The 144,179-nt window shown below is 48.1% G+C and overlaps 2 protein-coding genes across 3 annotated transcripts in view; one reads left to right on the forward strand and one right to left on the reverse strand.

Annotated features, from left to right (window-relative positions):
• Positions 1–546: 546 nt before the first annotated feature.
• Positions 547–88,056, forward strand: LOC119970008 (protein limb expression 1 homolog). 2 transcript variants are annotated; one of them, XM_038803966.1, is made up of 6 exons: positions 547–821; positions 30,190–30,353; positions 68,505–68,645; positions 76,102–76,197; positions 86,085–86,162; positions 87,040–88,056. In XM_038803966.1, the coding sequence occupies exons 1-6, from the start codon at positions 740–742 to the stop codon at positions 87,340–87,342; spliced, it is 864 nt and encodes a 287-aa protein (XP_038659894.1). In that variant the 5' UTR covers positions 547–739; the 3' UTR covers positions 87,343–88,056. The 2 variants fall into 2 exon arrangements, with proteins under 2 accessions (XP_038659894.1, XP_038659895.1); XM_038803967.1 differs by lacking the exon at positions 76,102–76,197.
• A 22,665-nt stretch (positions 88,057–110,721) lies between these two features.
• The window catches only part of LOC119969915 (2'-5'-oligoadenylate synthase 1-like), a 33,963-nt gene continuing 505 nt past the window's right edge, over positions 110,722–144,179 (reverse strand). The window contains exons 2-8 of the mRNA XM_038803887.1: positions 141,903–142,098; positions 140,677–140,867; positions 128,392–128,552; positions 122,346–122,470; positions 118,965–119,154; positions 115,603–115,812; positions 110,722–111,083 (exon numbers count right to left, since the gene is read on the reverse strand). Of these exons, the coding sequence (XP_038659815.1) occupies positions 110,927–111,083; positions 115,603–115,812; positions 118,965–119,154; positions 122,346–122,470; positions 128,392–128,552; positions 140,677–140,867; positions 141,903–142,098 (1,230 nt within the window). The 3' untranslated portion in view covers positions 110,722–110,926. The remainder of the gene's footprint in view (positions 111,084–115,602; positions 115,813–118,964; positions 119,155–122,345; positions 122,471–128,391; positions 128,553–140,676; positions 140,868–141,902; positions 142,099–144,179) is intronic.

Here is a 144,179-nt window from a genome sequence, read left to right on the forward strand (position 1 = left end):
TGTCCCGTTGTACTTTTGAGACATGGGTGGAAAGGTTTTAAAAACATCATTCATTCCAGATCTAGTGCAGGAGGTTGGGACTGCAGAATGAAATGGAGGTGATCCATGCTGCCTATGTTTTCATCCAGATCAGCAAAAGCTTTCTCAAAAAGAAGTCAGCTATTGAAACATAAGTTTTCAACCTTGTGAAAGCAAAGGATTCAATGCCTAGTCTAGTCTTATTGGTAACATTCACTGCATATGTTTTGACTTAAAGTAACAGATCAGATTCATCTTTCTAGTAAACTAACATCATTCCCTTTCTGCAGATACAGAGGTTTTATGTGAACTTTCATGACAATTAAAATTAGGCTGTTTGGGATGTTCAACTCCCACTAAACAGACACATACCTGTGCTTCAAAACACCGAAGCAACGAAAGTATTTGACTGCTGCATCTGCCAAGGAATTTCTTTCACATGATTAAGTGGCTGTCAGTGGGTGTGTACATCAAATAGAAATGACGCTTGTCAGATAGCCTCACAGCTAATTAGCTCACCATACTACAAAGGTGAGCAAGCCAGGGGTAAGGACCCCTAGTGGGCTTTTCAGACTACCCAATGCCTGATTGGCAGATATATACAACAAGCCTTACTAGTCCATACTGCATCATTAGACTTCCACAGCACCTCAGTGCAAAGCTAAAATAATTCAGGCATGAGGGAACTGTGTGCTTGTAATCTGGAGAAGACAGACACAAGATGGATAATGGAATGAAATCCCTGCAAGATATAGTCTACTCATTGTTGCCTGACAAAAATCCAGCATTTGTCTTTAAAGATCGTGAGTGAACTCTGTGTAGAATTTGAAAAATAATTGTATAAATCTATTCATATGTCAATAAGAAAAATGTAAATTACATCAGCGGGTCTATATGCTCATGGTATGCTGTATTGTGTTTCTTTGAAAATTTGATGCATAATCTACCATGGTAATATGAAATATTTAACAGAACTAGTAAATCAAAAATACATTTGATATTGAGCTAGTTCATAAAGTGACGTAATTATTGTATATTTCTTTTTTTATCTTCTTATTCCTTTTGCTATTTTGTAAACAAATTAATTCTTGTGAGATGGAGCTGTACATATATCAGGAACAACGTTTCATATTGATTTTATTTACCTCCAAGATCTTATCGAAAGTATTATTTCAAGGGCTGACTCTGTATAAGCAAGATATAGCCTATTTTGAACCAAACGTGTTCTGTTTCAAATAAGTCTGAATACTATTGTGTTGTATAAAGGTAGTTAGGTCTGTTGTTGCCTGAAGTGAATGTGTTCAATCAATTGAGGTGGAGTTTCCAGCAATTTTTCATTTGAAATATAAAACATATAACAGTCAGAGGAAAACAAAGGAAAGTTATACAAACTCATTAGTTTTATAATGACAGTTTCTGCCTCCTTGAAATGTTGTAGCTCTCTAAAATTCCCAGAAATAACTGTTTTCTAATTATATGGGACAACACTTTGGCTAGCACCAAGGGGTTCCATAAATTCAGTTTGTGGTCTTTGACTGTGACTCGTGCTTACAGTGCACACAATTAACTTCAGAAGTATGGCAGTTGAGTGCTGACAGAATTTTCCTCACTGTGTTTTCATTATAAGTGGCACCATGACTTGCAAATAATGCAGTGCCGATTTAATAGCCAAAATAAACTGAACATTACAAATCAAGCTTTTTGTGTTAAACTGTGCAGTTAACACTCATGTTAATTCGATATTAGTATGTATATGAATACAAAATAGAGAACACAATTCACTATTCTACCCATATCTTTAATAAATAAGTTAATGGTGTTAAAGAAAAACAACTGAATGCAGGCAAATGCACTCACAGAGAATGATGGTAAACAGGATGAGAGAGGCAACTGATGATCATGAAGACTAGAACTTCAGAAAAATGTCAAGAAATCATCAATACAAAAAATAGAATAAAACTGCAAGCTCAAGATCAGAAATAAAAACAGAGCATGTTAGAAGTACACAGTAGGTCAGTCAGCAATTATAAAGTTAGATTAGCATTTCCAGGATAAAACTCCTCAGAATTGAGTTTATATTTAGACCTGTGTTGTATTGCCAGCTTTTTGGATTTGTGCCTCAATTTGCAATATTCACTGTTCTTTTCTTACTTGTATGGATTAAAAATGTTTATGTTTTATTTATATTTGGAAAAAGTAAGTAAAGTCGTCATAGTCCCACATGACCATAAGCTGCTTTCATCTTGGAGGGGGAGAGCTGGCTGGTGGTGATTTAACCTGAGTATCACCACACCTCAGGCAAGAGGCAAGGTTGAGAAGGTGGTGGCATTCATGAATAATCTCAGCCGATACAGGAATTGAACCCACACTGTTTGCCTTGCTCGGCACCACAAATTAGCTATCCAGCCAACTGAGCTGAACCAGAAATACTGCCATATTTAATATCTCATGGAAATATTTATAAACAACATGCAGCAGAGAAAGGCTCAACCTTTAGCCTGCTGCATATATTGTGATAATATTGCTTGGGTGGTACTTGATAAGATAAAAGATAACTGATTCCTGGTGTTGAAAATCTTGTCATGTTGATGAAATCCATTCCCAAGATGTGTAAAGCAGTTTTGTAATCTCCATGCCTCAGATCCAATCAGCACAGAAGTTAAACATTCAGCTAACTGCAGAGGTATTTAATGGGATTTAATTGAAGAATGATTTGTTTTTCTATTTTTAATTTTTTGCTCAGTCTCAATGTTATCTGCATAGTGTCACTACCACCAGGAGAAGAACCCTGAACAATTCACTTTGAGACATACCAAGAATCAATTTTAGTTTGTAAGTAGCTTCATATGGTTATCTCGAACGACATTGCAGTTTCTTATGATTAGCCTCAGACAGATCCTAAACTGAAACAAAAGTTATAAGCCGAGGCTATAAGACGAGGATGTTGCTGGAGTTTCATTTTACATTTAATTTTCACATTGTGCTGATATCTAGTAGTGTTATTTTCTAGACTGAAGTTGCAATTTTCAACAAAAATTATTGATTGAATATCTGGCGTTGATATTTCAGAGACATTTCTATGAAGACAAGCATAGTGTTAGTTGAGGTTTCCAATCCTACTGTCATCTATAATACTTGGTTACTGATTGAATGGCAAGATAAGTAATGCAGGATGTTGTTTAGATTGGATCTCCCAATAGCTCTAAACCTAGCACATACAGATTAACAAAGGAGTCTGTATGAATGAATCCCATATTTTTGAAACAAAAGCTCACTGTATTTTTAAAAATAGCTACCATTCTTTTTTAACTATGTAACTAATATTCAATGATGATGAAGTCCATAGCCGAGTGGGGCACCAATTTTATCAATCACAGAACACTTAAGATTTAAAATATAGAGTCAGCAATGGGAAACATGTGCTGTGTATGTATTTATGACTTTCCATACATCAAGCTTAGAGCCTGATATACATAAATACTGCTTTTTCAGCTGCCAGAGTCCTGTCTTAGATCTGACTTCTTGCATTTGATGTGTTCATTGACATGAACTATGAGAAATTGTTTTGAATATTTGAACACCTTTTTACTTTCAGAAAACTTGAAACTTGAGTGCAGGAGAAAGAGAATCTGAAGAATACCATTGGAAAACAATATGCTAATTTCCTTTAAAGCCAGGTTTTGGAGATATCCTGCAAATAAAAATTAAGTCATTTGCAAACTGCCAGCGAATAAGTGATAAAAGACTTTGAAAAGGTTGCACAAATGTAGCAAACTAGTTTGCTTCTTTCCTATTCTTTTGGACATTTTTAAAAGATTAATGAAATATACTCTTGTAATATTTTGTCCTCTTTATTCTATCTTTTACTTTAATTCCTTTTTATTACTTTTGCCATTCTTCATTTAATTTACCCGGAGAAAGATTGTGATTGAATTACCTGATTACTGGCCTGGTGATCGGGACAGTAAGTCTTACAAAGGCACACAGAGGATAAACAGCACAGAAACAGGTCATTCAACCCACCCAGTACATGCTGGTGTTTATGCTTCACTTGAGCCTTCTCCCATCTTTCCTCATTAAAATCCACCCTCGTAATCCTCTGTTCCCTTCTCCCGCATATGCTTGTCTAGTTGCCCTCTGTTGCAGCAAATTCCTCATTCTCACACTGTTTGGGTAAAGAAGTTTGAATTCCCTATTGGACTTCTTAGTGACCATCTTACATTGATGGCCTCTAGTTATGCTCTTCCTCACAAGGGTAACATCAGGTGCGATTTAACGGAAAAAGTTCCAAGTGTAATTTCAGGCATGGTTGTCTAGGTGTTTCCCAATGGCCATGCCAACGAAACTGCAGCCCCTATTTAACTGCACTTAGTGCTGGAAATGAGCCTCTCACCATTACTGGCTGTCACGCTGTCTGATTTGCCAGACCCGCACCTCAGCATCTCACTGATAACAAGGGGGAGCTGCTTTTAAACGCTCCCTCACCATTCACTCCCAGTCAACACACAAGCAATGCAGCATGTAGACCAGTTCCTAGCTTTGGGGATGCCGACCTGGACAGGCTTCTGGACTCAGTGGATGTGAGATGGGACATCCTGTTCCCCGAGGTGGTCAGAGGGCCAGCAGTAGGAACATCAATTTCACCTGTGAGGCCGTGGCAGCAGCAATCTGTGCGGGCAGCATGACCAGGAAGTCCAGCATCCAATGTAGGAAGAAGGCCAATGACCTCCACCAAGCTGTAAGGGTAAGTTAACAGTCTGTCCTGGCATCAGCCCCGCCTGCCATGCTGCAAATTCCCAACACCCCCGCCACAAATCATTGGCTGGCACCTTGCACCCTCCCCACATCCGGTCTTCATGCATGTTCCTCAACACCCACTGGCACTCATCAGCACAACTCTTTCATATGAAGTTGCGGTGCCCACACAAGGCACCTGCCATAGACCCCCCCCCCCCCCCCCCCCCCCGATCAATTGAGCGTGCGTCTCACAATGCCCCTCTTTGTCCCCGCAGGATAAGTTGGCCCATAATAGGCGCGAAAGGGCCAAGACGGGCAGTGGAGTACCAGAGATCAGTGTCCTCACACCCAATGATGAATGGGCCCTGCAGATTCTGGTGTTGTCTGAGGACAGAGCAGTTACTGACAACAAGATTGGCCTGCGCCACAGAGGTGAGTATCCATTGCCCATTCACTCATATTGCCTGTCTCAAGTGAGTTGTTCATGTCAGACAAAACGATCCTTCCCTCGCACTGAGCACATGTTCATTCTCTCACATGATCTCTATCTGATGAGGCCAGGCCATCCATAGCCGCCCCACCCCTGTTACAAAAGAGAGCTCCAAAGAGACCACCATCGACGCATCAAAGCTATCATCCCCGCCTTCCACCAGAGACGCATACCTCGGTGGGCGACATTAGTGGACAGGTTTCAGGGGAACAATCTGGTGAGCACCACACAGATGCTGATGCCCATTAGGTGGAGGCCGGACCATCCAAGGGAGTCAGCAGTTGGAGGTCTGTTGGATTCCAGGACAGATGCCGAGCCTATGGACAAGGTTATCCCAGGACTGATGCAGATGCTAGGACACAGCCGTGAGATTCAGGAGGGGATGACAATGACATTCCGGTGGGTGCATGGCCAGTTGGAGGAGTTCCAAAGGCTCTTGGTGTAGGAGCTCATGCTGGTAATGCGTGGAACCAAGGCCAACACTGCTATGGTGGCGGCCGCAGAGGAAAGCCTGCAGCACGAAGTCTTGAGTGCTGGTATCCAAGGCATGGCTCAGTCAGAGAAAACCACGGCTGAGGGCCTTAACATCATATTGAGGGACATGTGCTATATGCAGGTGGACATTGCCAAGGCACGGGAGAGCATAGCCATGCCACAGAGGAGCATCGCTCCTCACCATGGTGCAGATAACACGGAGCCTCAAGAACTAGCAGAGTGAGGTGACACTTACTCTAGCTCCCGTCCGTCCCATGGAGACCCACAGAGCCCATTGGGCATCATCAGGGAGGAGGAAGTGCTGGAGACCAACCTGGGGCCCATCACCAAGGAGATAACGGTGGTCTCCAGTACTCCCAAATTCCCCCCTCCTGACACTGGCATATCTCAAGGGCAACGAGCAAAACAAGGTGGCTAGGCGATGCCAGTGACACCAATAAATTGCTGGAGACCTTCAGTCCCACGCCCTCTAAAGGACGTCCTCCAAGGGCATCAGGACAGTTTGCGGAAAGCAGCAGGCTGCCCCACCTCTGATGTGCATCTTGAGGACGTACCTAGAAGTAGCAGTAAACTACGAAAGATCAAGCAGATTGAGGATCACTGAGTGGGCACTGGGGCGAGGGTGGTGTTCACTCTCTGTAGCTCGGGTCAGTTGTGCACTTTTGAATCCTGCTACACCTGATACATGTACAGTCTTTGTCACGTTAATCTTCACAGCGGGCCTCCACTCCCCCCCCCTCCCCCCCCCCCCCCCCCCCCCCCACCATTGCACTCCGCTCCCCCCAGCCCCGCGGGCACAATGGTCCAAGATTATACTTATCTGATGCAGACTGCAGGGCGGCCAGGGTAGAGTAGGCAGCACTGTGACCCTGGCACCAACCCCCGTTCCATACACCCATAACTGCCTCCACCCCCCACCCTGTACCATATGCCGGCACCCATACCAGCCACCATGGCCGGGGACCTTAGCCCTAAAGCCACCAGGTCCCCACCCCCTGGGCTGCATGCGTCGGACTGTCTAACATTGTCATTTCTGGGCAGATGTTTTGAAGGAAAAGGGTGGAGGAAAACTATACTCCACCGGTAAATGGATTTGTGGACCAGAATTGGGTTTGGAAGAAAGGAGTTGCAAGAGCAAAAACTCTTCGTGCGACACAGGAAAAATGGCGGAGAGCAAGGGATCGGCCCTTCCAGCCCAAAGGTCGACGGAGCAGCTGGTGGACTTTCTGAACGAAAAGTTCAGTCAGCAGAAGAGGGAGGTTCTGGAGGACTTGGCAGATGTGGTAGACTCACTGAGAGTGGGGATCGGCCGCGTGGGGTTGAGGTTGGAGACCCAGAGCCAGGCGATCTAGAAGGTTGAGGACGCGGTGGGGGAGCAGCTTACCTTGTTGGTGGCCAAGATTGGGGTGATGCGGGAGACCCAGATGCAACTTAAGGAGAAGCTGGACATTTGGAGAACCGCTCCCGAAGGCAGAATTTGAGAATTGTGGGGATGCCAGAGGCCATCAAGGGAACGGACACAGGCTCTTATGTAGGCAATATGCTGGAGAAGCTATCGGGGTGGTAACCTTTGATAGCCCCCTGGAGGTTGATCGGGCGCCTAAGGCAGTAATGAGGAAGCCTCAGGCAAATGAACTGTCGAGGGCGATGAGATTACATAGATTCCTGGATATTGAGAAGATCTTGTGATGGGCCAGGCAGAAGAGGAGATGTACCTGGGAGGGTAATTAGCTCCGGATAAATATCAAGATCTGTGTGCGGAACTGGCAAAGACGAGAGCGGGATTCAATCAAGTAAAGGCTGCCCTCTTTAAGAAGGGGATCAGGTTCGAGATGCTGTACCCAGCCCACCTCTGGGTGACCCACAATTCCTGCGAGTATTATTTTGGAACAACGGAGTAAGCGATGGAGTTTGTGAGAGACAATGGACTGGCAGGAGTAGGAGGACGTTGAACTTTGGGGGAGGTGTGAGGGGATGTTGGTTCTCTCTGCCTCCCTTTTTGTTTTGTTTTTGATTTTGTTGTTATTGCTTTGTTTCTTTTGGGGGATGGTCAGAGGAGAACCTCTTTCACTCTGGGGTTGTTTTTCTTTCTTGTGGGGTTCTTTGGTGGGAAGCTTGAGGATGGTGCTGGCTGAGTGCACCTTTTTTCTTATTGTTATTGTTGTTTGCACCAGGGAAGTGCGCGAACCGGGGGAGAGCGGAATCAGTGTGGGGTAGGACGTTTGGCGCCATGGGCGGGGGCTGCAAGGTTAGCTGAGCGAGCTAGTTCATGGCAGCGCAGTGGGGATTGAGCAGGTGATTAGAGTATTAGAGGGGGTTGGGATTGTTGTATTGCTTGGGGGGGGGGAACTGCTGATGGGGTTGGGGCTGTTCAAGGGCGATATGGAGGGGGTCCCTTACAGTGGGCATCCGAGGGCGCACCTGGAGGGGCGCGTGACGTGGGCCGGGGGCCTGCCCAAGATGGGCTATGGCTGATCAGCAGGGGTGGGAGTGCGGGGTGCCCCCCGACTGGCTGATCACATGGAATGTGAGAGGACTGAATGGACCGGTCAAACGGTCACACGTGTTCACGCACTTGAGGAGCTTAAAGGCGGATGTGGCATTTTTACAGGAAACGCACTTGAAAATCACTGATCAGACTAGGCAAAGGAAAGGGTGGGTAGGCCAGGCCTTTCACTCAGGGTTGGATATGAAGATGCGTGCAGTGGTGCTGCTGATAAATAAGCGTTTATTTACGTAGCGTTTGAGGTGAGAAATATGGTGGCAGATTCGGGGGGGGTGGGAAGTTTGTGATGGTGAGTGGGAAATTGGAGGGGATGCCAGTGGTCTTGGTGAACGTTTATGCCCCAAATTGGGATGACGTCAAATTCATGAGGCGAGTACTGGGGACGATCCCAGACTTGGACTTGCATCAGTTGATAAGGGGGGGGGGGGCGTTTAATACGGCCATCAAACCAGGATTGGACCGGTCAAGTCCACAGTTGGGAAGGGTATCGGCAGTGGTGAGGGATCTAAAGGGGTTTATGGTGTGCATGGTGGGTGTGGACCCATGCGTACATGCATATCTGTACATAACTGTATAAATGTACAAAGCCATTTATCAATGTACTCACGGGTATGACCTCCTGCCAGTGGGAGGCACCAGACATGCATCATGTGACTGACAAAACTTGGCAGTTGGTAGTAGCAAGGAGTGTAGGACAGTCACACTTAGAGTAGCTCCATAGAGACTTGAGTAACTTTGTTTTTATATAGATCTGTTAGTTGTCATCCCACGTGTCAAACAATAAATATTCGCTCTGGTTGAACACATCTATGTTCTGTGTGTGCCTTCATCATCGGGGGAACCATGGAACATAACACAGTGGAGGTTTGGGGCGCCAAGGGCAAAGGAATTTTATTACTTCTCCTATGTTCATATGGTATACTCCCAGATCGATTACTTTGTGATGGATAAGACTCTGCTGGCAGGGGTGGTCACCTTGGAGTATTCGGCTACTGTGGTCTCGGACTGATGTGTGCCCACACATTTATACTCCGCCTACTGGGCGGAGCCAGCAGGCAGAGATCTACCCCCGTACCTGTAGTACAGGAGCCTTACCGTATTACCTCTATTATACAATCAGTGGTGACTACCACATTCACCCCCGGTTAAAAAAGTGTCCAGTGGGGGTGGTGGAAAAAAATTTACAGGTTTGTGAAAATTTAAAGTTTACAATCTGGTGAAAATTTACAAATTCAGCCGGTCGGGTGGCTTGATCTTCCGATGTGAGCGCCTCAGTCCTGATGGTGATGCGGGCACCGACTTGATCGCCTGTGGCTCCGGAAGTGTGCTGTCCTCATCTTCATCCTCGGGTGGAACAAGTGGGAGGACGGATCGTCCTGGGGCGGGGACTGTAGTTAGGTGCGCTGGGGGAAGGGTGGGTGGTGCCGGGGCAATCGGAGGGGAGGATGTCGGGTGGTGGGCCATGGGTGGGGATCCAGCTGGTGCCAGGTCCCTGAGGGAGACTGTGTCCTGGCGCCCGTCGGGGTACGCCACTACTGTGGGTTTGCATGCAGTAGTCGTACCCTTTCGACCAACGGGTCCGTTTTGTGGATCCGCACGTGTTTGCGGAGGAGGTCGGATCCAGGAGCTGTCAGCCACATTGGGAGTAAAACCCCGGAGGTGGACTTCCAAGGGAAGGCAAGGAGATGTTCATGGGGGGTTTCATTAGTCGAAGTGCAGAGTAGCGATCGAATGGAGTGGAGCGCGTCGGGGAGGACCTCCTGCCAGCAGGAGACCGGGGGATTTTTAGACCGTAGGGCCAGCAGGAGGGCCTTCCAGACCGTCCCATTCTCCCTCTCCACCTGCTCGTTTCCCCGGGGGTTGTAGCTGGTCGTCCTGTTCAAGGCGAAGCCCTTGCTGAGCAGGAACTGACGCAGCTCATCACTCATAAAGGAGGTTCCCCGGTCGCTGTCGACGTAAGCGGGGAAACCGAACAGTGTGAAGATGCTGTTGAGTGCTTTAATGACCGTGGCAGACGTCATATCGGGGCATGGGATGGTGAAGGGGAATCGGGAGTATTCATCGACCACGTTCAGGAAGTACGTGTTTCGGTCGGTGGAGGGGAGGGGCCCTTTGAAGTCCACGCTGAGGCGTTCAAAAGGGTGGTAGGTCTTCACCAGGTGCGCTTGGTCCGGCCGGTAGAACTGCGGCTTGCACTCCGCGCAGACCTGGCAGTCTCTGGTGACGGTCCTGACCTCTTCCATGGAGTAGGGGAGGTTACGGGCCTTCATGAAGTGAAAGAACTGAGTGACCCCTGGGTGACAGAGACCATCGCGTAGGGCCTGGAGTCGGTCCACTTGTGCGCTGGCACATGTACCTCGGGATAGGGCATCGAGGGCTCGTTGAGCTTCCCTGGGCGATGCAAAATCTCGTAATTGTAGGTGGAGAGCTCGATCCTCCACCTTAAGACTTTATCATTTTTGATCTTGCCCCGCTACGTGTTATTAAACATGAAGGCAACTGACCGTTTGTCAGTGAGGAGAGTGAATCTCCTGCTGGCCAGGTAATGCCTCCAATGTCGCACAGCTTCCACGATGGCTTGGGCCTCCTTTTCGACAGAGGAGTGCCAAAGTTCGGAGGCATGGAGGGTGCGGGAAAAGAATGCCACGAGTCTGCCTGCCTGGTTGAGGGTGACGGCCAGAGCGACGTCCGGTGCATTGCTCTCGAACTGAAAAGGGAGGGTCTCATCGACCGCATGCATCGTGGCCTTGGCGATGTCTGCCTTGATACGGTTGAAGGCCTGGTGGGCTTCAGCTGTCAGGGGGACAATTGTGGTGTGGATGAGTGAGCGGGCCTTGTCCGTATCGTTAGGGACCCACTGGGCATAATAGGAGAAGAACCCCAGGCATCGTTTCAGGGCCTTGGGGCAGTGGGGGTGGGGGGAGTTCCATGAGGGGGCGCATGCAGTCAGGGTCGGGCCCGAGAACTCCATTTTCCACAACATAGCCGAGGATGGCTAAGTGGTTGGTACGGAACACGCACTTCTCCTTATTATACGTGAGGTTAGAGAGTTTGGCGGTTTGGAGAAATTTGAGAAGGTTAACGTCGTGGTCCTGCTGGTCGTGGCCGCAGATGGTGATGTTATCTAGGTACGGGAAGGTGGCCCGCAGCCCCTACTGTGTTGTTCCTCGTGTCTTAATAAAGCTCGCAGTCTCAAATGTGGAGAAGATGCTTTATTGTGAGTTCGTTCATTCTTCAGAGCTCTACGTACGGCTACCTTCAGTGCTATATCTGGCTGCTGTGTCCACAGCTCCCAGCTTTGCCTGCTGTGTAGTGTCCTCACTTCCTGTCCTGATCTATTTATATGGCTCTCCCGTGCTCCCTCTAGTGGTCGCTCAGTTGTGTTGCATCTGGTTAACTTGTGATCACCACATCCCCCTTTTTCTCTTAACATATTTTCTGAACATCGTTAAAGAAAATTGTACATCCTGTCCCAGTGTATTTATAGCTCTCCCGCTCGTGTTTGCTCTGTTGTTTTTGTATCTGGTCAATCTACGATCACCACATCCCCCTCTTTCTCATTACATAGTTTCTGTACATCATTAAGGAAAATTATACAAAACAGTAACTTATGATATGCGTATCTATACAAGTGATGATGCTATTGCCTTAGTTAACAAAGCCAATGTATTTATATGTCCAAACTTAATAAACACATTTATGAGTCCAAACTTGATGAATTTGTTCAGAGCTTTTTTTTTTTTTTCTTTTTGTTGTTGATGACGTGGTGATATTGATATTGCAAGTCCGCTGTGAATGTTGTTGGTGTTCCTTGTTATCTTAAGTACCCAATGCGTCATCCCGAGGTGTTTGCATGGTCACATCACTGATGTTGACTGGCATGGACTTTTTTCTGTGCTTGTGGTGTTGATTTATTGTCTCATCCGCCTTGGATGCTGGTGTGCTTGCTTGTTCTGGAGCAGACGTGAGTTTGTGCGATTCGTTGTCATCCCATGACATGTTTGTAGTCTTGTTATCGTTTTGCAGTGTGCTGTGGCATCGTCCATCATGTGCCAAGTAGTGCCATTGTGTACAAGTCGTTGTTTCATTGCTGTTGTTTCTGTCGTTCCTGTTTTTGTTGTTTCCGTTGCCGTACTTGTCGCTGTTTTTGTCGTTTCCGTCTTTGTTGTTGTCGCTATCTTTGCTCCTGACTTTGTTGTGTTTGTTGCCATTCTTGTTGTTTCTGTCTCTGTCGTTGTCGCTATCTTTGTTCCTGACTTTGTTGTGTTTGTTGCCATTCTTGTTGTTTCTGCCTCTGTCGTTGTCGCTATCTTTGTGCCTGACGTTGTTGTTTGTCTTGTTGCGCTTCATGTTGCTTTTATTCTTGCTGTTGTCGTTCTCGTTTCTGCTGTGCTTCTTGCTATTGTTGTTTGTCTTGTCGCGCTTCATGTTGCTTTTCTTCTTGCTGTTGTCGTTCTCGTTTCTGCTGTGCTTCTTGCTATTGTTGTTGGTCTTGTCGCGCTTCATGTTGTTTTTGTTCTTGCTGTGTTTCTTTTGACTTTTGTTTTTCTTGTTATACTCTATGAGTGTCCCGAGTGGATAATTTGAGTCATTGAGCATTCCGTCTCGCGAGTGGTGCGAATGATCTGATGTTGCATCGGTGCAGGTGACATCAATCAGTTGTGGAGAATTGGATTCCGCATCTTTGCTTTCTTGGTGCTCGTCTTCTCGCGAGTGGTGCGAATGATCTGATGTTGCATCGGTGCAGGTGACATCAATCAGTTGTGGAGAATTGGATTCCGCATCTTTGCTTTCTTGGTGCTCGTCTTCCGGAGTCAAAGTCTTCTCGATTACATTTGACGCGGTGTCTGTGGACTCTCGGCGCTCCTCTTCTGGAGTCCAAATCTGCATGATTTCAGTTGACGTGGTTTCTCTAGACTCTTGGTGCTCCGCTTCTGGAGTTAAAATCTTCATGATTTCTGTTGATGTTATCTCACTGGACTCCAGGTGCTCCTCTTCTGGAGTCAAAATCTGCATGGTTTCTTTTTGTTTGATGTCTCTGGACTCCAGGTGCTCCTCTTCTGGAGTCAGAATCTGCATGGTTTCTTTCGGCATTGTCTCTGTGGACTCCAGGTGCTCCTCTTCTGGAGTCAAAATCTGCATGTTTTCTTTTGGCGTTGTCTCTCTGGGCTCCAGGTGCTCCTCTTCTGGAGTCAAAATCTCATGTTTTCTTTTGGCATCGTCTCTCTGGACTGTTGGGTGGCCCGACTCTGTGCTTCTGTACAGACAAGCTGAGAACTGTCAGTCTCACTGTGATCCTGTACGTCGAGTGCGAGCACCTTGTCACTGTTTTCGCTCTGTGCTTCGGTACAGACAAGCTGAGAACTGTCAGTCTCACTGTGATCCTGTACGTCGAGTGCGAGCACCTTGTCACTGTTTTCGCTCTGTGCTTCGGTACAGACAAGCTGAGAACTGTCAGTCTCACTGTGATCCTGTACGTTGAGTGTGATCACCTTGTCACTGTCTTCGCATGCAGTGGGCAGAGGTGCATGCGCGGCTTGCGCATGCGCATAACGATCGGCGCCGCGATCATTTTTAAACTGCGCATGCGCGACTTCCAGTTCCGGCGCATGCGCAGACGCGATTTGTAGTTCTTTGCTTACCCGAGACTGCAAAATGTGCTCCGACGCCATTTTATCGCGGATTTCAGCGTTTTTTTTCTCTAAAAGTTGTAAGTTACCTTTTCTTTCCGATCTGGACTGGATTTCAGCGTTTTGGCTTTGTGAAAAATTCATGTTATTTCTTCTTTTTGATCTGTACTGTGCATTCGCGATTTCCTGATCTTTTTGTGATTTTTTAAGTCTTGCATCACTCAGTCTCTGTGCAGTTTGGACTGTGAGCATGCCTTGCTGTTCAAATTTCTCACAGTACTCTTCAAATTTGTTTAGTAACGTTTGTAAGCTGTTCCTGTCTTCACCTTTTGAGTATTTAAATCCATTATACACTTTCCTATTGACAGGCCCTTCGATGAGAATTGCTATTTTAATTTTGTCTGAGGCTTCTGCTACATCATTAGCTATGAGATAAAAATCGAACATTTGTTTAAACCTTTTCCAGACATTTCTTACATTGCCAGTCGTGTCCAGCTGAGGTGGGTATCCATGCCACATCCTCGAATTAGCGATGTCTTCCCCAGTCAAATGTCCAGTAGGAGATTTCCATGCCATTTTGTGCTTTCTGTATCTGCAGCTGAGTTGTCCTGTAGTAAGCGTCCTGAAATCACTGCTGGTACCATGTGTTGTTCCTCGTGTCTTAATAAAGCTCGCAGTCTCAAATGTGGAGAAGATGCTTTATTGTGAGTTCGTTCATTCTTCAGAGCTCTACGTACGGCTACCTTCAGTGCTATATCTGGCTGCTGTGTCCACAGCTCCCAGCTTTGCCTGCTGTGTAGTGTCCTCACTTCCTGTCCTGATCTATTTATATGGCTCTCCCGTGCTCCCTCTAGTGGTCGCTCAGTTGTGTTGCATCTGGTTAACTTGTGATCACCACACCTACCAGTCAACCATTCGATTCATCTCCCGTTGGAAGACCGAGACCACGTTAGTGATGCCGAAGGGAACCCGAAGGAAATGGTAGAGGCGGCCATCTGCTTCGAACGCACTGTATTTGCGGTCCGCCTTGCGGATGGGGAGCTGGTGGTAGGCAGATTTCAGGTCCACTGTAGAGAAGACCTGGTACTGTGCAATCTGATTGACCATATCATATATGTGCGGGAGGAAGTACGCATCAAGCTGCATGTACCGATTGATGGTCTGACTGTAGTCAATGACCATCCTCTGTTTTTCCCCAGTCTTTACTACTACCACTTGGGCTCTCCAGTGGCCTCAATAATGCCTTCCCGCAGCAGCCCCTGGACCTCCGACCTGATGAAGGTCCTGTCCAGGGCACTGTACTGTCTGGTCTTGGTGGCGATGGGTTTGCAATCCGGGGTGAGGTTTGCAAACAGGGAAGGTGGGTCGACCTTAAGGGTCATGAGGCCGCATACTGTGAGGGGTGGTAGGGGTCCGCCGAATTTTAGAGTTAGGCTTTGGAGGTTGCACTGGATGTCCAGCCCGAGTAACAGGGCAGCGCAGAGGTTGGGGAGGACGTAGAGTCGGAAGTTGTTGAACTCTACGCCCTGGACGGTGAGGGTGACGATGCAGTACCCCAGATTTCCACGGAATGGTATCCGGAGGGCAGAGAGATTCTCTGGGTAACGGGGTGTACCGCGAGGGAACAGCGCCTTACCGTGAAGGGGTGGATGAAGCTTTCCGTGCTCCCGGAGTCAAGAAGGCAGGATGTCTTGTGCCCATCGATTTGCACTGTTGTCGGTGTGGTTGCTAGGTTGTGTGGACGGGACTGGTCGAGCATGATGGAGGCGAGCTGCGGCTGGTGTCGGTAGGCCCCGGGCTGGTCGACGGCGGTGGCAGGCGATGAACAGCCAGATGAAGTCCCCGACGAGCAGCGGTCCTGAGGCGCTGTCCAAAATGGCGCCGAAGATGGCGTCGCCCATGGGGCACACATGGCGGGCGGTGTTAAAGATGGCAGCGCCCATGGGCCGCGTGTGGTCTGCTGGGAGGAAGATGGCGGCGCCCACGGGCCGCACATGTTCTGCTGGGAGGAAGATGGCGGTGCCCACGGGCCGCATGTGGTCCGCGGGGACGAAGGTGGCGGTGCCCACGGGCTGCATGTGGTCTGCGGGGACAAAGATGGCGGTGCCCGTGGGTCGCACGTGGGGGGTGCAGGAACACTAGGCCTATGTACAGCAGCGATCGATCGGGCCTGGCACACAGCGGTGAAATGTCCCTTCTTTCCGGAGGCCTTGCAGGTTGCACTCCGCACCGGGCAGTGCTGTTGGGGGTATTTTGTCTGCCCGCAGAAGTAGCACTTGGGCCCCCTGGGGTTGGCTGGCTGCTGCCCGGCGCAGGCTTGGGATTGGCTGGGGGCGGCCGCTGGTGGGGCCCACGATATCCATGAGGGCGCTGTGCGGTCAGGGGTATATGCCGTGTGGTCGGGGGCGTATGACTGCACATTACGGGAGGCTACTGTCAGCGAATTCGCGAGTTGCCTGGTCGCTAAGAGGTCGAGCGTACCCCCTTCTAATAGGCGTTGGCGGATGTACGCCGACTCCATGCCCGTAACGAAAGCATCTCTGATTAAGAGTTCTGTATGTTCAACGGCCGAAACTGCCTGGCAATCGCAGTTCCTCGCCAGGATGTGCAGGGCAAGCCAGAAATCGTCTAATGACTCACCGGGGAGTTGCTGCCTCATGGATAGGAGGTGCCTGGCGTAGAGTTTGTTGATCGGCCGGATATATTGTCCTTTCAGAAGCTCCATAGCTTCAGAGTAAGTGGGTGCATCCCGGATAAGGGGAAAGATCTCCGAGCTCACCCGTGAGTAAAGGATCTGAAGCTTCTGTGCATCCGAGGGCTGTTCAGTCGCTGATCCGAGGTAGCATTCGAAGCAAGCTACCATGTGGTCGAAGGCCAACATGGCGTTGGCTGCTTGAGGGTGCAGCTGCAGGCGATCTGGCTTGATGCATAGTTCTATCGCTGTAATATCTCTGCTTAATAAATTGATGCAGGACTTGACTTCCGGGCGGCGAGCGAGGAGGTCGCAGGGAGAGGGGCTCCCGCAAGCGGTAGACAAGAAGAACAACCCCCCCCCCCCCCGACAGGCCGGACGGCGGAGGAGGAGCGCCGGCAGAGGAGCCGGAGCGGGAGCCGAGGAGCCGGAGCCGAGGAGCCGAGGAGCCGGAGCGGAGGAGCCGAGGAGCCGGAGCCGAGGAGCCGGAGCGGAGGAGCCGGAGCGGAGGAGCCGGAGCGGGAGCGGAGGAGCCGGAGCGGGAGCGGAGGAGCCGGAGCGGAGGAGCCGGAGCGGAGGAGCCGGAGCGGGAGCGGAGCGGCGACAGGGGGGCCCAACAGCAGCAGGTCCATCCCCTCTCCCTCCCCCCCCCCACGATATCCATGAGGGCGCTGTGCGGTCAGGGGTATATGCCGTGTGGTCGGGGGCGTATGACTGCACATTACGGGAGGCTACTGTCAGCGAATTCGCGAGTTGCCTGGTCGCTAAGAGGTCGAGCGTACCCCCTTCTAATAGGCGTTGGCGGATGTACGCCGACTCCATGCCCGTAACGAAAGCATCTCTGATTAAGAGTTCTGTATGTTCAACGGCCGAAACTGCCTGGCAATCGCAGTTCCTCGCCAGGATGTGCAGGGCAAGCCAGAAATCGTCTAATGACTCACCGGGGAGTTGCTGCCTCATGGATAGGAGGTGCCTGGCGTAGAGTTTGTTGATCGGCCGGATATATTGTCCTTTCAGAAGCTCCATAGCTTCAGAGTAAGTGGGTGCATCCCGGATAAGGGGAAAGATCTCCGAGCTCACCCGTGAGTAAAGGATCTGAAGCTTCTGTGCATCCGAGGGCTGTTCAGTCGCTGATCCGAGGTAGCATTCGAAGCAAGCTACCATGTGGTCGAAGGCCAACATGGCGTTGGCTGCTTGAGGGTGCAGCTGCAGGCGATCTGGCTTGATGCATAGTTCTATCGCTGTAATATCTCTGCTTAATAAATTGATGCAGGACTTGACTTCCGGGCGGCGAGCGAGGAGGTCGCAGGGAGAGGGGCTCCCGCAAGCGGTAGACAAGAAGAACAACCCCCCCCCCCCCGACAGGCCGGACGGCGGAGGAGGAGCGCCGGCAGAGGAGCCGGAGCGGGAGCCGAGGAGCCGGAGCCGAGGAGCCGAGGAGCCGGAGCGGAGGAGCCGAGGAGCCGGAGCCGAGGAGCCGGAGCGGAGGAGCCGGAGCGGAGGAGCCGGAGCGGGAGCGGAGGAGCCGGAGCGGGAGCGGAGGAGCCGGAGCGGGAGCGGAGGAGCCGGAGCGGAGGAGCCGGAGCGGAGGAGCCGGAGCGGGAGCGGAGCGGCGACAGGGGGGCCCAACAGCAGCAGGTCCATCCCCTCTCCCTCCCCCCCCCCCCACGCGGGCCAGGAGCGGTGCGGCGGCGGCGGCCCCTCTTCTCTCCCCCCCCCCCCCCTCCCACGCGGGCCAGGAGCGGTGCGGCGGCGGCGGCCCCTCTTCTCTCCCCCCCCCCCCACGCGGGCCAGGAGCGGTGCGGCGGCGGCGGCCCCTCTTCTCTCCCCCCCCCCACGCGGGCCAGGAGCGGTGCGGCGGCGGCGGCGGCGGCGGCCCCTCTTCTTTCCCCCCCCCCCCCCCCACGCGGGCCAGGAGCGGTGCGGCGGCGGCGGCCCCTCTTCTCTTCCCCCCCCCCCCCCCCCAGCCAGCAGCGGGGACACAAACCCCCCCCCCCCAGCCAGCAGCGGGGACACAACCCCCCCCCCCCCCCCCCCAGCCAGCAGCGGGGACACCCCCCCCCCCCAGCCAGCAGCGGGGACACAACCCCCCCCCCCAACCAGCAGCGACCACCCCCCCCCCCCCCAGCCAGCAGCGGGGACACAACCCCCCCCCCCCAACCAGCAGCGACCACCCCCCCCCCCCCCCAGCCAGCAGCGGGGACACAACCCCCCCCCCCCCCCAACCAGCAGCGACCACCCCCCCCCCCCCCAACCAGCAGCGACCACCGGCCCACTCGCCCCTCCCCCCCACCCCCCAACTGCTGTGACCACCACGTGGCAAAGACAAAGGGACTCTCTCTCCTGGTTGAGTGGGGAAAGAAGACAAAAGAAAAAGAGACTTGTATTTCTGTTCTTCCCAAAAGAAAACTGGTAAAGAGAAAAGGGGTAGGGGAAATAAATTTAAAAAAAAAATATATATATATATATATATATATATATATATACATATATAGATATATAATAATAAATAAAATAAAAATAGGGTGCGGAAAAGGGGGAAAAAGAAGAACAAGGAGAGAAGAAAAGATGAAGGGGAAGGGGGAGAAAAAAGTGCCAGAAGGGAGCCAAGAGAAAGGGGGCACCGGAAGTAGACTGGGCAAAGGGAAAGCCAGCTCGGGCGAACGAGTCAACACGCGAAGCGGCGGGAAGGATGCTTCGCCGCATCCAGAAGAGCTGGACGGGCGGGCAACCTCTCCCCTGGGGTTAGAGGGGGGCGTGAATTGGAAGGAAGCCTTTGCCGAGGTGGTGAGGGAGCAGCTGCAGGCATTCAAGGCAGAGTTAAAAGCAGACGCAGAGGCCGCAGCACAGGCAGCAGTGACCAGGGCCATGTCAGGGGTGCAGCAGGTTCTGACCAGATTGGAGAAGAAAGTGGATGCCCAAGGGAAGATACTGGAAGCCCAAGGGAAGATACTGGAAGCCCAGGGGGCAACCATTAAAGAGCTGGAGAAGGCAGCGACTGACGCGAGCGACCGGGTCATATCCCTGGAGAGGGGAATGGTGAAACTGAGTGCAACACAGGGGAGCCTGAAGGGCAGGGTAGACGACCAGGAGATCAGCTCGAGAAGGCAAAATATTAAGATAGTGGGCCTGCCAGAGGGGATAGAGGGTAGAAATCCCACAACATTCGTGGCTGCGATGCTGGGCTCCTTAGTGGGGCGGGAAACTTTTCCCACCCCACCGGAAATGGACAGAGCTCATCGGTCACTGCGCCCGAAGCCCAAGGAAGGGGAAAAACCGAGAGCAGTTATAGCCAGACTGCACCGGTACCGGGATAGGGAGACAATCCTGCGCTGGGCCAAGGAGAATAGAGCCTGCAATTGGGACGGGCACGCCATCCGAATCTACGAGGATTTCGGAGCGGACATAGCTAAGAGACGGGCGGAGTTCAACAGAGCGAAAGCAGCTCTCTATAAGAACAAAGTACGTTTTGGTATGCTGTACCCAGCAAAACTCTGGGTCACATACCAACACAAGGAATATTTCTTTACAGCCCCTGCCGAGGCGAATAGATTCGTCGAGGAGCACGGGCTGGAAAAACGCCATGGGAAGTAGGGACGAGGGGCCCATGGCAAGGAGACACGTCATGCCGACGGGGGGGTGGGGAGGGGCGAGGCAAAGCCAGCCCCCTCCCCCCTGGCAGGAACACCCAGAACGGAAAACAACCCAATGCCCTAGGGCCCGCTCCAGGTGGGAGGCCAGGCCCCGGCACGAGGGAACGGGAGTACTGGAGAGGGGAGAGGGGAAGCGGGACAGCAACCTCCGAGAGGGGAGCCACCGTGCTAGCAGGAAAGCTAGCGAAGGGGGCGCGCAACAGAGCAGGGCCGCAGCGCACCCCCAACAGGGGGGAAGGCGCCAGGCAGGGGAGGGGGGGGATCACCCATCAAAGGTGGGAGAGCAAATGGGGACAGGAATGGGGGAGAGAGGGGCAATGGAGGGGTACACAGGGGTATCCCCGAAAGGGATAGAGCGGGGGGGGGGGGGGGCACCCGGGGGGCGAGAGACCAGGGAGGGGAAACGCAGGGACGAAGGGACAAAAGAGGCCAGTAAGGGAATAGGGCCACAAAGTGCCACAGACAAGGGCTCGAAACAGGGAACTGCTGCAAGCACCCACCCAGTACGGTCTGTGGGTGAAGGGGCCCCCCGGAGTGCAGGGGACTACCCGCGTGGCGGACACAAAGTGGACGGCCATGGCGGGTGTCCCCGGGACAAGGGGGAACCCCGGAGCGCAGGGACCCGACCGCATGGGGAGAGCAGTGATAGTGGACATCCTGGACGGCCCCCTAACATAGGGAAACCCCAGAGGGCAGGGGCGCGTCCACCGGACAAATATGGTTAACCCCACAGGAGCAAGGGGGCAGAAGCCCCCCACCAGAATAGTCACCTGGAACGTAAGGGGACTTAACGGCCCAGTGAAGAGATCTAGAGTCCTCACCCACCTTAGAAACATGAGGGCCGACATAGTCTTCCTCCAAGAGACGCACTTGAGGGAGCAGGACCAACTGCGGGTAAGAAAGGGCTGGGTGGGACAAACCTATCATTCCTGTTATGGGGCAAGGGCCAGGAGGGTGGCGATCCTGATTGGCAAGAGGACAATGTTTAGGGCGACAAAGACGGTTACGGACCCAGGGGGACGGTATGTCATGGTCAGCGGGGCCCTGGATGGGGCGCCGGTAGTTCTAGTTAACGTGTACGCGCCCAACTGGGACGACACGAGCTTCATCCAAAAGACCATGGCAGAAATCCCGGACATAGCGACGCACCGACTAATCATGGGGGGGGACGTCAACTGTGTACAGGACCCAACGACGGACAGATCAAACCCCAGAACGGGGAAAACCTCAAACATGGCAAGGGAACTCAGCCACTATATGGAGCAGATGGGAGCAGTAGACCCCTGGAGATTCGCCCACCCGGGGGAGAAAGAATTCTCTTTCTTCTCCCCAGTACACAACGTGTACACCAGAATTGACTTCTTTGTGGTGGGGAAAACGGTGCTTCCAGAGATAGACAAGGTGGAATACTCCGCAATTGTGATATCAGACCACGCTCCACACTACATGGATGTGCGGCTAGAGACGGGAAGGGCCCAGCGCCCCAAATGGAGGTTGGACGGTGCCTTACTAGCTGACAAGGCCTTCAGCGAAAGGATAGCGCAGGCCATAGCGGAGTACACTGAGATCAACCAAAACGGGGAGGTCTCACCCTCCACATTCTGGGAAGCGCTTAAGGCCGTACTAAGAGGGGAAATCATAGCCTACAAAGCGCAAAGAGATAGGGAGGAAAGGGTGGCTAGGCAGAAGCTGGTCGACTCCATACTGGAGGTAGACCATAAATACTCCGAGGCCCCGACTGTAGAACTCCTGGCGGAGAGAAAAGAATTACAAAGGAACTTTGACCTGCTCTCCACCAGGAAAGCAGTACACCAACTCCGCCAGGCACGCGGGGCCCTATACGAACACGGAGACAAAGCCAGCCGCCTGTTGGCCCACCAGCTGAGAAAGCAGGCAGCCAGCAGAGAAATTGCGCAAATCAGAGATACCAGAGGCACGTTGGAAACAGAACCAGAGAAGATTAACAAAACCTTCAAGGCCTTCTACCAAGAGCTGTACACCTCAGAGCCCCCAACGGGGAAGGCTGGGATGAACCGGTTTCTTGACGGACTGAACATACCAGTTGTGGGAGAGGGCAGAAAACGGGATCTGGAAGCACCACTAGCACTGGGAGAGATCATGGAGAGCATTAGCTCCATGCAGGCGGGGAATGCGCCGGGACCGGACGGATTCCCGGCGGACTTCTACAAAAAATTTGCGACAGCGCTGGCCCCGCACATGCGGGAGATGTTCACAGACTCGCTAGCTAGGGGCACGTTGCCACCCACGTTAGCACAGGCCTCAATCTCGCTGATACCTAAGAAAGACAAAGACCCAACGGAATGTGGGTCATACAGACCCATATCTCTGCTGAATGCAGACGCCAAAATACTGGCCAAAATCCTAGCCAAAAGGCTAGAAGACTGTGTACCTGAGGTGGTCACAGAGGACCAGACGGGCTTTGTCAAAGGTAGACAGCTGACCGCGAACATCAGGCGCCTGCTGAACGTGATAATGACCCCCTCCGGGGAGAGAACACAAGAGGTGATCGTCTCCCTGGACGCAGAAAAGGCCTTCGACAGAGTCGAATGGATATACCTCATAGAGGTACTGGAGCGGTTCGGGCTTGGAACAGGGTTCACCGCTTGGGTAAAGCTCCTGTACAACGCTCCCATGGCGAGTGTACAGACCAACAACACCAACTCCCAATACTTCCAGCTGCACAGGGGCACCAGACAAGGATGCCCACTGTCCCCGCTGCTGTTCGCACTAGCAATCGAACCGCTAGCAATCGCGCTCAGGGCAGCAAAAAATTGGAGGGGGATCCGAAGGGGAGGTAGAGAGCACAGAGTCTCACTCTATGCGGATGATCTGCTCCTCTATATCTCGGACCCACAAAGCAGCATGGACGGAATCATCGCGCTCCTGAAAGAGTTTGGAGCCTTCGGGCTACAAACTCAACATGAGCAAAAGTGAGATCTTCCCATTACACCCGCAAGGGGGGGGGGGGGGGGGGGGGGCAGCACTAAAGGGGCTGCCGTTCAAACAAGCCCGACATAAATTCCGCTACCTGGGGATCCAAATAGCCCATGACTGGAAAGGGATCCACAAATGGAACCTCACCAGCCTGACGGAGGAAGTTAAAAAGGACCTGCAAAGATGGAACACACTCCCGCTCTCCCTCGCGGGGAGAGTTCAGACGATCAAAATGAACGTACTGCCCAGGTTCCTCTTCCTGTTTAGATCCATTCCGATCTACATCCCCAAGGCCTTTTTCAAAGCGCTGGACAAACTCATCATGGCGTTCGTATGGGGGGGTAAAAATGCTAGGATCCCAAAGAAGGTCTTACAAAAAACAAAAACCAGGGGAGGGTTAGCCCTCCCGAATCTACAATTCTACCACTGGGCAGCAACAGCCGAGCGAGTAAGGGGATGGATCCAGGAGCCAGAAGCTGAGTGGGTGCGTGCGGAGGAGGCCTCCTGCATGGGAACCTCCCTCCGGGCCCTCGCCACGGCAGCACTCCCATCCCCACCCAAAAAACACTCCAGCAGCCCAGTGGTGACAGCCACCCTCCAATCCTGGAACCAACTGCGGCAGCAACTTGGCCTGACCAAAATGTCGAACAGGGCTCCCATCTGCAACAACCATAGGTTCAAACCAGCACTGACCGACGCCACCTTCAAAAGGTGGAGGCAGGACGGGGGGACACTGACAGTCAGGGACCTATACACGGACGACAGGATCGCAACACTGGACGAACTGACAGAGAAATTTCAGCTAGCTGGGGGGAACGAGCTACGGTACCTGCAGCTCAAAAACTTCCTACGAAAGGAGACAAGGACGTACCCACAACCGCCACGACAGACACTACTGGAAGACCTACTGGACGCAAGTATCCTAGAGAAAGGGAACTGTAGTGACATGTATGACCGACTGGTAGATAGGGACGACACCGTACTGGACGCAACAAGGAGGAAATGGGAGGACGACCTGGGGATGGAGATCGGGTGGGGACTCTGGAGCGAAGCACTGCATAGGGTCAACTCCACCTCCACGTGCGCAAGGCTCAGCCTGACGCAACTAAAAGTGGTACATAGAGCCCACTTAACAAGAACCCGTATGAGTAGGTTCTTCCCGGAGGTGGAAGACAGATGTGAACGGTGCCAAAGAGGCCCGGCCAACCACGCCCACATGTTCTGGTCTTGCCCCAGACTCGTGGAGTACTGGACAGCCTTCTTCGAGGTAATGTCCAAAGTGGTGGGAGTGAGGGTGGAGCCATGCCCGATAGTGGCGGTCTTCGGGGTTTCAGAACAGCCAGATCTATTCCTGGGGAGGAGGGCGGATGCCCTTGCCTTTGCCTCCCTGATCGCCCGCCGTAGAATCCTGTTTGGCTGGCGGTCAGCAGCACCGCCCAGAGCTGCGGACTGGCTGTCCGACCTCTCGGAATCTCTCCAAATGGAGAAAATCAAATTTGCCATCCGAGGGTCGGACGACGGCTTCCACAGAACGTGGGAGCCATTCATGCAACTGTTCCGGGACCTATTTGTGGCCAATGTACAAGAGGAAGAATAGTCGGGGGAAGGTAGCGGGAGGGGGGGGGGGGCTACAGGTTCGTTACGGGGGTTCGATGGCTAGCTAAGGCCCAAAACCAAGCTAAATAAACATGTTGAGGGGGGGGGGGGGGGCGCAGTTACTACTACGAAGATGCTTACCTGTAAATATGTATGTTAATTTTTGCGTGTTTGTTTTTGTTTGTTTTTTTTTTTTGTTTCTCTCTCCTAACAATTTGTAATTTGTTCAATATAAAATACAAAAACTGAATAAAAACATTTATAAAAAAAAAAAAAAATTGATGCACTATCAATGACGACGAGACGAGAGTAGAGGGTAATCGAGGCTTTATTAAGCAGAGGTGTGTGGCCTCCTGTAGCTGCTCCCAGAATGGGAGCAGCTCGGTGAGCACACACATTTATACTCCGCCTACTGGGCGGAGCCAGCAGGCAGAGATCTACCCCCGTACCTGTAGTACAGGAGCCTTACCGTATTACCTCTATTATACAATCAGTGGAGACTACCACACGGACCACGCGCCATATTGGACTTGCAAGTGGACTGGGGGTGGTCCCAGCACCCACAGTGGAGATTACACTTGTGGTTGTTAGTGAATGAGGTGGTGTGTGAGCGGTGAGGGCCGCTATGAGGGCCGCTATTCGGGCATATGTGGAGCTGAATGATACGGGTGAGTTTCAGCCACCACGCTATGGGAGGCGCTCAAGGCAGTGGGCAGTTGCGGGAGGCCGGGGAGCAGTCTGTAAGTATGGGGAGAAGGCGAGCAGGATGTTGGCTCACCAAATGAGGAAGCAGGAGGTGGTGAGGAAGATTGGAAGGGGGAAGAATAGGAGGGGAAAAGTGGTCTTAGATCTAGTGGAGGAGAATGAGGTTTTTGAGGACAGGTTATATGAATCGGAGCCCCCAGGCGGGGGGGAAGGGAATGAGGCATTTTCTGTACAGGTTGGAGTTCCCCAAGGTGGAGGAGGACCTGATAGAGGGATAGAGAATACTCATTGGACTGGTGGAGGTGATGGAGCCAATGCATGCAGGGAAGGCCTCAGGCCTAGATGGCTTCCCTGTAGAATTCTATAAAAGTTTGTGAAAGACCTTGGGCCCCTGCTGGTAAGAGCATTCAATGAGGCGAGGAAGAAGTGGGAATTCCCCCCACGTTATTGCAGGCCTCGTTATCCTTAATTTTGAAGAAGTATTAGGACCCGGAGCAAGTTGTTGGTAAAGATCTTGGCCTCGCGGATGAGGACTGTGTGCCGTGGGTGATAGGGGAAGACCAGACAGGGTTTGTAAAAGGGAGACATATGCCGGCTAACTTTAGGTGGTTGTTGAATGTTATTATAATGATTCCCTCGGAGGGATGGAATGTGGAAGTAGCAGTCGCTATAGACGCGGAGAAGGCCTTTGATTGGGTAGAATGGGAATATTTGTGGGAGGCACTGGGGTGGTTTGGGTTCAGGCAAGGGTTTGTGGATTGGGTCCAGTTGTTGCATCAGGCGCCGGCATCGAGCGGAAGAATGAACTGGGTGAGTTTGGGATATTTTAGGCTGCATCGAGGCAGGGATGCCCCCTCTCCACATTGCTCTTTGCCTTGGCAATAGAGCCACTGGCAATGGGGAGGGGGGTGGAGCACAGAGTCTCGCTATGTCTGGACAATCTGTTGTTTTACATATCGGACCCATTGGAAGGTATTGGGGGGGGGGAGTCATGGACATTTTGGAGGAATTTGGCCGGTTTTCCGGGTATACATTAAACATGGGGAGGAGTGAGGTCTCCCCGATCCAGGTGAGGGAGCAGGAGAGGAGGTTGAGCGAGCTGCCGTGTCAGCTAGTGGGGGCGAATTGCAGGTATCTGGGTATCCAGGTGGCGCAGGGATGGGAGCAGCTACATAAATTGAATGTGGCATGCTTGGTGGAGCAAATGAAGGGGGATATTAAAAGATGGGATGTGCTCCCGCTGTCGTTGGCGGAGTGGGTGCAGTCCGTGAAGATGATGGTACTCCCGAGCTTTTTATTTGTGTTCCAGAACCTTCCGATTTTTATTCCAAAGACCTTCCTTAGGAGGATTAATGCGTTGATCTTGTATTTTTTTTGGGCGGGGAAAGCTCCAAAGGTGAAGGAAGGTGCTGCTGGAGCGGGAATGTGCGGAGGCGTGGGGGCTGCTGGCTTTGCCGATTTTGATGAACTACTACACTGGCCTGCAAATAATAGCCATGGTCAGTCAGTGGGTAATAATAATAATAATCACTTATTGTCACAAATAGGCTTCAGTGAAGTTACTGTGAAAAGCCCCTAGTCGCCACATTCCGGCGCCTGTTCGGGGAGACCAGTACGGGAATTAAACTCGCGCTGCTGCCTTGTTCTGCATTACAAGCCAGCTATTTAGTGCACTGTGCTAAACCAGCCCGTTTAGTGGGGGAGGGTTCGGTGTGGGAGCGGATGGATGCAGCCTCTTGTAAGGACACTATCTCAGGGCACTGTTGATGGCGCCTCTGCTGTTCTCACCGGCAATATACTCCACAAGGCCATTTGGGTGGCAGACCTGAGGGTGTGGGAACAATGGCGGCAGCACCTGAGTACTTACAGATGGGAGACTATGTGAGGAAAAATGTACCAGTGCCATCCTTCCCCGACCTGTTGCCCAGCGTTGCAGGACAAAGTGGTGTTGAAAACAGGGCTGGTGAGGGTAGGGTGTCGGAGATCTGCAAGGAATTAATGGACTGGGAGTTAAATGGAAGTGGGAAGAAGAGCTGGGGAGGGAGTTGGAGGCTGTGTGGGCGGAGGTTTTGGGGAGAGGTAATGCGTTTTTTCATGTGCTAAGCTTGGCCTTATTCAATTTAAAGTAGTCCACAGGGCGCATATGGCAGTGGCCAGAGTGAGCAGGTTTTTTGATGGTGTGGATGATAGGTATGGACTGTGCGCGGGGGAGTACCACGAACCATGTTCCGGGCCTGTCTGAAACTGGAGCAATTCTGGCGGGGGTTCACTGACATTGTGTCCAAGGTGCTGAAGGTGAAGATAGCCCCGAGTCCAGAAGTGGCGATTTTCGGAGTGGCGTAAGACTCGGTAGTCCAGGGGGCGAGAGAGGCCGGCGCCTTGGCCTTTGCCTCCCTGGTAGCCCGGAGGTGGATCTTGTTGGACTGGAGGGACTCAGGGTCGCCGAAACTGGAGATGTGGGTGTGAGACCTTGCAGAATTCGTTAGGTTGGAAAAAATCAAGTTCACCTTGAGTGGAACTGTGGAGGAGTATGGCATGAGATGGAAACTGTTTATCGACTTCTTCAAGGATAGCTAAGAAGCCAGCAGGGGGAGGGGGGGCTCTGGGGTTATAAAATGAGGAAGGGTGAGTGGAGGATAACGGCAAGGAAGGTGGGGCGAGTTATTTATTTGTTATGTAATTTCCTGTTAATTCTTTTTTTGATTGTGGTTGTGTTTGATGTGTGTGTATATATATATATATATATATATACAAATGCCTTAATAAAATCATAGGCACAGAAATAGAGATCGATTTTAATATCAATTAATAAATATTAATGCAAGCTGGAACAGAAAAAAACAACGGTATATGCACGATGAAGAGTGACTTTACAAGAAGATGAAAAATAAAAGAGATTTAGGTGTGATTATAATTCAGCCCCATCTCAATAATGGAAATCTTCCATAATTTGTTATTTCTCCTTTTGAGCAATAAATGCACAAAATGTTTGAACAATAATAACACCTTCCAGACTAGCTAAGGGGAACATATAAGGGAAGCATGGAACTGGCTCTGACACCAATTTAGCTTCTCTCTATGCACAAGAATACTTCATTGTTGTTATAATGACTGTGTTTGATTGAACACCATTTTATCTATTTTACAAGCATAAAATGGGCGCAATGAAGGTCAATTTTGGGAGCCAATATCCTGCATTTCAAAAACACCTGAAAGATATTTGAGCAGACATGTGAATGAGTGGCCTAACACCTGTTTAGACACACTTGTAGAAATTGGATTGGATTGTGAGCCAGGCTGGCACTGCTCAGATTTCTTCAATGGTACCTACATCCTAAGCAGCAGATGTCAACAGACGGTATTTAAAATAAATTCCAGGGGCAAAATCTAATGTCCGGCCCAGGTGGAACATCCAGGCTGGCAGGGGCACTGCCAGGGTGTCCAGGTGGCACATCCAGGCTGGCAGGGGCACTGCCAGGGTGTCCAGGTGGCACTGCTAGTCTGGCAGGGGCACTGCTAGGGTGTCCAGGTGGCACATCCAGGCTGGCAGGGGCACTGCCAGGGTGTCCAGGTGGCACTGCTAGGCTGGCAGGGGCACTGCTAGGGTGTCCAGGTGGCACTGCCAGGGTGTCCAAGTGGCACTGCTAGGCTGGCAGGGGCCTTGCCAGGGTGTCCAGGTGGCACTGCTAGGCTGGCAGGGGCCTTGCCAGGGTGTCCAGGTGGCATTGCCAGGGTGTCCAGGTGGCACTGCCAGGGTGTCCAGGTGGCACTGCTGGGCTGACAGGGCACTGCCAGGATGTCCAGGCTGACAGTGCCAAGGTGGCATTTTGTTCACACCAGGGATCGGACCTGGGGCTTCCCTGCTCTCCTGAGGTGTGGTGCTGGTGGTCTCAAGGACCCCCCCCCCCCCCCCCCCCAAGAGGTAAGCTCATGCATGGGAGGGGGGGTCTGGGGGTCACTTGGGGGATCGAGAGATTGGGGCACCACCTCGATCTTTTCCTGCGTTGGCGAGCGAAGTTTCTCAATGTAGGAAATGAGACTGAGTGCAACCTCGGTGGGGTGTTCCTCGCTGAGGCCCCAGAATGAAGCTGCATCCCGTTTAATAGCGGGCCACGGGAAACGCCTGGCTAAACGCTCTCTACACAGGATTCTGTTTCATTTCTGTTAAATTGTGCCCTAAAGCATTGCTTTCGAGGTAAGAAGAGCTTGTTCACCGATTTAAAACTGCTGAGTTGCCTGTTAAGGTGGGATTGACCAGGGCAATATGGCCAAATGATATAATTGAAGTCAAAAGGTTAAGTTGGGTTGGCCTCGAGACTCCTGGTTCAGAGTGTGCTGATGATGTGCCTAAAATTGAGCCCAACCAATTTCTGCCCCAGTACTATGTGGAGGAATCAGAGGAATTAACCTTTATCCCCCACTCTGTGATGAACTAGCTCATGAGTTAATGAATTATGTTAAAGTACAACCATGGTCATTGTTTAAAACTGGCACTGGACCAGAGGGTAAATATTTGTCACTACATCCAGCCATTATTTGAAGCAGTTTTTCAGGCTTGGAAAGCATGCGTAATGCAAACTTAATTTTGCATTGCTTGGTCTTAAAATGTTATTTAATATTTAGTGCTGAAGAGTAAATTATATTGGTGATAAGAAATATATTGGCTGAACTTTCCAAAACATTTTAATTGCCCTGTTTTTGTTTTCACACAGTGAACGTAGTAGAAACATTGCAGGAATTTTGGGAGAAGAAGAGAAAGCAAGGAGCTGTCTATAAGAATGGAAGTCTTGTGGTGTACGAATCAGTGCCATCTCCTCTTGCTCCTTATGTATGTTATGTGACTCTGCCGGGAGGCAGTTGCTTTGGCAGTTTTCAGGTAACACTCATTTACATTATGGGCACGACGTAACGTGTAAAAAAACAAGGTGGGCAGCATAGTAGCACAAGTGGCTAGCACTGTGGCTTCACAGCACCAGGGTCCCAGGTTCGATTCCCCGCTGGGTCACTGTCTGTGTGGAGTCTGCACGCTCTCCCTGCGACTGCGCGGGTTTCCTCAGGGTGCTTCGGTTTCCTCCCACAGCCCAAAGACGTGCAGGTTAGGTGGATTGACCATGATAAATTGTCCTTAGAGTCCAAAAAGGTTAGGAGGGGTCATTGGGTTACCGGGATAGGGTGGAAGTGAGTTCGGTGCAGACTCGATGGGCTGAATGGCTTCCTTCTGCACTGTATGTTCTATGTTCGTAGAGTCCCATTTTGGGTATGTCTTTCTCAGTGCCTGCAGTGCTGAGAAAAACCATGCAATCAAAGTCCCTCTTGTCTTTTAAGGCCTTGGTCTGGAACGTCCCACCGAGACTGCCTGTACCTCACTTCTTGCACTGATGGGCTCAGCTCTTTCGTTCCCCCCTTGGACACCCCACCGTGGACTCCGGGCCCCCCACTGCCCCAACCTACCTCTCGGGGGGTCCTTGAGGCTCCCCTCACCCACTTCTTAAGGGCAGGGCACCCCTGGGGCCGATCCCTGGCACAGGCAACCTCACAACTGTGCACCTTGGCATTGCCAATCTGGCACCCTGGTCGTGCCACTGCCAGGCTGGCAGTGCCACTTGGGAAGCCTGGCAATGCCAGGGTTGCACTGCCAGGTTGCCTGCGTAGCACCTCCATGGTGCCAGGCTGGCAGTACCAAGGGGCTTGGGTGCCAGTGGGAGTGCCAGAGTACCACCCTGCCCAGAGCCTGATCTCCTGGGAGCCTCCTATGGCCTGGGAGCCCCCTGCACCCCCCCCTCCCCCGCCCCCCAGGTTCTGTTATGCCTGGCTCACGTTTGTGTGGACCAATAGTAAATGGCGCCATGGTGAGGTCTCCCAGGCGATGCCATTAGTACCCGGCCTCAGGAAAATCGGGCGCCGACATATTTAAATTAACTTAATGGCTCACTTAAATATGTTAATCGGGATCACACCCAGAGAGATCTTGTCAGATCGTGCGAGGTGTCCCGAGCGTCACAAATCCCATGTGATAACTCTCGCGAGATTTAATGGCCTTGTTGCATCACCGACTTGAGTGCGACAAGGTTATTCAATCGCATTTTGCATCTCTTCACTGGTTCTTTTGTCAATTACCTTCAATCTGTGTTCTTTGCTCACAAGCTTTGGGTAGACCTCGCTTGTCCTCAACAGACCCCCAAAGTAAAGGAATTAGATTTAAGAAACACCTTCCCCTTCAAAATTTGTGACAGGATGTTTCTGGAGCAGTCCTGGGGCCTTCTCCACATCGGCATCATCACTCGGGTGAATGATTTGAACCATGTCCTTGGTTGGAGTTTGGGTCCATTCTCACCTATACATTCTGGATAATTTATCTGCTAAAATTTACATAAATTAAAATATTAAGGGCAGTTTGGAGGAAGTGTAATTGTAATTTCCTTTGCTAAGGATGTAAGTAACCCCTACAAGTATTTGGATATAAATGCAATCTCTCCCAACTTTGGAGTTGTTCCCTCAATTCAGAAGAAACTTGGCCTCCAGGCTGTTAATTTACTGTTACTAGGATATGAGGATGCATCCGTCACCTCCCTTGTGTCCCTGTGGAAAACAGCTTTAATATATTTTCCTACAGATGTCAGGGATTCTCATATATAGGGAACGATTGCTCCACAGAGTTGTATTATCTTCCATGTTATACAAATGGACCTTTCTCCATACAGGTTATAACTCACTCATCACTGTAACGGTTGAAGTATTTCTTCAGTTGACGTATGAAAAAATATTCTTTTATCGTTCTCAAAAGTTATTCCCTATAGTCACAATAATTCATTTCATTTCAAAGCCAACATTTTCCATGTAGCCTTTGCTGTGTTAATCTGAATTGTTTTTAAAAAAATATTAAAACCAAACAATCATAGACTGTCTACGCCATTAACCACAAACCTCATTCAAACACAAGACTTGATCAGTGCTTCATTGTAACTACTTCCCTCCTAAAAATCAAAATCCCCCCTCCCAAAGCCGCTCACCCCACTCCCAACATAGCCAAACCCCTTCCCAACACTGTTCACCTCTCCCCACAGCAGCTCACTCCACTCCCAACATATCCCAACCCCTTCCCAACACTGTTCATCTCTCCCCAAAGCAGCTCACCCCGCTCGCAACATATCCCAACCCCTTCCCAACACTGTTCACCTCTCCCCAAAGCAGCTCACCCCACTCCCAACATAGCCCAACCCCTTCCCAACACTGTTCACCTCTCCCCAAAGCAGCCCACCCCATTCCCAACATAGCCCAACCCCTTCCCAACACTGTTCACCTCTCCCCAAAGCAGATCACTCCACTCCCAACATAGCCCAACCCCTTCCCAACACTGTTCATCTCTCCCCAAAGCAGCTCACCCCACTCCCAACATAGCCCAACCCCTTCCCAACACTGTTCACCTCTCCCCAAAGCAGATCACCCCACTCCCAACATAGCCAAACCCCTTCCCAACACTGTTCACCTCTCCACAAAGCAGCTCACCCCACTCCCAACATAGCCAAACCCCTTCCCAACACTGTTCACCTCTCCCCACAGCAGCTCCCTCCACTCCCAACATATCCCAACCCCTTCCCAACACTGTTCACCTCTCCACAAAGCAGCTCACCCCACTCCCAACATAGCCAAACCCCTTCCCAACACTGTTCACCTCTCCCCACAGCAGCTCCCTCCACTCCCAACATATCCCAACCCCTTCCCAACACTGTTCACCTCTCCCCACAGCAGCTCACCCCACTCCCAACATAGCCCAACCTCCTCCCAACACTGTTCACCTCTCCCCAAAGCAGCTCACCCCACACCCAACATAGCCCAACCCCTTCCCAACACTGTTCACCTCTCCCCAAAGCAGCTCACCCTACTCCCAACATAGCCCAACCCCTTCCCAACACTGTTCACAGCTCCCCAAAGCAGCTCACCCCACTCCCAACATAGCCAAACCCCTTCCCAACACTGTTCACCTCTCCCCACAGCAGCTCCCTCCACTCCCAACATATCCCAACCCCTTCCCAACACTGTTCACCTCTCCCCAAAGCAGCTCACCCCACTCCCAACATATCCCAACCCCTTCCCAACACTGTTCACCTCTCCCCAAAGCAGCTCACTCCACTCCCAACATAGTCCAACCCCTTCCCAACACTGTTCACCTCTCCCCAAAGCAGCTCACCCCACTCCCAACATAGCCCAACCCCTTCCCAACACTGTTCACCTCTCCCCAAAGCAGCTCACCCCACTCCCAACATAGCCCAATCCCTTCCCAACACTGTTCACCTCTCCCCACAGCAGCTCACTCCACTCCCAACATAACCCAACCTCTTCCCAACACTGTTCACCTCTCCCCACAGCAGCTCACTCCACTCCCAACATAGCCCAACCCCTTCCCAACACTGTTCACCTCTCCAAAAAGCAGCTCACCCCACTCCCAACATAGCCAAACACCTTCCCAACACTGTTCACCTCTCCCCACAGCAGCTCACCCCATTCCCAACATAGCCCAACCTCTTCCCAACACTGTTCACCTCTCCCCAAAGCAGCTCACCCCACTCCCAACATAGCCCAACCCCTTCCCAACACTGTTCACCTCTCCCCAAAGCAGCTCACCCCACTCCCAACATAGCCCAACCCCTTCCCAACACTGTTCACCTCTCCCCAAAGCAGCTCACCCTACTCCCAACATAGCCCAACCCCTTCCCAACACTGTTCACCTCTCCCCAAAGCAGCTCACCCCACTCCCAACATAGCCAAACCCCTTCCCAACACTGTTCACCTCTCCCCAAAGCAGCTCACTCCACTCCCAACATAGCCCAACCCCTTCCCAACACTGTTCACCTCTCCCCAAAGCAGCTCACCCCACTCCCAACATAGCCCAACCCCTTCCCAACACTGTTCACCTCTCCCCAAACCAGCTCACCCTACTCCCAACATAGCCCAACCCCTTCCCAACACTGTTCACCTCTCCCCACAGCAGCTCACTCCACTCCCAACATAGCCCAACCCCTTCCCAACACTGTTCACCTCTCCCCAAAGCAGCTCACTCCACTCCCAACATAGCCCAACCCCTTCCCAACACTGTTCACCTCTCCCCAAAGCAGCTCACCCCATTCCCAACATAGCCCAACCCCTTCCCAACACTGTTCACCTCTCCCCAAAGCAGCTCACCCCATTCCCAACATAGCCCAACCCCTTCCTAACACTGTTCACCTCTCCCCAAAGCAGCTCACCCCACTCCCAACATAGCCCAACCCCTTCTCAACGCTGTTCACCTCTCCCCAAAGCAGCTCACCCCACTCCCAACATAGCCCAACCCCTTCACAACACTGTTCACCTCTCCCCAAAGCAGCTCACCCCATTCCCAACATAGCCCAACCCCTTCCCAACACTGTTCACCTCTCCCCAAAGCAGCTCACTCCACTCCCAACATAGCCAAACCCCTTCCCAACACTGTTCACCTCTCCCCACAGCAGCTTCCTCCACTCCCAACATATCCCAACCCCTTCCCAACACTGTTCACCTCTCCCCAAAGCAGCTCACCCCACTCCAAACATATCCCAACCCCTTCCCAACACTTTTCACCTCTCCCCAAAGCAGCTCACCCCACTCCCAACATAGCCCAACCCCTTCCCAACACTGTTCACCTCTCCCCAAAGCAGCTCACCCCACTCCCAACATAGCCAAATCCCTTCCCAACAGTGTTCACCTCTCCCCACAGCAGCTCCCTCCACTCCCAACATATCCCAACCCCTTCCCAACACTGTTCACCTCTCCACAAAGCAGCTCACCCCACTCCCAACATAGCCCAACACCTTCCCAACACTGTTCACCTCTCCCCACAGCAGCTCACCCCACTCCCAACATATCCCAACCCCTTCCCAACGCTGTTCATCTCTCCCCAAAGCAGCTCACCCTGCTCTCAACATATCCCAACCCCTTCCCAACACTGTTCACCTCTCCCCAAAGCAGCTCACCCCACTCCCAACATAGCCCAACCCCTTCCCAACACTGTTCATCTCTCCCCAAAGCAGCTCACCCCACTCCCAACATAGCCCAACCCCTTCCCAACACTGTTCACCTCTCCCCAAAGCAGCTCACCCCACTCCCAACATAGCCAAACCCCTTCCCAACACTGTTCACCTCTCTCCACAGCAGCTCCCTCCACTCCCAACATATCCCAACCCCTTCCCAACACTGTTCACCTCTCCACAAAGCAGCTCACCCCACTCCCAACATAGCCCAACACCTTCCCAACACTGTTCACCTCTCCCCACAGCAGCTCACCCCACTCCCAACATAGCCCAACCACTTCCCAACACTGTTCACCTCTCCCCAAAGCAGCTCACCCCACCCCCAACATAGCCCAACCCCTTCCCAACACTGTTCACCTCTCCCCAAAGCAGCTCACCCCACTCCCAACATAGCCCAACCCCTTCCCAACACTGTTCACCTCTCCCCAAAGCAGCTCACCCTACTCCCAACATAGCCCAACCCCTTCCCAACACTGTTCACCTCTCCCCAAAGCAGCTCACCCCACCCCCAACATATCCCAACCCCTTCCCAACACTGTTCACCTTTCCCCAAAGCAGCTCACTCCACTCCCAACATAGCCCAACCCCTTCCCAACACTGTTCACCTCTCCCCAAAGCAGCTCACCCCACTCCCAACATAGCCCAATCCCTTCCCAACACTGTTCACCTCTCCCCACAGCAGCTCACTCCACTCCCAACATAACCCAACCTCTTCCCAACACTGTTCACCTCTCCCTACAGCAGCTCACTCCACTCCCAACATAGCCCAACCCCTTCCCAACACTGTTCACCTCTCCCCAAAGCAGCTCACTCCACTCCCAACATAGCCCAACCCCTTCCCAACACTGTTCACCTCTCCCCAAAGCAGCTCACCCCATTCCCAACATAGGCAAACCCCTTCCCAACACTCTTCACCTCTCCCCAAAGCAGCTCACCCCATTCCCAACATAGCCCAACCCCTTCCCAACACTGTTCACCTCTCCCCAAAGCAGCTCACCCCACTCCCAACATAGCCCAACCCCTTCTCAACGCTGTTCACCTCTCCCCAAAGCAGCTCACCCCACTCCCAACATAGCCCAACCCCTTCTCAACACTGTTCACCTCTCCCCAAAGCAGCTCACCCTACTCCCAACACAGCCCAACCCCTTCCCAACACTGTTCACTCCGCCCTAAAATAGCTCGCCCCCTTCCCAAAACAGTTCGCCCCTTCCCAAAACAGCTCACCCCCACCCCATCACTGCTTGCACCTTTCCCAAAACAGCTCACCCCCTTCCCATCATTGCTTGCACCTTTCCCAAAACACCTCACCCCCCTTCCCATCATTGCTTGCACCTTTCCCAAAACAGTTCACCCTCCCTCCCAGCACCACTCATCCTCTCCCAAAACAGGTCAGACCCTTACCAAAAAAGCTTGCCCCTCAAAAAGCAGTGTTGGAGAGGGTGAGTAATTTTGGGAAGTGGGTGAGCTGTTTTTGGAGAGGGTGGAATAGTGTTGGGAAGGGGGGGTGAGGAGTGTTGGGACAGGGTGAGGTATTTTGGGAAGGGGGTGAGCAGTGTGGAAAGAGGCTCGCTCCCATCCCAGCACTATTCACACCCTCTCAAAACAGCTCATCCCCTTCCCATCACTGCTTGCACCTTTCCCAAAACAGCTCACCCCCTTCCCATCATTGCTTGCACCTTTCCCAAAACACCTCACCCCCCTTCCCATCATTGCTTGCACCTTTCCCAAAACGGCCCATCCCCTTCCCATCACTGCTTGTACCTTTCCCAAAACAGCTCACCCCCTTCCCATCACTGCTTGCACCTTTCCCAAAACAGCTCACCCCCTTCCCATCATTGCTTGCACCTTTCCCAAAACAGCTCACCCCCCTTCCCATCATTGCTTGCACCTTTCCCAAAACAGCCCATCCCCTTCCCATCACTGCTTGCACCTTTCCCAAAACAGCCCATCCCCTTCCCATCGCTGCTTGCACCTTTCCCATAACTGCTCACCCACTTCCCAACACTGTTCAACACTTCCAATGTTGCAAACCAATCTCAAGACAAATCTCCACCCCCATACTGCTCCCCCTCCTCCACCAACAATGCTCAGCTCCAGAGAATTGTAAAAGCATGTGTCAAACTCTGGTGTTTTAATGTATTTTTGTTTTTATCAACTTCTTGGGTGTGGGAGAGGGTTCCTAGGCTGTGGGGCACTGGTTCCGAGGTACTGGTTACGACGATGGTGGAAATGTATGTGGATGTCTCTGCATGGGGATTCTTTGGCAGTATCGGAAGCAAGAGGGTTGTGTAGGAGATCTTGATGTGGGGAACAGTGTGAGCAGTGTTCAAGGTGCTATTGATAAAAGAGTAAGAAGTCTCACAACACCAGATTAAAGTCCTACAGGTTTATTTGAAATCACAAGATTTCGGAGCGCTGCTGCTTCATCAGGTGAAGTGGAGGCAGGTTCACAATCACAGCATAAATTGGAGAGACACAATTGCAAGATAATTACAGATTGGAATGTGACTTCACCTGATGAAGGAGCAGTGCTCCGAAAGTTTGTGATTTCAAATAAACCTGTTGGACTTTAACCTGGTGTTGCCGAACTGTGCCCGTCCCAGTCCAGCACCAGCATCTCCACATCATGATAAAAGAGTGACAAAGCAGTTTTCTCTGAGATGAACAGTAGCAACTGTGAATGCCAAGAACAGATGGGCAGAAACAGCAAGTAGCTGGAGGAGGAAGTAACAAACAGTAACAAACAAATAAGAAGAATTTAATTCCTTTCGCATCAAAAGCCTTTATTCGAGCCCGCTTCCTGTTACTGCTGTAGCCATCCCCCCACCATGATGAGACAATATTATGATGTAACACTTTACGCCCTTCTGTCATTCTGATAAATCTACTGGATATACCTGCCAAGTTCAATATATCTTTTCAGAGGTTCATTGATTGCAGCATACAGATGAGGTCTGAATTTACAAGTTTAATTAAAACACAGAGTGATAGAAATATGGACAGTTTTTAATAGATAATTGTCCTTGGATGAAGAGGGGAGAGAGCTGAAAGAGAAATTTAAAGAATGATCACATTACAATGTAAATTACATGTCTTATTGCAAACTCATTTTCAAACTCAGGGTCACGATCTGTGGGTGGGTTGTGGGTGGGTGTCGGGAGGGTCGCAGAGCGATCGGTCGTGGCGTTCCCATCGCAGGAACAAGTGCCCAGTGGCCGCAATCTGCTTTTAAAAATGTTGGCCGCGATTGGCTTTCAAGGATGCCGGTCGTCCCGTGCATGGGTGCTCCCTCAGCCAGATGTAGCAGTGCGCAGACTCAGAGCCCAGCGGGGCAGACCGCCTCCTCCGTCAGCGTACGTCTCCAGGAGTAGACATTTAAAAAATCGATTAATCTTCCCGCCAGAAGCGACGGCAGAGAGCAAGTCATGCGCCCGGTACATTGACATCATGTACTCTGGGCGCAAGATTACTGAGGCGAACTTCCTCCGTTTGGTAACTGCCAGCAAGCAAGCAACAGGATCACGCGAAGAACTGAAGATGGATCTTTTTGGAAGAGAGGGCCAGAGACACAAACAGGCCATGATCTCACAACTGAATCTGCTGCAATGAGCTTTGCAGGAGAGTCCGCAGCAGAACAAACAGTGCTGGTGTGAGCTCCAGAACCTCTGATGAACAACCCATACAGAAATGTAAGATCAAATGACAAAGCAAGTGAGGTCGTGAGGACCACGTAGGCTCATCTGTCGCATTAAAGATAAGCAAAAATGGTGGATTGTGAAATTCCGGCGCATGATTGCGAAGATCAGGCAGCACGGGTTGCGAATGGTGGCTGGCATGGGTCGCGAAGGCTGGTTGGCGTGGGCCCTGAAGGTCGGGCGGTTGTTAAAAATGGGTCCCCAGAAAAAATGTTTGAAAAACACTGTCCTATTACTCTTGAAAATAAGTTCAGAGGTGGAATAGAACAAAATGTAACCTCTGAAGCAAATGCTGTGCCTTTATATGCTTATTTGTCTATTACCCTTTCAGTGTAGACAGGCGAATAAACACACAGCACAATGAACACATTGGTTTATGGATGTAAGTTAAGATATTCTGACACAGAACTTCTCACGTAAGCATCAACGCTTTCACTATGAAATGACCAATTTTACAGGCAGCAAGTTCAACATGTTAAAGACGTTTATCAAAACAGCTGTACTAACCATGAACTGATAGGGAAAACTATTGAAATATTTGTGCTGCAGGAGCTATTGAATTTTCTATTGTGTGAACTAGCACTATCTTAACCAAAGTCGTTGCTATGGAATTGAAGTTTAAATTTCTACCTCTTCAGGAGTTAGAGCTGCCTGAACAGTCTTGAAAGAATGAGACTAATTCTTTTAAAAGTTCTCAGAATTGCATATCCCTATAACGTTAGCAGTAATAATGAACTCTTGGCAGGATTTAATCTCTTCTCCCTGCTCTCATTGTCTGCTTTAGCATTTAGTTTTGTCTGAGCCAAAATAAACACTGGTATGACAACTCTCTTTTATGTGCTCTGGGTTTCTCACCCATAATTGCCTAAATGCTGAATGGCTAGCTGTGAAACAAATCTCAAAGCTAGGCCAACTTAATCCATGTTTTATGAACACTCAGTAGCTTTGTTTTGACTATTACCTTTGATAAATGAAATGCGATATTATAACTCGATGTGATGATGGACTTTGCATGGATAATTTAGGTGGGTTTCAGTTCAAGAGGAAACTCTGGAATAATCTGACAGTGTCCTTAAAGGAACATTAACTTTAAACAGATGAGAGTTAGAGGTTATCAAAGGTAGCAGCAGAAATGTGACTCCCTGCAATTTTTACAATAAGTCACTTTTTCGAGGCTGTGTTTCATGATCGGGGATATTTGAATATATGTAAACAAATATTACAATTGATACCTCATTTAAAGTGCAGCAATGTCTTGGACAGCCCAGTGTTAGTGGAAATATGATAGATGAAGCAACCTTACTGTCTACTGTGAATGCGATTCCCACCTGAAATGACGAGAAATTGATTTCTGCAGGAATTCTCTTGCTTATGCAATGCAACTTTGACAAACAAGCCAAGGAAAGCTCAGAAAAACATTTTTCATGGAATTTTCTGGACTTGTGAGGCTCTTCTGGTGAAGTTAAGTTGGAACAAGTGAGAGAACTGTCACCTTTCCCTGTAGAAATTCACTCCCATAATTTTCACTGAGGCTTCTACTCACAGTGCTGCGAACAGAAAACGTTCCTGCTAGAGGCCCCGACTACCAATTTTTCTCTTTGAGGTTAGTGATTGAATCTGCATACAGTACTAGTTTGAATAGTCATCAACTGCTTTGGAAACTGGAGCAACATAAGCAAAGCAATGAGTTATCATCTCACTGTTTTGATCAGTGCCACAATGTACAATTAATCATCTTGATACAATTGCAGGACGTTTTTCCTTAATATTAGGAAACAATAAAACAAACTGTTAAAAAATGAAGGTGAGTAAGTAGCAGAATCCCAAGATGCCCACTCAGAACTATCAGGCACTATTTTATGGCTGCATCGCCCTTAAGCGAGAGCGCACAAAGCCTTTAAGAGAGGCCAAAAACAAGAAACATGCCAGGCACCAATCTGTTTGCGATCTAATCGGCCCGCTCCCATTGGTGAAATCAGCATGCCTCCATAGAGTGGCGAGAAACCAATAATTAAGCCCAATCCCAATACAATTAACGGAAGCGATCCCCTATCCAACGGCCTCCCATGATCTAACAGCCTTCCCAGGGAGGGGTCACGCAGGCGCTGATTAGTACTCTTTTTTTTTAAACGTGAAGCTGGTCAGAAGGACTGCTGCGAGGATCCAAGGAGGTGAGTAGCCATCTTCGCTCACAGGCCAAGAGACCGGGGCATTGGGTTGCTGCCCTGGTGCTCGGAGGGGTGTGGGGAGGCTCTGGGGGTTCAGCCTCGGTCGGGGTGGTCCACCATCAGGGGACGTATTGCAGAGCAGAGGGGTGGTCGCCCATGGCTGGGGATGGTGGGGGTGCGTGGGTGGGTGTCTCAGTCCTCTCGGGTGCACCATGCCAACCCCTGGACCAGTGGTTCTGTTCCGGGGGCAACCCCAGCCCCAGCTAGCCTAACCCTCTGACCACCATAACTCCCACTGACCGTGGAAGCCTCTGGCTATGTGGCTGAATGTTTTTGCTAATTGGGAATTGTCAATCATAGTTAAGTGAGCACCTCACAGCCCGCAAGTGGTTTCCCGTTGGTAGGCGTGCCGTGTAGCGTGTGGGGGTTATTGTCTAGCATTGCAATCAGATGTGATGCCTGGACACTGCAGGAAGCAACACCATGGACACAGCGGCCAACATCCGAACACCCACTGGCTGGGTCCCAGAACCGGGGACATTTCTGCGGCCGGAGGTGGGTGAATGTACCGGGACAGGACCAGCGCCTGGTCCAGGTAATGCTATGTGCACTGTCTAGGGTACATGGTGTGGGGTCCAGTGAGCAGGGCCACCACTGTGGCTGGGGGTGCGTGGGCCGGGCGTGTCAGATGGCAGGGGGTGTGGGGTGGGGGGGAGCCATGGGGCATGGAGGGTTCCTGGGTGGAAGACACCGCTGGTTGTTGGTCTCACACCCTCTCCCAATTCCTTATAGATAATCCACGATTTGGCCGATATCTTGGGCCCCGCAGAACTTGACCTGCTGGTGCTGCTGGCAGGCCAGGCAGCAGACGCTGGAGGAGGTGGCATCAGCTTCAACAGAGGCTCGAGGCGGCTGCCCTTGTGCTGAACACTGACCACACCCTTAAGAGCCAGCTGCCCATAAGGCCAGGGAGGAACCCAGCGGGGGAGGTCTGTGACGGCCTGTAGCCACCGAAGCTGGCCACTTCCCGACATAAAATGGAACATTGAGTTGCATGCAGGGAAAATTGGACAAGGACAGAGAGGCAAGCAGGTTGCAGAACCTCTCTGTGGATTCTGTCTGTGAAGAAACCAGACAGCATAGAAACTGACAAGCTGCGCATATTAATTGAGCGATTCCCGGTGATTCCCAGGCACAATGGACACAACAATTAGAAGAGATTGAAACATTCTATAGCAGGTCAGACATCCCGGCGCCAGTGGAGTCTGAAACAAAAGGACACAAATAAGGTAGAAAGAACCTCCCAGTGATCGAGGAACAGCCCTGTTATTGGGGAAATTCAAATCAATTGATTGGGAAGAGACCCAATCGATTGCAAGTTTATAGAGGGTCCGCCCAGATGGGCGCAAAACCCAAAACAGTATAAGACAGAGACCCTGACCCCAGCTCTCTCTCTTAGTCAGCCTCTCTCAGCCAGCACTCCGCTCTCTTAGCCAGCCCTCCCAGCAGAACACCTTTGCAGCAGCTCTCCAGGAACTTCGACGCGAGAAGGAGAGGCCTGGGCAATTACTACACCGACAAGTAAGTGTCATACAACGCACGCTACGAGAGTAGACACTCCTGACCCCTTTAGTCCACACCAAATGGAAGCCTGCGGATCCAGGACAAAGCAAGAGGCCATTGTTCCCTGATCCGGCAGTTCCCTTATTCCAGATAAGTATTGGCCGAGTAGTGGTAGGAACAGTTTAGTATTATGTGCATGAGTAGTAAATAACTGTAATAATAAACATGTCTTGTTTGAACGTACTAACTGGTGTATTGAGTCATTGATCTGAACTTGAACTTGAATCTTGTGGCGGTATCATAAGGATACCTGGCGACTCTAGAGCTAAGGAATAAAACAGAGCCAATTGAGTGTAAAGCACACTCACCCAGAACGAGCAACAGGCCTATGGTGTACAGGCTTCACTTGTCTTTCGAACAGATGACAGACAGCGTGTGCCGCAAGAGGCTCCGCCTCAACAAGGGGACGGTGTGGCACCTGTGCCATGTCCTTGTGGACGTGGCACCATGTGGAGGAGGAGGAGGAGGGCACCCGCATCCACTGGTCATCAAGGTCACCACAGCCCTGACATTCTACACCTCAGGATCATTCCAGAGCTCTAGCAGGGACCTGTGTGGCATCTCACAAGCCGCAGCCCAGTGTAGTCACGGATGCCTTGTCTGCCCGGATAGAAAACTATATAAACTTTCAGATGGCACGCGTGTCACCTTGTGTTCACTTGGCCATCAGGGAGTTCCCTAAATCAACAGGCAGAGGTTCAATTCCCTGAACATCCAACTCATGAAGATCACACACATGTGTGCATGCTTCCCAGGGAGCTACATCCTGGGGCAGGCGGACATCCCCTGCCTCTTCGAGGACCACCCTAGGATGGCGAGTTGGCTCTTGGGGAATAAGGGGTAACCCGTTTAGGACTTGGCTAATGACACCAGCATGGAGGTCAGTAACCAATGCGGAGACCAGATGCAACAAGGCCCATGCAGCCACCCGTGCTGTCAATAAGCAGTGCAAAATGTTCAAAATGCAGTTCCGATGCCTCGACCGCTCTGGTAGTGCCCTGCAGTACACATCCCCAAAGGGTCGCCCGTTTTGTGGTGGTCGGTTGTGTCCTCCACAACCTGGCACAACAGCGGGGTGATGTGCTTGAGATGAAGGGAGAGGAATATGTGGCCACCTCAGACAAGGACAAGGAGCTGCCGGACTAGGAGAGACTGGAGGACGAGCCTGGAGAGGACCTGCAGAACATGGCAGAGGATGGATACAGGCGGGAGTGGCGGGGGTCCGGCATATCCTGAGGGCCAGGAAGGCCCTCATCCTCGTCCGCTTCACCTAGGATGTGACCTTGTCCGTTAATTGCCCTCTCCCCAGGATGCATATCAGAGGTGGAGGCATCCTGTTGCTTACCATGTTGACAGCCAGAACCCGTTCCTCCTGGTCAGTGCCCATAGAGTCCTGGGGTTCATCTCAGGACATGGGGGCAGCTAGTTAGAGCCCCGGCTGCCCCTGCGTCATCCGGCTCTGCCAGACCTGGCGGCTCCCCAATGTCTGCAGCACAGTGTTGAAGACCTCAGTGATGTCCCTCAGTGACTGGGACATGCCCTGCAGTGCCTAATCAAGGAAGAACCCAGAGGGGGAGGTCCCCCAGTGACTGGGACACACTGTTGAGGCATTCAGCCATGACTGTACATCTGTAACTGTGTGGTGCTCACTGTCACGATGTGCAAACATGCAGCTAATGAACATGTAGAATAGGACACGACCAATGGGCAGTCAGGACACTCAGGGGTGGTATCTCACTAGAAAAGGGTTGAGGCACTCACACCCCGCCTCTTTCCACAGACCAACATCTACAGAGTAAGACAGGGTGTATCCTCAGCATCACACCCCAGCACATGACTTAGAGCAAGGCTGATTCAATTAGACTGAGTTACTACATTTAGATTAGCAGAGAGTTGAACTCATTGAGAACTGTGCTAATAGTTCAATGAAACACATTGAACTTACTTCAAGTCTGGAGCATCTTTTACTCAAAGCTGCATCAAGTGGCAGCTTGTGTTATTCCAAATTACATAACACAACATGACACCAGGAGTCTGTTCAATCTAGTTAGTTCAACTCAGCAAGATCCGTGACGACCAGCGAATGTTTACCGGCACAATGGAAAAGATTCTGGCTCCTCACCAGCTCAGGAACTCCGGCAATCTCAGTGCCAACTGGCGGACATTCAAGCAGAAATTTCAGCTTTACATCGGAGCATCAGAGCTCAAATGTGCGTCTGATGCACGGAAGATAGCTCTTTTCCTCACCACGGCAGGTGATCACGCCCTGGAAATATTCAACTGCTTTCACTTCATCAAAGACCAGGACAAGACAAAGTTTCAGACCATCCTGGACAAGTTTGACAGCCACTGTGAGGTGGACAACGGCGAAATCTTCGAGCGCTAAATATTCAAGCAGCGATTGCAAGGTAAAGACGAATCCTTCAACTCATATTTAACTAATCTTAGACTGCTAGTGAAATCCTGCAACTTCGGTGATATCACTGACTCCATGATCAGAGACCAAATCATTTTTGGAGTTCACCCTGATCCTCTGAGAGAGCAATTACTGAAGGTGAAGCACATGACCCTGCCAGTCGCGACTGAAACATGCACAGTGCATGAGCACACTGAAAATTGCTATTCCCAGTACAAAACGGCAGAAAATGATAAACTAGCCTCCCATGAGGCGGAGAGTGTGCAGGCCATCTCCCGGATGCAGTGCCTCAACATTGACGAAAGCGCCCATTTTGTGCGTTCTTCCCGGGGCCCGCACGAACGGGATAACGAAGCGGCCAAAACCCACACTGCGCAGGTGCAGACATCTGAGAACTGGACTGCGCATGTACAACGACGCACGGAGTGTCAGGACGCCAACGTCATGACGTGTTTGAACTGTGGCACCGCGCATTTAAAGAAACACTGCCCTGCAAAAGGCAGACGCTGTTTAAACTGCGGGAAGCCAGGCCATTATGCAGCCCTGTGCAGATCTCCACCACCAGTCAGGTGCCAGCGCTCCCAATTCCGATGATGGCGCATCTGGAGTGTGCAACAACGCCGACAGGATTCTGATCCCGGCAGTGCAACGGATCCAGATGATGAATGCCTGGACAACGCCTACCGTATGGGCATTATTACAATTTGTGAATATGTCGCACCAGACACATCGCAATTCCTGTCAATCCTAGCTGTGGATTCCGAGGACGAATGGTGAGCAGTGATGCAGGTCACCCACTGCCCCATCCAGTTTAAGCTGGACACAGGTGCCTCTGCCAACCTCCTCTCACAGGCAGACTTCAGACTCATTAAGAAGCCCCCCACGCTCCTTCCAGCTGCTGACAAGCTCCTGGATTACAACAGGAATGCCATTACGGCACTGGGATCCTGCCATCTGCACGTATCCAACCGACACACACAAGCACGGTTACGCTTTGAAATTGTTGAGCCGGACAGGGCATCGCTACGAGGTGCGCACGTCTGCAAGCAACTGAACCTCATTCAAAGGGTTTGCACCACGACATCCTCCCATGTGAATCCTCAGGCCGGCATCGACGACATCCTCGCCCAGTCTCCAGATGTGTTCAACAGGATGGGCATGCTGCCGTATCGATACAAGATTCTGCTACGACCTGATGCCAAGCCATTGGTCCACACACCACTGAGAGAGCGCCTGAAGGCACAGCTCAAGGATCTTCAGCAAAAAGGCGTCATATCCAAGGTCACAGAACCAACTGACTGGGTCAGCTCGATGGTGTGCGTTATCTGTGTGGTGAATGTGATTCACACTATATATAGTTGCCAATATCACTCCATGTATATATGTTCGTTATCTACCCATTGTAAGTGCAGTTGCACTATCCGACCATCAGGGGGGAGTCGCTCTGGGAGTACGCGAGAGTTTGTACTGGGCTCCTCCCTTGGCTCCGCCCAGGACACCTCTCCCTGGGACCGATGTATAAAGATCAGTGCCTTAGAGCCAGCTTGCCAGTTCACCTGAAGTTCAACGACGAATAGGCTGGCTCTATTGTAAGTGTATTAAAGCCTCTGTTCAGATCCAACTACACATGTTCGCTGAATTGATGGTTCCATCAATTTGCATTGATCCCATCCCGGAGTGGGAGGAACTCAGGAGTGAGAAGGCACACGCGCGCTTCTTCACCAATTCGGATCCATCACAGGGATTTTGGCAAATTCAGCTGGAAGAGTACAGCAGAAGGCTCTTCACCTTCAACACGTCTTTTGGCAGATACCGCTACAATAAAATACTATTTGGCATAATCTTGGCATCGGAGATATTCCATCGCATCATGGAGCAGATGATGGAATGCATTAAAGGGGTTTGTGTGTATGTGGACGACATCATCATATGCTCCACGACCCCTGAAGAGCATGTGTCCATCTCCAGAAGGTATTCCGCCGTGTACATGCCAACGGCCTAAAGTTAAACAGGTCCAAATGTTGTTTTGGCATATTGCCGCTCAGGTTCCTAGGCGACCAGATCAGATCTCACAGCATGGTGTGCGCCCGGACACAGACAAAATCAAGGCCATCGAGGCGATGAAGGTCCCTGAGGACAAAAAGGCGGTGCTGCGCTTCTTGGGTCTGGTCAATTTTCTGGGCAAGTTCATTCCAAACATGGCCACACATACCACAGCCCTACGCAACCTGGTAAAAAAGTCAACTGCCTTTGAGTGGAAGGCGGTACACAGAGTGGCTGGAGCTGAAAGCCAAGCTCACCACTGCACCAGTCCTGGCATTCTTCAACCCGGACCGGGAGACAAAGATATCCACAGACGCAAGTCAGGATGGCATCAGTGCGGTGTTGCTTCAACGAGATGACACATAATCCTGCGCACCAGTAGCCTATGCATCAAGGGCGATGATGCCCACTGAAACCAGATATGCCCAGATTGAGAAGGAGTGCTTGGGTCTTCTCACCGGCATCCTCAAATTTCATGATCATGTCTACGGCCTGCCGACATTCACTGTCGAGACGGATCATAGGCCTCTGGTCCACATCATCAACAAGGACCTGAACGACATGACACCTCGGTTGCAGAGAATCCTGCTTAAACTTAGGAGGTATGACTTCAACTTAGTGTACACACCTGGCAAGGAGCTCATCATTGCTGATACATTGTCCCGCTCTGTCACCTCGCCCAGTGAGCCGCTGGAGATCATCCAGCACATCAAATTGCAGGTGCAGCTATGTGCTAGCACTCTCCCAGCAACAGATGAGAAGGTAGTTCTCATCCATTATGAGCCAAAGACTCATCCACAACCTCACCAATGACTGGCAGAAAGGGCAGTGCCCACAATTTTACAATGTGAAGGACGACCTGACGGTGATTGATGGTATCCTCTTCAAGCTGGACAGGATTGTCATTCCGCTCAGTCTCCAGAGCTTGATCCTGCACCAGATTCATGAGGGATTCACCTGGATGTCGAGAATTGCAGACGCAGAGCCTGGCAAGCTGTCTACTGGCCCGGCATCAGCCAGGACATCACGAACATGGTCCTGAACTGTGCTACCTGTCAGCGGTTCCAGCCAGTGCAGAGCAAGGAGGCGCTACAACAGCATGACATAGTGACCTCTCCGTGGTCCAAGGTTGGCATTGACCTCTTTTATGCGAATGGTCGCGACTACGTATTGCTCATCGACGATTTCTCGAATTACCCTGGGGCGGGGGGGGGGGGGGGGGGGGGGGGGGTCGGGTCGGGGGCGGGGGGGGGGGGGTCGGGTCGGGGTCGGGTCGGGGGGGGTCGGGTCGGGTCGGGTGGGGGGGGGTGGCCGGAGTTACCTGGTTATATGATCGGGACTCACCGATCGGCGGGCCGGTCTCTCTGTCGGCAGGTCTCTGACGCCGGTCACGCACTCGTTGATGGCGCCCCCTCGCACATGGCGCCCCGGGCGACTGCCCGAGTTGCCGGTACCTTGAGCCGGCCCTGCTTCCAGCCATACACCTGCCCAACCTGGATCCCCTCCCGGTGCTGCAGAAGATGCAGCAGCTCAGAGACCATCAAAAGCAGTGCTATGATGCCCATGCCACCTATCTGGCCGTGTTATCCCCGGCAGACAGTCAGGATCAAGAAACCGGACGGTGGGTGGTCTGCCCCGGCTGTCGTTGTTCAACAGGCCGCGTCCCGCTCTTATGTTGTACTTATGGCTGATGGCTCCATTGTGCGAAGGAATCGACGGGCACCATGCAAAGTTGCCTGCCCACATCCACTTTCTCCTCCATTTCCATATGTTGAATTGCCACCTCCTGATACCTCGCACCACAAGGCCACCAGTCAGGTTTCCATCCCACCTGTCAAGGTGCCGTCGTCCCCTCCGCCACCTCTCCGGCGGTCGACCAGGATCAGACGCAAGCCTCAGAGACGACTTGTGAATGTTTGTTTTTGCTCTGTTCTGTTGTCCTCCGTCAGTCACGTTAGACAGACTCATTCACATGTAAATACATTCACATACGCCAACAAAACATTAAAAAAAGGGAAGATGTCATGATATGCAAACATGCAGCTAATGAACATATAGAATAGGACACGACCAATGGGCAGTCAGGACACTCAGGGGTGGTATCTCACTATAAAAGGGATGAGGCACTCACACCCCGCCTCTTTCCACAGACCAACATCTACAGAGTGAGACAGAGTGTATCCTCAGCATCACAGCCCAGCACGTGGCTTAGAGCAAGGCTGGTTCAGTTAGACTGAGTTACTACATTTAGATGGCAGCACGGTAGCATTGTGGATAGCACAATCACTTCACAGCTCCAAGGTCCCAGGTTCGATTCCGGCTTGGGTCACTGTCTGTGCGGAGTCTGCACATCCTCCCCGTGTGTGCGTGGGTTTCCTCCGGGTGCTCCGGTTTCCTCCCACAGTCCAAAGATGTGCAGGTTAGGTGGATTGGCCATGCCAAATTGCCCTTAGTGTCCAAAATTGCCCTTAGAGTTGGGTGGGGTTACTGGGTTATGGGGATAGGGTGAAGGTGTTAACCTTGGGTAGGGTGCTCTTTCCAGGAGCTGGTGCAGACTCGATGGGCCGAATGGCCTCCTTCTGTACTGTAAATTCTATGATCTATTAGCAGAGAGTCAAACTCATTGAGAACTGTACTAATTGTTCAATAAAACACATTGAACTCACTTCAAAGTCTGGAGCATCTTTTACTCAAAACTGCATCAAGTGGCAGCTTGTGTTATTCCAAATCACAGAACACAACACTCACCAGAATGTACCCCACAAACCTCACCTGTGGGGGCCGGTGGATCCTCAGCCCTGCACCATGCGCGACCTCGAAGGTGATCACTGATCTGCCCTCTGCCACTCCCACAACCTCTAGGGCCCATTCCTTATAGGGGGTCAGCCCTCTGTTGTCTGGCACCCCGCCACCTGTCTGGGCCCTCTCCCATCGGTTGTGGGCCAACTTCTCCTGTGGGGACACAGAGGGGGCATTGTTAGTAACATTCATGGTTCATCACGGGGATGGGGAGGGTTGGGGTGGGATTATGGGGAAATGGGCCATATTGGGGGGATGGGGAGTATGGGGGGTGGAGGGAGTATGGAGGTGGGAATGGGGTGGCGTGGATGCCACTGCTGGACATGGGTAGGCCTGGGCACGGAACACAGCTGGGTGGGGGCAGTGCCAGGCACATTCTCTTGTGGGGGGGTTCCTTTGCCAACTCCCCCATGCGGCCTGGTGGAGGTCATTGACCTTCTGGTGGCACTGGGTGCCAGTTATCCTGGTCACGCTCCCTGAGCTGACTGCTGCAGCCACTTCCCTTCCTCCCAGGCGGCACTAGCTACCCTGCAGCTGGCCCTCCAAGACCCTCCGGGGAACAGGGTATCCCATCAGGCATAGACTGCTTCAAGTAGTCTACCCAGGTCTGCACCCCCGAAACATGGGGCTGGTCACCTCGGCAGCATAGCTGTGAGCTGAGTGGGGTTGGCTGTATAGGAGCGTTTTAAATGCTGCTTTGCCTTGTTAGCAGGGGGGGGCTGGTGAGCGCAGTCAAGGCAAATCAAGCAGTGGGACCATGATTTGTGGCATGAAGCCCATAGGGCCTTGTTAAGTGTACCAATTAATGTTTTACAGCGGCGATGGCCCCGCTGGGTCGAACGCCAGGAAGCTTGTGGCAGTTCCTACCCACTACCACATTTCTAAACTTTTTCGTAAAATCGCGCCCGGCATATTTCATATCCTTGAACCCAATGCTTTTGGTACATGGAAATCCCTTGTAGCAACATTTTCTTAAATATCAATCACACAAGATGTCTATGGATGTTGTATCTGACTTAACAAAAAGTGGCCCAAACCAAAACATTCCCCTTTATCACTTTATCACACAAACCCACTTCCCATCCATTGACTCTGTCTATACGTCTACACCTCACGCTGCCTTGGGAAAGCGGGCCGCATAATCAAAGACCCCTCCCACCCGGCTTATTCACTCTTTCAACTTCTTCCATTGGGCAGGAGACACAAAAGTCTGAGAACACGCATGAAAAGATTCAAAAGCAGCTTCTTCCCCACTGTTACCAGACTCCTAAACGACCCTCTCATGGACTGATCGACTTATGGACTGATCTGACCTCTTCACACACCTTTTCTAAAGAGTAGTACTACATTCCTGTATGATTACCCGATGCCTGTCTCTATGTATTTACATTGTGCATTTTATGTTTGCCCTATTATGTACTTTCTTTTCATGTACAGGAATGATCAGTTTGAGCTGCACTCCGAACAATACTTTCCACTGTACCTCGGTACACGTGACAATAAATCAATCCAATCCAATCCAATTACCCTCAACCTGATGCTGAGAGCTTGAAGTGAATTTTGAAGACTGCACCTGAGGTTTCCTCAACCTCTCCTCCACTCAACAGCCCTCCTGATCATTCATTAGTCCCACTTTATGTTACGTTAAAGATAGTTTAGTATGCAAAAGAGCTGACCTTGTGATTCATGATAGGGCCAACAAAGAGTTGGATCTGGAGGCATATGTAAGAAAATCTGGAGCAATTGCAGCTCCTTCACTTTGTTATGAGGTGGCTAAGAGAAGGGATCTTAAAAAAGTGTAAAATACTAAATGCTATTGATATGGGTCCAGATTTTACAGAAAGTTTAATACCGACTCTCTGTTATCAGGGAGAAAAATGGGAAACTATTTCTAGTGACACACCAATGTACAATAAAATGCAGAAATCTGGAAACTACTAAGTGGCTCATATCGTTCCTCCACAAGTATCACTCCAATTTAAAAAAATTAATTTACGGGATGTGGGTGCTGGCTAGCACATTTATTGCCCATCCCTAATTGCCCTTCAGAAGGTAGTGGTGAGCTGTCTTCTTGAACCACTGCAGTCCTTGTGGTATGCATACACCCACTGTGCTGTTAGGGAGGGAATTACAGCAGTTTGACGAAGGAACAGCGATATATTTCCAAGTCAGGATGGTGTGTGACTTGGAGGGAAATATCCGGAGGGTGGTATTCCTGTGCATCTACTATTCTTGTCATTCTGAATGGTAGTGGTCATGGGTTTGGAAGGTGCTGTCAAAGGATCCTTGGCAAGTTGCTGCAGAGCAACTTATAGATCAGAACTTGTAAATGGTACACATGGCTGTCATTGTTTGTTGGTGTGGAAGGAGTGAATGTTTATAGATGGGGTGCCAATCAAGTGGGCTGTTTTGTCCTTGATGGTGTTGTAGCCAACTGGGATGGCCACTTCCAGAATACAAAATGGATGTTTGCAAAGACTATAGGGAAACATGGACAATGCTAAGAAAGCAGGCAGGCACAGAGCCTGGATGCGTATTGAGAAGGCAACTCCCAGACGAGACTGAAACTGTAGGTCAATTAGCATATTGATGGCCCATCTCCGGGAACAAAGGAATAACATTCAAGTAACCGATACTATAGCAGACACCCCGGCACCAGAAAGACACAAACAAAGCAAGGCCAAAGGCTACCAAAGACACGCCCAACCATCAGGGCACCCACCTCTTTATTGGTTGAGATCAATACCAGTGATCAAGATGCGGTCCAATTAATTGGGGCCAAGTTCAAGGCCCACCCAAAAGCGTGCGAAGCCCCTTCGGGTAGAAGAAGGCCCCGAGAGAGAATCGCCCTCTTGTACTCAGCTCTCGAAGCAGAGAGACCCGTCCACCAGCTGCACCAAAAGCAAGTAAGTCCAAGGTCAGCGCTTGCCATCAGACGGCCAACCTTAGCTGTTCTCCTGTACCTCTTCGAAGCCAACAACCTCATATCCGAACAACGGCCATTGTTCCTCTGACTGAGTGGGCACCTGAAATTAAGTATAGGCGTTAGCGTTAGAGATAGTTTAGTTTGTGGTATTTTGTACATGAGTAGATATTACTGTGTGCGTAAATAAATAATATTGACTTTGAACTAACTAACTGGTGTATTGGTTCTTTGATCAGTATTCGGGTTTGAACCTTGTGGCGGTTCTGGCAACTGTAGAGCAAACATAATTAGGATCAAGGAAGGCGACCATATTGACCGCTGTATTTATAACCAGATAAATAGAGCAACAATGTTAAGCACCTTGATGTTGTTGGAGCTGCACTCATCCATGCAAGTGCAGAGTATTCCATTGCACTCCTGACTTGTGCCTTATAGATGGTGGACAGGCTTTGGGGAGTAAGGAGGTGAGTTACTTGCTGCAGGATTACCAGCCTCTGACCTGCTGTTGTAGCCTCAATATTTACATAGCTAGTCTAGTTCAGATTCTGGTCAATGGGATGTTGATAGTGGGGAATTAAACATGCCAGAAAAAATGTTAGTGTTTATTCGTTCAAGTGCACTTGAATTTTAAATGGTGTGATTAGTCATCATTACTGACATAACACCTCTGTGCGATTGAAAATTAACATTCACAATTGCAGAATCTCATTTTGTTAAATTTTAATTCCTGTTAAAGATTTAACATTTTTAAAAACTGCCTGCCTTTTTTATCTGTCTCTTATTTCCATTTTTAAATAAGCAATCTGCTGCTTGAAAGTGGGTTGGTCACAACCTCCAACAGGTACCCAGCCCACCACCTTCCCACCCACCCCAAGCTGCTCCCTATAATTTGGGAAGACACCAAAATGGGTAGCCTGTCTGCTTATTGCCAAACATTGGTAATACAGCCCATGATGTTGCTTGCCCAGCTCACATAGATCCCAGATTCCCGGTAAAGGGCACCATGCTATTTCAGATGCCTGATGATCAAACATTGCCACTCAAAAACCTTTGTTTTTGTTGTAATAATAACAAATGACGAATTCTGTTTCACCAATGACCACAAAATCCAAGCTAAAGTAAATCCAGAACACTAACTCAAAGTATACCAAAGCCGAAGGTGTCATTGGCAAAACTGATGAAAGAACAATTTAGGGTAGATTTTGCTTCTGTACTTTAGTGGCCACAGAGGAGTCCAGATGAGAGGCGTAAAGAAAACTCGTTTATTCCAAACAAATTGTTTACAGAGTATACTTCAGGTCACAGCCTGGACTACACTCCTCATCTGGGCCGGCTTTTATCTAAGAGTCCATTAACTCCATTGATGGACGAGGGCAGCATGATGGTACAGTGGTTAGCACTGCTGCCTCATGGCACCGAGGTCCCAGGTTCGATCCTGGCCATGGGTCACTATCTGTGTGGAGTTTGCAGTTTGCGCATTCTCCCCCTTTCTGCGTGGGTTTCACCCCCACAACTCAAAAAGATGTGCAGGGTAGGTCGATTGGCCACGCTAAATTGCCACTTAATAGGAAAAAAACAATTGGATACTCTAAATTTATTTTTAAAAACTCCATTGATGGGCCCCCCATCCCGCAGCAGGGAAGCTCGTATTCCACGAGAGTCACGGGGAGACTAATTGGTCCATCCCATGGGCATTGTGCCGGTTATAACATGCATCTACAGCATGATCAACGTTTGGAATGATTGTGTGGATAGGGTTATTATGTGAAGGGAAAACGTCTGGATAGTGAGCTAAAATTACCTAAATGGTCTCCATCATTTGTATTTACCTTGTGAGCCTTTTCTCATTGTGAAGCATTAAGCATCATGAAATAAGTTGCTTTGCCAAATCACATTGTATTATGGTAAAAAAAACCACACGTGGCTCCTCTTACTATTCTCTCTTCCTAGTAATAGATTGTCTCCTTTAAGAAAATGAGGACGTTAACAATTCATGAAAGATTGGTTTCCTGGTTTTATACAACAAAGTCCTACTGACACAACAGCTGGCCGAGCAGGTCAAAGTGTTCACATGCTTTGAGCCACAAATCATTCTTTGGCACAAATGCTTCCTGTTTACTCTACTATTCTTTGATCGATTTACCTGACTTGGTATTCCTGCTTTCTGTCATGCACATTCGAACTTCAAAAATAAAACATTCAAAGTGCATGTATTCCAACATGTGCTAAATTCTGCTGTGGATTGCTTTCAGAAGCTCCATTACAGAAGTGAGGAAGATACTTTCACAAAAAATATACATCCTCTTAATTTGCTATTGATCCCCCTGAAACGGAAAGTGCTATATCTACAGATTAAGTCTATTACTTTCTTTTAAATCAACAATATGCAAAATACAGCTGAAAGTGAATGTGTTTTCAGCATTATGACATAAATATGGAGAGTGCGACACGTGGTGAATGGTACTGTTGTCTGATTTTTATTAGTTCATGGGATTAAAATCCCATGGGATTAAAATGTTCTATTTGATTAAGTTTGGTATCATTGCCCTTTGTTACTCTATGTTGGGCTAAGCATCAGTACTCATCGACATATATCTATTAGACATAAATTACACTGGGAGCCAAGTATGCCATTCATGCTGAAAAGTAGACAATCAATTTTTCTTAAGGAACTTGCTGTTTACTGGGCACTGAGTCCTGGCAATCATCAGAACCAGGCAGAATAATAAATATTTAAATTGTGACTTACACCTTTTGCAGGATTTCAAAATAATTTTATTCCTCCGCTGAACTCGTAATATTGGAACCATGGGTCCTGAAGGGAACAACTCCAGACCATCCCAGAAATGTGAAAATAAAAGCTCCAGCATTCAATTTTGTAGTTGTACCTCCAGACTGTGCAACAATCTTTCCAACTGCTGCTAGGCCCTTCCTGCCACGCCTCTTCAGAGTTGTCACCAATCTCTTCAAATATCTATTTCCACCTCAGCTTTGTGGAGGGGCTCCTGATTCTTTGCCAGCTGCCCAACCAGCAGGTTTGGCACTGGCAACTCACCAATGATATTTTAATGAAGCCCAGACATAAAATTGCTTCAGCCCCTCCACTGTTGCCTTTGGGAAGGTGAGACGACCACCCATCATCGTGCACCCAACTTCAAAATTAGTTTCTTTGTACATTTCAAAAGTAACACTCGGGGCAGATTGCTTTAGTTTGGGGTTTTCCGCTCCTCTAACAATGTAGCCTTCTCTATAAGGAACAGCGGGACACCAGAAGAAAGCTTTTACTTGGAAAATGCAAAGGAGATCATCCATAGAGCTTTACTCACTGATTGTTTCAGTCAACAACTCTGTGGAATTCTGCTGTGTTCACACCATCAGCTAAAGATAACAGAAAACTAATTCCCATTTCAAGCTACTTAAGTAACCCATTTTCTGACCTCCAAAAACAATGCTCCTGTATCTGGATGATTTATTGAATTCTGCAGGAAAACATCTGACTTGAAGTCAGGAAGGAAAACGTCAACGTTGCCAATTAAAGTTTTAAAGAAAGCTGCCTTGTGTTTCTTTCTTTGAAAATAAATTCTGCGCAATCCTCCACTCCTGCTGGCTTCGTCAGTAATCAGGTTGCACTGTGTCAGCAGTCTGCTGGCAAATTCTGCCCAGGTGGGGCTGGCACGGTGGGCTTGGGAGGTTATTTGGTAGGGGGAGGACCAAAGCTGAGTCCGACATGTCCTCACTCAGTATTTGCACACCCAAACTTAGCAGGAGGAATTGGGTAAATATCAGGAGTGCAGTGGGTCATTTGTTTATTTTTGCTGCTCCCAGTCTGAAGGCGACAAAGCTACTTGTAGCATCCCAATGCCAGACGCTGCATTTTGTTTAAAAACGGACATTATATTTGGATTCACTCACGCAAACTGCAGAGAAAACCAGGGCAACTATTCTTCCCCTAACATTTGCAAATGTTTGAATCAACCAGTAGAATATCCCAGATTGATCTGTTTTTTTCTCTGTACTGCTGCTATGAGAGGTTTCATTGTGCACCTGTTCCAGACAGTTTGGTCAAAAATTTGAATAAAGTCCATGTAAATCCCCAATTATAGTCCTTTGAAATGATAAATCATGAAACAACCTCAGAACTGGAAGTATTTGATGTGAACCACAAAATGTCACCACAGTCCCAGAGGCTGCTCCCCCATTGAGAGAGAGCTGACCGCGGTGATTTAACCTGAGGATCACTATACCTCAGGCAAGGGGCAAGGTTGAGACGGTCTTCATGAATAACATCAGCCAGTACAGGAATTGAACCCACGCTGTTGGCAGCACTCTGCATCACAGTTCAGCCAACTCAGCTAACTGACCCCACAAAATGGGTATCAAAATCATTATTTACTAACAACCTTTTGTTCAGCATGAATGAATCATACTGGAGTGGCATCCAATGCTTATAAAGCAAATTTTCTTTGTAAATCTGTCCTCTATTATTTGAAATTCAGTGCTTTCTAACTTATTACAACACAAAAGTGTTATTCAGATAGGCACGAAGCAAAACCAATTTGCCACATTTTTATCTTGTCACATTTCCATAGAAGTTACATTTCAAATTAAATTGTGAGCTGGATTTATGCGACCTCTCCAACACCGCTGCCATGTTTGAAGGTCAGGGGCTCGTAAAATGTAGCATGTGGCCTTCCCAGCTGACCTTGGTCTGAATCCAACTTCACAATGGATGCCTGCCCTTGGGCCTATTGAGGCACTTAAGTGGCCAATTATTGATTACCTGAGTACCTCATTGCGTCTCTGCCACTATTTTACCCCCAGCAGGGGGGAAGGACATGTCAGATTGGTAACTCAACAGATTTTACTGTACAGACTGGTGTCAGGCACGGATGGGGCAGAGCCTCCTTTGGTGGGTCCCCTGTGCTTATTGGAGACATTCCCTTCCCCAAGGTCATACCCCTTTTAACCCTCGTCCCCCCCCCCCCCCCCGCGCATCCCCCCCCCCTCCCGCTCTCAAACCTGATCCCCATCCTCCTCATCACCTCACTGGAGTCTGCCAGCTAGGTCCAGCCAATACCCTGGACTTACCTTGACATGCAACTCCATAATCTCCTCTTGTATAAGGACAGTGACGAGGGGCTTTTCACAGCAACCTCATACTTGTGACAATAAAAGATTATTATTAGAGGGGTGGTTTAGCTCAGTGGGCTAGACAGCTGATTGTGATGCAGAACAAGACCAGCAGTGCGGTTTCAATTCCCATACCAGCTTACCCGAACAGGTGCTGGAATGTGGCGACTAGGGACTTTTCACAGTAACTTCATCTATTATTATTATTATTATTATTATTATTAATAATGTGGATTCCAGAACTGCACACAATACTCTAGCTGTGACCTAACCAATGTTTTATACAGTTCTAGTATAACCTCCCTACTTTTAAGCTCTATGCCTCCGCTAATAAAGACAATTATGCCATATGCCTTCTTAACCATTATATCTTTGCCTATGGCAATGATCTGCAGTGGAGAACAACAAAAAATACATTAAGTAGAAGCTATGTCTATCAGGAAACCACAGTTTCAAGTGTGCTGCTCTCAACACCAAGTTGGAGGCATTCTAACTCTGCTGGCTGAATAGTCCAGCCTCGCTCCCCTGCAATATCTGACATGGGGTTAGAACTTGCAGTTCAGGCACTTCTTTGGCCTTGGCCTCCTCCCGAGCATTGAAATTCTCCTTATTTTGCATTATAAAGTGGCGACATAATGGCATGTCAAGAGACACTTCACTCCCTTGTCCCACGAACTGGCCTGACATTCGGCCTTGTATCAAATCCCCTTATCAGGCACAACTGTCACATAATCTGGTCTCTCTTGCATGTGATCCTGATGATGGCTATCCATTTCCCAGCCTGGCCTCTCTCATAAGGGGCCCTATGTTGCAAATCCACATCACCACTTACCTTGCTGATTGGAGGAGGTCATTCATATATTTATGGCAGTGGACCCAAGTTTATGACCGGACCCCATGACTACTCACCTCCTCTATGATTTGCTTTCAGGTCAGTCAAGTGGGTGGGTCATGAGGCCGCTCTTTGTCTACATAAAGCCGTGTTGTTGAAGTTGGGTTTGGGGGGGGCAGTGGGGGCTGGATCTGGGGGTCCAAAAGGATGATTTGTCAAGTGAAAAGAGGAGTGACGTGGGAATATTATATCTTAGGTAGCCACAAAGAAAAAATGTATGGAGGTGTCCACACTCTGGACTCTTTCAAACACAATGAGAGGTTTATTAAGTGGTGTTGCTCTGGGTGTCATGGTGGTGCAGTCATTAGCACTGTTGCCATACGGTGCCAAGGACCCGGATTCGATCCCAACCCCGGGTCACTGTCCTGTGGAATTTGCACATCCTCCCCGAGTATGCGTGTGTTTCACCCCCACAACCCAAAGATATGCAGGGTAGGTGGATAGACCACGCTAAATTGCCCCTTAATTGGGAAAAACAAAAATTAGGTGTTGCTCACACAATCTAAAATGGAGAACTGTGCAAACACTCTGCTGACATCACTACACGTTACGTGATGCTTCACCAGAAGGAATGTATTCTCTGATACAATTGATGGGACCTGTCAAAGGGGATGGTGGCTGTGAGTCAGAAAGAAAATAACTAAGTTTTCTACAGGTTCTGTAATCAAAGTTGGCACTAATTCTCCCTACCTGCAGAGACTGGATACTTGCATATCTGGGTCTTTAATCCCACTCTCCAATCTGAAATTGAGTCAGGTAGACGCTTCCCACTTTCCAGCCTGGCATCTCTCCCCACTTGCAAAGTCCCTTGGCTTGATATCCTCATGATTGGATTGGATTGGATTATTGTCACGTGTACCGAGGTACAGTGGAAAGTATTGTTCTGAGTGCAGATCATTCCGTACATCAAAAGAAAATACATGAAAAGGGCAAACATAAAATACACAATGTAAACACACAGACACAGGCATTGGGTAAGCATTCAGATCAGACCATAGGTCCATCAGTCCATAAGTGGGTCGAATAGGAGCCTGGTAACAGTGGGGAAGAAACTGTTTTTGAATCTATTAGTGCGTGTTTTCAGACTTTTGTATCTCCTGCCCGATGGAAGAAGTTGGAACAGTGAGTAAGCCGGGTGGGAGGGGTCTTTGATTCTGCTGCCTGCTTTCCCCAGGTAGTGGGAGGTGTAGATGGAGTCAATGGATGGGAAACAGGCTTGTGTGATGGACTGGGCTGTGTTCTCGACTCTCTGAAGTTTCTTCCGGTCCTGGGCTGAGCAGTTGCCATACCAGGGTGTGATGCAGCCAGATAGGATGCTTTCTATGGTGCATCTGTAAAAGTTGGTAAGGGTTAATGTGGACATGCCGAATTTCCTTAGTTTCCTGAGGAAATATAGGCGCTGTTGTGGCTTTCTTGATCGTGGCGGCGACATGGGTGGAGCAGGACATATTTTTGGTGATGTGCACACCTAGGAATTAGAAGCTGTCAACAATCTCCACCTCGGCCCCGTTGACAATTTGCATCATAATTGCGTGCGTTTGGCTCCTGGCACATGAGCAGAAGTGATGTCCACTTTGGGTCCCACCACCAGGAACCACGCTCTTCTTATTAAATTCCTTCCACAGAATCATTTTTGGCTCAGAAAGAGGTCTTTTGGCCCATCAGGTCTATACCAGCTCCCTGAAAAGAAATTGAGTCAGTCCCACTCCCCCACTTAAGCCCTGTAGCCACTGCAAGTTTATTTCCTTTGATTGTCTCCGCTTCTGTCAACCTCGTGGTTCCAGGTCATTATCACACACAGAATCAAAAGGTTCTTCTTCAAATCCTCCTCTGCATCTCTTATCCTAAACCTTGAATCTGTTTCCCCTAGTTCTTGTACAATCAATTTGAGAACAGTTTTTCATTGTCCACCTTATCCAAACCTATCATAATCTTGAACACCATTATTTAATCTGCCCTCCATCTCCTTCGTTCTAAGTAGAACAACTCCAGCTTCTCCAACTTGTGACTAAAATCCCCATCTCTGGAACCATTCTGGTAAATCTCCTGTACACCCTCTCAAGGACCCTCACATCCTTCCCGAAGTATGGTGGCCAGAACTGGACGCAATATTCTAGCTGTGGCTTAACCAGAGTTACTTAAAGGTTCAGCTTAACTTTGCACTGGGAGGCTGCTTCCAGGTTCCTGTTCCCAGCTGCCTGCTGCAATCTAGATGCCAAATGGAAAATTCCAGTTGGCCTCTTTTAGTTTGCCTTAAATGATCCTTAACAAGCCTGATTGGCGACCCAGTGCATGTGCGCATGTAACCCTGCCATCCACCGATCTCACTTCCATGAAAATGACCGAGATACAGCCGGGCAAACTTGTCAACGAGCTATACCCTATAATTGGCATCCAACCACCTCTCTTGCATGCTCCAGTGTGGCCTAAATATCAAGCCTTAAGTCGGTTTGTATGTGTGCAACTTCAAACCCATTTCTTTAGCCTAAGTATTTTCATGCAAAGAAATGCACTTACTTAAGTAAAGATTGTAAACAAAAATTTTTTTTGAATGTGCCAAAAGTTACTTTAGTATGGGTTGTACTGAGCTGCCTGTGTGATGAAAAGTTGTTATCAGGGATCTATTCAGGTATGTCAGTTCCAGGGGTTGGTATTAAGACTACTCCTCTTTATGATATACTAATGACTTGGACTTGGGTATACAGCATATAATTTCAAAATTTCCCGTGGCACAGGATTCAGAAAAATAAACAATGAAAAATACAAACGTCAGGAGGACGTACACTTGTGAAATGGACAGGCAGATTCAATTTAACGTGGAGATGTTTGAAGGGATGCATTTGGGAGGGAGAATGAGGAGGGCAAAGTAAACTAATCCAATTTTGAAACCGTTGCAGAGACACCTGGAGATTCATGTACAGATTCTTTTTAAGGTTTTAAGGTTACTTAATAAAGCTGCTAAGGAAAATGGGTGCTTGGCTTTATAAATATACACATAAGAGTTCAAATGCATGGAAGTGATGCTAAACCTTCATATGCCATCCTCTGAGCTCAGCTGGAGTATTATGTCCAATCACTTTACACAATTTAGGATGTCAAGGCCTTGGCGTATATAAATTAGAATGGTACCAAGGATGTAGGACTTCAGGGGTGGGATTCTCCGCCGGCGTGATTCTCTGTTTGTCGGCGCCCGGGGGTTTCCCGATGGCGTGGGGTGCCCCACAATGGGAAACCCCATTGGCCGACCGGCGTGATGGAGAATCCCGCCGGCGGGTCGGGGAAGAAAGGTGGCGTGTGGGGCGGAGAATCCAGTCCCAGTTGTGTGGAGTGACTAGTGAAGCTTAAATTGTCCTTAGACATGGGCATATTAAGGTATAAATCAGGTTAATGTGCATGTATGTAAATACATGGTCAATAAGATTAGTGATTTACAGATTGACATGTGGCAATGTGGGCGGGATTCTTTGTTCAGAGACCATGGGTGGGATTCTTCGATCGCCGATGGCGAAATCACGTTCGCGAGTGGCTGGACGTTGAAATTTTTACGTTGAAATCGGGGGCGGCGCTGTTTTTTGGATGCTCCACCCCCTCAAAAACAGCGTAATTGCTGAGTACACCGCACGCCATTGGGACGGCCTCAGGACGCCACCTGAGGCCCTCCCCGATGCTCTGCCCCAATGGGCCGACTTCCCGATGGCGTCGGTCGCGTGTGCTCACAGCTTTTGGGGACCTTGCGTGATGGCTGCGGACTGTGTCCAGCGCCGCCAGAGTCGGGAGGGGGTGCCATTCTACTGGCTGGGGGGCTTCAGCGGGGGCTGGGGGGACAGGTGGGAGTGGTCCAGTGTTGGCGAGGGGAGTTACGGTGTGCACTATCTAGCAGGTCGGGTCCGCACGCGGCCATCGCTGTTCGCACACAGCCAGGACCGAACAGCAGACCCAGCCATTCTACAGCCATTTTTGGCGGGGGAGCCAGGAGTTTCACCGCCGCTGCTAGCCCCTTACTGGACCCAGAAATGGCGAAGATTCGGCTCCAATTTTGGTGTTGTAAAACGCCACTGTTTCCACGCCAGCGTCGGCACTTAGCCGCAAAATCGGAGAATGCAGCCCTAAGTGTTGAGACCGGGACAGAATCGGTGGACTTCTACAACGTCATAATTGGTGCCTCTCCCAGACCAGTTCACCAACTGTTAATGGGCTACACCAGTGCCATGTGGAACACGGTCAATTCCAATGAAAAACGGTGTCAGATTCGCTCTGGTCAGGATTGACACATTGAGAGGATGACAAGCTGCAGCCGCATATAAGCACTCCACTCCCCACACGCAGCCAATAAGATGGCAGCAAAGAGAGCATCACCCTGGTTTGCAGACGCAGAGCCAGAGATCCTGCTAGATGCCCTGCAGGAGAGGCAGGCTACCCTCTATCCTGGGGGATTGGGGGGGGGGGGGGGGGGGGGGGGAGAAAGAAAGAGGTTGTCACCAACTGTATACCAGACCTGTGCCGGAAAAAACTGCACAATCTCCTCATGGCGGCCGGGGTGAGAATGTAGCACTATGCCCCGGCACTAACTCCCGTCCCACAGACCCGTAACCGCCATCGTTACCCCACCCCCCCTCACTCCTCAACGAGAGGGCGACCAAACCTTCACCCTGCATCACATTCCAGCACCCATACCAGGTGCCATGGCCACGAAAGCCACCAGCTAACCACCCCTTGTGCTGTATGTGTCCGCCTGTCTAACACTGCGATTTCGTTCCCCCGCACTCCCAGGAGAAGGAGGCCCAAATCCAGGAGAGGGAAAGACTGGAGGGGGACTGCCATACCTGCGGCCTTCTCACTCCAGCAGACCAGCGGGCACTGGACCTGGTTGGAGGGCAGTCACCGGGGTGGTGGTCGGCATCGGCCGAGCAAGCGAGACCCCACTGAGTTGCAGTTCCCCCATGGCATGTGTGTCACCGCCCCCACCTCCACCAGCACCCCCACATGACCCCGCACCCCCACACCGCCCTCCGCACCACCCGCCACCCCAATCTGCGAGCCAATCATGCGTCATGACTTGTGTCTTGCAGGATGTCCTGGCAATGAGGCAGGCCCCTCTGGTGTTTCCTGCCCCCCGACCACAAGCAGATAGCAGCGAGGAAGAGCACATGGACAGTGACGGGAGACCTCGAACCACAGCCCGAGGTACCCTGCAGCACCAGTCCGGGGACGACATTGACTTCCCAACACTGCTGTCTCCACCGTCCACCATCCCGGAGACACTAACCTCGGTTAGAACATAGAACATTACAGCGCAGTACAGGCTCTTCAGCCCTCGATGTTGCGCCGACCTGTGAAACCACTCTAAAGCCAATCTACACTATTTCCTTATAATCCATATGTCTATCCAATGACCATTTGAATGCTCTTAGTGTTGGCGAGTCCACTACTGTTGCAGGCAGGGCATTCCACGCCCTTACTACTCTCTGAGTAAAGAACCTACCTGACATCTGTCCTGTATCTATCTCCCCTCAATTTAAAGCTATGTCCCCTTGTGCTAGACATCACCATCCGAGGAAAAAGGCCCTGTCTACCCTATCTAATCCTCTGATCATCTTGTATGCCTCAATTAAGTCACCTCTTAACCTTCTTCTCTCTGACGAAAACAGCCTCAAGTCCCTCAGCCTTCCCTCATAAGATCTTCCCTCCATACCAGGCAACATTCTGGTAAATCTCCTCTGTACCCTTTCCAATGCTTCCACATCTTTCCTATAATGCGGCGACCAGAATTGCACGCAATACTCCAAATGCGGCCACACCAGAGTTTTGTACAGCTGCAACATGACCTCATGGCTCTGAAACTCAATCCCTCTACCAGTAGAAGCGAACACACCGTACGCTTTCTTAACAATCCTCTCAACCTGGGTGGCAACATTCAGGGATCTATATACATGGACACCGAGATCTCTCTGCTCATCCACACTACCAAGAATCTTACCATTAGCCCAGTACTCTATTCCTGTTATTCCTTCCAAAATGAATCACCTCACACTTTTCTGCATTAAACTCCATCTGCCACCTCTCAGCCCAGCTCTGCAGCTTATCTATGTCCCTCTGTAACTTGTAACATCCTTCTGCACTGTCCACAACTCCACCGACTTTAGTGTCATCTGCAAATTTACTCACCCATCCTTCTACGCCCTCCTCCAGGTCATTTATAAAAATGACAAACAGCAGTGGCCCCAAAACAGATCCTTGTGGTACACCACTAGTAACTGGACTCCAGTCTGAACATTTCCCATCAACCACCAACCTTTGTCTTCTTCCAGCTAGCAAATTTCTGATCCAAACTACTAAATCACCCTGAATCCCATGCCTCTGTATTTTCTGCAATAGCCTACCATGGGGAACCTTATCAAACGCTTTACTGAAATCCATATACACCACATCAACTGCTTTACCCTCATCCACCTGTTTGGTCACCTTCTCAAGGAACTCAGGTTTGTGAGGCATGACATACCCTTCACAAAACCGTGTTGACTATCTCTAAGCAAATTATTCCTTTCCAGATGATTATACATCCTATCTCTTATAAACCTTTCCAAGACTTTGCCCACAACAGACGTAAGGCTCACTGGTCTATAGTTACCGGGGTTGTCTCTACTCCCCTTCTTGAACAAGGGGACAACATTTGCTATACTCCAGTCTTCTGGCACTATTCCTGTAGACAAAGATGACTTAAAGATCAAAGCCAAAGGCTCAGCAATCTCCTCCCAAGCTTCCCAGAGAATCCTAGGATAAATCCTATCTGGCCCAGGGGACTTATCTATTTTCACTCTTTCCAGAATTGCTAACACCTCCTCCTTATGAACCTCAAGCCCTTCTAGTCTAAAAGCCTGTATCTCAGTATTCTCCTCGACAACATTGTCTTTTTCCTGCGTGAATACTGACAAAAAGTATTCATTTAGCACCTCTCCTTTCTCCTCGGACTCCACGCACAACCTCCCACGACTGTCCTTGACTGTCCTCTTACCCTAGTCATTCTTTTATTCCTGACATATCTATAGAAAGCTTTCGGGTTATCCTTGATCCTACCTGCCAAAGACTTCTCATGTCCCCTCCTGGCTCTTGTTAGCTCTCTCTTTAGGTCTTGCCTAGCTAAATTGTAACTCTCGAGCGCCCTAACTGAACCTTCGCGTCTCCTCTTTACATAAGCCTCCTTCTTCCTCTTGACAAGTGTTTCAACTGCTTTAGTAAACCACAGTTCCCTCGCTTGACCACTTCCTCCCTTCCTGACAGGTACATACTTATGAAGGACACGCAGTAGCTGTTCCTTGAACAAGCTCCACATTTCCATTGTGCCCATCCCCTGCAATTTCCCTCCCCAAAGATGCATCCTAAGTCTTGCCTCATCGCATCATAATTGCCTTTCCCCCAGCTATAACTCTTGCCCTGCGGTATATACCTATCCCTTTCCATCACTAAAGTAAACGTAATTGAATTGTGGTCACTATCACCAAAGTGCTCACCTACCTCCAAATCTAACACCTGTCCTGGTTCATTACCCAGTACCAAATCCAATATGGCCTTGCCTCTCGTTGGCCTATCTATATACTGTGTCAGGAAACCCTCCTGCACACATTGGACAAAAATCGACCCATCTAAAGTACTCGAACTATAGCGTTCCCAGTCAATATTTGGAAAGTTAAATTCCCCCATAACAACTACCCTGTTACTTTCGCTCCTATCCAGAATCATCTTTGCAATCCTTTCCTCTGCATCTCTGGAACTTTTCGGAGGCCTATAGAAAATCCCTAACAGGGTGACCTCTCCTTTCCTGTTTCTAACCTCAGCCCATACTACCTCAGTAGACGATTCCTCATCAAACGTCCTTTCTGCCACCCTAATACTGTCCTTGACTAACAATGCCACCCCTCCCCCTCTTTTACCACCTTCCCTGAGCTTACTGAAATATCTAAACCCCGGCACCTACAACAACCATTCCTGTCCCTACTCTATCGATGTCTCCGAAATGGCCACAACATCGAAGTCCCAGGTACCAACCCATATCGCAAGTTCACTCACCTTATTCCGGATGCTCCTGGCATTGAAGTAGACACACTTTAAACCACCTTCCTGCCTGCCGGTACACTCCTGCAACTTTGAAACCTTACTCATGACCTCACTACTCTCAACCTCCTGTATATTGGAGCTACAATACAGGTTCCCAATCCCCTGCTAAACTAGTTTAAACCCTCCCGAAGAGCATTAGCAAATTTCCCCCCCCCCCCCCCCCAGGATATTGGTACCCCTCTGGTCCAGGTGTAGACCATCCCGTTTGTAGAGGTCCCACCTACCCCAGAATGAGCCCCAATTATCCAGGAATCTGAAACCATCCCTCCTGCACCATCACTGTAGCCACGTGTTCAACTGCTCTCTCTCCCTATTCCTCGTCTTGCTAGCACATGGCACGGGTAACAATCCAGAGATAATAACTCTGTTTGTCCTAGATCTAAGTTTCCACCCTAGCTCCCTGAATTCTTGCCTTACATCCCTATCCCTTGCATGTGCCTGTCCAAGAGAAGCTTAAATGTCCCTAATGACTCTGACTCCACCACCACTGCTGGCAGTGCATTCCACGCACCCACCATTCTCTGTGTAAAGAGCCATCCTCTGACATGTCCCACAAAACCTCATCAAGGTCAGCCTGGTACTGGGTGACATCCCCAGCGAGGCGGACATTCTGCTGAGACCCTCAACCATGACCGTCACTGACCGGGGTGGGGGGGCTGGTGAGCGCAGTGCCAGCGTTTCAGCTGGTGAGCCTTCATTTGCGGCGAGAAGCCCTTGGGTTTCATTAAGTGGATGAATTAATATTGAATTGCGTTGCCTGTCTCGCTGAGGCGAGCGCCGGGAAGCTCATAGCAATTCCCGCTCGCTACAACTCTTAGACATTTTTCCAGAGAATTGCCCCCCCAACCTGTGCTTGGTCTGCCCACTATAGAGCTTTGCGGGCAGCAAATACAGTAAGCCAAATCTCTGTAATGTATATGTAAATCTCTGCTTCACCCGAAAGGGATATTTGTGGCCTTGATGGTGAGGTGGAGGGGTAAAATGACAAGTGTTGCACCTTCTGCTTGCATGAATGGGAAGGCATTGTGAGAGGTGACTGAGGAGCGGACCAGGGTGTTGAGAAGGAAATGGTCCTTCAGAATGATTGAAGGGGAGGTGAGTTATTTGCTAACCTTTTTTCCTCTGGCATTTATTTCACCTTGTTAGTTATGTTAACTGGCATTACCATTCCTCTGTACAGTACTGTTCAACTAAGGCAGAAGCCAGACGAGATGCAGCCAGAGTAGCCCTGGTGAACTCTATCTTCAATGAACAGCCATCACGTATAATCACAATGGAATTTATCAGAAACAGCATAGAAGAAGCAGCTGCTTCAGTCAGTGTAAGTAAACTGCTTTGCATTGATTTCTCTTTAAATAGCAATCCCTGTTATGCACAGAAATCCCGGCCAATGCAAGGCAACTTCTTTTTGGGTGGCACAGCGGTTAGCACTGCTGCCTCAGAGAGCCAAGAACCAGGGTTCGATTCCAGTCTCAAGTGATTGTCTGCGTGGATCATGCTAAATAGCCCTTTAGTGTCCAAAATGTTAGGTGGGGTTACAGCGATAGGATGGGGGAGTGGGTTGGTGCAGGCTCGATCGGCCGAATGGCCTCCTTCTGCACTGTAGGGATACTATGATTCTATTGCTGCACATGCTGAGTTACAAAGCTGTTAGTTTAAAATGTGCCACATGTATCAGGGCAATGGATTTCCTTGGAGCCTCTCCTACTCTGCTGTCATAACTGGCAGAAACCCCACTCCCAGCTGATTTCCAGAGGAATGTGCCAGAGTCAGAGCAACCCCAAGGGATTCATAGCAAAGTGTTTGGAAAAAGAAGACATTGATGTACATACATGACTTCTGACATGTGCAGCTAAAGAATTACAGATAGTTTGACCGAAAGTGGAAGGCAGCAATTTTCCACAATCCTTTTCCCCTGCACAGATCTCAACCTTCACTTAATCTCAAGTGTGAGAGGCTGATGAATTTTGTTTTAAAACCTCAGCATGTGGGGCCATCCATGCAACTGCTGAACTAATGATGAGTGTTTCTCATTTCCAAGTGCCTTGCTCAGCAAAACAGCCATTCATCAGTCTGCAGCTTCTCTCTTGCCTGCTGGTCCTATTCAGGTGCAATTCCTGTGCTATTGCCGCACCCAAATCCTAACTGCTTATGCATCTTTCCTAACTCAATGGGCTAGATTTGTTGGATGCTGGGGTTTCCTGACCCACCACCAAAAAAGTCAGCAAGGAACACAAATCGATCCTGACATTTATCATTCTGTGGGGCATTAGGTGGCTCGAGGCGGACCTTTCACCCCAATCTGGGGAGGAAGTATTACCTCAGAGAGCTACCAGCCATCTGATTGGCCAGCAGCTCTCTAGTTCCAGCATCGCATTCAATCCCCAGCAAAGGAAAGTCAGGGGCGGGACAGTAGGGGAGTGCTGGCAGGCTCCTGGCGGGGACAGGGGTAGGAAGCCCTGAGGGAGAATGTTAAGGGCCTGGCTGTAGGTTGGTATGGGAGGAGAAACCCAGGAGGGCAAACTTTGGGAGTGCCCAATCAGGAAAGGGGGGTCTTTTGAGTGAGGTAACACCCAGCCACGCTTCCTGCCGAAACAGGCTAAACTCTCAGGCCTCTCCCCCAACCTCATCCCTGCATTCACCTGGTAGCTTCCCCACATGGCTGGGGGTGGGGGGGGGGGGGGGGGGTGGGGGGGGGGGGGGGGTGGAGGGTGGAATGGGGGATGGGGTTGATCCCCAAAATGTTGACTACTGGGTAAAATGTCCCTCAATAGAGTCATTGTATATTCAAATTGGCTTCCCACTTCCTGTTGGCCAATTAGTGTCCATTTGAGGGCAGCTTTCTGCCCAACTGCAGTGTGGGCCAAATTTGATCCTTTCCAGTTAGTGGCAAGGGTTACACTGGGTGATGTTATCGGAGGTGTGTGAGGCCTAGGCTGGCCAGTCTGCCCTCATCCCAATGGTGAGGACAGGCAGTGTTCAATTAAGGGCCCCTTCCCACCCAGTAGCAGCCTGGGATGGGATTGTATTGTTAGAACTACAGAGGGGCCACAGAGAGAAGGCAGCCCCTGCAGCCTGAGCAATTTCCGAAGAGGGCCTTCTTCTCCGTTGCTTGAATATTTATTCTTATAATTTATTTTTTTCACTGTGCTCCCTCAATGTTGCAGCACCCCTGCCTGTGACAGCAGTGCTCACCAGTCCTGGTGGTGTTTCTGAGGTTTCTGAACTGCTGGTCCTCTGATTGGATTGGCTGTTCCTGGTGGTGCTGGCCGTCCTGACTTGGGCAGCAACCTCAGCAGCAGCTACTTAAGCTACATAATGAGTCTTGCTAAATTCCTGCCATTGTGTGTTACATGAGTGAACCATTGCATAGGCAAATATGCTGATTTATACTGTGCCAGAGTGGATGAGCAGACACAAGTCCCAATTCAGCATTGCAACATTGGAGATCAGCACAGGAAATTAAATTTCTTCTACTGCTTAATTTATTTCCCAATTCTGGCAATTATGTTATGACAGTCATATATATTTCAAATAAAAGTGGTGTTGCTGCATTTTGCAAAATGCAAAATGATGCAAGCAGTTGCCTCCATTCCCATCCCAATATCAGGGAAAAAATTCTGCACAGATGGAGTGAAACCCCTGCCTATTGAGAATGTGTAACATTCTTAAAAGAAGATGGTATTATGGCTGCAGTTAACTATCTCTTGAGGGAAAGCTGTTGTTCAATGTATGTTGATAGCTATCTCACACTGATGCACCATATGCATTGGAAAGATTATGAATTGAAATGTGTCAACAATTAAGGCATCAGTGGTGAACAGCCAGTATGGCTGATGCTAGGGCAGCACGGTGGCCTAGTGGTTAGCACAACCACCTCTCGGCGCTGAGGTCCCAGGTTCGATCCCGGCTCTGGGTCACTGTCCGTGTGGAGTTTGCACATTCTCCCCGTGTCTGCGTGGGTTTCGCCCCCACAACCCAAAAATGTGCAGAGTAGGTGGATTGGCCACGCTAAATTGCCCCTTAATTGGAAAAAATAATTGGGTAATCTAAATTTATAAAAAAAAACATTGTCTGGTAGTCTAGTCCCTCTTGTATATTTAGGGAAAATAGATACATTCTCATGAGAGTGGTGCATCCTGAGCATTACTAATTGCTGAGGCTGAGAAATGTACAGAGGCATGGCTACATATGAGTGAGTGCCAGTTGCTTCGTTGAGCAGCTGATCAGCCTGGCCTCCATTTGATTGACATTTTCCCATCCACCTTGTCTTCCTTTTCGTAGAGTATTTATCAGCAAGGAACAACCAGTGCAGAACCTCAGAATAGTCTTTAGCAGTTGAAGCAGTCAGCAGTTGTCCACTCAAATGTACTTCTTATGTTGCTTTAATTTCAAGAACCAGGCTATGGTCAATGAAGAGGAAAATCCACACTACATAAAGAGAAGAGAAAGAACAAAGAGAAAAATTACAGCACAGGAACAGGCCCTTTGGCCCTCCAAGCCTGCGTCGATCCAGATCCTCTATCTAAAACTGTCGCCTATTTTCTACCACCTCCACCGGCAATGCGTTCCAGGCACCCACCACCCTCGGCGTAAAGAACTTTCCACGCATATCTCCCTGAAACTTTTCCCCTCTCACCTTGAACTTGTGACCCCTAGTAATTGAGTCCCCCACTCTGGGGAAAAAGCTTCTTGCTATTCACCCTGTCTATACCTCTCATGATTTTTTAGACCTCAATGAGGTCCCCCCTCAACCTCCGTCTTTCTAATGAAAATAATCCTAATCTACTCAACTTCTCTTCGTAGCTAACGGCCTCCATACCAGGCAACATCCTGGTGAACCTCCTCTGCACCTTCTCCAAAGCATCCACATCCTTTTGGTAATGTGGCAACCAGAACTGTACGCAGTATTCCAAATGTGGCCGAACGAAAGTCTTATACAACTGTAACATGACCTGCCAACTCTTGTACTCAATACCCCTTCCGATGAAGGAAAGCATGCCGTATGCCTTCTTGACCACTCTATTGACCTGCGCAGCCACCTTCAGGGTACAATGGAACTGAACACCCAGATCTCTCTGTACATCGATTTTCACCAGGGCTTTTTCATTTACTGTATAGTTCACTCTTGAATTGGATCTTCCAAAATGCATCACCTCGCATTTGCCCGGATTGAACTCCATCTGCCATTTCTCCGCCCAATTCTCCAATCTATCTATCTATAGCACGGATCCATGTGGAACACCACTGGTCACAGTTCTCCATTTTGAGAAACTCCCTTCCACTACTACTACTCTGTCTCCTGTTGCCCAGCCAGTTCTTTATCCATCTAGCTAGTACACCCTGGACCCCATGAGACCTCACTTTCTCCATCAGCCTACCATGGGGAACCTTAGCAAATGCCTCACTGAAGTCCATGTATATGACAGCTACAGCGCTTCCCTCATCAATCAACTTTGTCACTTCCTCAAAGAATTCTATTAAGTTGGTAAGACATGACCTTCCCTGCACAAAACCGTGTTGCCTATCACTGATAAGCCCATTTTCTTCCAAATGGGACTAGATCCTATCCCTCAGTATCTTCTCCAGCGGCTTCCCTACCACTGACGTTAGGCTCACCGGACTATAATTACCTGGATTATCCCTGCTACCCTTCTTAAACAAGGGGACAACATTAGCAATTCTCCAGTCCTCTGGTACCTCACCCATGTTCAAGGATGCTGCAAATATATCTGTTAAGGCCCCAGTTATTTCCTCTCTCACTTCCCTCAGTAACCTGGGATAGATCCCATCCGGACCTGGGGACTTGTCCACCTTAATGCCTTTTAGAATACCCAACACATCCTCCCTCCTTATGCCGATTTGACCTGGAGTAATCAAACATCTGTCCCTAACCTCACCATCCGTCATGTCCCTCTCCTCAGTGAATACCGATGCAAAGTACTCGTTAAGAATCTCACCCATTTTCTCTGACTCCACGCATAACTTTCCTCCTTTGTCCTTGAGTGGGCCAATCCTTTCTCTAGTTACCCTCTTGCTCCTTGTATATGAATAAAAGGCTTTGGGATTTTCCTTAACCCTGTTTGCTAAAGATATTTCATGACCCCCTTTAGCCCTCTTGATTCCTCGTTTCAGATTGGCCCTACATTCCAAATATTCTTCCAAAGCTTCATCTGTCTTCAGTCGCCTAGACCTTATGTATGCTTCCTTTTTCCTCTTAGCTAGTCTCACAATTTCACCTGTCATCCATGGTTCCCTAATTTTGCCATTTATATCCCTCATTTTCACAGGAACATGTCTCTCCTATACTCTAATCAACCTCTCTTTAACAGCCTCCCACATATCAAATGTGGATTTACCTTCAAACAGCTGCTCCCAATCCACATTCCCCAGCTCCTGCCGAATTTTGGTATAGTTGGCCTTCCCCCAATTTAGCAGTCTTCCTCTAGGATCACTCTCGTCTTTGTCCACGAGTATTCTAAAACTTACGGAATTGTGATCACTAGTCCCAAAGTAATCCCCGACTGAAACTTCAACCGCCTGGCCGGGCACATTCCCCAACACCAGGTCCAGTATGGCTGCTTCCTGAGTTGGACTATTTGCATACTGCTCTAGAAAACCATCCTGGATGCTCCTTACAAATTCTGCTCCATCTAGACCTCTGGCACTAAGTGTATCCCAGTCAATGTTGGCAAAATTAAAATCTCCTATCACCACCATCCTGTTGCTCCTACATCTTTCCATAATCTGTTTACATATTTGTACCTCTATCTCACGCTCACTGTTGGGAGGTCTGTAGTACAGCCCCAACATTGTTACTGCACCCTTCCTATTTCTGAGCTCTGCCCATATCGCCTCACTGCTCGAGTCCTGCATAGTGCCCTCCTTCAGCACAGCTGTGATATCCTCTCTGACCAGTAATGCAACTCCTCCACCCCTTTTACCTCCCTCTCTATCCCTCCTGAAGCATCGCTATCCTGGGATATTTAGTTGCCAATCATGCCCTTCCCTCAACCAAGCCTCAGTAATAGCAATAACATCATACTCCCAGGTACCAAGCCCATCTGCCTTACCTACTACACTTCTTGCATTAAAACAAATGCACCTCAGACCACCAGCCCCCTTGCGTTCATCATCTGCTCCCTGCCTACATATTAAATCATAGAACATAGAACATACAATGCAGAAGGAGGCCATTCGGCCCATCAAGTCTACATCGACCCACCTAAGCCCTCTTTTCCACCCTATCCCCGTAACCCAATAACCCCTCCTTTAGTCACTAAGGGCAATTTATCATGGCCAATCCACCTAACCTGCACGTCTTTGGACTGTGGGAGGAAACTGGAGCACCCGGAGGAAACCCCCGCAGACACGGGGAGAACGTGCAGGCTCCGCACAGACAGTGACCCAGCAGAGAATCGAACCTGGGACCCTGGCGCTGTGAAGCCACAGTGCTCATCACTTGTGCTACCATGCTGCCCTAAAAAGGGATATTTAAATATGATCTGCATGTGGTGGACAATATTTCAGAGACCACATTGTGTGGTGAGGAACATTTCAACAGAGTTTGTAATGGGTAGGGTTTTTAACATTTTGATTCCCTAACCCTTTTCTCTTTTCCAGTCGCCCCAAATCTGCCCGAAAATGTAAAGAGAAGGGAAATCTAGGGTTTTGCCTCTATATTTTTTTAGTAATTCATTGACTGCAAGTAATTGCTATTAACTGCAAGTTCTTTTCCTTCTGGGGGTAATATTAGTCTCCAGGAGTAGCCCAAACTAGGGTAGAGTAAATTTGCAACCTGTTTCACATTCTATCCGAATTTATTTTCTACTGAAGTCAGAAAATAGCCTGTAATGCAAAATGTTCCATGCCACAAAACCAAAATATCTTGCTGACCAATAACAGCACCAAATGGCCACAAAAACATGTACACGCAAATCATTGTCCTTGAATGCCAATGGGAACACAAGCACAATGCACTTAATGCAGTGCTGCTACCCACTGTGCTACCGTGCCGCACTAAAGGGCACAGTTGCTTCAGAGCTCCAGGGTCCCAGGTTCGATTCCTGGCTTGGGTCACTGTCTGTCTGGAGTCTGCACATTCTCCCCATGTCTGGTTGGGTTTCCTCCACATGCTCCGAGTTCCTCCCACAATCAAAAGATGTGCAGGTTAGGTGGATTGGCCATGACCAATTGCTCATAGAGTACAAAAAGAAAAGATTGGGATGGGGTTACTGTGTTCCGAGGATAGGGTGGAGGTGTGGGCTTAGTTTGGGTTCTTTTTCCATGGGCCGGTGCAGACTCGATGGGCTGACTGGCCTCCTGCACTGTAGATTCTATGATTCTATGAAATGCTATAAAAATATAAGAACAATAGAAATAGGAGCAGAAATAGGATATTCGGCCCTTCAAACCTGTTCCACTCTTCAATATGATCACGGTTGATCTTCCACCTCAACTCAACCTTCTTGCACTATCCCCATATCCCTTAATCCCCCAGTATCCAAAATTCTATCACCATTTATATTTTTTAAAAATGATCTAGTTAGGTAGTTATAAATTCAACCAGATATTCTGATCACATTTATGAGACCATTTAAATATCAGGTTTTCACACTGCTGCCTAGATTGTTTACTGTTTTCACTAAGACCTGTCTCATGCTCTTTACTCCCCTGGGTAACTTAGACGTATTGAATGTCTTCATTGTTAACATTTTGGTGGGGCAGATACCAAAAATTCTTAATTTTGTAACTTCATTTTTTAAAATTTGAATAAGGGTAGCACAAATGATGCAGAGGATCCTACCACAAGCATCGGGGCTTATCACTATATGCTCGAGGCAAATAAAGGCAAAACAATGTTGGAATTCCAGGTAATTCAATCTTTGTCTTTCCTGTCTCATTTTTCTAAAGCTCATTATGGCTGGTTCTCTTGACATTTGCCATTCCCAGAATACCTTTTCCTGAGCATAAAGACAAGAAAATAGTGGAAGAAACCCAATTACACTGGGTTTCTGCACCGTTGCTTTACAGTGCCAGGGTCCCAGGTTTGATTCCCAGCTTGGGTCACTGTCTGTGCAGCGCCTGCATGTTCTCCCCGTGTTTGCATGGGTTTCCTCTGGGTGCTCCGGTTTCCTCCCACAAGGCCTGAAAGATGTGCTTGTTAGGTGAATTGGACATTCTGAATTCTCCCTCAGTGTACCAGAACAGGCGCCGGAATGTGGCGACTGGGGCTTTTCACAGTAACTTCAGTGCATTGTTAATGTAAGCTTACTTGTGACAATAAGGATTATTATTATTATAGAGGAAGATTGGGAGTGGTTCCTTTCAGGTCAGACGGCTCCTTATTCATCCGGCCTTTTTCTCTCTCTCCATGGACTGTGTATGGTTTCTATTTATTAATAATAATAATAATAATAATAATAATAGCTTATTGTCACAAGTAGGCTTCAAAGAAGTTACTGTGAAAAGCCCCTAGTCGCCACATTCCGGCGCCTGTTTGGGGAGTCCGGTTCGGGAATTGAACCTGCGCTGCTGCCTTGTTCTGCATTACAAGCCAGCTATTTAGCCCAGTGTGCTAAACCAGCCCCTTTGGTGGTATACCTCCTGTTAATTGGCTCAGGTGGGATCAGACACTCATCATGTGTATAGATTTGATTTGATTTATTGTCACATGTATTAGTATACAGTGAAAAGTATTGTTTCTTGCATGCTATACAGACAACAAATAGGGAAGGAAGGAGTGACTGTAGAATGTAATGTTACAGTCATAGCTCGGGTGTAGAGAAAAGATCAACTTAATTTGAGGTAGGTCCATTCAAAAGTCTGATGGCAGCAGGGAAGAAGCTGTTCTTGAGTCAGTTTGTACGTGACCTCAAACTTTTGTATCTTTTTCCTGACAGAAGAAGGTGGAAGAGAGTATGTCCGAGGTGCGTGGGGTTCTTAATTTGCTGGCTGCCTTTGCGAGGCAGTGGGAATTGTAGACAGAGTCAATGGATGGAAGGCTAGTTTGTGTGATGGATTGGGCTACATTCACAAGCTTTTGTAGTTTCCTGTGGTCCTGGGCAGAGCAGGATCCATACCAAGCTGTGATACAACCAGAAAAATTACTTTCTATGGTGCATCTGTAAAAGTTGGTGAGAGTCGTAGCTGACATGCCAAATTTCCTTAGTCTTCCAAGTATAAGCCAGAATCACATTGCTTATCGGTATAACTTGGGAACACATCTACCTACACGAGCAGGAATTCATGTTGTTCAGCAACAGTACTGTGTATCCAAGTTCTTTGTGTACCAGCTTGTTCAATTATTCAACATTTGCTTAACTGTTAACTAATTAAATGAATGGGAAAGAATTCAGTGACATGTTTTAAAACAGAGGAGAATAAGGGGTGATCTGAAAGATGTGTTTAAAATGATGGTGGAATTGGATGGAGTAGATAGAAACAGAAAAGACTGTTTTGTGATATGGAGTAAATGGACATAGGTATAAAATTAAATATAACATATTTAGGACAAAAATCAGAAGTCTTCTTCAAAGAATGTTGTGAGGCTGTGAAGTTCGTTATAAACTTGAGATTTTAGAAGATGATTATGGTTTGGGACCGGCTCTTTAGTTCAACGTAAAATAGGGTGGTGAAAAGAGTCATGTGATCTATTCCAAATTTTACCCAACAACAAATCTTTTTTGGTTACAAATGTGGGTAGCTTGGTTACTGTGTGTGTACAAGGAGGTCCTGGTTGAGACCTTTGGTAGCAAAGTGTAAAATGGTGGCACCTGAAAACAAAGGCAAGAGCAGCTATGCTGACTGTGGATAGATGCTCACTCTCCAAATTTTGGGAAGAAAATAGAGAGGGAGAGGCCTCCGAGGTAGACAAAAGCTGGAGGTGTTGTGGTCAGCAGAGCGAAGATGGCTGCTTGTTCTCTGCACGTTTCCAAGAAGAAATACAGGAGGAAAGATGGTCTCTGGTCAAAATGAGACATCCCATACCAATCTAAGGAATCCAGAAGATTCACCCTGGCATTGCTGTGGAAGAAAGAATTGCTGGAGTAGACCTTGCTGCTGATCATTGGTTCACAAATTCCGTCGGACCTGAGAGAAGCATCTTGTGAAGGTCACCCAATGTTATAACTTAGCAAAATGAGGAGGAGTGAACTTTTTGGAAGCTGGGAGTGATGTTGAATTGGTTCTTGTGAAAGCTGTTATTCTGGCACAGTGTGGGACATAAAGTAGAGCTCTAGCAAAAAACGTTTGGTCATGTTAAATCTCTTCTGTGATTTAGAGTACTAGTTGCTTAATAAGTCGTGTTTAGTTAATATAAATTTTACTTTGCTTGTTTCAGTAAAGTTGGGATTCCTTCAATTTGGTCACTGGGAATGCAAATCCGCTGTTTAAACTTATCGGTTTTTATGCAGATTGTACCAAATTGGGGGCTCATCAGGATATGAATCTAACGATTGCAGCAAGTACACTGGAATTTGCCGGAGCTTTAAAGATATTGCACAGTTGCTTTTACTGTATTCACTGAGAAGTTAACTTGGCTACGCTTATTGCTGAAGCTTTTCAAGCAGCTAACAAAGAATAGATTGATGTCAGAGAAGTTGGAAATTGATTTTAAAAGGCATTAAATAGGCAGAGATTGTTGAAGTATTGATTCAACATCTGAACCTTGAGGAATAGAAAAATAATCCAGATATCCCGCAGGTTGAGGTAGCTCGAATTCACTCCAGTACTCCAACCCCACACCAGAATGAATCTTCCAGATTCCTTTGCTTGCCATGGGGTGCAAATAAAATACCTGGAATTGAATTTAGTAAAGCAGAAATTTGAAGAAGAAAAATAAATTTTAAAAGCTTGAATTATAAACGGAAAGAAAGAAAAAAAGAGAAAAAAAAAAGGGAAATGCAAAAATTTGAGTTTCAAAGAGCAAAGGAGAAATTAGAAAGGAAAAACCATGAATTGCAGAGAGAAAAAGAAGCAAGGAAATTTTATCTCGACAAAGCAAAGCTTAGATTATGTAAATAGGAGCGACAGGGAAACTTGATGATGACATTGATCTGTAAGGAATATTCAACTGGTGCTTAAATTCAGTGAGGAAGAAATCCGAGAGCAGTCTAACAAGAGGCAAAAGAAATATTGCCAACATTTCTGTAGGTATGTAAATAGGAAGGGATTAGTAAAAACAGGTCTGAGCATCAGAGGCAAGAGGGATGAAATTCTAATGCAGAATAAGGAAATGGCAATGATATTAAACAAATAGATTATATCTGGTGTCACAGTGGAAAACACAAAAAAAATTCCAAATATAATAGTGAACAAGGAACTTAAAGAAATCTGTGTAAGTAAAGGCAATACTGTCATAATATACACACAGGTATATGATGGTGCACAGACAGACAGTGATTGACACACAGGATGACCAGTCTACACACAACACAGCAGCCAATCACCAGACAGGACACGACCACTATAAAGCCAGAGGGCACTAGTTTTCCCGCTCTCTCGGGATCCAGCCTCTGAGACAGTCAGAGCTCGTGAGCAGCAACTAGAACATACACCATGTGGTAGCAAGATAGTCTGGTCAGGTTAGCCTCAGGTCTCCAGTCAAGTCAGCATAGTGTCAACCCACAGTTAAAGTATGTATTATAGTTAAGAGTTCAATAAAATCGAGTTGTATTTCTTCAAGTGTTGGAAGCCTGTCTCTCTCACCACTGCAGTAAACGCAGTCCTCGCAGACCCAGCTTACCCAACACATCATGGTACCAGTGAGCCATGCTCGAGTTTGACGGACCTAGCTTGAGATAATCTGCCTTTCACCAGCGATCAGCCATCCGGTAACATGGACAGCATCCGCCCTCCCCCGCAGCTCCGCATCGCCGGCAACCTCGGTGCTAACTTGAAGATTTTCAAGCAGAAATTCCAGCTATATCTTGAAGCCACCGACCTCGAAGCTGCATCAGATGCCAGGAAGATCGCTCTCTTCCGCTCTACAGCCGGGGACCACGCTATCCACATCTTTAACTCCATCACCTTTGCTGAAGGCGAGGACAAGACAAAGTTTAAAACAGTCCTGCTGAAGTTCGACAGCCGCTGTGACATCTAAGTCAATGGGAGCTTTGAACGCTATGTGTTCCAGCAGAGGCTTCAGGGTAAGGATGAACCTTTTCAGTCCTTTTGAACCCATCTCCACATCCTCGCGCAGTCCTGCAACTATGGCTCCACTTCCGATTCCATGATCCGGGATCAGATCGTTTTCGGGTTCCACTCCGATCCCCTTCGCCAGCAGCTCCTTAAAGTTAAGTAGCTCACCCTCACCATCGGCATCAAGACCTCCGTCCTCCACGAGCACGCTAACAACCGGTACTCCCATATCAAGGCTGCAGAAACGACAATGCAAAACCCCCACAATGCGGAACGGGTGCAGGCCATCAAACAGCTCCAGGGCCTGAGTCTGGATGAGGGCGGCCATTTTGCGCGCTTTTCCCGGGTTCCTGCGCATGCGCGCCACGACCATGGGGACGGCGAGGCCGACGACCGAACTGCGCAAGTGCGCACATTGTTGACATGCACGGTGGCGCATGGAACATCCTGACGTCGGCGCCATGGCGTGCAACAACCGTGGCTCCGCCCATTTAAAGTGGCAATGTCCCGCAAAATCTCAACGCTGTCTTCAGTGTGGCACGCTTGGCAACTACGCTGCCATTTGCAGATCTGCTCAACTGCCCAACACACAGCGATCCCAGCTGCAGTGCAGGAGCGTCCGGTCAGTACAGCAACCCGTTGCAGACTCCGACTCCGACATTCTTCCAGATCCCGACATTGTGGCCAATGCACTCTCCAGATCCATCAGCCAGCCGTGTGAGCAGTCGGACTTTGTCTGTCAGATGGACGCGCAGGTGAAGTTTTGTGCCTCCAACTTTCCGGCCACTGATGAAAGGATTGTGCAAATTCATCAGGAGACGGCCAGGGATCCTTTACTCCAGCGGGTCATGCGACATCTCACAGATGGTTGGCAAAAGGGGCAGCGCCCCCAGTTTTATAATGTAAAGGACGATCTAGCGGTAGTGGACGACATACTAATGAAGCTGGACAGGATAGTAATCCCACAAAGCATGCGAGAGCTGGTCCTCGGACAAATCCACGAGGGTCACCTGGGGGTCGAAAAGTGTCGCCGTCGAGCCCGAGAGGCAGTATATTGGCCAGACATCAGCCAGGATATTGACAACATGGTCCTCAATTGCCCAACGTGCCAACGGTTCCAGCCTGCTCAGCCTAAATAACTCAACAGCCGCATGAACTGGTGTCCTCCCCATGGTCACAGGTATATGGTGGTGCACAGACAGGCAGTGATTGACACACAGGATGACCAGTGAACACACAGAACACAGCAGCCAATCACCAGACAGGACACGACCACTATAAAGCCAGAGGGCACTAGTTTTCCCACTCTCTCGGGATCCAGCCTCTGAGACAGTCAGAGCTCGTGAGCAGCAACTGGAACATACACCATGTGGTAGTAAGATAGTCTGGTCAGGTTAGCCTCAGGTCTCCAGTCAAGTCAGCATAGTGTCAACCCACAGTTAAAGCTTGATGACCTCCAGAATTCCTTAATTTCTAGAACAGTTCCAAAGGTTTGGAAGGTCGAAAATAATCCCACTATTTAAGAGAGAAAAAGAGAGAACTATTTTTTTTAATAAACATTTTATTGAGATATTTTTGGTATAGTAGCAACAACAAAATAAACAATATACATGAAACCATAAACATAGTGCAAAAGCCGTTTACCTTTCATACAGGTCCCACCCTTATTGCCCCCTACTCTAATCTAAACCACTCCACTCCCCCGCCCCCTGTCTGCTGACGATTAATTTTCTGCAAAGAAGTCGACGAACAGTTGCCACCTCCGGGCGAACCCTAACAGTGACCCTCTCAAGGCAAACTTGATTTTCTCCAAACAGAGAAAGCGAGCCATGTCCGATAGCCAGGTCTCCGACTTCGGGGGCTTTGAGTCCCTCCAAGCTAATAGTATCAGTCTCCGGGCTACCAGGGAAGCAAAGGCCAGAACGTCAGCCTCTTTCTCCTCCTGGATTCCCAGGATTTCTGACACCTCGAAAATTGCCACCTCTGGACTCACCACCCTTGTTTTTAACACCGTGGACATGATGCCTGCAAACCCCGGCCAAAATCCCCTGAGCTTTGGACATGTCCAAAACATGTGGACATGGTTCGCCAGTCCTCCCGCACATTTTGTGCACCTGTCCTCCACCCCAAAGAATCTGCTCATCTGGGCCACTGTCATGTGAGCCCGATGAACAACCTTAAATTGTATCAGGCTGAGCCTGGCACATGATGCGGACGCGTTGACTCTACTCAACGCATCTGCCCATAGACCATCCTCTATCTCACCTTCCAGCTCTTCCTCCCACTTGTACTTCAGCTCCTCTGTCTGCGTCTCCTCCGACCCCATAAGCTCTTTATAAATGTCCGAGACACTCCCTTCTCCTACCCACCTTCTGAAACCGACCCTGTCCTGAATCCTCCTGAGCCGTAGGAGCGGGAAGGTTGACACCTGTTTACAGGAAGTCCCACACCTGCAGATACCTGAATTTGTTTCCTCTCGCCAGTCCAAACTGTTCCTCCAACGCCATCATACTCGGAAAGCTCCCAACTATGAACATATCCCCCATCCTCTCAATCCCTGCTCTCTGCCATATCCGGAACCCCCCGTCCATACTCCCCGGGGCAAACCATTGATTGTCATCGATTGGGGCTCAGACCAATGCTCCCACTGCTCCCACTTTCCTCCTCTATTGGCCCCAAACTCTCAGGGCCGCCATCACCACTGGACTGGTGGAGTATCAGGTGGCGGGAACGTCAGAGGTGCAGTTACCAACGCCCCCAGACTGGTGCCCTTACATGAAGCCGCCTCCATATGCACCCATGCTGACCCCTCCCCTACCACCCGCTTCCTAATCATGGCTATATTCGCCGCCCAGTATTAGTTGCTAAAATTTGGCAGTGTCAGCCCGCCCTCTCCCCGACTCCGTTCAAGCATTACCTTCCTTACTCGCAGGGTCTTGGCCGCCCATACAGAGCCCGTGATTACTCTGTTGACCCGCTTAAAAAAGGACCGCGGAATAAAGATGGGGAGTCACTGAAATACAAATAGGAATCTCGGGAGGACAGTCACCTTCACCGTTTGCACCCTCCCAGCCAGAGACAACGGAAGCGCGTCCCATCTCCAAAAATCGTCCTTCATTTGGTCCACTAGCTGGGCCAGATTCAATTTATGCAGACAGTCCCATTCCCGCGCCATTTGGATGCCTAGGTACCTAAAGCTTCCCCCTACTAATCTGAACGGCAGCTCCCTCAGTCGCCTCTCCTGTCCCCTCACCTGGACCACAAAGATCTCACTCTTTTCTATATTAAGCTTATATCCCAAAAACTGGCCAAATTCCTCTAGAATACTCATGATTTCTTACATCCCCTCTATTGGGTCCGAAACGTACAGAAGCAGGTAATCTATAGAGCACCCTGTGCTCCACCCCCCTCCCCGGACCAGTCCTCTCCAGCCCCTCGAGGCTCTCAGAGCAATTATCAATGGCTCTATAGCCAGTGCAAACAACAATGGGGAGAGGGGGCATCCCTGTCTCGTCCCCCGGTGCAGTCTAAAATAGTCCGATGTTGTCCTATTCATCTGTACACTTGCCACAGGAGCCTGATACAGTAACCTCACCCAGTCAATAAAGCCCCGCCCAAATGCGAACCGTCCCAGTATCTCCCACAGTTAATCCATTCTACCCGATCAAAAGCCTTTTCTGCATCCATTGCGATCACTACCTCCACCTCTCTACCTTCCGGGGGCATCATGATCACGTTTAACAACCTTCTTACATTGGCCATCAACTGCTTACCCTTAACAAACCCCTGGTCTTCCCCAATAACGTCCGGAACACAATCCTCGATCCTGGAGGACAAGATTTTGGCCAGCAACTTGGCGTCTACATTCAACAGGGAGATCAGCCTGTCGGGCCCACACAGCTCTGAGTTCTTGTCACGCTAAAGAATCAGCAAAATCGTTGCCTGTGACATTGTCGGGGGCAACACCCCTCTTTCCCTTGCCTCATTGAACATTCTCAACAACACCGGCCCCAATAAAACTCCACTGGATACCCGTCCGGACCCGGGGCCTGACCCGCCTGTATGGCCTTCAAGCCCTCCACTATCCCTTCCAGCCCGTCCACCTTTGGGAAATTCAGCCCCTCCAAGAAGTGCCTCATCCCCTCCGGCCCCGTAGGGGGTTCCGTTCTGTACAGCCTGCTGTAGAAATCTCTAAACACCTTATTCACCCCTGCTGAATCACCAACCAGGTTCCCATCTCCGTCCTTTACTTTCCCTATCTCCCTGGCTGCCGCCCTCTTTCTAAGCTGCTGTGCAAGCATTCTGCTGGCCTTCTCTTCATGCTCATAGATCGCCCCCTCGCCTTTCTCAGTTGCTCCACCGCCCTCCCTGTAGTTAACAAGTCGAACTCCGCCTGTAGCCTCCGCCGTTCCCTTAAAAGCCCTGCCTCTGGGGTCTCCGCATACCTCCTATCGATCTGTAGTATCTCCTTAACCAGTCGGTCCGTCTCTGTCTTGTCCACCTTCTCCCTATGGGCCCTGTTCGAGATCAGCTCCTTTCTGACCATCACCTTCAGTGCTTCCCAGACCACTGCTGCTGAAATTTCCCCCGTGTCATTGACCTGCAGGTAGCTCTGAATACATTTCCTCAGCCGCTCACACACCCATTCATCCACCAAAAGTCCCACATCTAACCTCCGTTGCGGGCGCTGGTTACTGTCGTTACTAACCTGCAGGTCAACCCAGTGTGTAGCATGGTCTGAGATTGTAATCGCCGAGTACCCCGTGTCCACCACCTCAGCCAGCAAGGCCCTGCTCAAAATAAAGAAATCAATCCGGGAGTAAACTTTATGCATGTGTGAGTAGAAGGAGAACTCCTTCACCCTCGGCTGCCCAAATCTCCATGGATCCACCCCCCCCCCCCATCAACTCCATGAACCCTCTTAGTTCCTTTTTGCCATAGGTGGCACCCTGCCCGTTTTCGAGCTTGACCGGTCCAAGCCATGGTCCATAACTATGTTGAAGTCCCCTCCCATGACCAACCTGTGCAAGTCCAGGTCCGATATCTTCCTCAGCATCCTCTTTATAAACTCCACATCATCCCAATTTGGTGCATGCACATTTACTAATACCACCTGCACCTCCTCTAGCTTCCCATCGAAAAAGAGAGAATTATTGAGCAGTTAACCTAACATCAACGTTCTCTGGAGTTTAAAAGAATGGGAGGTAATCTCATTGAAACATACAACATTCGTAAGAGGCTAGATAGGGTATGCTAAGAAAATGAGTTCCTTGGCTGAGAAATCTAGAACACGGGGTCACAGTTTCAGGATAAGTGATGGCCATTTAAGACTGAGATGTGGAGAAATTTCTTCACTCAAAGTCTTGAGAAACTTTGCAATTAGGTACCCCTGAGAGCTGTGGATGTTCATTGCTGGTGTATATTCAAGTCAGAGGTCTACAGATGTTTGGTTACTAAGAGAATTAAGGGATATGGGGATAGTGCAGGATGGTGGTATTGAAATAAAAGATCAGCCATGATCTTGTTGGATGGCACAGCAGGTTAAGAAGGCCGAAGTCTACTCCAGCTCTTGTGTTATTTTCTTATCTAAACAATACTTGTTATCTTCCTCCTTTTGCAGGAATTGATGACTGTCTTTCAACTGTTACACTGGAATGGAAGCTTGAAAATTCTGAGAGAAAGAAAGTGTTCCCGTCAGGTAATGTTTCAGCTACCAGGCCAGACATGAAGAAATGATTAGCTGCCATGCTTACGCCACCAAACTGAACAAATTAGAGCTTAGCATTTCACTTCTTAAACCATTGGAACCTCAATATCCATTCTGCAAACAATGGGTATGATCAATAGCCGTTAACTTTAAATCATTATTACTTCGCTTCTGACTCACTCCCTGGTCAGTCTGCTGCTCTGACCTTTGCTCTTTTACTGTGGCCTCTGCTAATGTTCTTCCCTCTGATTCAGCCCTTCAACTTTCTTTTTACTGTTGCATCCTTTCCCTGGTTTCTATCATCATCCCTTAACTGGTGAACAGCCCAGAACAATACATAGAATCATAAAATTTACAGTGCAGAAGGAGGCCATTTGACCCATCGAGTCCACACTGGCCCTTGAAAGAACACCCTACTTAAGTCCACGCCTCCACCTTATCCTCGTAACCCAGTAACCCCACCTCAACTTTGGACAGTTTACCCTTATGTTGCTGCTACATCCAGCAAAGGATATATCTAAATGCGGCTCTCACATCTGTACATACTTGTCACAATCTCCAGTACATAAAGTGTAGTTTAGTATCCTATTGGCACAGAATGAATGTTAAACTCCGAACAGTCATTAATAAAGTTTGATATAATTGTTTATCAAAAAGACACTCAGTGCAAAAGTGAAAAATGATACAATAATAACCACTTTATAAATAAGTATTGTGAAACCTATATTGCTTTACATCAGAATCTATTATTATAAGCTGAATAATTTCAAAGCATTCTAATTGATTTTTCTACCATGGGTGACACTAGCTACATTATATAACAAATGCACTATTTGCTGAAAGGGCCCTCTCTTTTTCATTTCCACAGGATGTAATTTCCTATTATTCCAAGCAATCTTTGGATGACTGTATGAGAAGTCAGATGGCACTAGATTGGATTTTGAAGGAGAAGAAGATATCAGGAATTCTAGCTCAGGAACTCCAATCTTCCCTCAAAGATCTAGAGAAGGCCAGGGAAACTGGCCATGAGTTGCGTTTCTACAAAGAAAAGAAAGAAATTCTGACACTTGCCCTCAGCCAGATCGGGTCAGGATTTGTTGGTGGCCAAATGTGTGAACAGAACATGTGTGATCCCAATTGGTTAGGATTGTGCACAAATTTAGAAACCTAGCACAATTCATTCAAGACACGATTTAAAAAGAAATAAATTTAGAGTACCCAATTCATTTTTTCCGAATAAAGGAGCAATTTTGTGTGGCCAATCCACCCACCCTGCACATCTTTGGGCTGTGGGGACGAAACCCACACAAACACAGGGAGAATGCGCAAACTCCACACAGACAGTGACCCAGAGCCAGGATCGAACCTGGGACCTCGGCGCCGAGAGGCAGCAGTGCTAACCAGTGCGCCATCGTGCTGCATGACCATTCAAGACAGAATTAATAGCTCTGATCAAGTGTGCTTTCCCTCCATAACTGCTTCTCTCTATCTGGAACCAACCCCTCGACTGACCCTGGAAACCGTTATCTTTAGAAAACCTTCCAATTGCGACAGTAACATGTGAATGTCAGGAACACGTACAAGACGTAATCTAGGAATAATCTACTCAATTAAACCGCCTAAGGCCTGGTATCCATATTATAAGATTCTAATCATATTATTTGCTTATGCCATAATGTTTATGTCATCATCATTATGGTTACAATACATTATTTATGCCATATATTGTTCAAACCTGATTCAGCGGTTCTCATTACACAACACAGTTTTACAAGGTAAACATAGATTCACATTGCATTCAGAATTACACACCCAAGACATGATTTAATGGCCTTATCGTGCCCGATTTAGTGGCACGACCGCAAGATTCAACTGAACCTCACGAAACGTTGTGATCTGGTTCTCGCTCTCACTGGGTGAGATGCAGATTTGCATATATAAATAAGCCATGAGGCTCATGTAAATATGCGTTCGGCATATTCTCCTGCCGTTCAGGGCCTAACGGCCGTGCCTGGTAGACTTCGGCAGGACACCCTGGCCGGGTGGTCGGGGACAGAGCAAGTTGGTACCATGGCACTCCCTCTGGCACTCAGGTACATTGGCACTGCCAGCCTGGCAGGGTCACTGCTATTGTGACAGGCTGGCAGTTCCAAGGTGCCAGGGACCTGGCCCAGGGATGCATTACCCATAAGAGGGGGGCCCGAGGACCCCAGAAGATGTAGGTTGGGTGACGTGGGGAGGTTTGGAGGCTGCGATAGGTCACTGAGATGGGTCGGGAGGTGGGGCTGACTTTACAATTGGTGCCAAGAACCGCGAATACTCTTCCTGCACTGACGAGCTCAGCCCAAAACAGCAGCCGAAACCGGACTGAGAAATGTTTCCATTGAATCATAACCCCAGTCTGTACTTACCCTCTGCATCAGCAACAGTTCTTTTTTTAAAATTTAGAGTAGCCAATTATTTTTTCCAATTAAGAAACAATTTAGCGTGGCCAATCCACCTAACCTGCACATCTTTGGGTTGTGAGGGTGAAACCCACGCAGACACGGGGAGGATGTGCAAACTCCACACGGACAGTGATCCAGGGCCGAGATTCGAACCCGGGTCCTCAGCGCCATAGGCAGCAATGCTAACCACTGTGCCACCGTGCTGCCCTATCAGCAACAGTTCTAATGCCATATGCAAATCGTTTTCAAATTTCGCTTCTCTTTTCCCTCAACCACCTACATTGTCCATGGTTAGGCCAGCATTTATTGGCCATCCCTAGTTGCCCTTCAGAAGATGGTGGTTAGATGCCTTCTTGAATCACGATGTGGAGATGCCGGCGTTGGACTGGGGTGAGCACAGTAAGAAGTCTTACAACACCAGGTTAAAGTCCAACAGGTTTGTTTCAAACACGAGCTTTCGGAGCACGGCTCCTTCTTCAGGTGAATGGAAAGGCTTGTTCCAGAAATGTTTATATAGACACAGTCAGAGATGCCCGGAATGCGAGCACCTGCAGGCAATCAAATCATCAAAGATGCAGAGAGAGAGGTAACTCCAGGTTAAAGAGGTGTGAATTGTCCCAAGCCAGTTCAGTCGGTAGGCCTCTGCAAGTCCAGGCTTGTTGGTGGGGGCCGAATGTAATGCGACATGAATCCCAGATCCCGGTTGAGTCCGCATTCATGCGTGCGGAACTTAGCTATAAGTTTTTGCTCAGCAATTTTGCGTTGTCGCGTCTCCTGAAGGCCTCCTTGTAGAATGCTGACCCGGAGATCAGAGGCTGAATGTCCTTGACTGCTGAAGTGTTCCCCAACTGGAAGGGAACAGTCCTGCCTGTTGATAGTCGCACGATGCCCGTTTATTCGTTGTCGTTATAGCTAAGTTCCGCACGCATGAATGCGGACTCAACCGGGATCTGGGATTCATGTCGCATTACATTCGGCCCCCACCAACAAGCCTGGACTTGCAGAGGCCTACCGACTGAACTGGCTTGGGACAATTCACACCTCTTTAACCTGGAGTTACCTCTCTCTCTGCATCTTTGATGATTTGATTGCCTGCAGGTGCTCGCATTCCGGGCATCTCTGACTGTGTCTATATAAACATTTCTGGAACAAGCCTTTCCATTCACCTGAAGAAGGAGCCGTGCTCCGAAAGCTCGTGTTTGAAACAAACCTGTTGGACTTTAACCTGGTGTTGTAAGACTTCTTACTGTTCTTGAATCACTGCAGCCTATTTGGTGTAGGTATACCTACTGTGCTGTTAGTGAGGGAATTCCAGGATTTTGACCCACGACATTGAAGAAACAGCAATATATTTCCAAGTCGGGGTGGTAAGTCACTTGGAGGGAAACCTCCAGGTGAGGGGGAGGGGGGTTCCCAAGTATCTGCTGCTCTTGTCCTTCTAGACGGTAGTGATCGTGCATTTGGAAGGTGCTGTCTAAGGAATCTTGGTGAGTGACTGCAGTGCATCTTGAAGATGGTACACACCGCTGCCTCTTCATTGGTGGTGGAGGGGTTGAATGTTTGTGGAAGGGGGAGCAATCTTTTGTGATGCTTTGTTCTAGATGTTGTCAAGCTTCTTCAGTGTTGCTTAAGCTGCAATCATCCAGGCAAGTGGACAGTATTCCATTATACTCCTGACTTGTGCCTTGTAGATGGTGGATAGGCTTTGGAGAGTCAGGAGGTGAGTTACTAGCCAAATGGTTCCTGGACTTCGACCTGCTCTTGTAGCCACAGTATTAATATAGCTAGACCAGCTCAGTTTCTGATCAATGGCAAGCCCCAGGATGTTGATTGTGGGGGATTCAGCGATGTTAATGCCATTGAATGTCAAGGGGTGATGGCTAGATCCTCTCTTGTAGGAGATGGCCATTGCCTGGCACTTGTGTGGCACAAAAGTTATGTGCCACGTTTCAACCAAGCCTGGATATCGTCCAGGTGTTGATCCATTTGGGCATGAACTGCTTCATTATCTGAGGAGTCATGAATGGTGTTGAACATTGTGCAGTCATCTGCGAAGATCCCCACTCCTGACCTTATGATGGAAGGCAGGTCATTAATGAAGCAGGTGAAGGTGGTTGGGCCTAGAACACTACCCTAAGGAAATCCGACAGTGATTTCCAGGAGCTGAGAGGATTGACCTCCAACCATCTCAACCAAGTTCCTTTGTGCCAGTCCTGAACCTTTTTGCCAAAAAACAGAGTGGGCCATATGCAAATCGTTTTAAAATTTTGCTTCTCTTTTCCCTCAACCACCTATATTGTCATGGCAGGTTCTCTTAGAGCTGGGAACTGGCTCCAAAGAGATCAGGGCGCCATCTTTGAAGCTCTGCAGCCAAATGGCCCCCAGTCCATATCACGGAAGTCTCGAGGCTCTCCCCTCACCTCCCTCCCAACCATTCATTTCCAGCATACATCTTCCCTCCCCACCCCACCCCCCTGACATTCATTGTGGATTTACTGTCCCAGTGACATTCAACGCTGGTATACCGCTTTCCGTAAATTATTTTTAAAACATTCTGTGTGAAAATGGAACTGGAAGTTCCACACCGGTTTTCTATGTGAGCCTGACACTTCACGAAATCCTGGTAAGTTTCTGCCCTTGGAGTATTGTGTATAGTTTTAATCCCTTGTACCTATGGAAGGTTATTAACTACCCCAAAGGAGGTGCAACAAAGGTTCACTAGATCAATTCCTGGAATGAGAGGGTTATCCTATGAGTAAAATTGTCTACTCTCGGGTTTAAAAGGGCAGCACGGGTCGGCAGCAGTGGTTAGCACTATTGCTTCACAGCGCCAATGTCCCAGGTTTGATTCCCGGCTTGGGCCACTGTCTGTGCGGAGTCTGCATGTTCATTGTGTATCTACGTTGGTTTCCTCCGGGTGCTCCGGTTTCCTCCGACAAGTCCCAAAAGACGTGCTTGTTAGGTAATTTTGACATTCTGAATTCTCCCTCTGTGTACCGAACAGGTGCCGGAATGTGGCGACTAGGGGCTTTCACAGTAACTTCATTGCAGTGCTAATGTAAGCCTACTTGTGACAATAAAAGTTTGTTATTACCATTATTATAAAATGAAGGTGATCATATTGAAATATATGGTAATCTGAGCCACCGTGACTGGGTAGATACTGTGAGGTAATTTCCCTGACTGAAGAGTCTAGGACTAGGGGACTGTAATGTTGAACATTCACAGACTTCATTAGAAACACAAAAGATATGTATTAATAAGAAGAACTGTACAGAGGCGAGCAGCCACTTGGCTGCTCCAGAGCAGCTCATCAGCTGCACCAGTCCCCAACATGTCTTCTGCCGCAGAGTGGCCTCCCTGGGTGATTACCCATTCTCAGTCCCAATTGGTCCCCCAAGCCAGATGTCCCTCTTCTGCTGCGTTGCCCTTAAAAGGACAGTCACCTCAGGATGAGGAATTGACCATTTAGGAGAAATGTCTTCACTCAGATTGTGAATCTTTGAAATTCTCTCAGAAATTTGCTCAGTTGTTGAGTATATAAAAGACTTGGTCAGGGGTGAACTAGCTGGATAGATCCAGAACTGGCTTGGCCAGACAAGACAGAGGGTAGCAGTGGAAGGATGTTTTTCCAAATCGAGGTCTGTAACCAGTGGTGTTCCGCAGGGATCAGTTCTGGGACCTCTGCTCTTTGTAATACATGTAAATGACTTGGAAGGAAACGTACTGGGTCTGATTAGCAAGTTTGCGGATGATACTAAAATTGTAGGAGTTGCGGATAGTGATGAAGATTGTCAGAGTACAACAGGATACAAATAGGCTGCAACATTGGGCAAAGAAATTGCAGATGGAATTGAACTCAGACAAATGGGGGTGATGCATTTTGGTATATCCAATTCAGGTGGGAGCTATAAAATAAATGGCAGAACCATCAGGAGCATAGAGACACAGGGAGATCTGGGTGTGCAGCTCCACAGATCCTTAAAAGTGGCAGCACAGGTGGAAACGGTGGTAAAGAAAGCATATGGCTCTGCAATAATCATTGGTTTGCCCCAGGGAGGCTTGGTGGAGGGTTTCGGAAATGGCATAGAGCAGGGATCGAGAAGTTGGGCGATCTGTTCACGGAGGGGAGCTTTCCCAGCCTGAGGGAGTTGGAGGAGAAATTTGAATTGACGGGCGGGAATGAGTTTAGGTACTGCAGGCGTGGGACTTCCTGCGCAGGCAGGTCTCAAGCTTCCCGCTCCTACCACCAAGGGGGATACAGGACAGGGTAGTTTCCAGAGTATGGGTGGGAGAGGGGAACGTTTTGGACATCTATAAAGAACTCATGGGATCAGAGGAAATGCAGACCGAGGAGCTGAAACACAAATGGGAAGAGGAGTTAGGAGGAGAGATACAGAATGGTTTCTGGGCGCATGCGTTGAGTTGAGTCAACACGTCCACATCATGCGCCAGGCACAGCCTGATACAATTTAAGGTTGTTCACCGGGCACACATCACAGTGGCCCGGGTGTGCAGGTTCTTTGGGGTAGAGGATGGGTGCGCAAGGTATGCAGGAGGACCAGCAAACCATGTTCATATGTTCTGGGCATTCCCGAAGCTTAGGGGATTCAGGCAGGGGTTTGTGGATGTCATGTCCAAGGTGTTAAAAACAAGGGTGGCACTGAGTCCAGAGGTGGCGATTTTCGGGGTGTCGGAAGACCTGGGAATCCAGGAGGAGAAAGAGGCCGACGTTCTGCCCTTTGCCTCCCTGGTAGCCCGGAGACGGATACTACTAGCTTGGAGGGACTCAAAGCCCCCAAAGTCAGAGACCTGGCTCACTGACATGTCTAGCTTTCTCTGTCTGGAGAAAATCAAGTTCGCCCTGAGAGGGTCAATGTCAGGGTTCGTCCGGAGGTGGCAGCCATTCGTCGACTTCTTTAGAGAAAATTAACTGTCACCAGAGAGGGATGGCGGGGGGGGGGTGGGGTTACTTTAGATTAGTGCGTAAGAAAGTTGTAACCTGTGAGGGAGGAATACTGCCTTTGTACTATGTTTAAATTTGTATGTACACTGTTTCTTCTGTTATTGTTACAAAATCACAAATACCTCAATAAAATGTTTTATATAAAAAAAGAAAACAGATGGCATGTTTGCCTTCATAGGATGAGGTATTGAGTATAAAGGCTCAAACATGTTACAATTATATAGAATGTTGGTTCGGCCACATTTGGAATACTGTGTCTACTTCTGTTTACCGCACTACCAGAAGGATGCGGAGGTTTTGGAGAGAGTGCAGAAAAGGTTTACCAGGATGTCGCCTGGTGTGGAGGTTATTAGCTGTGAGGAGAGATTGAAAAAACTGGGATTGTTCTCTCTAGAGAGATAGAGGCTGAGGGACAACCTGATAGAATTATGAGGGGTATAGATAGGGTAAACAGTTGGAGGCTTTTTCCCAGGGCGGAAATGACAATTACAAGGGGGCTCAAGTTCAAGGTGAGGGGAGATAGTTCAGTGGAGATGTGCAGGGGGAGTTTTTTTACACAGAGAGTGGTGGTGGCCTGGAATGCACTGCCAAGTGAGGTGGTTGAGGCAGATACGTTAGTGACCTTTAATACTTATCTGGATAGACACATGAACAGACGGGGTATAGAAGGATACAGGATGATGGTATAGATAAGACATGTGATCGGCTCAGGCTTGGAGGGCCAAAGGGCCAGTTCCTTAGCTGTATTGTTCTTTGTTCTTTGACTGAGATTGATAGATTCTTGGATTCCAAGGGAGTCGGACTGGAAAACGGAGTTGTGATCAAAGTATTCTTTGTAAATAGCGGCGCAAACTCAAAGGGCCTCATGGCCCACTCCTGGCCCAAAGGGGCTGGTTTAGCACACGGCTAAATCACTGGCTTTGAAAGCAGACCAAGGCAGGCCAGCAGCACGGTTCAATTCCTGTACCAGCCTCCCTGAACAGGTGCCGGAATGTGGCGACTAGGGGCTTTTCACAGTAACTTCATTTGAAGCCTACTTGTGACAATAAGCAGATTTAATTTCATTTCCTGGTCTTATTTCTTATTTTCCATCACTAAATATACAACATACCTAGACAAAAGGTGAGAAAAGCTGCAGTGGTAGAAAGTAATTATTTGCTCTAATATTTCAATGGGGCTATTGCCCCACATATTTTATCAGGATAAAATCTTTAGTGCAATGGTGCAGGGGAGAATTTCACATGATCACATGAGTTAATCTTACCTCACAGCAATTATAAGATCCCAATATGTATTCAGAAGACACATTCAGTATTTAATCACTGTACTTGTCTTTTTTGTCTGTAAACTGAAATCAGCTGCTGGATCAGCTTATTGCAGTGCTCGCCAGCCAGATCATTCGCAACCGATCAGTTGGGTCACAGCTCACAAACCAACACTCTAATGATTCCCGTCAGCAGCTTTCATAGTGCTGATCTCAGCAGTGGCGCAGGCGTATAAACTCAATTTTCCAGCTGACAGACTTTTAAGTCACCAGACTGTGGATATTCAATCTTTTAGAAAAGGCATGTTTTTGGCAGACATTTGATTTTGGGGGAATTAAAAATAGGGTTTAGAATTTTAAAAGAAACAACCAACTTTCCAAACATCTGGGTGGTCGAGCTGGTGGCACATAAATTGTGGCATTAACATTGATTTCAAAATAGAAATGCAAAATGATATCAAATTTACTGAGGAACTTTATGTGAAATTTCAGTTTAGGAATGAAGCTGGTTTTGATAACTTCCAGGTGAGTAATGGCCAAACTTTAAAAGTGGTCAATTCCATTCCATTCCATTCTACAAGGCAGCTCAATATCTGTTGATGCTTCATTATGAGCCATTTCTCTTGGCAGATTTTGTCAGTGGTGGTTTGGCATTGTCTTCCACTCTCAAGGACAGGAAGAGGAGGCAGGTCCCAAGACTACCCCATTAGGAATGGAAATTGAACTCACGTTGTTGGCATTATTCTGAATCACATGCTAGCCATTTAATCTAACCAGCTCCTCGAGTGGTCAGTTATGTAAGTTCAAAGAAACAAAGATGGTGTACTGGAAACCTGAAATGCTTGGTTTCAATTACGTTCATTAGAAGATCTGAAGTTGAGCACTGTTTTCTTTTCCGCACTTCCTTTAAAATTTGAAAGCCTGCACCTAACAGGGGCATCAGGCACAACTACAAGGAATAGACACAGTCCACACCAGTAATAACTGGAGACAAGTACGCTTCTACTACCGAACATAGAACATACAATGCAGAAGGAGGCCATTTCGCCCATCAAGTCTGCACCGACCCACTTAAGCCCTCACTTCCACTCTATCCCCGTAACCCAATAACCCCTCCTAACGTTTTTTGGTCACTAAGGGCAATTTAACATGGCCAATCCACATAACCTGCACGTCTTTGGACTGTGGGAGGAATCCGCAGCACCCGGAGGAAACCCACGCAGACACGGGGAGAACGTGCAGTCTCCGCACAGACAGTGACCCAGCGGAGAATCAAAACTGGGACCCTGGTGCTGTGAAGCCATAGTGCTATCCGTTTGTGCTACCGTGCTGCCCAAATGTGCTACCGAATGGTTCAAAGGTCATGTGAGGGCAGGCTAACTTTGCAGAGCTAAACTGTTTTAGACAGACAGCTTTTTGTTCCTGCTGTAAAAACATATACAGCTGAGGGAGAGGGAGGAGAATACTGTCCTAAACCTCCAACATTAAATGAGCAAGATGAGGTCATAGCAAATACTCCGACCACTACCATGTTGTTGATTGTGGGAGCTTGCTGTGCACAAATCCATTGCCACATTTCCAATGTCACAACATTGCAATTCAGAAATGCTTCTCTGACATTAATGCACTTTGGCATTTTCTTCCTTGTGAAAGGCTTTACACAAGTTTCATTTTTAGAAAAGAATTTTGAATCTAAAATTACAGAAAAACTAGGAGAACTTTAACAACATAAGCTGGATGGGAGAGGGCCAAGAGATGGGCTTAATTGTGAAATCTGAAAGCTAATCTAATTGCACCTAGTTTCTGTTTTAAGTAGAGTGGATTGTGGAGAGTTGAGGGCAGCAGGGAGGAAAAAGTGGGCAGGGGATAGATCTGCTCTTGATAGGAGGATCTGTGATTTAAATATGTTAATTAAAGTCTCAGGTTTTAATCAACTTTTCTATTTAATGGCAAACTTGGTTGAAGAGAGGCGGTGCATTCCCGGGATTGATCGTGGGCCAGGAGGAGCAGGCATGCTTCCTCTGTGTTCCCTTTGGCCCTCCACACTAACCTGCCACGATTGCTCCACTATCTCCCCTGACCAGAACTACCTGTGAATGTCATCCCCACCACCCTTCGCAATGTCTTTCCCCTACCCTGCAATCTCTCCCTCCTTCCCTTCTCAACAACTTCTACAGACAGGCGGCATGATTGCGCAGTGGTTAGCACTGCTGCCTCACAGTGCCGAGGACCCGGGTTCGATCCCGGCCCGGGTCACTGTCCATGTGGAGTTTGCACATTCTCCCTGTGTCTGTGTGAGTGTCACCCCACAACACAAAATGTTGTGCAGGGTAGGTGAATTGCCCCTTAATTGGAAAAAAATAATTGGATACTCGAAATTTAATTCCACACAGATTTTTCTGCCCCAAAGTCTTTTCATCTTTGGTCGGCAGCTGACCAGAGAATTGAGAAAATAAATTCAAATTTGATCCTGCTGCACTTCTGAATGTTTTTGACCATTAAAAGTTTGCCAGCCGCTAAATACCTCCCTGTAAAAATCAGGGCTATAAGGAGTTTTTAAAAATCAGCTAACTGAACTCAGGTAAAATCCAATCTGCTGAGGTACAACGACTATTTATCATGAGCATGGGTTAAATGGCCTTTAAATAAATAGAATAACTGTCAACATGCTCGGTCTGCTAAAATGATCGCTCCATCACAGGAACATATTTTCTGGCCTCTGCTTTGTCATCTGGATTAGCAACTCGATGTTAGGAAATTTAAGATTCGACTTTTCCTTTCTGAGGAATGGGTTTGTGTCCTTGTCTTACAGGGAATATGTTGAATGGTCAATGACCATTGCCTGAGCTTCTTTGATTACCCTATAGGCCAGGTCTTCCCATCTCTGGGTAGTCAGAGGGCCAATGTACCCTTGAAGATGTGCTACAGGACCCCTGGGACGTCCCAAAGCAAAGAGTCTGTGGGAATTGCCCAGGATGTTTGAGCTTCCAATGGGCAATTCACCTGCTCCCTGGACCTTTCGAAAAGTTAGAGTCGGACTAACTTCCGACTTACTTCATTGATTCTTCTTCTTGTTTGGTGATGACTCGCTATGTGTCATTGACCCCCAAGAAATTCCTTGTTACTGTAATAGGTTCTGTGGGTCCTTGCCTGGCTGATGAACCCAATCCTAGAGCTATAACTGGCAATTTGGCAGGTCTTTCCGGGAGGTAGGATTGGTCCTTGGTCTGTAGATAACTGGTATTCCTTTCTCAGGCTCCTTTTCCGGACCTCCTCTTGCTGCCAAGTGTCCTCAAAGAATTGTGTTCCTTCAATTGGAAGGTTCCTCCAAGTTGGTCTCTTCTGAGAAAGGATCTTTATCCTTAAGGATCAATTGTGGTTAAGTGAGCACTTCACACAACCCAAGAGGATTCCCGTGGGTAGATGAGCCATGTAGCATGTGGGAGTCATTGTCTAGCATCCCAATCACACCTTGATGTCTGGACACTGCTTGAACACTGCGGGAGGCAACACTTGTCCGCGGCACATGCACAGCCGTGCTGCCCTGTCCAGTGTGCTGACATCGAGACGCCACCTCATCAGAGGGGTGGAACTCGGCGGGCTGGTGGCCACTGTTGCCACTCCATGGGACGGGTCCAGGTTGGCACCCAATGGCCCTCCTCCCAGCTGGTCCTGGGATCCAACAGCCCTCCAATTGGTGTCTTGCCGGGGGGTCCCTGCCTCCACCTGATGTGTACCAGCAGCAGTGCAGTGCTCACCAGATTGTGCCATAGAAGCCTGGCCACTAATATTTCCCACCAAGGTGCGTGTATCTGCATTGGGGATGGGTGGGGATGTCAGATGTGACGCCTCGATTGTGTCTTACTCAGAGCTCTCCTCCAAGGTGGTCTCATGGGAGGCAGGAGAGGTGGCCACCCGGATGTGCCGACGCCGTCAGCTGGAAGACCTGCGGGAGAATGGACATGTGGTCAGCGGGAGGAATGTGTCAGTCTGTGAGGCAATAACAACTCACGTTTGACAGGTCCTTTGGCTGGGACCCGGTAGTTCCTCACCTCTGCGGCGCCACAGGTCTCCGTGTTGATGACCGCTTTGTCCTCACCCAGCCTAGTCAACTCCAGGGCCCCACTCCTCGAATGAGGTGAGGAATCTTCTGTCCGGCACACCTCCGCCAGTCTGGGTTTTCTCCCGGTGATTATGGGAGAGATTTTCCTGAGGAGACACAGAGAGGGCATCATTAGTCATACATGTGGTTCACAGTGGTGGGAGGGAGGTGTGAAGGAAGGCTTGGGAGGGGGGTTGAAGGGAGAAGGGGGTGGAGGAAGGCTTGGGGGGTGCATGGAGGTTTGAGGATTGCACGGAGAGTTGGGGAGTGGAGGTTCGTGAGGGGGCAGAAAGGTCTCGAGGGGGGGGGGCATTGGTGTCTACTCATTCGTGCTGCTCAGTGTATTTTCCGGCACTGGAGGCCAGTCCTCCTGGTCACACTCTCAGCACTCACAGCCACCGCTACCTCGTCCCAGGCAGTACTGGCCGCCCTGTGACAGACCCTCTGGGACCCTCAAGCGAACAGCAGATCCCCCTGACCTGCACTGCGTCTAGGAACCTGGCCAGTTCTGCATTCCCGAATGTTGGAGCTAGTCTTCTGGACGCCATTGTTGCGAGCTGGCTGGGCTGGGCTATGAAAGAGCTGTTTTAGACCTTGTTAGCGGGGGGCTGGCGAGCACAGTGCCGACGAATTTGCGGCGAAAAGGCAGTGAGTCCTCATTAACTGGGCTATTTAACGTTGAATAGCGTTGCTGGCCTCGCGGGCTGAGAGCTTGGAAGCTCGTGGCAGTTTCCGCTCGCTATCACACTTTAAAATCGTTCCGGAGAATCCTGCTCCACATTCCTGAGCCATACAAGCAGCGGGATTCTCTGATCCCGGGCCGGGTTGGAGAATCGCCGGGCCAGAAGTGATGCACACAACGCTGCCCCGACGCCAGTCCACCAATTCTCCTGTGATAGGAGTGCGGTTGCAGCGCGCATGCGCAGACCCGTGCCACCTATTTGACGCTAGTATCGGCAGCTGGAGCTGCGTGAGTCGCTCCAGTGCCATGCTGGCCCCCTGTAGGGCTCAGGATCGCTGCTCCTGGAGGCCTGTTGATGCCGTTTACGATGGCATCAGCACTTAGCCTCAGGATCAGAGAATCCCGCCCACAAATGTTGCCAGGGCTAGAAAAGTGTAGCTATGAGCAGAGATTAGACAGATTTGGGTTGGATTTCCAGTGGCAGCCATGGAGTGAGTGGTCACACAAGGCAGCTCCGGCTCAAAGGCATTGGTTTGGGCACTTTATATCTGTTAGCAGGGTGCAGAAGCTTCAGAGGTAGAGGTTCTCTGCAAAATTGGTATGTCTACTGGCAACCAGACGTGGTAAAAAACTGTTACAGACCTGCGTATAGTCGTGGAGGGGAAGGCTCATCGCCAGTGGGAATCCCCAGATGGAACAGTTGATGGCTTTTATCAAGGATTAATTTTGCCAGCAAAGGAAGGAGATCACAGGCCATTGAGGGGACAGGAGCACTTTTGCGAGGATCGATGGACCCGGTAAAGAAGTGCTTCAAGGAGCAAGGGGGCGACAGTACGCGAGGTGAAGAGGTGGTGTTCGACCAGAACGATGGGATTGTGTCCTTGGATGCAGAGGTGAGGATCCTAGGGATCTATGCACATCGCTGCAGGTGAAGGTGAAGGAGCAGGAGAACAGGTCCAGTGGCAGAACCTGCTAATTATGGGTCTGCCAGAGGGTGTGGAAGGAACAGGTGCCACAAAATATGTGTTGAGGATGCTGGCCACGTTGGTGGAGGAGATGGTGCTGGGCAACGCCCCAGAGATAGACTGAGCCCATAGGTTCCTAAGGCATAAGCTGAGGGTGGGGAAGCCTCCACGGGCGGTGATTGTGAGGTTGTGCAAGTTCAGGGAGAAAGAGAAGATTCTAGTGGACCAGGGAGAAGCGAGACTGCGAATGAGAGGGAAATTGTGTCTGACTATACCAGAATAATGGTGCGGAGCTGGCAAGAGGCGTGCAGGATTCAACAGGGCAACGTGGTTGCGCTGGAGACTGAGCGTGGTCATGGGCTTGAGGGGGTCATCTTGACTGAACCCGCTTCAGGATGGTATTAAAAAAGGTAGAACCGGTTGGGGATGATGGAGGATGGTAGAAGGATGTGGACACGTAAGACTCTGGTAAGAGCTGTGACTTGGAACGTCTGAGGTTAAATGGGCTGATTAATAAGTCTCGGGTTTTTGCCCACCTGAGGAGTTTGAGCACAGTTGTCCTCATACAACAACACTTGGTGCTCCCTACTCCCCCTCCCTGCTCCTCTGCCACCCCAGAGACCCCCTGAGTGCCATTGCCAAGGACTCAATCGCCAGCATGAACAACAACGGTGACATCAGACACCCTGTCTCTTTTCTCTGGGCAGTCCAAAATTCTGTGAACTCATGTTATCTGAACGTATACTTGCCAGCGGGATACATATAACAGATGCAGCCATGCCATGAACTTTGGGCCAAATCCAAACCCGCCCAAAATTTCAAATAGATACCTCTACTCCACCAGAGCAAAAGGCTTCTCCGCATCCATAGAGACAATAAGAGCGGCACAGTGGTTAACACTGTTGCTTCACTGCTCCAGGGTCCCAGGTTTGATTCCCGGCTTGGGTCACTGTCTGTGTGGAGTCTGAACATTCTTCCCGTGTCTGTGTGGGTTTCCTCCGGGTGCTCCGGTTTCACAAGTCCCGAAAGACTGCTGTTAGGTGAATTGGACATTCTGAATTCTCCCTTAGTGTCACTGAGCAGACGCCAGAATGTGGCGACAGGGAATTTTCACAGTAACTTCATTGCAGTGTTAATGTAAGCCTACTTGTGACAATAATAAAGATGATTATTATTATTACTAATAACCTCCGGCACCAGCACCCCTGACGGAATCATAACCATGTTTAACAGCCTCCTGATGTTGCTAGAGAGCTGCTGGCTCTTTACAAAACCCGGAGCACGTTAGAAGGGGGGAGGGGGAGGGGAGGGGGTAAAAGGGGATAAAATTGTACAAACTGTGGACTGTGATTTTGTGGAATGTGAATTTTATATGTTTCTGATTTTTTTACACATGTTTGGAATAAAGTACATTTTAAGATAGGTTGGGGTTATTTTGTTTGGAACAAGGAAGCCTGAGGGGGGACTTGATTGAGGTGTACAATATTCTGAGGGGAAGAGATATAGTAGCCAGAACAAAATTGTTTCTCTTGGTGGAGAATCTTAGAACCAGAGGACATAGATTCAAGGGGCAGAAGGTGAAGAGGATAGTGAGTAGCTGGAGTTCGCTGCCCGGGTTGGTGGTCAAGGCCGAGACCCTAAATTCTTTTAAAAGGTACCGGGACCTGCATCATAACTGCTCTATTCTACAGGACTATAGACCGGGTACAGGAAGGTAGGATTAGAAAGGGCACATGGGTGACCTCAGGCTGGCATGGACAAGATGGGCTGAATCATCTCCATGTGTGCTGTAACGTTTCTATGATTGCATGATATAGAAGAATTGGGACGTGACTGTCTTGTGCACGAGGATTTTGGTGTCAGCGCGGATGTCGTAGTCGCCAAAAGGAGTCGCGAATGGATTGGATACAATGTTGGATCTCCACATCAATGTCAGCCTTAGATGAGAGGTGGCCCCCCAGGTAGGGGAAATGTTCCACGTTGGTAGGGTTTCTCTGTTGATCTTGAAGGAGGGAGAGACCGGATATTGCTCTGGGGCAGCTTTGTAAAGGACTTGAGTCTTCTTCAGGTTGAGGTTTCGATGGATTATTTGGTATGACTCCGCAAAGTTGTCGAGCATGATGGGAGATTCTTTTCCGAGAGAGTGGAGATGGTGATGTCATCCACATACTGAAGTTCTATGAGCAATGTGTCATTTTCTCCTTGGATTTCAACCGGTTCAGGTTGAAAGGTTTTCTGTCCATCCTGTAGACGATGTCCACTCCACCTGGAAGCTTATTCTTGACAAGGTGAAGGATTGTGACAATGAAGGCGGAGAAAAGGGTGGGAGTGATGACACATCCCTGCTTGACTCCAGTCTTGATCTTGAAGGTTTTGTCTTATTTCCGTCGAGGATTGTTGCCAACAACTTGCCATTGGGGAGGCGGAGGATGTTGATGAATTTCTCTGGACAGCCGGCCCTTGACAGGGTCTTCCATAGCACTTTCTGATTGACTGAGTCAAAACCTTGGTCAGATTGATGAAGGCCATGGGGAATGGTTGATGTTGCCTCTGGCATTTCTCTTGAAATTACTGAGCAATGAAAATTATGTCCGCTATTCTACATTTTGCTCGGAAGCTGGCTTTCACTGGCTTTCCGGCCACCCTACCCCCTTGACTACTTACCTCACACACTTACCTTGTCTCCGAATCGGTTTTCAAAGCAGCTTTTGGGCATTTAAACTCTACTTATAGAATCTAGCAGCTAATGTCATTAAAAAAAAGGAAGGCTGACTTCTCACCCAGATTCTCTGCACTACTTCCTGTGAGGTTTGCTGCACTAGGTTGGATGTGAATAATCCTCCTTCAGAATACAGCCCTGAAATATCGTGGAACGTAATTGTGCCTATTTTAGTCGGATAGGCTTTCTGGCCCCAACTGAAAGATCTGGGTCATAGTTGAAGGGTCTACGGGTCCATATTCAACTGGATTCCTATGTGTGGGCCTGATGAAGCAGCAGATTCACTATTGAGTTATAATGGAACAATTACTGATTCCTGAAATTCTTTTTGACCTTTTGGTAAGCATCCTCTCAATCTTTCGCCCAGAGCCAAGATTGCTTGTTACAGAGCAACATGTGTAAAGGCTTAGCCTTGTTGCTGAGTGTAGCACAAACTTTACACAGTAGTTTAATAATCTTAGAAATTACTTTAACTGGGTCAGATTCTGCCGTCGTGGAGCATCCGGGATCTTCACCATCTTCTTAGGTTCTTTGTGAATACAGTCTTGGTCGATGATGTGTCCAAAATAGTGAATAGAAGCTTTAAAAAATTCACACTTCTCTTTCTTGACCTTGAGACTATGTAGTTGCAGCCTTGCAAGAGTAGCTTCCAGGTTCTTTACATGCTCTACATCGTTCGAACATGTAATTAAAATGTCATCTCAATAGCATTGTACACCGGATAGCCCACTCAAGATCTGATCCATAGATTGGAAGAGAGCAGGTGCCACTGTTATCCCGAATGGAGGACTCCAATACCAAAACAGACCCTTTTGTCATACTCTGGTCAGTAACGGTTGAGATTGAAGAGCTATGTTCATTTGCAGATAGGCTTTGAAGAGATCAATTTTGCTAAATATTTAGCCACTTGGGAGGCCTGCAAAAATATTTTTGGTACGTGGTAGAAGGTACTGATCAGCACGTAATACAGGGTTGATAGTCATTTTGAAATCCCCGCATATTCGTATTGAACCATCGTTCTTTAAGACTAGGACGATTGGCATTACCCAATCTCTAGAGGTAACAAGCTCAATAACTCCTGTCTTCAGTTCCCTCTCGAGTTCTTCTTCCACTTTAGGTTGACGAGCATAGGGTATGGTTTGTGCTTTCAAACACTTAGGGCGCCCTCCATTGGTCATGCTGCGCCCAACAAGCAGTTCGCCTCAGCGCAGTGTGGCTGTTGAAAGCCGGGACACTCCACTCGGGCTGGAGGTGAGGTTGGGGATTGTTTCTGGGGCCTCGGAGTGCATCCCAATCTCTCACTACAATGGGGAGTTCCAGCGAGCGGAGTTCCCCACTGTACAAAACGGAGCTTTGTGGGGCCCCTTATTCAACGTAAGCGTATAGCGGGTTGACGTGAAGTAGCTGTATCCTCTCAACCAATGGGTCTGCCTTATGGAGTCGAACGTGTCTACGGAAGAGAACGGGTCCTGGAGCTGCCAGCCACTTTGGGAGCGATGGGTGGTTTCATTAGTCACGGTGCACAGGAGCGACCGAATGGAGTGAAGTGCATTGGGGAGGACCTCCTGCCAGTGGGAGGCCGGAAGATTTCTGGACTGTAGGGCCAGCTAGACGGCCCTCCAAACCGCCCCATTCTCCGTCTCTACCTGCCCGTTTCCCCTGGGGGTTGTAGCTGGTCGTCTTGCTCGAGGCAATGCCCCTGTTGAGCAAGTACTGGCGCAGCTCATCACTCATGAATGAGGATCCCCAGTCGCTGTGGAGGTAGGCGGGGAAACCGAACAGAGCGAAGATGGTGTTGAGGGCTTTGATGATGGTGGCAGACGTCATGTCGGGGCATGGGACGGCAAAGGGGAGTTGGAAATATTCATCGACCACACTGAGAAAGTATGTGTCGCGGTCGGTGGAGGGGAGGGGCCCTTTGAAGTCCACGCTGAGGCGTTCAAAGGAGCGGGAGGCCTTCACCAGGTGCGCACGGTCTGGCCGGTAGATGTGCGGTTTATACTCCGCACAGACCTGGCAGTCTCTGGTGATAGCCCTGACTTCCTCGATGGAATAGGGCAGGTTGCGGGCCTGGATGAAATGGTAAAAACGGGTGACTCCTGGGTGACCGAGGTTGTCGTGCAGGGTGCGGAGTCAGTCCACTTGTGCGCTGGCACATTTACCTCGGGATAGGGCATCGGGGGGCTCGTTGAGCTTACCGGGGCGATACAAAATCTCGTAGTTGTAGGTGGAGAGCTCGATCCTCCACCTCAAGATTTTATCATTTTTGATCTTGCCCCGCTGTGTGTTGTTAAACATGAAGGCAACCGACTGTTGGTCAGTGAGGAGAGTGAATCTCCTGCCGGCCAGGTAATGCCTCCAATGCCGCACAGTTTCAACGATGGCTTGGGCCTCCTTTTCGACGGAGGAGTACTGAATTTCGGAGGCATGGAGGGTGCGGGAAAAGAATGCCACGAGCCTGCCTGCCTAGTTGAGGGTGGCGGCCAGAGCGACATCTGATGCATCGCTCTCCACTTGGAATGGTAACGTCTCGTCGACCGCGTGCATCGCGGACTTGGCAATGTCGGCCTTGATACGGTTGAAGGTCTTGTGAGCCTCGGCCATCAGGGGAAGGACTGTTGGCTGAATGCGTGGATGGGCCTTGTCCGGATTGTTAGGGACCCACTGGGCGTAATAGGAAAAGAGCCCCAGGCACCGTTTGAGGGCCTTGGGGCAGTGGGGAGTGCAGAGTCCACGATGCACAGGAGGGGTGGGCCACTCAGTCGGCGGCATAGGCCTGAATGTTGCATGATGCAACCGTAAGTGAGAGCACTAGCTTTTTGGTTGCCGCGAGGTCGAGTGTGGCCCCTTCTAGGAGGCGTTGGCAGATGTAGTCAGACCCTATGCCCGTAACAAATGCGTTTCTCATCAGCAAATTTGAGTGTTCCGTGGCCGAAACGGCCTCACAGTCACAGTCTCTAACTCGGGCGAGAAGGGCGCACCAGAAATCTTCCAGTGACTCACCGGGAAGCTGGCGCCGCATGGAGAGGAGGTGTCTGGCGTGGATTTTGTTAGTCCACTGAGCATAGTTTTCCTTCAGTAGAGCCATGGCCTCTGCGTAGGTTGGCACTTCCTGGACGAGTGGGAAGGCGTTAGAGCTCAGCCACGTGTATAGAATCTTCCAGCAACGGGACCCTGGGACACTATGTGCAGCAGTAAGTTAGTGAAGCATGTACTAAGTGGTCTTCTATCTTACAGGAGGTGGATCATTTGTTTTCAGGATATTCCAGATGGTGATCTTCGAGCTTCGATGGTGGGTCGGTTGATGTTTGGGCATCTATCAAATATGGCACCCATATATGATAGTGAATCGTGAGCCATCCAACCAACCTTGCTCTTCAAAACGTTGGGAAACCCCAGACTGCATAATTAATTAGGCCAGTGTTGCATGATGTGGCGCTAATTCCCAGCAAACTCTGTGGTGGGAAACTCACCCCGTTCCACCTGCCCCCGCCACGGGACTTTAATAATAATAATAAATAATAATCTTTATTGTCACAAGTCGGCTTACATTGCAATGAAGTTAATATGAAAAGCCCCTAGTCGTCACATTCCGGCGCCTGTTTGCGTACACAAAGGGAGAATTCAGAATGTCCAAATTACCTAACAACACGTCTTTCGGGACTAGTGGGAGCAGTACAGGAGGGGTGTGCACAGGGTGGGCACAGTGGTTAGCACTATGACTTCACAGTGCCAGGGTCCCAGGTTCAATTCCCGGCTTAGGTCACTGCCTGTGCGGAGTCTGCACGTTCTCCCAGTGTCTGCGTGGGTTTCCCCGGGTGCTCCCAAGTCTCGAAAGGCGTGCTATTAGGTAATTTGCACATTCTGAATTCTCCCTCTGTGTACCCGAACAGGCGCCGGAATGTGGCGACTAGGGGCTTTTCACACTAACTTCATTGCAGTGTTAATGTAAGCCTATTTGTGACAATAAAGACTATTATTATTAAACCAGGGCACCCGGAGAAAATCCACGCAGACACAGGGAGAACATGCAGACTCCGCACAGACAGTGACCCAGCCGGGAATCGAACTTGGGACCCTGGAGCTGTGAAACCACAGTGCTAACCACTGTGCTGCCATGCTGCCCTAGTCCCAGAATGGAAAATTCTACCTTAAATCAACACTTGTAGCACTCACTAACCTGGACTAGGTATCCCTGCAGTTCTTCAGTGTTTTGTAAATGCTTCACCAGGTAGCTTGGCTCACTAATGAAATCTGAAAGGGTAAACATCTCACATATGAAGCCTAGGATTCTTCCCCTTTCACCCCTGATAACCTTGCAAGTCACTGTTGTATAAATGGGGTGGTTGAGCTGGACAATGCTTTTTCTGTTGGTTGAACTGCAAAGGAATCCCTGCCCCTAAGCCATGGCCCAGTTAAGACACAACAAAGTTCTCCAGCCTTATGTAAGTTGGTTATGTACCACTGTGGTGGAGGACTATCTATGTTGAATTAGGAAGACAGAAATACCTCCGATGCAGATCTCTTTGCAGTTTGCTTTTGGAGGCTTTTAAACTTGAAGATGGCTTTTTGCACATGTCAGACACCCAAACCCAATTTCCCTTTATAAACTTCAAATATTTGTGATGGCAGTCATGAGGTGGAATTTGAGTAATGCACACAACTATAAATAATTTTACTTTTTGTGTTTTTATTCATTTTTAGAATGTGGGCATTGTTGGCAAGTGTGGCATTTATTGCCATTCCTTTAAGCAATTAGTGGCGAGCCTTATTATTCAACCACTGCACATAACAGTTTGATATTATATCATTGAACTTCTGGATCACTACAGAGGGCAGTTAAGATTCAACCATGTTGGTGGTGGGGGATTTGGTTACATGTCAGCCAGACAAGGTAAAGAGGGTGCATTTCCCTCTCTATAAGACATACATAAATCTCCTCAGTCTGGCAGCTTCATGATTAATTTTACTGGTTTTGTTTCCAGAACTTTCAGCCTAGCTTAAATTACATGCAAAATAAATCAAGACTTTGAAACATTTGGCTTCAGCTCTAGATCTAAGCCCATTACTCCTTTTTCCCTGCTTGGCCTCTGTATTTCCATGGTTTTGATTACAGACAGGATTATGTTCAACCAATTCTTTGCATTCTTCATTACCCACATACTTCCATCACCTTAGAATCTCACCTCTATCCCAGAAAAAACACTCTTCAATCCCAATTGCTTACGCGATAGTCTTCCGCTCACCATCATATTTATAAATCTATTGGATTTGTTCAATCACTCCCTCTCCTTCAACTTTGGTACCTTTGTCCCAAAATCATAGGACGCGATTGTCTGGCTGCATTGCGCTCGAGCAAGTGCACAATGCAGCAGGAGAATCCCAGTGGAAGCCTCCCGCGGGCTTCCCGGTGGCCTCCGGGCCTTGCTGGATAAAATCAAGTCCCGCCAGGCATCGGATCTGGACCAAAAAAGGGGCAGGAGGAACAGGTGGTTGCAAAAATAGGTCGTAAACCTACTTAAGACCTAACTACCCAGGATTTGCCGGCCTCCCTCAATTAACCGGCCTCCCCCGGAAGGCTGCAGCCAGACGCAGATCAGTGCTGGTCCAGGCAGAACAGCACCGGAGGGTCTCCCAGGCTAACAGCAATCCTTGGGTGGTCAGGGTCAGTGCAGGGTGGCTCCCTGGCCCTCCCTCAGAACGTGGGCACCATTGCACTACCCAGCTTGCACCTTGGCACTGCTACCCAGGCATTGCCAAGATGCCCAGGTGGCACTGCCAAGTTGGCAGGAGCATTGTATGGACTCCAGGGTGGCAGTGCAAGGGTGTCCAGGTGCCAGGGTGGTATTGCAAGTGGTTAGGGTCCTAGGGCAGCCAAGCCCATGAAAGGAGGGTGGAGAGGGAGTTTGATTTGGGGGGGGGGGGGGTGTGTGTGTGCAGGACAAGGAAGTAGGCTCTTCTAGGAAATTGGGGGGGGGGGGGGAGGTGACAGGTGGGTGGCCTAGAAGGAGGGAGGGTGTTGAAAGGAGGCTTTGAGGGGCCTGTAGAAGGGATCCCCATGGACACCATAGCAGGGTGTTCTCACTTGGGAGGGATTTGGGGTAGTGCCCATGTGTGTGGGGGAGTGACATTTCCATGGGTGGGGGGGGGTGTGGGGTCGACAAGCTGCCTTAGAAATCGGGGCACCCTTTCAAAATGGCGGCTCGATCTTTAAGTTCAGCTCTCCAGTACTGAAAAAGTGTGTGCTAAACACTTATGAATGTGTGGCTCGGCCAGCATTTATTGCCCATTCCTAATTGTCCTTAGAAAGGCGGTGATGAGTTGTGTTCTTGAACCGCAGCAGTCCATGTGGTGTAGGTAGGCATACAATGCAGTTAGGGAAGGTGTACCAGGAATTTGACCCAGGGACAATGAAAGTCCAGCAATATATTTCCAAGTCTAAGGTTTTGAATTGAGAATGAGTGGGAGAAGAGTGTCATTGTGATTTGGAGGAAAGGCGTGCATCTTTGAAGGGGTGGTGAGCCATATCTCGTGATTCCCTCGGAAAACAAATATTTATCTATTTCATCCTTGAATATTTTCAAAAATGGAGCATCCACAACTATGTGGGGAGAGAATTTGAATTAATAATTAATAATACTCTTTATTAATAAACACCTTTTTGTTTTTAACAAAGTCTGAAGTCTCTTGACAATGCCAGAGCATGCCACAATATCAGACAACCAACTCTCTCATCCCAGGAACCACTCTAGTGAACTTTTGCTGTGGTGCCTCAATGGCATGTATATCCTTCCTAGATATAGTGACCAAAACAGTACATCAGGTACATTATGGAATTTTCCAGTTGCATCTGCCCTGAGACCTGAAATTCCCACCCAAAGTCAACGGACCTTTAAATGGTTGGCCAAACTTTCCATGCCACCCTCTGTGATTCATACGGTGGCCAGGATTGGAAAATTCACCTCAGGATCTCACCAAAGCCCAATACAAATGTAACAAGATTTCCTTATTCTTGTATTCCAATTCCCAAAAGTTCACAGTTTGAGAACCACTGTTTAGAGAAGCAATGACCTGCTTGGACTATTGAAAATCCAAATGACATCTTTATTTTTTTGTCATATCAAAATCTGTCAAATGCTTAAAAGTAACCAGAATGCTTAATTCTAATGTGTTTAACAGGGCAGCAAATTTGTACCTTCAGCATTTGTATCACAACTTGTAGAGTTCCACTTATTAATGCTTTTCACCAATGCAAATGGTGAAGTGATATGTATTTCTGCAGCAAAATATACAAATCCCAAGAAGTTAATTATTTTGACACATCTAGTTTAATAATTAGGGACATTTTCTAGTTCTCATCTTTTTTGACACAATTGGTCAGATTTTGATAATTTGCTAAGTCAAAATATGTGTGATCATAATGCAATTCTGCATTAGAAAGGAGGACCTCAGATCGCTTCTAATTTACTTGCATGAAAATTAAGTAAAATATTTTATTAGTTTACACATAATTTCACATAAATGTCATACTTTCTTCTTTGTAACATATTTTATACTAACCTAGGGAGTATTCTGATATGTATATTGCTCAGATGAAAAAAATACAAATGTCACCATTTATTGGTGAAGAGCCATGGAGCCTTTGCTTGCACGCCACTGAGAAGTGGCTTCAGAAGACTTTGACGGGCCACATGAGTCACTTCATCCCAAGAATTGCTATTTTCACAGATATTAAAAGTGGGATTCGCTGGATCCAAAAGGAAAGGTCTGGAATTGAAAACAAACAATATCATTTACCTTTACTGGGTTCTGAAAATCCTCAGACCAGCAATCTTGGCACTTATACCAGGAACTTTCAGCGATGACCAGTGAATTTGTTCAGGTCAAAGAAAGGTCCTAGCTCACATACTAGTAGATCTATTGAGGTCACTTTCACAACTTGCCAAAGGGGGATTTGAACCCATGAAAAGAACAAAACAAATAAGATCAGGAGTGGACCGTATGGCCTATCAAACCTGTTCCACCATCCAAAATGATCATGGCTGATCTTGTACTTCAATTCCATTTTCCGGCCTGTTCCTCAAATCCCTTGATTCCCCAAGAGATCAAAAATCTATTGATCTCAGTCTTGGAGCATCCACAACCCTCTAGGGTGCTCAATTCCAAGGATCCACAACCCGTTCAGTGAAGACATTTTTCCTTCTCTCAATCTTAAATCATTGTCCCCTTATCCTGAAATTGTGCCCCCTTGTTCTTGAATTCTCTGCCAGAGGAGACAAACCTTCCTGTATTTGCAATGCCAAGTCCTTTCATAATCCTGAATGTTTCAATAAAATCAGTTCTGATCCTTCTAAACTTCAGAGAATATGGAAACAATACAATCAGCCTTTCATTATTGGACATCCCTTTCTTCCCAGGGACCAATCTAGTGACCTTTTGCTGTACTGTCCCCAATACAAATATATTCTTCCTTACCAAAATTCCACACAGCATTGTGGGTGCAGTCTCACCAAAGCCCTGTACAATTGCAGGAAGACTTTACTTTTGTACTCCTAAAACCCTTGTAATAAATGCCAACATGCCATTTACTTTATTAATCACGTACTGTACTTGCATTCTATCCTGTGTGTTCTCTGTATGAGATCAGTCAAATCTTTATGAATATCAACATTTACAAGCCTTTTAAAAAATATTCTGCTTTTCTCTCTTTTTGACCAAAGTGAATATCATCATGCTTCAACACATTGTAATCCATCTGCCTTCTTGCTGCCCATTCGCTTAACTTGTCCATGTCTCTTTACAACCTCTTTCTGTCCTCCCCACAGCTTGCATTCCCACCGAGCTTTGTATCATCAGCAAACTTAATTACATTATTCTCCATTTCTTTATCTATTGATTAATAAAGAGTGCAATTTAACGGAAAAGTTTCTAAGTATCATTAATCAATAGATAAAGAAATGGAGATTAATGTAAATGTTGATACTAATCCGCGCCTGATGGAGTCTCCCTGGAACTCGCTGCCAGAGGAGGTGGTGGAAGCAGGTACAATAGTGACCTTTAAAGGGTTCAATATATGAATAAGATGAAAATAGAGGGATATGGACCCTGGAAGTGTAGAAGGTTTCAGGTTAGATGGGCAGCATGGTTGGCGCAGGTTTGGAGGGCCTAAGGGCCTGTTCCTGTGCTGTACTTTTATTTGTTCTTTGCTTTGCCATTTCCCCATGATCATTTCTCCTGTCTCGGCTTCCAAGGGACCACCTAGCTCTTGTCTTCCTTTTTATATACTCGTTAAATATCTTAGAATCTGTTTGCATATTCTCGTTTAGTTCACTCTCATATTCTATTTTAATTTCCTTATCAACTTTTTGGTGGCCCTTTGCTAGTTTCTAAAACACTCCCAATCCTCAGATTTACCACTATTCTTTGTAACATTATATGTTTCTTCCTTTAATCTTGACCTTCTCAGTCAGCCACAGATGGATCTTTCTCACTGAAGTTTTGTTTTTCAATGGAATATACCTTTGTTGAACACTTAAATTGTTTCTTTAAATGTTTTCCATTGTTTATTTACTGCCTTAATCTATAATCTATTTACCCAGTCAATCTTAGCCGGTTCTCCCCTCATAGCTTTGTAATTAGCCGAGTTACTAGTCCCCTACAATGAACATTTCATTATGGTCCCCTAAGGAATATTTATTAAAACATCTGCTACCTGAATTTCAATACACTGTATTATCAGTGTGGGTGAATCTGTAGCTGTTTCATCTATGCAAGGGAATTTGAATAATGGTTTATGGACCAAAAATAATCCCACAAGACTTTTAGTTTTATGTTTCTCTCCCCTTTTGTTCCCCAACCTCTGCTGAAGATGCTCAGAATTGCTCAGCTATGAATTCCTAGTTACCAGTAGCTCTCTGGTTTATTGTTCAATTGGCCATTCTTCACTGGTGAACCGAGAGAGTGACTGTTGGTCACTTATTTAATTGTGAGAGTTTCACTGTTAGACACAATCTATTCTCACTCAATATTCACACACATATATTTCCCAACTACAGTCACTAGATAGTGACAAAGGTAGGAATCCTTAGTGACATTCTACTCTCTAACCAGGGTACTGGGCTCAAATATAATGCTCCAATTGCTTCAGTGGCTGAGATCTGCTAACTCAGCACACATCAGGGGCGAAATTCACCGACCCCACGCAGGGTCGGAGAATCGGCCGGCGGCGGCATTATTCCCGCTCCCGCCGGGTTTTGAATTTTCCGAGCGGCCAAAAACCGGCGTTGTGCAAATCCCACCGGCAGCCTCTGAGAACAGCTGGCGCCGGCGGGAAGTCATTTAATTTTTACTGTCAACAAATCTCCGGCCCGGATGGGCCGAAGTCCCGCCGACATGGCCACGGGTCACGTCGGCGGAAATCACAGTAGGTTTATAACGGCGTCAACCATTAATGATGGTTGACGGCGTTCAGGTACCTACATTGAGTGCGGGGGGGGGAGGAGGAGAGTATCGGCGTTTGTGTGGGGGGGGAGGAGAGAGTACCGGCGTTTGTGGGGGGGGGGAGGAGAGAGTACTGGCGTTTGTGGGGTGGTGGGGGGAAGAGAGTACCGGCGTTTGTGGGGTGGTGGTGGGGGGGGGGAGAGAGTTCCGGCGTTTGTGGGGTGGTGGTGGGGGGGGAGAGAGTACCGGCGTTTGTGGGGTGGTGGTGGGGGGGAGAGAGTACCGGCGTTTGTGGGGTGGTGGTTGGGGGGGGGGGGGAGAGAGTACCGGCGTTTGTGGGGGGGAGAGAGTACTGGCGTTTGTGGGGTGGTGGTGGTGGAGGGGGAGAGAGTACCGGCTTTTGTGGGGTAGTGGTGGGGGGGGGAGAGAGTACCGGCGTTTGTGGGGTGGTGGTGGGGGGGGAGAGAGTACCGGCGTTTGTGGAGTGGTGGTGGGGGGGAGAGAGTACCGGCGTTTGTGGGGTGGTGGTTGGGGGGGAGGGGGAGGGAGTACCGGCGTTTGTGGGGGGGAGAGAGTACTGGCGTTTGTGGGGTGGTGGTGGAGGGGGAGAGAGTACCGGCTTTTGTGTGGTAGTGGTGGGGGGGGGGAGAGAGTATCGGCGTTTGTGGGGTGGTGGTGGGGGGGGAGAGAGTACCGGCGTTTGTGGGGGGGGGGGGAGAGAGTACCGGCGTTTGTGGGGGGGGGAGAGAGTACCGGCGTTTGTGGGGTGGTGGTGGGGGGGGGGGGGGGGGGGAGAGAGTACCGGCGTTTGTGGGGTGGTGGTGGGGGTGGGGAGAGAGTACTGGCGTTTATGGGGTGGTGGTGGGGGGAGAGTACCGGCGTTTGTGGGGTGGTGGTGGGGGGGGGTAGGGGTTGGGGAGGGGGGTAGGGGTGGAGGGGTGTGGGGGGGTAGGGGTGGGGGGGGGTAGGGGTGGGTGGGGGGGTGTGGGGGTTGTGGCGGGGTAGGGGTGGGGGGTAGGGGTGGGTGGGGGGGTAGGGGTGGGGGGTAGGGGTGGGGGGGTAGGGGTGGGCGGGGGTGGGTAGGGGTGGGGGGGTAGGGGTGGGTGGGGGGTAGGGGGTAGGGGTGGGGGGGTAGGGGTGGGGGGGTAGGGGTGGGTGGGGGTGGGTAGGGGTGGGGGGGTGGGGGGTAGGGGGATGGGGTAGGGGGCAGCGGCATGCGGGGGGGGGGGCGACGGTGCGTTGGCCCCGGGCATCCATTGGATGGGGACATCAGCAGATCTTCCTCAAGGCTCCCCTTCCTCCCAGCTGCCTTGTCTTTGTTTGAGAGAGAGAGAGAGAGAGAGAGAGAGAGTGAGATTGTGGGGACAGACAGAGAGAGAGAGACAGAGAGAGGGAGTCCCGTCCGTCCTCTGGCTGAGAGCAGGGCTTTGGTGAGTATATTGCAATCTGCCTAAACCCAGGAAGATTGCTTGGTTAGAATGCAGAGGGAAATGCTGGGATCCCGGGGTGGGAGATGTGTCTGGATTTGTCTATTTCAGCTTCAGCCTCTGCGATTTCAGGTCAGTTTCACAACAACAGGAAAAACACGCGCGGAGAGAGAGGGAAAAACTTTTGGCAAAGTTTCTGGGTTCTGCCTTTATAATTCACAGTGCAGAAAGGGCTCTGCGCTGTGAATTATCAAGGCACCTTTTCTAATCCTGGGGAGAAACAACCTTTTGAAGAGTCTGAGGAAATAAGCAGGAATCTGGATTAATTCTGCCTCCCCACCCCCTGGACCTCTTTCTCCTCCTTTCTCCTCCCTCCCCCTCCGACCCCAGATTTTGTTAACTTACTCTTAGTTATTTACCTGCTTTGTTTCTGAAGAGCTTTCTTCACAACGTTAAAGGTTTTATCATAGTGACCAAACCAGACGATGAAAATATCAGTGCAATTTACCAGCAACTTGAGCACTGCTCGGAGTCCCTGGACAAAACTGAAAAATATGGGCTTTCCTGCCAACTGCCAAACATATATGGTGATGAGTTCCATGGCATAGGAAGGTGGAAGCCTCCGGTATCTATAAAATATTTTAAAATGATTCAGTAGTGACTATTTTGCCAACGTCAGGCTGAGTAAGTCTTATGTTTTAGCCTAAAAGGGTGTTACTCCATTTAATATACCTTAAGGTCATTAATACTGAATTCAGATGAATTGTCAGGAATACATTCTAGATGAGAAGCTCTTAACTAGAGATACATGTCAAGGCAGCCTTAATTAAAATAACTGGCAACATTCCATCCCAGAACCGTGATAGGGTCCCCTTGTCCCCAATTTCCACCTCAGCAGCCTCCACATTCAAAGGATCATCCTCTGCAATTTCTGCCAGTTCCAGCATGATCCCACCACTAAATGGATCTTCCCCTCATCTCTCCGTGCCTCCCGCCCCCAACCCCCGCCCCCACCCCGCCATCAGCATTCCACAGGGACTGTTTCCTTCCTGACACCCTGGTCCACTCCTCCGTCATGTCCAACTCCCAACGCACCTTCCTTTGAAATTGCAAATGGTGTAATACCTGCCTCTTTACCTCCTCACCGTTCAAGACACCAAATACTCCTTTCAGGTTAAGCAGCTTTTCACTTGTACTTCCTTCAGTTTGGTTTATTGTATTCACTGCTCCCAATGCAATCTCCTCTACATTGAGGAGACTGAATGCAGACTGCGCAATCCTTTACTGAAAACTTTGCTCAGTCTACAGGCATGGCTCCAACCTTCCTGGTGTGTGCCATTTTAATTCAACACCTTGCTCTCATACCCACATGTCTCTCTTTGGCCCACTGCAATGATCCAGTGAAGTCCAGTGGAAGCGGGAAGAGCAGCACCTCATCTGCTGATTGGACAGGTTGCAGCCCTCAGGACTCAACGTTGCATTTGCCAACTTTAGAGTTTGACCTTTCTGCTCCATCTTAAACCCTCTTTCATCTATTCTTTTCCTAAATATTCCATACATGTATTGCCTCAATGCAAAACACTTCCTGCCCCTCTCACACCAGGTCACCTGTTGTTTATTCTTGAAATTGTGACTTTTTGTTCCAGTTTCTTTTGCTCTAATATTCTCCCTCTGTTCAGTTTCATAGCATTTACAGTGCAGAATGAGGCCATTCGGCCCATCGAGTCTGCATCAGCTCTTGGAAAGAGCACCCTACCCAAGCTCACACCTCCACCCTATCCCCATAACCCAGTAACCCCACCCAACACTAAGGGAAATTTTGGACACTAAGGGCAATTGAGCAAAGCCAATCGACCTAACCTGTATGATTTCGACTCTGGGAGGAAACCGGAGCACCCGGAGGAAACCCACGCAGGCAAGGGGAGAACATGCAGACTCCGCACAGACAGTGACCCAAGCCGGGAATTGAACCTGGGACCCTGGAGCTGTGAAGCAATTGTGCTAACCACTATGCTACCGTGCAGCCCAAAGTTCTGATGAAGCGTCTATGACTTGAAATGTTGGGCGCGATTTAACGGAAATAAAACAGAGTTCTGTGTCGAGCGTGTTTAGCTGGGTGTTTCCTGGCGCCCGCAGCACTGAGAAATACTCCCCTGCCTAACAGGACTCTGTTTCATGTCTGGGCCTCAGTGGGGAGTGCCCCGCCGAGGCCGTACTTAGTCCTAGTTCCTGCACTGAGGAGCCCCGCTCGTGTTCCACTCCACCAGTGTGCCAGGCTGGAAGTGCCAGGATGGCATCAGTGATGCCAGGCTACCAACCTGCCTAGAGCCCAGCCATCCAGGGCCCCCAATCCCCTGGGAGATGCCCCCCCCCCCCCCACAAGTGCCAGTACGCCTGGGTCTTTCTTTGTGGAGACCAGTACTAACCGGCGTTTGGGGTCATTGAGGCTCGAGGGTTAGATCCTGCGCCTTGGATAACACCAGCGAGTGCATATCAAAGTGCTGCATCTGTTAGATCTCGTGAGGCGTATGAGGCAAGTAAATATCACGAGAGGCTTCTTGCAGGATCTACCAGCTGCTTCACACCCCAGTTCAGGTGCAGCGCGGCCGTTAAATTTCTTTCCTGATGGCTAGCTGACTTCCTGAGTTTTTCCAGCTTCTTCTGTTCTTGTCACTAACAACAACCTTTGTTGCTACAACCATCACTGTCCTTTTCTACACTGTCCTGTAAGCTTCACCACAAATGTACTGAACTACCTTCAGGTATTGGTGATATTATTGTGGGAATGTTTAAATTGTCCATATCAAATGGCTCTCTCTGCAATTTATCTATATGACAACAATGAATAATCTTCAAAAGTGTTTCACTGGGTTTGAAGAATTCTGGATATTTGAGGTTGTCAAAATTACTGTATCGCCATATATCTTATATAGATGTAAATATAGGTGTATGGACTATGGGTGAGATTCCCTGGCCTGCCCATGGCGTGTGTTTTGGTGGCAGGAGGCAGATCGCCATTGGCAGACGGTGGGATCCTCTGGCTCCACCGCTGTCAACGGGATTTCCATTGAATCCACCCCATGCTGAGAGGAAACCTGTGGCGGGGATATACCACTGCATGAACAGCCCGAAGATCTTGCTCTATATAGTCATACCGTCATTAAACCTACTTATTTCCACACCTTAACATCGCTAACTATATCGCTTAACTCCACCATATCCACAAACCTCCAATTTTAGCCTCTTGAGCATCCCAATTTTAATGGTTCTACCATTAGCAGCCATTCCTTCAGTTACTAAGGCCCAAGCTCTTAAATTCCCTCCTTAAACATCTCCTCCTCTCTTTCTTCCTTTTTGAGGTTCTTTCTAACTAACTTTTTCACCAAGCCTTTGGTCATCAAATATCACCAATGCCCTAACAAATATCACCAATGCCCTAACATATCCTGGTAGCTAAGTGTCAAATTCTGTTTCAAAAAAACACTCTTGTGAAGTACACTGGGATATTTCTCTCTATTACAGGAGCTATATAAATGCAAGATTTGTTGTATATAAATGCAAGTTCTAAATATGGATGGTCGCCTTCATCAATTATTTTTAGTAGATTAATGCCTCTGCTAATGCAGTAGAGCATTCACATCATAATATAATAATGACTGTATGTTTTTAAACCAGATAGTTATTAAGTTGATATCAATTTTCCTGAGCTAAATAGTCACATTATACTTCCATTAATAATTACAATGTCAACAGAAATAATCGAGTTCAAATAGATGCTAACCTATTGGCCTCAGTGGGCTTAGCGAGCGAGGTCCTAAACCAATGTTTAATCAGACGAATCAGATCCTTTACACCAACAGTAGATGCCTTTACAAAATCCACCTGATACTGCAGCAGAGAGATTGAATAAAGCTGGATTTTTACTTCATCCCCACAATTATATAATTGTCGGTATAAGTTCCTTTTAACATCTGTGCAATAAAAAAATCCACTTATTGTGATAGAAATAAAACAAGCAAAATAAAAATTGCAGTTATGTTGTGCCTTATCGACAATTAGGCACATCTCAAAGAGCTGCATAATGATTTACTCTTTCATGCAGCAATTGTTTTTAATTCAGAGACAAATAGAGCTGCTGTTTTGAACACAACATTCCACAGACAGCAGGGAAATAAGCATTTAATCTATGTTTGGGCTGTTATTTGAGAGAAAAGATCTGGACAGAATACTGTAATAAATCCCAGCCCTCATAAATAGTCAAAAGGGACCTTTTAAATATAAGTACAAATGCATTGTGGCTATGTTGCTAGACTAGTCCTTCAGTGGCTGGCACTAATGATCTGGAGATATGTGTTCAACTCCCAATATGTCAGTTGGTGAATTTATATTGAGTTAATTGAATACATCTGGAATAAAAAGCTAGTCTCAGTAATGGTGACCATGAAACTATAGCATTGTTATAAAAACCCAGCTGGTTCCCTAATATCCTTTGGGAAGGAAACTGCCTGCCCTTGAAGTGACCCCGGAAGCTACTCAGTTGTAGCTACTGCTACCAAAAATCTAATAGGAATAAAACTGGATGGACAACCATGGCACCAGACATGACAAAGGCACACCCTACCCAAATTCAGACAGCCAGTCCACAGACTAGTCAAGCTGTCTGTGACATACACTCCCTGTCAGAAACATTCTTTTCAGCCAACATCCCAATCTCCTCCATTACCATTCCTGGGTATGTCTTGTCCCATCGGCAGGACAGATCCACCGGAGATGGTGGCAAAGTGGTGTACAATTGAGAAGGAGCAACCCTGAGAATCCTCATCATCGACACCAGATCCCATAAAGTCTCATGGAATCAGGTCAGGCATGAACAAGAAAATTTCCTGCAGGTTTTCACCTACCGTTGTCAATCACTGCTCTTTCATCTTGAAGACGACACGGAAAAAGCACTGAGAGTAGGAAGGGTTGTGAATGTAATCTGGGTGTGGGGCTCAAGATCTATCATAAGAGTACCTCGGGAGGGCAACACGGTGACACAGTGGTTAGCATTGCTGCCTCACAGCGCCGAGGTCCCAGGTTCGATCCCGGCTATGGGTCACTGTCCGTATGGAGTTTACACATTCTCCCCGTGTTTGCGTGGGTTTCGCTCCCACAACCGAAAGATGTGCAGGATATGTGGACACGCTAAATTCCCCTTAATTGAAAAAAATGAATTGGGTACTCTACATTTATAGAAAAATTAAAAAAACTAGAGTAGCTCGTGCGCACCCCTACAGACATAGCTCGACAAAGCCTAAAGGACATAATTTGCCACATGGGGCCTACATCAAGTGATGAGAGATGCAGCCTAATTGGCTTCATCCTCACAAATCTGCCAGTCACAGATATATCTATCCATGACAGTATTAGTGAGATTGATCACTGCCTTGTCCTTGTGTACATGAAGTTCCATCTTCACAGAGAGGTCATGCTCTATTGTGTTGCGGGGAACTACGATTGTGCTAAATGGGATAGTTTCAGAACACATCAGCTAAAAACTGCAAAAGGTAGTCACCATCACCCCATCTCAGGAATTTCAATCTTTTATTTATGCTTAGAGTAAGACTGCAATAATGTCTGAAGCTGAACGGTAATGGTTATTACCAGAAAGTCTGGCATTATTATACTTTTTCACGGTGAATTGGGACAACTGAATGGTTTGTTCAGCCATTACAAAGAGTTCTTAAAGAGCCAGCCACATTGCTCTGGTCTACAGTCACAAACAGGCCAGAATGGGTAGATGATGCCAGATTTAATTCCCTAAAGCACATCAGTGGACCAGTCAAGTTTTCACAAAAATAGGTAGTTTCTGGTGCAATCCAATGGCCAAGTAGTGCCAGAGAAGCAGCTTGCCGTGGCGCAGTGTAGCTGATAAAAGCCGGGGGATCCTGCTCCCAGAATCTCCCTGCGCGTAACGCCTAGTGAGATCCAGCACGATCTCGTGAGATGTTGCGATGTAAATCCCACTCATTGTGGGCGGGATCACGTTTTGGCATATCTGCACATTAGAGTGAGACACCTAATCTCACTCTGGCCGTGCCACCTGGGTACCAAAAGGAGCTATGTGCAGCCTTGGCTACATGTTTCCCGTTGAGGCCCCTTATACAACATGACTCATGTCAATAATGCTATCATGGATAGATATATCTGTGACTGGCAGATTTGTGAGGATGAAGCCAATTAGGCTGCATCTCTCATCACTTGATGCAGGCCCCATGTGGCAAATTATGTCCTTTCGGCTTTGTCGAGTTATGTTTGTAGGGGTGTGACCGAGCTACTCTAGTTTTTGACAGCCTGGCACTGTCAAGGTTCCCAGGTGGCATTGCCAGCTGGTATGGGCACTGCCAGGGTGCCGAGTCGGCATGTTTTGCACATGCGCCCGATTGGACTGGGGGTGCCCTGTGTTGATGTTGGAGGGGTGCGGTGGGGTGGGGGGAGTGACTCCCAAAGTGTGTTCGGGCTGGGGGGGGCGGTAAGGGATCACTTTCAGGGACGTCGGAGATCGTGACACCATTTTTAAATGGTGTCCCGATCCCCCGCTACTCTGGGGAGTTCCACGATGGAGTTCCCCAGTGTACCAAAAGGAGCTATGTGCAGCCTTGGCTACATGTTCCCTGTTGAGGCCCCTTATACAACATGACTCGTGTCATATAGCCATGTGTTTCTCGGCACTGCAAGTGCTGGGAAACATTCGGCTATACCCGCTCGCTATGGGACTTTGTTCCTCTTTGGTTGAATCAAGCCCTTTGTTCCACATTTATATTTTGAAAATCCGGATATATGTATAAGTAGTTGAATTTAAACTCCCAGCCATTGTGTTAGATTTGAACTCAGGTCTCCTGATCATTAGTCCAGGCTTCTGAAATATTACCTAGTAGCATAACCATTATGCTAGCAATCTCAGTACTAATCAATTTGCTATAAAGTGTAAAGTATTTCCCAAAAATTCTGAGTCTGAAAACTATAATATAAAATAAAACATGGGCTATTTCTTTAACTGATGGAAAAAAATGTTAAAACAAAGATAGAAAACTAGAATGTATTCCTTTTAATAAGCTGCCTACAGCAAAATGCATTATGTGCTCAGATCTAAGTAACACAAAGTGGAACATAAAATGCAAACCTTGGGATGGAATTGATCCTAATAAATCATAGCAAAGCATAACATCAAAGTGGTGAATATGTAGGTCTTTGAAACACTTAAACTGAAATCGAAGAGAAAGTGAGGCCTTCTTTTCCATCAATATCCTAAAATGACAAACAATTTGGATCATACATTTTCACCGTTAAACGTTGATGGTGCCATTCCTTACTATATCCTACAATGTATTCATGCAATGTAGCCAGATTTAACACAATTTTTAACACAATGCAGAATTAACTCAACCTGTGTAGTTGTTGGGGAAGGGTGTTCATCTCTAATGAAAGGATTTGGGAAGCATTTTGTAAGAGATTGCCTCCGAGTGAGGTAAACTTCCCTTTTGATTGGAAAGTCAAGATTTCATAGTCTTCTGTGGGGATTTCCTTTGGTCCAAAAGATGGGTAGAAGGGACTTGGAAAGAGTACAACAACAGAAATGGTCACATCACAGTGGAAGAATGTAACCTTAAAGTCAACCTCCTCTGTATTGCAGGCTATATACTAGCGTGGGCTGCAGCAATATCAAAAGGAGCAGTGAGTGTTGTAGATCTCCCTCATATCTGTCAAACGACAAGATTCACTCCTCTAGAATGTCAATAGTTGACTCTTAGAACCTCAATTAAAACCCAATAGAGCTGACCATGGCTCACAGATTCGGCTCACAGAGGGTAGACCGAGGGCGCAATTCTCCAGAAACAATTCTAAGTGCGGTAGTGAGCGGTAATTGCTGCGAGCTTCTTGGCGCAAGGCCCAGGAAGGCCGGAAAAGCTATGTCCCGTTAATTGGTCCACTAAACGAGCCGTAAATGAAGGCTCGCCAGCTGATTCGCCGGTACCGCATTCGCCAGCCCCCGCTAACGAGGTCGAGCAGCACTTAAGCTGCAGTTGCTAAGCCAACCCCAGCCAGCTCGCAATAATGGCACCGAGGAAACCGGCCCCAAGATTCGGGGATGCTGACCTTGGGAGGCTCCTAGACATGGTGGAAGCCAGGAGGGATGTCCTGTTCCCCCAAGGGTCCTGGAGGGTTAGCCATAGGGCAGCCAGTGCTGCCTGGGGTGAGGCGGCGGCAGCTGTGAGCTCGGGGAGCGTGACGAGGAGAACTGGCTCCAGTGCCGAAAAAAGGGTCAATGACCTACACCGGGCAGCATGAGGAAGTGCTAGACACCAATGACCCCCATCCCCTCCAAAGGAGCATCCACCCACCAACACCCCATGCGACCCCCAACCCTCCCTCCACCCCTACCCCTTCTAACACCCTCCAACTCTCCCTCCACACCCCCTTCCCATGACTGTGAACCACGCGTGTGGTTAACGATGCCCTCTCTGTCTCTCCGCAGGGAAAGCTCTCCCATAATTGTCAGGAGAGGGCCCAGACTGGCAGAGGGGTGCCAAACTTAAGAATCCTCATCCGTTTCGCGGATCTGGCCCTGGAGGTGACTGGTGCGGCTGAGGACAAATCGGTCACCCATGCGGAGGCTGGTGGACGTCGCAGAAGTGAGGAGCCACCAGTCTCTACCTGGGGGACTTCTCAAACATGAGTTGTCATTGCCTTACTGACTGACCCATCCCTCCCACTGACCACATGTCCATTCTCCACAGTCCTCCAGCCGGTGACGCCGGCCTGTCTTGGACAGCACCCTCTTCTTCCTTCCACGAGACCACTTTGGAGGAGAGCTCTGAGGATGCAACGTTATAGTCGCGGCACAGCTGCCATCCCCACTCTCCACAAGCACAGACATACCTCAGTGGGTCATGTTAGTGGACAGGCTTCGGAGAGCACAATCTGGTGAACACCACATTGCTGCTGATGTACATCAGGTGGAGGCAGGAAACACCAGGTGAAATAGCAGTCGGAGGGCTCATGGATCCCAGGACCCAGCTGTGTCCCAGCCTGATGTTGAGCCTGTGGTACAGAGGTACCCGGAGCTGATGGAGATGAGAGGGAGCAGCTGGGATATTCAGAGGGAAATGTCAGCATGATCCCAGCAGACCCATAACCGCTTCGAGGAGTCCCAAAGGCTACGGGCGCAGATGTCACCGGCAATGCGTAGCACTGAGGCCAACACTGTTAGGGTGGCAACCATAGTGGAGAGCCTGGTGTACAACGCAGTACCATTAGTGAAGGTGTCCAAGGCATCGCGCAGTCGGTAAAGGCCATGTCTGAGGGTCTCGGCAGAATATCTGACTCGCTGGGGGAGGTCACCCAGTACCAAGTTGACCTTGATGAGGTGTTGCGGGACATGTCCTAGTTTCAGATGGGAATGGTCGAGGCGCTGCGATGCTTGTCTCAGTCGCAGTGGGGCACTGCTGAGGCGCTGCAGAGCATGACCCAATCATTGAGGAGCATCACCGATGGCGTCGACACGATGGTGCAGACTATGGGGAACTGCCAGAGCTAGCAGAATCAGATGATGCACGAGCAGCTATGGCTCGAACCAGCTGCACCTCCGTCCTAAGGTGAACCCCGGGACCCTATAGGCAACAACCGGGAGGAAGGGGTGCTGGGTGCCAATCCGGAGTGGCGACATGGCCACCAGCTCCCCGAGTTTCACCCCACTGATGAGGCCGCGTCTCGAAGTCAGCACACAGGACATGGGTGTGGTATTATTTGAGGGTGGGGTGGAGGGGGGTAGGGGACAGGGATAGTTGCTGATGGTGACTAGATTTAGCTTTGTTTTGGCTTGCTGGTGGCTTTGATAACCCCTCTTGGTGGAAATGGCTGACTCCGGATCGGGGTGGGAGGCTCCCAATTTGTTTGGTCACATGGAATGCAAGTGCCCAGTGAGAAGGTTCAGGGTATTTGCTCACCTTAAAAGTTTCAATTCCGATGTGATGTTTCCGCAGGAGACTCATTTGCAGAAGAGGTGGGTGGGACATGTTTCATTCGGGCTTTGATGGTTGGGCCCGGGGTGGCAATTTAATCAATAAAAGGATTCAATTTTCAGCTGCTAACATCTTGGCAGACCATGATGGTAGACAAATTATTGTTAGTGGGTCCTTGGTGATCCTGGTTAATGGTTATGTTCCAAATTGGAACAAAACAGGCTGTATTAATAAGTTGCTGGACTCCATTCCTGATTTCGACTCACATCACTAATCTTGGGGGGGGGTGACTTAAATTGTGTTCTGGATCCCAAGATTGATCGGTCCAGGCCCAAATCTCTGACTCCATCAGGGATGGCAAAGGCGTTGTTGACTTTCATGAAGCAGATGGGGGGCGGTGGAGTGTGTTGGGGGGGGGGGGTCCATGCCGTTTTTTGCACCCTAAGAATAAAGATTTTTCTTTTTTCTCTCATGTCCACCAGGTTTACTCACATATTGACTTTTTTGTGATGGATAGGTCTCTCCGGCCTGAGGTGAAGAGGGCGGGTTATTCAGTGATTGTGATTCCAGATCATGCCCCATATTTTGTGAATTTAATACATGAGTCAGGTCCCTCCCACTGTCCACTTGGAAATTGGATATGGTGTTATTGGTGGACAAAAGATTTTGCGGAACTATTTCCTCCCTCGTTGGAGAATATACTAAATGTAATAAGAGTGAGATTATCTCACCTGCTACGTTGTCGGAAGCCCTTAAAGTGGTCATCAGGAGGGAGATAATTTCCTATAAAGCACACATTGAGGGGGCTGCGAGCGTGGAGCAGTAGAGGCTGGTGGACTCCATCTTGAGATGGCCCATCAGTACTCACTTGCTCCTATCCTGGAATTGCTTATGAGTAAGAAAAAGCGACAGACGCAATTTGAATTACTTTCAACTGATAAGGCGGTGAGCCAGCTGCGATGTTCGAGGGGGTATTTTATGAACAGGGAGAGAGGCCAATCGCCTTTTAGATCATCAGCTGAGACGGCAGACTGCTTCTGGGGAGATTGTGCAGATAAAGGACTTGGATGGAAGTTTGATTTCCATTCCACCTAAAGTCAACATGGCTTTTGAAGAGTTCAGTCATGATGGAGTTTTTAGATGGGTTATCCTTCCCATTGGTGGAGAGGGAGAGGTGGGACAGTACACAGTGGGAGGCACAACACGGTAGCACAGTGATTAGCACTGTTGCTTCATAGCGGCAGGGACCCGGGTTCAATTCCCAGCTTGGACCACTGTCTGTGCGGAAGTCTGCACATTCTCCCTATGTCTGTGTGGGTTTCCTCCAGGTGCTCCGGTTTCCTCCCACCATTCCCGAAAGACGTGCTGTTAGGTGAATTGGACATTCTAAATTCTCCCTCTGTGTACCGGAACAGGCGCGGGAATGTGGCAACTAGGGGCTTTTCACAGTAACTTCATTGCAGTGTTAATGGGGTTGTTTAGCACAGGGCTAAATCGCTGGCTTTGAAAGCAGACCAAGGCAGGCCAGTAGCACGGTTCGATTCCCGTATCAGCCTCCCCGAACAGGCGCCAGAATGTGGTGACTAGGGGCTTTTCACAGTAACTTCATTTGAAGCCTACTTGTGACAATAAGCGATTTTTCTTTCATTTTTCAATGTAAGCCTACTTCTGACAATAATGATTATTATTATTAAGAGTTGTAATTGCCTTTGGGCCCTGAGGAAGGTATGATATGCATTGGGTTAATGCAGATGGGTAAAGCTTCCGGCCCTGATGGATTCCCCATTGAGTTTTATAAACGTTTTCCGGACAATTGATCCCTCTAATATTAGATATGTTCAATGACTCCTTGTCCCAGGATTTGTTGCCCATTACACTTGCACAGGCCTCTATTTCCCTGATCCTTAAGAAGAACAAGGACCTTACAGAATGTGGGTTGTTTTGACCCATTTCGCTTTTGAATGCAGGCGTTAACTTACTCGCAATAAATGCTGCCGCTGCAGTTGGAGCCCTGACTCCCAAAGGTGACCTTGGAAGACCAGATAGGCTTTGTCAAGGGTTGGCAATTGTTGGTCAATATATGTCGGCTATTAAATATTGTCCTTTCCCCCTCTCCAGTGGCTGAACCGGAGGTAGAATGTGCAAACTCTACACAGACAGTGACCCAGGGCCGGGATCGAACCCGGGTTCTCAGCACCATAGGCAGCAGCGCTACCCACTGTGCCACCTTGCTGCCCATAGCTTTAAGGAGTTGCCGAAAAAATTCCAACTCTCTCGGTCCAATCTGTTCAGATTCATGATTTTTTGTTCTTTCCTCTTTTCCCTTGGGACCACCATCCTCCCTGTTGAAGAGGACTCTGCCTTTAGTCAGGTTGGGAGGAGTATTTGAGGTATTTATGGCCAGACACTATCAGCAGAGTCGGCTCCATTGAATGAGGTAAAAATGAAATGGGAGGGTGAATTGGGTCCTATTCTGGGTGAGGAGGTGTGAAGCGAGGCTCTTTGCAGGGTCAACTCTACGTCCACTTGTGCTCGGCTTAGTTTGATCCAATTCAAGGTGGTACAAAGGGCTCATGTAACCAAGGCGAGGATGAATGTTATTTTTTATTTGGGGTGGAGGACAGGTATTCTCGGGGGCCAGCTACCAAACTCGTATGTCCTGGTCTTGTCCCAAGTTAATAAGCTTCTTAGTCTCTTTCTTCAATACCATGTCAGAGATTCTTCATGTTCAACTGGAGCCTTGTCCGCTGGTGGCCATTTTCAGCGTATTGGACTCGCTGGTGATGCAGACGCGGGTGAAGGTGGGTGTACTCACCTTTGCCTCGTTAATAGTCCGGAGGTGAGTTCTGCATGGGTGGAAGTTTCCTACTCCGCCCAGTGCCTCGATTTGGTTGGATGACCTTACGGCATTCCCACATTTGGAGTAGGTCAGGTACACCATGAGGGGGTCGGGAGAGGGGTTCTGCCTAAGATGGTAGCCATTCATTTCCTTTTTCAAAGAGTTAGTTGTTAAGGGGCTTCTAATTTAATGTTGGCGTGTTAAGATTGGGTGCGTTCTTGATTGATGATTGTGTTCTTTTACATTGTGATTTGAAGCATCTGTTTTATATATTATTCTGTTAATGAAAACGTTTTCAATAAAAATATATTTTAAAGAATTTCTAGCATTACGATCCTTCATTTTTAATAAACATTTCTTGGTCTCACCTGTTGGCCATTACAGATAATTTCAAATTATTTTCCAGGTCACACAACACATATGGTATCTTCTCCTTGCAGTCATCAAGGCTCATAAATGCGGAGCTGAATATCACAACATCAATATCAGACCAATCTCTGGTGTCTGTCCCTTTGAAATAAGAGCCACCCTGTAAAGGTATTTGACAAAAATTATAAAACAGGGCAGAAAGATTTACATTCATATAGCGCTTTTCACAAAAGCCAATTTTCACAAAACAAACTTGTATCAATGAAATACAAGATCAGATTATGTACTTTAGATCCTGGTTAAGGGATACATATTGTCCAGGACAACAGGAGAACACCTTTGTTCTCCACTGAATGGTGCTGTGAGGTCTTTACGTCCACCTTCAAGGAAGATTGGGCCTCAGTTTAACATCTCATCTGAAAGATGTACCTCCAGTCGTGCAGCACTCCTTCAGCAATGCACAGATATACAGCCAAGATCATGTGCTCAAATCACTGAAGTGGGTCTTGAAGCAACAATCTCTTAATGCACGTTCAGCATACCCATTTAAATAATTTACTAAAATATTGGGGATATTTTACAGGTAGAATGGGTGACTTATTTTATAAGACTAATAATTCGTAGATCTTGACCTTCAAAGTTTTTAGGAATTTAGATAAAGGTAATAAAAACAGAGCACTTAAATTGTTTCTGGCACAAACCTCTCTATGCATTCGTCAAAGCTGATAACAGTTTAGTCTAAAGTTACCTGTCCTCTTGCCGATTGATTATGTGGTCAATCAGTTAACTAGAAGCTTGCAGTGCACCCCTGTCTCTAGACCTCTTTCAGGTTCATCTTCACTTCTGGGCACAGTTATCCAGTAAGGTAACTTCAGTGTCTCATATTAGTACAATACTATGTGAAACATACATTAGTAAAAAGTAAAGTCCTTATTAGAATAATAATTAGCATAATAAATAATTATACTAATACACACTACTGCGGTGTGTAGATGTGTGGTATCACATTTTATAAACTTTACTTCTTTCCATTGAATACAAAATCTCTTTTAAGCTGACAAATTCATCTATTAATACTGCCTGTTTAGGTTTTAATTCACATTGATAACTAGACATGGGAACTTTCACAACAAAAACTGTTTATGTTTCAAATTCCATAATCCGCAGTAATTTGCTTTTATCTTGGGAATTTTCAGCTTGTTCTCCGACCTTACTATTTCAGATTGCCTGACTATTTTGGATTGCCAGATCAGTCCGAGGGTGGGGTCTGGTCAGGGGAGGTGGTTTAGATCATTGGGCTGGTGTGGGTTAGGGCTTGGTCAGGTTGGGGGGGTCAGGTCAAGGAGGGCAGGGGGGTTGAAATCCCAATCAGGTGGGGTGGTGGAGGTTGGGGAATCCAGCAGGGCCTTTCAAAATAGTAACGTGAAGCACTTCTTTTCCATCTAACTATTTCACGGATCCCCGTCGTCTATGGCAAGGTCTGCAAGACATAACAGGCTACAAGATGAAGGCATGTAAAATCATCGGCTCCAACGCACCCCTCCCTGATGAGCTCAACGCATCCTATGCCCGGTCAGCGAGAGCGAACCCACCACCTCAGAAGCCGGTGATGAACTTGTATCTGAGATCACTACTGCAGATGTCAGTGCAGCCTTCTCAAAGGTCAACCCACGGAAAACCACTGGCCCAGATGGGGTACCCGGACGAGCACTCAGGTCTTGCATGGATCAGCTGGCGGGGATATTTACAGACATCTTCAACCTCTCTTTACAACAATCTGAGGTCCCTTTCTGCTTCAAGAAATGACCATCACCCCTGTACCAAAAAAAAAGTCAAGCAGCGTGCCTTAATGACTATCATCCAGTGGCTCTGACATCCATCATCATGAAGCGCTTCGAAAGGTTAGTCATGGCACGCATCACCACCAGCCTCCCGGATTGCCTTGATCCACAACAGTTCGCCTACCACTTCAACAGGTCCACAGCAGACGCCATATCTATGGCCCTGCACTCTACCCTGAAACACCTAGAGAACAAGGTCATCTATGTCAGACTCCTATTTATCGACTAAAGTTCAGTCTTCAACACCACCATTCCTACGAAACTCATCTCCAAACTCTGTGGCCTTGGCCTCGGCTCCTCCCTCTGCGACTGGATCCTGAACTTTCTAACCCACAGACCACAATCAGTAAAGATAGGCAACAACACCTCCTCCACGATCATCCTCAACACTGGTGCCCCACAAGGCTGTGTCCTCAGACCCCTACCATACTCCTTATAAACCTGTGACTGTGTGGCCAAATTCCCCTCCAACTCGATTTTCAAATTTGCAGATGACACCACCGTAGTGGGTCAGATTTCAAACAATGATGAGACAGAGTACAGGAATGAGATATAGAATCTGGTGAACTGGTGCGACGACAATAATCTCTCCCTCAATGTCAACAAAACGAAGGTGATTGTCATCGATTTCAGGAAGCGAAGTGGAGAACTTGCCCCTGTCAACATCAATGGGAACGAAGTAGAAAGGGTCGCGAGCTTCAAGTTTTTAGGTGTACAGATCACCAACAGCCTGTCCTGGTTAACCCATGCCGACACTATAGTTAAGAAAGCCCACCAATGACTACTTTTTCAGAAGACTAAAGAAATTTGGCATGTCAGCTACGACCCTAACCAACTTCTACAGATGCACCATAGAAAGCATTCTTTCTGGTTGTATCGTAGCTTGGTATGGTGCCTGCTCTGCCCAAGACCGCAGGAAACTACAAAAGGTCATGAATGTAGCCAAGTTCATCATGCAAACCAGCCTCCCATCCATTGACACTATCTATAATTCCCGCTGCCTCAGAAAGGCAGCTAGCATAATTAAGGACCCCACGTTCCCCGGACATACTCTCTTCCATCTTCTTCCATCAGGAAAAAGATACCAAAGTTTGAGGTCAGGTACCCAACCAACTCAAGAACAGCTTTGTCCCTACTGCCATCAGACTTTTGAATGGACCTACATTGGATTGGATCGGATTGGATTGGATTTGTTTATTGTCACGTGTAGCAAGGTACAGTGAAAAGTATTTTTCTGCAAGCAGCTCAACAGATCATTCAGTACATGGAAGAAAAGGGAATTAAACAAAATTCAAGAAAATACATGCGAATACATAATAAGGCAACACAAGATATACAATGTAATACATCGTATTAAGTTGATCTTTTCTCTACACCTTGGTATAACTATAACATTATATTCTGCAGTCTCTCCTTCCTTCCCTATGTACGGTATGCATTGTTTGTTCAGCATGCAAGAAACAATATTTTCACTGTATACTAATACATGTGACAATAATAAATCAAATCAAATCAAATCAGAGTAAATATGGGCGTAATGTTAGCAGAATCATCCAAAATTAGTGATTTAAATCAGTTTGTTAGATTTTTTCCAGCGCAGTACAATTCTCCATGGGAAGTTAGCTCTTAAGGACCCTTACATGGAAACCTCCAAGAGGGATTCCCCAGTGGGGTACCTGTTGTATCTTTAGACTAACAGTACGAAATAAATAGATTGCAGATACACGTGGGTTGAAAGCAACATTAACAGGGGTTCATTGAATGGGTCCTCATGGTACAAAGGCTGGTACTAAACAAAGGGCAAAGCCTGCAAAGTAGCTGATGATGTCACACATGTCACATGACTTTGTTCTTAAAGAGATACTGGACACAACTACAATAACCCACATAAATAACATCCCGCCCCCTTTACTTCTAAGGTCAAGCACAACTAATAACTAGTATTTCAATATAGACATTTACATATGTACAAAAGTGCAGGCGTCAAATTATTACATTGTAATGATACGGTCAATAAGATAGACGGTCAGGTGGAAGTCTATTTATCGTTGGTTGCCTGCGCACTTCAGGAAATTTGTTCTTCTTGACTTAGATGCATTTTCAGGTTGTCCAGTAGATGTCTCCACCTTGGAAGGCATTGCAGTCTCTTTTTCAGAGGGAAGACGAGTCGTAGCAGATACTTCTGGTGAAATATCTGCTTCTGTAGATAGACTAGAAGTCACACAGTCAGATAGGACAGAGACTGTTACCTCTTGAGGTACCTTTGTCACTGACACACTAACTCGTATTGACAATAATTGATCCGTATTGCATCTTCACACATCATTTGGACCTTGCAGGATATTGGACCAGTCTGAGCAAATATCGTCGCAGAGACCCACTCTTCAATAGTGGTGTGGCTGCACGCCAACACTTCCACTCCTTGTTGAAACTAGCGTTTTCTTGAGTTATTTTATTGTCTCAAGATCTGTGACTGTTGGTTTTTGCTCTACTATGTCAGATGTCTCCTCTGGCAAGAGTAAATCAAAGGTAGTCCTTGGTGTCACTTTCATCAATAGCAAAGCTGGCGAACTTTGTGAAGTCGCATGTGTTGTATTTCGGTATGTTGCTAAAAACCTGTTCACCCGACAATAAAGTGAACCTCGGTCCTTAGAAGCCGACAGAATATGCTTCAAGGACGGGACAAACCTTCTCGCTTAACCATTCATGGATGGTTGGGAAGGTGCTGATTTTATATGTTGAACACCATACATCTTTACATAGTCTTTGAACTCTTGGGTAGTAAACTGTGACCCATTGTTAGTCACGATCTCTTCTGGTTTTCTGAATATTGCAAAAACCTTGTTGAGTTTCTCAATGGTTTATTTTGCAGTGGTTGACTTCATCAGGACCACCTCAGGCCACTTTGAGTGCATATCTACAATAATGACCATGAACAGGTGCCCCTCGAATGGACCAGCAAAGTCAACACATAAACTTGCGAAAAGAGATGGTTAGGGAAATTGCATATGCACTAGTGACAATTTACCAAAATTCACTCAACTCTGGGGTGGTCCCGGCGGATTGGAAATGAGCAAATATGACACCACTGTTTAAAAAAGGAGGTAGGCAGAAAGCGCGTAATTATAGGCCAGTTAGCTTAACTTCGGCAGTAGGGAATCTATCACCAAGGAAGAAATAGCGAGGCATCTGGATGGAAATTGTCCCATTGGGCAGGCCCAGCATGGGTTCATAAAGGGCAGGTCGTTCCTAACTAATTTAGTGGAATTTTTTGAGGACATTACCAGTGCGGTAGATAACGGGGAGCCAATGGATGTGGTATATCTGGATTTCCAGAAAGCCTTTGACAAGGTGCCACACAAAAGGTTGCTGCATCAGATAAAGATGCATGGCATTAAGGGTAAAGTAGTAGCATGGATAGAGGATTGGTTAATTAACAGAAAGCAAAGAGTGGGGATTAATGGGTGTTTCTCTGGTTGGCAATCAGTAACTAGTGGTGTCCCTCAGGGATCAGTGTTGGGCCCACAATTGTTCACAATTTACATAGATGATTTGGAGTTGGGGACCAAGGGCAATGTGTCCAAGTTTGCAGACGACACTAAGATGAGTGGTAAAGCAAAAAGTGCAGAGGATACCGGAAGTCTGCAGAGGGATTTGGATAGGTTAAGTGAATGGGCTAGGGTCTGGCAGATGGAATACAATGTTGACAAATGTGAGGTTATCCATTTTTGTAAGAATAACAGCAAAAGGGATTATTATTTAAATGATAAAATATTAAAACATGCTGCTGTGCAGAGACCTGGGTGTGCTGGTGCATGAGTCGCAAAAGGTTGGTTTACAGGTGCAACAGGTGATTAAGAAGACAAATGGAATTTTGTCCTTCATTGCTAGAGGGATGGAGTTTAAGACTCGGGTGGTTATGCTGCAATTGTATAAGGTGTTAGTGAGGCGTCACCTGGAGTATTGTGTTCAGTTTTGGTCTCCTTACCTGAGAAAGGACGTACTGGCACTGGAGGGTGTGCAGAGGAGATTCACTAGGTTAATCCCAGAGTTTAAGGGGTTGGATTACGAGGAGAGGTTGAGTAGACTGGTACTGTACTCGTTAGAATTTAGAAGGATGAGGGGGATCTTATCGAAACATATAAAATTATGAAGGGAATAGATAGGATAGATGCAGGCAGGTTGTTTCCACTGGCGGGTGAAAGCAGAACTAGGGGGCATAGCCTCAAAATAAGTGGAAGTAGATTTAGGACTGAATTTAGGAGGAACTTCTTCACCCAAAGGGTTGTGAATCTATGGAATTCCTTGCCCAGTGAAGCAGTTGAGGCTCCTTCATTAAATATTTTAAAGATAAAGATAGATAGTGTTTTGAAGAATAAAGGGATTAAGGGTTATGGTGTTCAGGCCGGAAAGTGGAGCTGAGTCCACAAAAGGTCAGCCATGATCTAATTGAATGGCGGAGCAGTTTCGAGGGGCCAGATGGCCTATTCCTGCTCCTAGTTCTTATGTTCTTATGTTGCCACGGTCTTTTAGGCCACTCCCATGGATACAATGGGGACAATAGCAGTGTGCTCCTTACGTGTGCCCATGACTGCAGTCTAGATTTTACTTCTATCTGGGCATCAATTCCTGGTCACCAAATGTAGCGTTGTGCTAGTTCCTTCATTCAAACTATATCTGGATGCCCTTCATGCAGTTGTTCCAATACGTTTTGTCACAAATTTGAACGAATAATTACACTCATCTCCCACATCAGGCAACCGGCCTATGCAAGTCTCCTTGAAATGTACGGTTTGAATTCAGCACATTTTCCTGCTATCCTCCCCTTTAATACCATTCCCGCACTTCCCCATCACAAGATAATTTCTGGTATGTCTTTAGACTTGAGCTACAGTCACTGGAACATTCTCAATTTGTGCACAATAAAAAATACCAAGGGCGGGATTCTCCCATTCGGCGGCAGAGTGTCCATGGTGTCGGAAAGGCCACCGCATTTCACGACGGCATGAACGGGCCACTGGGAGTACCAATTCTGGCACCTACAAGGGGCCAGCATGGCACTCAAGCGGTTCACACCACTCCAGCCTCCCATCCCAGCATGAACTGTGCGCCGTGAGATCCGCGCATGCGCAGTGGTGCCAGCACCAACCCGCGCATGCGCGGTGCCCTCCCTCAATGCACCGGCCCCGCGCAACATGGTGCGGGAGTTCAGGGGCCGGCGCGGAAGAAAATAGGCCCGGGTGGCGAGAGGCCAGCCCGCTGATCGGTGGGCCCGATCGCGGGCCAGGCCCCATCAGAGGCCCCCCCGGGGTCGAAAACCCCTCCCCACCCACAAGTCACCCCCCCTCCCCCACCGACACTGCGCGCAGAGTTCCCGCCGGCTGCAACAAGGTGTGGATGGAGCCGGCGGGGCTCTACCTTTTTAGAGCGACTGCTCGGCCCAGAGAATCGGCGGACCGGCCACATATAGCGGCCCACAACCAGCACCACGCCAAACACGCCGGCGCCAATGGCGTTGATTCTCCGCTCCGTGGAGAATCCAGTGGCGGCGTCGGTTGCGTGGCCCAGTTGCGGGGATTCTCCGGACCGGCCCCGGGCTAGGAGAATCCCGCCCCCTGTCTAGTAGTATTTGACCAGCTGGTAAAGGCAGACATGATAATGCATCTGGATTGGCATGATTTTCAGACTGACGGTATTTGATCTCATAGGAATGTCCAGAAACTATTAAAAATTATCATTGGAGTCTACTTGTAGCCAATGAAGGGATTCTTTGTCTGGCCCACGAATAGCTGTAAAAGGACTGTGTTCCGTCAGCAATGTGAAGTGACAGCCATACAGGTATTGGTGAAATTTCCACACAGCAGATATAATACTCGGGGCCTCCTTCTCCAACTAAGCCGAGTTAGATTCTATACTAGTTGACATACGAAATGCAAAAGCTAGTGGTCGTTCTTGTGCGGAATGTACTATGTGTGACACCATCACTGCAACACTGTATGGTAAAGCATCACAGGCAAGTTGTGATGGTAACTTCGCGTTGAAATGTATAAACACTTCTGACTTTTCTAATGCTTCTTTTCCAAATGCTTTCTCTGGTATCCACTGCCATTTATGTTTCTCATACAACATGGAATGTAATGGTTTCAATAGGATTCCAGATTCTGGCCAAATTTTCAATAATAGTTGATTAACCCTAGGAATGACCTAAGTTGAATGACATTTGTTAGCCTTGGAGCCTCCATAATAGCTTCTATCTTTTTAGGTGCTTTGTGTAGACCCTTACTGTCAATTACATGTCCTAGATATTGTATGGATGCCTGAAAGAAATCACATTTATCTTTCCTGACACAATGTTCATACATCTGAAGGTGTTTTAGTGTGGTTTCTAAGTGTTGTAAGTGTTCTTGTTCATTGGTGCCGCTGATTAATATATCATCGAGGTAACACTGTAGCCCCTGTAAGCCACTAAGAATTTAGTCCATTGATTGTTTCTTTTCTTCTTTTGAATGAATTCTATGGCTTCTTTTGAGTGTTCTTCTCTGGAAAAGTTATTTTACTCCAGTAAGCATTTTCTGTGAGGCAAATTCTGCCACAATTTTTACATTGGCTGTCCTTGCTCCAGCAATCAGCCTGTGAATGGCCCTTTTTGCACAGTGATGACACGCTTGCTGCTGGGTCGACTTCCGGGCGGCAGCCAATTTATAGAGAAGCCCCTTAGCTGCGATTTTCATTGAACAGCAATATCTAATGCATTCTTCAGATTAAGACTTCATTCTGCTAATAATCTTCTCTGAATGGCCTGATTTTTCAAACCACACACCTAATTGTGCTGTCTACAAAGTTGCCAAATTCACAAAACTTTGCAAGTCATGTGAGGGTTGCGATGAACTGCACAATATTTTTTCCTTATAACTGATTCCGTTGATGAAATCGAAACCTCTCCACAATAATTAACGGCTTTTTTGCACAATGAACTTGTAATATTTTAACCATTTCTTGATAGGTCTTATCCACTGGTTTCTCGGGCTGAATCAAGCTTCTTAACAAATTGAAAATTTAGTTTCCAATTGTAATCAGGAATGCAGGGACCTTGATATCTTCTGAAATCTCATTGGCAAGAATATAATAATAGTATCTTTCTGAGCATGATTTCCAGTTCTGAATTTTCATTGAATGAGGCCATCACGCCAAACTTTCCCGTCATTTAAAAAAAATAAAATTTAGACTACCCAATTTCATTTTCCAATTAAGGGGCAATTTAGCATGGCCAATCCACCTATGCTGCCATTTTTAGGTTGTGGGGGCGAAACCCACGCAGACACGGGGTGAATGTGCAAACTCCACACGGAGAGTGACCCAGGGGCGGGATTCAAACCCGGGTCCTCAGGGCCGTAGGCACAGTGCTAACCACTGTGCCACGTGCTGCCCCTTTCTCCCATTATTTTTAACGGTATAGGAATGCTTTCTTAACTTGCCTTAAATTAATGGTCTAGTTAAGTAAACTTGAATTACCAATCTGAAACAGCTTTAACTCTCATCACAAGCTGTGAGAATCTGTTGTTTGCAGCCCCGGGTCTGCCTCCGTGTCTTACTGTACTGCACGGTGATCCCTGCAGCCTGAACTGCCTGGATTGCTGGTTAAAAATTGTCATGTGCCCTTTCTTTGAATTTTTGCGCCAAAAGTCTTACCGGTTCCGATGCCAGGTGTGATTTCTGACCTTTTGTTAATCTGCTTGATCGACTGATCTGTTGAAGCAGCTTAACTCATCTACGTTGACTATCCGCCATAGCATTCAAGGCTATGGGCCAAGTGCTGGCAAGTAGGCTTAGGTGGGCAGGTCAGGGCCTTTCATGCATCGGCGCAGACTCAAAGAGCGTCTTCTGTACTGTAGTATTCTGTGATTCACGGTCAAACTTTGGCCTTTTCTCTTTCTTCTGAAAAATATTTTTTTTCCCCTAATCTTCCTCATCGCAGTTTTCTTTTTGTGAACTGTTGTACCTTTTGACTAACAGTACAAAATAAATAAATTGCTGATGCATGAGTGTTAATTGCAAGATCAACAGAAATTTATTTAGTCTTCACTGTACAAGGTTTAGTCCTAAACTAAGGGCAAAACCTGTGAAATAGCTGATGATGTCACACATATCATGTGACTCCTTTCTTAAAGAGGCATTGCACGCATGTACAATAATTCACATATGTAACAGTACCTCCAAATCTGATGCCCATGAGCCATGAAGTTTCAGGACCCATGTTTTGTTAAGGGCCATTTCTACAATTAGCTTAGCTGCTTTCAGAGACTAAATTATCTGAAGATGACCTTAGTGCTCACAAGTCATCTGGTCCTTTTCTGGAAGCTGTGTCATTGATTTTTCATCGAGTTTGTTTTCCATAATTCAGCTACAACCCTCCAGATTTTTCATAACGTGTTTCAGAAAACCCCTACTTTTCTCAAGCTCATTAGTCCAATTTGGGGAATCCACTCTGTAACAATCTTTATCCAGCAGGCATATTAACAGCAAAAATGCTGTTTCCCGACAGCAAACAAGCCCGGCATTGAGATGCTAATCACTCAAAACCAGCTCCGTTCGGCAGGACATTCTGTTCAGATGCCTGACACCAGGCTTCTGGGGTAACACTTCTTCTCAGAAATTGATCACAACAGGAAGCTCCCAGGAGGCCAGTGGAAATGCTTAAGAGATGTCCTCAAAACTTCCCTGAAGAGTTCAAACAACCTCACCTGACTTGTGACCAACCAAAATGGAGAAGGTCTATTTGAGAATGCACAAACACATCGAGAAACTTCATTGGGAATATGCAGCAACAAAATCAAAGCATTGGAGAGAGCACACACAAACCTCCAAACACCTCACCTACCCAACCCTTCGAGTACCGCCTGTACTGCATGTGGCACAGCTTGCAGATAAAACCTATCTGCTACCTCATAACTGATTGAACTGAGTGGAAGAAAGTCAACCTCAAACTTGAGAGACTGCCTAAAATGAAGGTAAAGATGAGAGCAAAGAGTACCACAAGCATTTGAAAATTGAGGGGGAAAACATATAACTTTCATTTTGTTTTCACCTAGGGCACTGAAAGGCTTATCAACCTGACTCCAAAACATAAGGTGCGGGATTCTCCGGTCACTCAGCCATGTGTTTCTCAGCAATGCACTGTCTGCTGCTGGCAGGATTCGCTACTTCCTCCGCTTGTCAATGGGATTCCCATTGAAGCTACCCCATGCTGCTGGGAAACCCATGGGAGGGGGTGCGGTGCCAGCTGGAACAGAGAAACCCAGTGGCTGAGAAATTCTGTCCAAGATACCACAACATGCAACAAAACATGTCTTTTATAAGAATCCAAACTGATTCCAAACAAGAGTCCCAACAAAGTGAAATAATTCAGTTCAACTATAAATGCAACTATAAAGGCAATTATTACCTCAACTTTTCCAAATTGTACATCAAGATGTGTTAACTAAACTGAGAGCCATAAGATGTGGGAGAGGTTGCCAACCTCATCATATTTCACCCAACACACATCAAGAAATTAGGACCACTAATGGTACAAATAATTTGGTCTATTAAATGAAATAATATGAAAATCGCTTATTGTCACGAGTAGGCTTCAATGAAGCTACTGTGAAAAGCCCCTAGTCGCCACATTCCGGCGCCTGTCCGGGGAGGCTGGTCCTATTTAGATTGGGAGTTTGTTTTATGCAAAACAGTTACAGGAGTAAATTTAGGAATGGCTGAGCATAATCCTCAGCTGAAGAATCTGTTAAAATAGGCCAACCAAATATTTTGAAACGAAGATAAACCAACCATAAAAAGCCACACATATTGGGCGGGATTCTCCCGCGATGGGCCGAAGTCCCGCTGGTTCTTTGCCAGTCCTGCCAGTGTAGATTAGATTAGGTCCCTTCCCGGCAGGACCTGGCGGCGCGGGCAGGCTCCGGGGTCCTGGTGGGGGGGGGGCACTGGGCGATCTGGCCCCGGGGATGCCCCCACAGTGGCCTAGCCTGCGATTGGGGCCCACCGATCCACGGGCGGGCCTGCGCCATGGGGGCACTCTTTTCCTACACGTTGGCTGTGTCAGCCTCCGCGATTTACAATCGGTAAATGAAAGCCATGATTGAACATTCTTTGCGCATGCACGAGGATGACGTCAGCAGCCTTCCACGCAAGCCGGCGGGGTGCAAACCACTCCGCCGCCGGCCTAGCCCCTGAAGGTGCGGAGAATTCTGCACATTTGGGGTGGGCCAACGCCGGAGTGGTTCACGCCACTCCGTCCCGGCGGGACCACCCGTCCCGCCGGGTACAGGAGAATCCCGCCCATTATTTCCATATTGAACATAAATTACAGAGCAATTGCAAAGTGTCTAAGGTTTCTCATACTTCACCGCTCTCTCATCAAACATTTGTGAATGTAGAACCCATTACCTTGATAAGCCGGGTCACAGATGTGGGACAGCACTCTTGAATTAAGTCAATAAGTTTTTCCACTTCTCCAGCACAAGACATTCTCACAAATCCCATCTCTGGTCGAAGGTATGTTTCCATAAATTTTTGTAATAGCTGTGGATGTCTGAGATCCAATAGGCTATCTGGGGCGAATGCTGTTGACATTCTTGCTATAGAAATGTGGTCAAAAGGTCAATTTATTTTTAAGAACCTACACAATCGGTAAATGAAAGCCATGATTGAACATTCTTATCTCTAGACTTCTAACTTTTTACTTAACATTAAATTTCCCTTTTTGACTAAGCTTTCAGATTTGAAGAAGAATCTTTGCAACACTCAACCTGATGGAGAATTCAGCTTTCCATTTTCCATTCCCAAAAACTTAAATGGTCATCTTTCCAATATCTTCTCTGATCTTAATGTAATCTTTTATTTAAAAAAAATAACAACTTTGCAAATCCTAAACAGATGTTCTCAAGTTCATAAGATTATAGGAGCAGAATTAGGCTATTTGGCCCATCGAGTCTGATCCGGCTCATGGCTGACCTCATCCTGGCTTTAACTCCACCCCGTTCTCCATAAACCTTCAATCCATTAACAATTAAAAATCTGTCTAACTCCTCCTTATATTTACTCACTGTCCCAGTGTCGACCACACTCTGGGGTAGCGAATTCCGCAGATTCACAGCACTTTGGGAGAAGTAGTTTCTCCTCAAACGCTGTTTTAAATTTGCTACCTCTTATCCGAAGACTATGACCTCTCGTTCTAAGCAGTCAGTCTAATAACAAAAAAAGTAAGACACCAAATGAAACTAAATGACATTTGTAAATTATAAGGAGATAAAGGCCTCAACTTTTCCCTATAAGAGGCGGTCAGGGGTCATTGCCAGAAGTGTGAAAAGACAGCACGCATGATTGGTGGTATGATATTGCTCAGACCTCAATTCCATTCTCTTGAGCCAATTTAACTTGAATGCTTTTGACGGTTCTCAGTCATATTTCCTCTATCGAGGGAGCTTTCGATGAGTGTGGAACAAGTAAAAATATGGTGCAGAATTTGATTGGCTGCTGTGGCTTCAAAGGACATTTTAACATCTAACAGAACTATCTTGAAGACAGAAATATTTTACATTCATTTACCCACCCCAAAAGGTCTAAGCAGGTACACAATTTTGAGTGTGGGAATTTTTTTGAATGTAGTTTACCTCTTTGGCTGGCTGTAAAATGATGCTCTTGTCTCTCATGTTGCTCCCTGCTGTGGATGGTTCCAAACACCCTGCCACACATCCGGCAAGACACGCTCTTTTCTGATGCCACAAACTTGTCCTCTCGTTGCAATGGTTCATCCCAGTATGGATGCTCACACGTCAACTTATTTGTATTATCTTTGTAATGTACAGTCTACAGATGAGCACAATATATTTACTATAGACATTTTCAAAATGTTACATTCAGCAACCAATGTACAAAACAAAATAAAGATTCTCAATAAGCCTACTTACTAACTGCACAGCAATGGACAATATTCCTCTGAATATTATAAAAATGTTGCAAATTATTTTGCCTAATTTTATTGAGACCATTATATTTTCATGATGTTGTTGCAAAAATACCTCAGCATTATACATTTTGTATAAGTAACACTTACAAAAGTAAAGGATTTTTTTTTACCAATCCTTTAGAGATTATTTTTATTGCCTTTCTAATCTTTATTAGTGTCAGGGTGTCAGGAGTAGGCTTACATTAACACTGCAATGATGTTACTGTGAAAATCACCTAATCGCCAAACCCCGGCGCCTGTTCGGGTACACAGGGAGAATTCAGAATGTCCAATTCACCTAACAAACACGTCTTTCGGGACTTGTGGGAGGAAAACTGAGCACCCGGGGGAAACGCATGCAGACTCCGCGCAATCAGAAACCCAAGCCAGAAATCAAACCCGGGACCCTGGCGCTATGAAGCATCAGTGCTAACCACTGTGCACCTTCGTGGATGCTTCTTCTCCAGTTGTACGTTCTAAGGCAAGCGATTCCCATGTGTCGATGGGGATGTTGCATTTATTTAGGGAGGCTTTCAGAGTGTCCTTGTAGCATTTCTTCGTGGATTTGTTTCTCGAGCATGTTTTGCCATTCACTGAAAACTTGATTAATCTGTGACTAAACTCCATCTACTTGCCTTTATCCCATATCCACCACTACTTCTGGTTTACAAATATCTATCAATCACAGCATTATTATCAACTGCTATTTGTGGAAGGAGTTGCAAACTCCTAACATCCTTTCTGTGTAAAAACATTTTCTAATTTCGCTCCTGAAAGGTCTGCTTCCAATTTTCAGACTATGGCCCTCGTCCTGACTTCCTAACCAGCAGAAATAGTTTCCCTCTATCTACCCGATCAGTTCCTGTTACTACTTTATAACTTCAATCTAAATTCCAGGACTACAACCCGTGTTTGTAAACTAAGGCTTTGCATAGTGAAATAGATCATTTCTGCCCACCTTGCATCAGAATCCTCGAGATATAAAGGCCAGCACTTTTTGATTATTTTTTGTCCCTATCCATGACATTTTAACGATCTATTAATATGGACACCCTAAGTTTCTTTGTACCTCCACTGTTTCTAACTATTTACCATTTCCAACGCACTCTGGTTCAAAGTGGATGACCTCATTCATATTTGCCTACATTGAAATCCATTTATCACAGTTTTTCCCCATTCACTTTATCTAGTTAACAATTTTTTTGTAATTTTATGCTTCCATCTACATTGTTCACAATGTTGCTTGTTTCATCAGGAACTTGAAACAAGGTGAATAGTTGTGGACCCAACACAGATCCTTGTGGAAGAGCACTGATAACATCCTGCCAATTAGAATACAGTCCATTAATGTCATTCTGTCTCCTGCTACTCAGTCATTTTGTAACTGGGCCAATAATTTGCCTTCAATTCTATAAGCTTCATTTTTGGCTTCTAGGCTCTTACAAGGGACTTTATTGAATGTTTCCAAAGCACTGTACAGGCAATTACGTACTTTTGAGATGTAAGCACTGTGGTCACATTGGAAACGCTGCACCTAATTTATGCACAGAAAAGTCCCACAAACAGCATTGTGATGATGACCATATGATGTATTTGTGCTATTGACTGAGACACAAATATTGGCCAGGATGCCAACAGAAATCCTCTGCTCTTCTCGAAATATTGCCAAGGAATATTTTCTGTCCACCGGAGAGGATTGACAGGGCCTTGCCTTAACATCTCATCTGCAAGATGATACTTTCAACAGTGCAGATTTCCCACAATGCTGCACTGGAATATTGACCTAGGTATTACGCTCAAGGCTTTTGGAGTGGGACCAGCATCCACATTTGCCCGACTCAGAGTAGAGGGTGCTACCATTGAGCTATGTCTAACATGAAAGACAGATGCACAAATAACCCAGTTCCAGTTAGATACTAAGGCAGGTAAGGACTTTACTCTC

This window comes from Scyliorhinus canicula, chromosome 8 (assembly GCF_902713615.1).
Source record: "Scyliorhinus canicula chromosome 8, sScyCan1.1, whole genome shotgun sequence".
NCBI lineage: Eukaryota > Metazoa > Chordata > Chondrichthyes > Carcharhiniformes > Scyliorhinidae > Scyliorhinus > Scyliorhinus canicula.

Excerpts from the sequence above, each read along its gene's own strand:
- LOC119970008 (XM_038803966.1), top strand. The coding sequence starts at position 740 with ATGGATAATGGAATGAAATCCCTGCAAGATATAGTCTACTCATTGTTG. Across the intron at positions 822-30,189 it reads AGCATTTGTCTTTAAAGATC|TGAACGTAGTAGAAACATTG; the intron begins GTGAGTGAACTC and ends GTTTTCACACAG. Across the intron at positions 30,354-68,504 it reads GTTGCTTTGGCAGTTTTCAG|TACTGTTCAACTAAGGCAGA; the intron begins GTAACACTCATT and ends TCCTCTGTACAG.